Raw genomic sequence first — 144179 nt, 5'->3', positions numbered from 1 at the left:
ATCTCACCAGGCTGGATAAATCAGCTTGGATTCCATTAAAACAGAAGAGAAAGATGCTTAAGAAAAATACTGCCTGATATGCCCTCCTGTAGCCTTTTTATTGAATTAGGCAAAAGTACAAATGGAAACACAACCTGGCCTGACAAAGGCTCTGCACCTGAAATGTTAACTTATCTTTCTCTTTTCAGATATAATAGACGCTGTATATTTCCAGCACATCCTTGGCCTTTCTTTGAACTATTCTCTGACTACTTCACCTCTTGATCGTCTTCCCTTCAGTGAGCTTGTTTAAAAAAAAAAATCCCTTTTTGTTTCCTCTTGATGCATCTGCATGGTAGAACTCTCCCTGCTAAATCAGAAGGTTGTGAGTTCAAGTCCCACTCCAGGTCCTGAACACAAACTCTGGGCTAATACTTCAGTAATGTACTGAGGGAGTTCTGTATTGTCCGAGGATCAGATGTTAAACATGGGTTCCTCTGCCTGTTCCAGTGAATGTACGAGACCCTGTGGCACTATTTGAAGTAGATCAGGGAGTTTTTCTGGCAAACATTTATCCCTCAACCAACATTACCAAAAGCACATTTATTGGTTATTTGCTGTTGTGAGACCTTACTATGCACACATTTTCTGTCACCTTTACCGACATAACAAGAGTGATAACATTTCAAAAGTAATTCATTTACCGGAAAGTGCTTTGGGACATTCATAGGACATGAAAGATGCTATATAAGAGCAAATTATTTCTTTTCTCGCCCTCTGTCTCTCCTTCTCTCCCTTTTCCTCCTCCTTTGCAGCTGTACAGATCGTAAAACTAGGCAGAAACTTCCTCGAATGTAGTTATGTAGTACTGGCAGAATACATTGTTGGAAATGCTGTTTGCCTATAATGTAATGAAGCTGTAAATTTGTATGCAATGTATTTGCGTAAACCTTGCACTGTTGGATTCGGCAGAGCTGAGCCACAGCATTGTGTTGCTTTGATTTGAGTGCCTCATTTAAATTGGATCTTCAGTGCAGTACTGAGCAAGTGTTGTATTCGAAATAATGATGATTTTCAGATAAACTGATGTTACGTCTGCTAGTTCAGGCAGAAGTTAAAGATATGGCATTATTCAAAGAACAGCAACGAGTTGCTTTGGAGGCAGTTCAGAGAAGGTTCACTCGGTTGATTCCGGAGATGATGGGGTTGACTTATGAGGAAAGGTTGAGTAGGTTGGGCCTCTACTAATTGGAATTCAGAAGAATGAGAGGTGATCTTATGGAACTGTATAAGATTATGAGGAGGCTTGACAAGGTGGATGCAGAGAGGATGTTTCCATTGATAAGGGAGACTAAAACTAGAGGGCATAATCTTAGAATAAGTGGCCGCCCATATAAAACTGAGATGAGGAGAAATTTCTTCTCTCAGAGGGTTGTAAATCTGTAGAATTCGCTGCCTCAGACAGCTTGGAAGCTAGGATATTGAATAAATTTAAGACAGAAATAGACAGTTTCTTGAAAAATAAGGGAATAAGGGATTATGGGGAGCGAGCAGGGAAGAGAACCATGATCAGATCAGCTCAAGGGGCCCTATGGCCTACTCCTGCTCCTAGTTCTTATGTTCTTCTGAGTTCTTCCAGATTATAAACAGCAAATGCTGTAAAAATACTCAGCAGATCAGGCAGCATCTGTGGAGAGAGAAACAAAGTTAGCTTTTCAAATCGGAAACTGCCAACCTGAAACGTTAACCCTGTTTCTTCTGCTACAGATGCTGACTGTCCCGCTGAGTATTTCCAGCATTTTCTGTTTATATTTCAGATTTCCAGCATCTGCAGTATTTTGCTTTTATATGAGAGTTCTTCTAGAGTCCTGACTGACATTCACTCCCCAATAATAGCTGCAAACAAATTTGTTGATCATTCATTACTGCTGTTAATGCAACATAGCCGGTGTTGAAAGGCTACCACATAGGAAATGTCAGTTCTGTCAGAAGCCTCAATGACACTTGCAAGGGTGCACACCAATCGGGTAAGCTGCAAAACCATTCAATTTACTTAATGAGAGCCATTTTATACACAACAGAATAGTGTTTCTTCAATTTCCTAACATTACCAGGCTTGGACATGACCCAAACTCCAATTCAAAATATAATTATAGTGGTATTTAATGCAGAAACAGAATAGGTAAACAATGTACTGCAGCCTAAACAGGCTGCAAGTTAGATCTCTACAAACCTTAATCACCCAGAGACTGAACTGCGCAACCATTCCCCAATTGTTGCTATCTGTCCGACCTGTCCACAAAAAGGAGGGCAAATCCAATCTGGCCAATTACTGCCCCATCAGCCTACTCTCAATCACCAGCAAAGTGATGGAAGGTGTCGTCAACAGTGATATCAAGCGGCACTTATTCACCAATAACCTGCTCACCGATGCTCAGTTTGGGTTCTGCTAGAGCCACTAAGCGCCAGGACCTCATTACAGCCTTGGTCCAAACATGGGAAAAAGAGCTGAATTCCAGAGATGAGGTGAGAGTGATTGCCCTTCACATCAGGAAGTAGAATCAGTATAGGTGGAGATAAGGAATAACAAGGGACAGAAAACGCTGATGGGAGTAGTATATCGGCCCCCTAACAGTAGCTATACCATTGGAGAGAATATTACTCAAGAAATAGTAGGAGCTTGTAACAAATGTAATGCAATAATCGTGGGGGACATTAATCTTCATATCGACCGGACAAATCAAATTGGCAAAGGTAGTCTGGAGGACGAGTTCATGGAATACTTTCAGGACAGTTTCCTAGAACAATACATCATGGAGCCAACCAGGGAGCAAGCATTTTATATTGTGTATTATGTAATGAGATAGGGTTAATTAGCAATTTCATAGCAAAGGATCCTCTGGGGCAGAGTGATCATAATACAATAGAATTTCACTTTACGTTTGAGAGTGATTTACCTTAGTCCGAAATTAGAGTATTAAACTTAAATGAAGCCAATTACATAGGTATGAAGGGCAAGCTGGCTAAGGTAGAATGGAAAGATAGATTACAAGGTATGACAGTAGATAAGCAGTGGCTCTCATTTAAATAAATATTGCATAATTCTCAACAAAAATACATTCCATTGAGAAATAAAACTACACAGGAAAAGTGATACATCCATGGCTAACCAAAGAAGTTAAGGATAGCATTAGATTGAAAGAAGCTTATAATGTTGCAAAGAATAGTAGTAAGCCTGAGAAAAGGAGAGTTTCAGAAACCAGTAGAGGATGATTAAAAAATTGATAAAAAGGGAAAAATACACTATGAGTGAAAACTAGCAAGAAATATAAAAACAGATTGTAAGAGTTTCTACAAATATGTAAAAAAGCAGAGAGTAGCAAACATAAACATTGGTCCCTTAGAGACTGAGGCAGGAGAAATTATTATGGGGAATAAGGAAATGGCAGAAACGTTAAACAAATGTTTTGTAGAAGGTGTAAAAAACATACCTAAAATGGTGGGGAACCAAGGGTTGAATGAGAATGAGGAACTTAATGTAATTAATATAAGTAGAGAAAAAGTACTTGAGAAACTAATGGGACTAAAAGCAGACAAATCCTCTGGACCTAATGGTTTATATCCGAGAGTTCTAAATGAGGTGGCTGCAGAGAGTCGATGAATTGGTTTTGATCTTTCAAAATTCCCTAGATTCTAGACCAGCCCCAGTGGATTGGAAGGTAGCAAATTTAACACTGCTGTTCAAGAAAGGAGGGAGAGAGAAAACCGTGAACTACAGACCAGTTAAGCTGACATCAGTCATCGGGAAAATGCTGGAATCCATTGCTAAGAAAGTGAAATCAGGGCACTTAGAAAATCATAACATGATAAGGCATAGTCAAAATGGTTTTATGAAAGGGAAATCGTGTTTGACAAATTTATTAGAGTTTTTTTGAGGATGTAACTAGCAGGGTAGATAAAGGGAGACCAGTAGATGTAATATATTTGGATTTCCAAAATGTATTTGATAAGGTGCCACATAAAAGGTTATTACACAAAATAAGGGATCATAGGATTGGAGGTAATGTATTAGCATGGATAGAGGATTGGTTAACAGACAAAAAACAGAGAGTAGGGTTAAACGGGGTTTTTTCAAGTTGGCAGGATGTAACTATTGGGGTGCCGCAAGGATCAGTGCTTCGGCCTCAGCTATTTGCAATCTATATTAATGACATTGATGAAAGGACCCAGTGTAATGTATCTAAGTTTGCTGATGATACAAAGCTAGGTGGGACAGCAAGCTGTGAGGAGAACACAAAGCATCTGCAAAGGGATATAGATAGACTAAGTGAGTGGGTAGTAAGGTGGCAGGTGGAGTATAATGCAGGGAAAGGGTTATTCACTTTGGTAGAAACATAGAAACATAGAAAATAGGTGCAGGAGTAGGCCATTTGGCCCTTCTAGTCTGCACCACCATTCAATGAGTTCATGGCTGAACATGCAACTTCAGTACCCCAGTAGGAAGAATAGAAAAACAGAATACTTTTTAAACTATGAGAAACTTTTAAATGTTGGTGTTCAGAGAGATTTGGGTGTCCTTGTGCATGAAACACAGAAAGCTAGCATGCAGGTACAGCAAGTAATAAGGAAGGCAAATGGCATGTGGTCCTTTTTTGTAAGGGGGTTGGAGTATAAAAGAGAAAAGTCTTGCTACAATTGTACAGCGCTTTGGTGAAACCACAACTGGAGGACTGTGCACAGTTTTGGTCTCCTTATCTAAGGAAGGATATACTTGCCTTGGAGGTGGTACAACAAAGATTCACTAGATTGATTCTTAGGATGAGAGGGCATTACTATGATGAGAGATTGTGTAGAATGGGACTATACTCTCTGGAGTTTAGAAGAATGACAGGTGATCTCATTGAAACATACAAGATTCTGAGGGGGATTGACAGGGTAGATGCTGAGAGGTTGTTTTCCCTGGCTGTAGCATCCAGAACTAGGGGGCACAGTCTCAGGATAAGGTGTAGGCCATTTAAGACAGAGATGAGGTGGAATGTCTTAATTCAGAGGGTTGTGAATCTTTGGCAGTGTCTGCCACAGAAGGCTGTGGATGCTGAGTCTCTGAATATATTCAAGGCTGAGGTACATAGATTTTTGGAGTCTAGGGTAATCTAGGGATATGGAAATTGGGTAGGAAAGTGGAGTTGAGGTCGATGATCAACCATGATCTTATTGAATGGCGGAGCAGGCGTGAGGGGCTGTATGGCCTATCTACTGACCAGAAACTTAACTGGACCAGCCACATAAATACTGTGGCTACAAGAGCAGGCCAGAGGCTGGGTATTCTGCAGTGAGTCTCTCACCTCCTGACTCCATTAAGCCTTTCCACCATCTACAAGGCAAAAGTCACGATTGTGATGGAATGCTCTCCACTTGCATGGATGAGTTCTGCTCGAACAATACTCAAGAAGCTTGGCACCATCCAGCACAAAGCAGCCTGCTTGATTGTCATCCCATTCACCACCTTCTACATTCACTCCCTGCACCACAGCCGCACTGTGGCTGCAATGTGTACCATCTACAAGATGCACTGCAGGAACTTGCCACGGCTTCTTCGACAGCACCTTCCAAGCCTGCAACCTCTACCACTTAGAAGGAGAAGAGCAGCAGATGCATGGGAGCACCACCACCTCCACGTTCCCCTCTAAGTCACACAACTGACTTGGAAATATATCGCCATTCCTTCATCGTTGCTGAAACTCCCTCCCTTACAGCACTATGGCAGTACCTTCACCACACGACTGCAATGGTTCAAGAAGGCGGCTCACCACCATCTCTTCAAGGGCAGTTAGGGATGGGCAATAAATGCTCGCTTTGCCAGCGATGTCCACAGCTCAGGAATTACATTTAAAAAAAATCTAATGTCACATGGGATCAAAACAAAGCCATCACTTATTACTGTCAAAGTGCACAAGTATACTGGAAAGATATACTGCCAGAAATACTACTATATTGCTCAATGGCTTTCGAAGTAGAAAGCAACATACAGTCTCAGTCCTGGCCTTTCCGGTACTAGACAATGAAAGACTAAGTCCATCTACTTCATCTTCTACCATCCTGGTTGCAAATAAATTGCCAGAGCAGGCTCACATATCAGAGTCCCAGTTTAATTTGGGACCCTTCTAATTGCGAGAGTGCACCAAAAAGGCTGCAGATTTTTGGTCCCAATCTGTTTCTGGGTGATATATCAAAGATCCAGTGCAGTGAACATGGTACCTTTCTAAATTAATACATTTACTTAAGAACAAAACAAAGCATGGGCAGAGAGAGGGCTATTGGGCACATCGAGCCCATTCCCCCCGGAGATCATGTATGTTTACCTTATCATGAACTCTACTCCTTCCAATTAATCTCCTGAAGCAAAATATTCCCTGATCCCAATGGTAATCAAGCAAAATGCCAGAATTTCCATTTACCTCCAGTGTTCAGCACAGGCTGGTTATCTATCAGACTCCACCAGCACAATTTGAGTTGGTCATTTCCATCTATTACTATCCCCAATACTACAGTCTCATTCCCTGCCAAATAATTATCCATATGCTTACTAAAGGAATGTATTTATTTTAGTAGTAACTGTTTTTTTCCCAGGATATTTCTTGGAAAGTTGTGCTTTTGATTAATCAATGCAATTGTGGACAAGCTGGGCCTTAGTTGAGAAAGTTTTGTGCTGGAATGTTTCTCCCTTTTGAGCCATTTGTCGGTTGCGATTTCCATTTAGCTGCTATCCATCTTTCTGCGAGACTAAATCTGAAGGGTAACTAAAAATAATACTCTACAATGTCTGCTTTCATTTGATTTGAAGCATCAGGTGAGATTCCTTTTTAAATCCGCACTAGCTGCAGATGTTCATTTAGACTGTCAACGAGCCCAGCAATAGTTTGCCGGTTCGATCAGTGGTGAAGGCAGATCAAGTCTGAAATGAACTCTGAAATAACATTGTCACTGCTGCGGATTTTTCGAAGAAATACCATTGCGGAGGAGGTGACAGTTTCTGTGAAGCATCCAAGGGAGACTGAGAGCAGGAAATATGTGAAAAAAGCAACAATGTCAAGCAGCTGGGAAAGGAGAGGTGGAAAGGTAGAAATTAAATAGAAGCATAGCGGGAGATGCAGGATGCAAAATATAGATACACACAGCAGGAGAGCCAGAGAATTAATGAATAGATAGGTACGTAGGTAGGTCGGTAGGTAGGAAGGTAGGTAGATGGAAAGAAATGGGAATAAACTGAAGACAAATAACAACAAGAGAATGAGAAAGAGAAATAAGCTGAAACAGACAGCAGTTGACCTGAAGAGTTAGGCGACGGAGAAAGAGACAGATGAAAGAGAGAAAGTAGTGGACCTGGATAATGAGATAAGAAAGATTTGCATTTATACACGCCTTATCACATCTCTCAGAAATATCCTAAAGGATCTCACGTAAAATGAACTACTTTGATGTGTTGTCACATTGTTAGCTCATTGTTGGAAAATAAGAGACTAACAGAAAGAATGAAAGAAAGACTCACATTTATATAGAGCCTTTCACGACCACCGACGTCCCAAAACACTTTACAGTCAACGAAGAACTTTTTTGAAGTGCAGTCACTGTTGTAATGTAGGAAATGCGGCAGCCAATCTGCGTTCAGCAAGCTAAGAGAGAAAATAGTGGATGCACAAAATGAGTTGACAGAGACACAGTAGTGCAGGCTGAGAATCAGATGTTGCGAAGACAACGGAGAAGAAGAGAGAAAAAAATAATACACCTAGGAACCAGGAGAGCGAGAATAAAATATATACAGAAAAAAAAGATCAGCTGTGGTAGAAACCTGAGGGAGGTTGTCAATGACGTGATTATCTTTCTCCTTATGATCCACAGTCATTTGAAACCCAAGTTTAATGCTTCTTCTTGATTTACTCCATCCACTCACCTACTCCAGGGACTTGAGCTCAAAAATATAGTTTGACACTCCAGTGCAGTGTTGAGGGAGTGCTGTACTGTTGGAGGTGCCGTCTTTCGGATGGGTCATTAAACTGTTTTGTCTGCTCTCTCAGGTGAACGTAAACTATCTCACGGCACTATTACGAAGAAGAGCAGGGGAGTTATCCCTGGTGTCCTGGACAATAGTTATCCCTCAATCAACATAACAAAAACAGTTTATCTGGTCATTATCACATTTGTGGGAGCTTGCTGTGTGCATATTGGCTGTTGAATTTTCGACATTACAACAATGTTTACACTTCAAAAGTACTTAATTGGCTGTAAAGCGCTTTGAGACGTCCGGTGATCGTGAAAGGCTTTATATAAATGTAAGTCTTTCTTTCTGTTGCTCCCCTCAAACCTGGTGATGCTCTGAACTGTGGGCCTTGGCTGTCTACCATAGTTTCTCAAGTTAAAAAGAAGGTCTTGAATTAAGGAAAGGGGACTCCACTTGACTACTCTCTGTTGATACAATGCACCCCTATGTGTGTTTTGATTAGAGACAAGATCAAGCTGTGATGTTCTCGAAGTCGAATAGTCCCTCTAATCTCACTATAAAAGGTCACATGTGAACAGCTTCTACATGGGGAAGGTATCAAAGGGTGACAATTGAAATGTATCCCAGCTAGGGAATCCTTGCCTTGAGGAGAGGGGAGGAGAGAATGGAGAGGGAAGGGGAAGGAGGAAAAACAGGGAGTGAGGAGAGAAAAAGAAATTAAAGTAGAAGTGGAGACTCAGAGTAAGAGAAAAGAGAAATAAATATGAGTGGAGAGTTAGAGAAGAAAGAGAGAGTCAGAGCAAGTTGAAGAGCGAGAAATATTGAGGGGCCAGGACATAGTGGATAGTAAGGGCCTATTTCTATTGTTGGAGGGGTCTATTATGAGGGGCATAGTTTTAAGGTGGTTGGTAGAAGGTTTAGAGGGGATTTGAGGGCGGGCTTCTTTACGCAGAGGGTTGTGGGGATCTGGAACTCGCTGCCTGGAAGAGTGGTGGATGCAGAAACCCTCACCACTTTTAAGAGATGGTTGGATGGGCACTTAAAGTGCCGTAACCTGCAGTGTTACGGACCTAGAGCTGGTAATTGGGATTAGACTGGATAACCTCTTGTTGGCCGGTGCAGATATAATGGTAAGTACTGCAGGGAATAGAATACAGCCAGGGTGATCTCCTGAACTTATTTCGATCGCCTGGATGGGTCGGAGAGGAAATTTCCCAGATTTTGTTTCCCTATATTGGCCTGGGTTTTTATCTGGTTTTTGCCTCTCCCAGGAGATTACATGGCTCCGGTTGGGGTGGAGTGTAGAATGTTTTAGTGTAAGGGGTGTCGCAGTTGTGTGGGGCAGACTGGTTGGGCTGGGTGCTCTTTACCTTTCTGCCGTTGTTCATTGTTCATAGATTTATATGTAACCTTCAGAGCTGTTGACTGAGGGCCATGTGGCTCTTTGTCGGCCGGCGCGCACACGATGGGCCGAAATGCCTTCCTTCTGCACTGTAAATGTCGATGTTTCTATGTTTCTTCTAAATGGATTTCGACAATTTGAGGGGGAAGAGAGAAAATTGGGACCACAAACGTTTGTTGACGAAGATTTTCTCCTCCATGGAAGGAATAGAATCAACTTGGAGCAGAGAACAGAGAGATAATCTAAACTGCATAATCCAGTAGAAAGACTGAACATGCAGGCAGGATGGGATGTGAAATTAAGGATAGACAGGGAAAGAGAATGAAATATCAGTTAATGTGAAGTAGAATCAGACTGAAACTGCAAAATGGATCAAAGTGTACAAGCAATGAGCACACAAGGTAAAGGCCTTTGTATAGTTTTATCACTTAATTAAAAATCTAATTCGTTCCAAGTAAAATGATTTTCGGTTGAAATGATTTATCACAAATGACCTGTGATCTCTGGTGATTAATGTTCTATGTGTCCATTATAATTTATTGCAATTTAAATTATAACTAATTTGAATGGCATTGTATTTTAATATGATTCAATTGCTACAGTGATTAATTAACTGTAGTTATTAACGTCAATCAACTTTTAACATGTGAATGATTGTAAAAAACATTGGACTATAACTTCCTGAAATTAACCATAACTGTAACTAAGTTAACTGCGATAAGAGATGGCCTAGAAATTCATTATCGCCCCGTTTGGGGGCACTAACATCCGGGAGGCGGGAAACTTTGTGGCAGGTACAGAAGTCCCACCCTGCTCACTAATTTCGGGTTACCAACCCCGGAAGGAAGTGGACTGCAAGCGCTCCACTTCTTTCCTGGGACGGTAACAGGGCACACGCCTCAACAGCGCTATGCACTGGGCCGCTTAGCGCTGCCGCGTCCGAGGGGCTCTTCCCTCAATTAAAGGGAAGGGCCTAAGGTGCATACTCTGCTAAGGACAAAGTCACCTAGCTGGACCCCCAGGGAGCGGGGGTGCCACGCGATCAGCCCAGAACTCACACAGAGCGCCGGGCTGAGCGATCGCGGCACTGACCCCGCAAACAAATCGCAACAGGAGCGGCAGTGAAAAGGGCAGATTATTTTTCACAGCAGCCGGCCACCTCCCCTTTAATATTCGCCCCGGTAGCAGCCGGCCGCCCGGTACACGTCCCCTGCAGCAGTCACTGTTATCGCCCTGCGCTGCTTCAGGAGGCGAGACTCAGTTTAAGGGCTGGGGCACTACTGGGGCGATGACATCACAATCTCCGGTGTGCAGGAGGTCAGGGTGCAACGTTGTCCCCACAACGCTGAAGCGCTGCCGCTCAACTCCTGCCGAATTTAGCGGGAGTTGTTAGCGCCCCATTAACGCAAATGCACCCAATTTGTCCACCATACTGTTAAACTTATGCAACGGATTTGAGGAACTGGATGGTGCACTGACCTTTCACCTCTGGAAGCTTGATTCAAATCCAACCTGAATTGATAGGGTGAAAGTGTTGTCTATAGACAGGCTATAAGTGTTGTGTTAGGTTTAGGATAGCCATCATACTTCCCTTATAATACAGATATATGGATTAAAGATGAGGCTGATGAATAATCATTATTAATAAACTCAGGAATACATCCCATTACATGCAGTGCTCATGAGATCTGTGCCAACCAACTGACGAACAGAGAACTCATCGGGACCCTTACAGATTCCATGTGAAATAAATTTTGTTTGGACAGTCCCGACCCAGTTCCTTGTCGACATGGCACACAGCATTAGTTGACCCCTTGTTTGACAACAATTAGCATTTAATTGTCCTTCTCATTCAGAGGTCACAGGTTATCTGCTTAACAAATGCAACATTGTTACACAGTGTAGAGCACTAAAATCAATGTACTCCAACCAGTTTGCCTATTTAAACAAAAGTAATTGTTTCCTTCAGAATTTCCCCTTCAATAAGCAAGGATGCCACAAATAATTTTGTAGAACACAGGAGAGCTGACCGGGATGTATAAAATTGATTGCAGCTTTCCTAGTTTAGTGGACACCCTGCCCTTGAGCCAGGCATCTCTTTCCCATCTTTCCGTAGGTAATAATTTTTATTTTGGATGAAAAAATGGGTGAAATTGTAAAGTGTTCTGCAAAGTAAACTTTTAGACGCTTGAGAACGTCATCACCTCCACGTTCTCCTCTAAGTTACACGCCATCCTGACCTGGAAATATATCGCTGTTCCTTCATCATCGCTGGGTCAAAATCCTGGAACTCCCTCCCTCACAGCATTGTGGGAGTACCTTCAGCACAGGGACTGCAATGGTTCAAGAAGGCGGCTCACCACCATCTTCTCAAGGCACTAAATGCTGGCCTTGCCATCAACGCCCACATCCCAGGAAATAATTTTTTTTAAGTTTTTAAAATCCACCTTCCACATTAGTAACTTAGCAGTAAGGAAGGTAAAGTCAAAAACATGAATGTTTGGAGCAAGAAAAGGCCATTCAGCCATTGATGATTATTCCATCTTCAACTACCCCTTACTCCTCCAATACCTTTTGGTCACTTAAGGACCCAACCTTCTCTGGAAAAAAAATCAATCAGTGTTATTATTATATCATTAAATGCCTTTATGTACAGATTTATCTTTATTAACAGAGGAATAGAGAACAAAAGCAAGGATGTTATGCTAAACTTTATAAAACACTGGTTGGGTATCAGCTGGAGTATTGTGTCCAATTCTGGGCACTGCACTTTAGTAAGGATGTCAAGGCCTTAGAGAGTGAGCAGAAGAGATTTACTAGAATGGTACCAGGAATGAGGGACTTCAGTTATGTGGAGACTGGAGAACTAAAGATTGTTCTCATTAGAGCAGAGAAGGTTGAGAGAAGATTTGATAGAGGTCTTCAAAATCATGGATGGTTTTGATAGAATAAATAAGAAGAATCTGTTCCCAGTGGCAGAAGTTGATAACCAGATGGTACAAATTTAAGGTGATTGGCAAAAGAACCAGAGGCAACATGAGGAAAAATATTTATGCAGTGAGTTGTGGTGATCTCGAGTGCACTGTCTGAAAGGGTGCTGGAAGCAGATTCAATAGTAACATTCAAAGGGAATTGGATAACTACTTGAAGGGAAAAAAATTTCAGGGCTATGGAGTAAGAGCAGTGGAGTGGGATTAAATGGATAGCTCTACCAAAGAAATATTCAATTAATGGCCTCATTCTGTGCAGTCGGGAGCAGCAGGAGGTCGAGGATCAAGACCTATACAAGGCCAGGAGCAGCGGCAGTCGGAGAGGCAGTCGGGAGTGAGAGGTCCAGGGTCGAGGCCTATAAAAGGCCAGGAGCAGCGGCAGTCGGAAGGCATTCGGGAGCCAGAGGTCGAGGATCGAGGCCTATAAAAGGCCAGGAGCAGCGGCAGTCGGAGAGGCAGTCGGGAGCGAGAGGTCGAGGATCGAGGCCTATAAAAAGCCAGGTGCAGCGGCAGTCGGAGAGGCATTCGGGAGCAGGAGGACGAGGATCAAGGCCTATAAAAGGCCAGGAGCAGCGGCAGTCGGAGAGGCAGTCGGGAGCGGGAGGTCCAGGATCGAGGCCTATAAAAGGCCAGGAGCAGCGGCAGTCGGAGAGGCAGTCGGGAGCGGGAGGACGAGGATCGAGGCCTATAAAAGGCCAGGAGCAGCGGCAGTTGGAGAGGCAGTCGGGAGCGGGAGGTCCAGGATCGAGGCCTATGAAAGGCCAGGAGCAGCGGCAGTCGGAGAGGCATTCGGGAGCAGGAGGACGAGGATCAAGGCCTATAAAAGGCCAGGAGCAGCGGCAGTTGGAGAGCCATTCGGGAACGGGAGGACGAGGATCGAGGCCTATAAAAGGCCAGGAGAGGCGGCAGTCAGGAGCGGCTAGCTGGTGCAGGGACAAGATTAAACAAATAATTAATAAGAAATCGAAGTGTGACGTCACAACCAAGCGGGTAAGTGATTGGCTGGTGGATTGGTGAGTAGTTAATCTTTTTCGTTTTCTATTTCTTTTCTTATCAGTAGGTAACTGTTATATATGTACACTTGTATTTACTCTGTACAGCCACCAGAGGGCTCATCCCCTAGAGTCCCAAGGGATCCCATAATCCCTTGGGAGCAAAGGTATTTTAAGGAGGCTTCACAGGTTGGAGAGGCACTCCGGAGACCTGCAATAAAAACTAAGGTCACACTTTACTTTGAGCTCACAGTGTTCCGTCTGACTCTTTCTCTATACACAACAACTGGCGATGAGATACAGATAGCGAACCCAAAGATGAAGAGAACAGTGGGCATCCTGGAGAAACTCTCGGAGGGAGATGATTGTGAAACTTTTGTGGAGCGACTCGACCAATACTTCGTGGCCAACGAGCTAGATGGGGAAGAGAGCGCTGCCAAACGAAGGGCGATCCTCCTCACCGTCTGTGGGGCACCAACGTATGGCCTCATGAAAAATCTGCTCACTCCAGCGAAACCCACGGAGAAATCGTACGACGATTTGTGCACACTGGTCCGAGAGCATTTGAACCCGAAGGAAAGCGTTCTGATGGCGAGGTACCGGTTCTACACCTACAAAAGGTCTGAAGGCCAGGAAGTGGCGAGTTATGTCGCGGAGTTAAGATGCCTTGCAGGACATTGCAAATTTGAAGGACATTTGGAGCACATGCTCAGAGACTTTTTGGAACTTGGCATTGGCCACGAAACCATACTTCACAAGCTTTTGACCTTGAGTAAGGCCATAGCGATAGCCCAGGCATTCATTGCCACCAGTGAAATACTAAGCAAATCTCTCCGCACACAAGTGCTGCTACAAATACTGTGAAGAAAGTGAGGTTGTTTTCGAATCATAACGTACAGGGCAGGTCACACATACCTGCAGCTACAAGTCCACAGATGTCTCAGAGTCCACCATCAAGGGTGATGAATGCAAGGCCATTAATACCTTGTTGGTGCTGCGGGAGTGATCATCATTTCCATTCATGCCAATACAAAGAGTACATTTGCAAGGGCTGTGGAACAATGGAACACCTCTAACGAGTGTGCAGGTGAGTTGCAAAGCCTGTTAAACCTGCAAACCACCATATACCACCATGTTGCAAAGGACGACAGATCCACGGAGGACGATGATGAATCAGAGCCGCAGATCGATGAGGCAGAGGTACATGGGGTGTGCACATTCACCACGAATTGTCCCCTGATAATGCTGAATGTTGAACTAAATGGACTCCCTGTGTCAATGGAGCTGGACACAGGCACGAGCCAGTCCATCATGGGCAAAAAGACTTTGGAAAGGTTGTGGTGCAACAAGGCTTCAAGACCAGTTCGCACGAAACTAAGAACTTACACGAAAGAACTGATTCCTGTAATCGGCAATGCCACTGTAAAGGTCTCCTATGATGGAGCGGTGCACAAGCTACCACTCTGGATGGTACTGGGCGATGGTCCCACGCTGCTCAGTAGGAGCTGGCTGGGAAAGATACGCTGGAACTGGGACGACGTCCGAGCGTTATCGCCCGCTGACGACACTTCGTGTGCCCAGGTCTTAAACAAATTTCTTTCGCTGTTCGAACCAGGCATCGGGAAATTCCAAGGAGCAAAAGTGCAGATCAACCTAATTCCGGGGGCGTGACCCAACCATCACAAGGCGAGAGTAGTACCGTGCATGATGAGAGAAAGGGTAGAGATTGAACTAGACCGGCTGCAAAGAAAGGGCATCATTTCCCCGATCAAGTTCACCGAGTGGGCCAGTCCTATCATTCCAGTCCTCAAGGGAGATGGCACCATTAGAATCTGTGGCGATTACAAAGTAACTATCAATCATTTCTCCCTGTAGGACCAATACCCACGACCAAAGATCGATGATCTCTTTGCAATTCTGGCGGGAGGAAAGACATTCACGAAGTTGGATCTGACTTCAGCCTACATGACGTAGGAACTGGAGGAATGATCGAAGGCCCTCACCATCATCAACACGCACAAAGGTCTTTTTGTTTATAACAGATGCCCATTTTGAACCCGATCAGTGGCAGCGATATTCCAGAGAAACATGGAAAGCTTACTGAAGTCGGTCCTGCACACCATGGTCTTCCAAGACAACATCTTGGTCACAGGTCGGAACACAGTCGAGCATCAGCAAAACCTGGAGGAGGTTTTTAGTCGACTCAACCCTGTGGGGCTCAGGTTAAAACACTCAAAGTGCATTTTCCTGGCGCCTGAAGTGGAGTTCCTGGGAAGGAGGATTGCGACGGACAGCATCAGGCCCACCAACGCGAAGACGGAGGCAATCGAGAACACACCGAGGCCACAGAACGTGACGGAGCTGCGGTCGTTTCTGGGACTCCTGAACATCTTACCGGGTCTCAGCACACTGTTAGAACCACTGCATGTCTTACTATGAAAAGGGGATGAATGGGTTTGGGGCAAAAGCCAAGAAAATGCCTTTGTAAAAGCGAGAAAATTGTTATGCTCAAACAAATTGCTTGTGTTGTATGATCCATGTAAGCATTTGGTACTAGCATGTGGTGCATCGTCATATGGTGTCAGGTATGTATTGCAACAAGCTAATGATTTCGGGAAACTGCAACTGGTTGCTTATGAATCCAGGAGTCTGTCTAAGGCTGAGAGAACCTGCAGCATGGTTGAGAAAGAAGCGTTAACGTGTGTCTATGGGGTAAAGAAAATGCATCAATACCTGTTTGGGCTAAAATTCGAATTGGAAACTGACCATAAGCCACGTATATCCCTGTTTTCCGAGAGTAAAGGGATAAATACTAATGCATCGGCCCGCATCCAGAGATGGGCGCTCACGTTGTCCACATACAACTACGCCATCCGCCACAGGACAGGCACAGAAAACTGCACCGATGCTCTCAGTAGGCTGCCATTGCCCACCACGGGGTTGGAAATGGCGCAGCTCGCAGATCTAGCCATGGTTATGGAAGCATTTGAGAGTGAGCAATCACCCGTCACTGCCTGGCAGATAAAAGCCTGGACAGGCCAGGATCCCTTATAATCTCTAGTCAAAAGCTGTGTGCTTCACGAGAGCTGGTCTAGTGTCCCAGTGGAAATGCAGGAAGAGATAAAGCCGTTCCAGCGGCGCAAAGATGAAATGTCTATACAGGCAGACTGCCTTCTGTGGGGCAATTGAGTATTGGTCCCCAAGAAGAGCAGAGACACCTTCATCAATGACCTCCACAGTAACCACCCAGGCATCATAATGATGAAAGCGATAGCCCGATCCCACGTGTGTTGACCCGGTATTGATGTGGACTTAGAGTCCTGCGCTCACAGATGTAATACATGCGCGCAGTTAAGCAATGTACCCAGGGAGGCGCCGCTAAGTTTAAGGTCTTGGCCCTCCAAACCATGGTCTCGGGTACATGTCAACTATGCAGGCCCGTTCTTGGGTAAAATGTCCCTTGTGGTTGTAGATGCGTACTCCAAGTGGATTGAATGTGAGATAATGTCAGCTAGCATATCCGCTGCCACTACTGAAAGCCTGCGAGCCATGTTTGACATACACAGCCTACCCGATGTCCTGGTGAGTGACAACAGCCCATGTTTTACAAGTGCTGAGTTCAAAGAATTCATGACCTGTAACGGGATCAAACATGTCACATCTGCTCCGTTTAAACCAGCGTCCAATGGTCAGGCAGAGAGAGCAGTGCAAACCATCAAGCAAGGCTTGAAGAGGGTAACTGAAGGCTCACCGTAGACTCGCCTATCCCGAGTCTTGCTTAGCTACCGCACGAGACCCCACTCACTCACTGGGATCCCACCTGCTGAACTGCTCATGAAAAGAGCACTTAAGACAAGGCTCTCGTAAGTTCACCCTGATCTATATTAACAGGTAGAGAGCAGGCGGCTTCAACAAAGTGCATACTATGATAGCGCAATTGTGTCATACGAGATTGAAATCAATGATCCTATATTTGTATTAAATTATGGACAAGGTCCCAAGTGGCTTCCCGGCACTGTCATGGCCAAAGAGGGGAGCAGGGTGTTTCGGGTCAAACTTTCAAATGGACTCATTCACCGGAAACATTTGGACCAAATCAAACTCAGATTCATGGACTATCCTGAGCAACCCATCTTGGACCCTACCTCTTTTGATCCCCCAACATACTCACCAGTGGCAACCAGCACCACGGTTGACCACGAAGCAGAATCCATCATCCACAGGGCCCAGCAGGGCCCAACACACTAGGCAGCCCAGCAAGGCCAGCTGCACAGTAGCCCATTGAGGGCCCAACAAATTATTCAACAACACCAACCTTCACGCCGAGACGATCAACCAGGGCAAGAAGGGCCCCAGATCAACCCACATTGTAAAGAGTTACACTATTGACTTTGGCGGGGAGTGTTGTTATATATGTATTTACTGTGAACAGTCAACAGAGGGCTCATCCCCTGGGGTCCCTAGGGATCCCATAATCCCTTGGGAGCACAGGTATTTACAAGGCTTCACAGGTTGGAGAGGCACTCTGGAGACCTGCAATAAAAGACTGCCGTCACACTTTACTTTGAGCTCACAGTGTTCAGTCTGACTCTTTCTCCATACACAACAGTAACCTTTGGCATTGTTGCCAAATTAAGTTAATTTAAGGGTTAAGTCATGGCAGAAGAGCCCAGACCCGTGTCATGCTCCTCCTGTGCTATGTGGGAAGTCAGGGATGCTGGGAGCGTCCCTGACTACTACGTGTGCAGGAAGTGTGTCCAGCTGCAGCTCCTGACAGACTGCATTGCGGCACTGGAGCTGCACATGGACTCACTCTGGAGCATCCACGATGCTGAGGATGTCATGAATAGCAGGTTTAGTGAGTTGGTCACATCGCAGGTAAAGGTTAGACAGACAGATAAGGAATGGGTGACCAGCAGGAAGAGCAGGGGAAGGAAGGTCGTGCAGGGGTTCCCTGTGGTCATCCCCCTCAAAAACAGATATACTGTTTTGGGGAGACGATTCATCAGGGGAAGGCAGCAGCAACCAAGTTCACGGCATCACGGGATGCTCTGCTGCACAGGAGGGCAGGAAAAAGATTTGGAGAGCTATAGTGCTGGGGGATTCTATTGTAAGGGGAATAAATAGGCGTTTCTGCGGCCGCAATCGAGACTCCAGGATGGTATGTTGCCTCCCTGGTGCAAGGGTCAAGGATGTCTCATGGCAGCTGCAGGGCATTCTGGAGGGGCAGGGTGAACAGCCAGTTGATGTTGTGCATATATGCACCAAAAATATAGGTAAACAACGTGATGAGGTCCTACCGGCTGAATTTAGGGAGCTAGGAGTTAAATAAAAAAGTAGGACCTCAAAGGTAGTAATCTCAGTGTCACTTGCTAGTCAAAGTAGAAATAGCAGGATAGTTAAGCTGAATACGTGGCTTGAGGAATGGTGAAAGAGGGAGGGATTCAAATTCCTGGGACATTGGAACCGGTTCTGGGGGAGGTGGGACCAGTACAAACCGGACAGTCTGCACCTGGGCAGGACTGGAACCAATGTCCTAGGGGGAGTGTTTGCTAATGCTGTTGAGGAAGGTTTAAATGAATATGGCAGAGGGATGGGTATCTATGCAGGGAGACAGAGGTAAGTAAAATGAGGGCAGAAGCAAAAGGTAGAAAGGAGATAAGGAAAAGTGGAGGGCAGAGAAATCAAACGCAAAAATCAAAAAGGGTCACATTACAACATAATTCTAAAAGGACAAAGAGTGTTAAAAAGACAAGCCTGAAGGCTCTGAGTTTCAATGCGTGGAGCATTTGTAATAAGTTGGATGACTTAACTGCGCAGATATAATTGGGTTTACGGAGACATGGGTCCAGGGTGACCAAGCCTGGGAACTCAACATCCAGTGATATTCAATATTCAGGAAAGATAGACAGTAAGGAAAAGTAGGTGGGGTAGCGTTGCTGGTTAAAGAGGAGAATAACACAAATTAAGGAAGAACATTAGCTTGGATAATGTGGAATATGTATGGGTAGAGCTGCGGAACACCAAAGGGCAGAAAAGTGGGAGTTGTGTACAGACCACCAAACAATAGTAGTGAGGTTGGGGATGGCGTCAAACAGGAAAGTTGGGATGCGTGCAATAAAGGTACAGCAGTTAACATGGGTAACTTTAATCTGCATATAGATTGGGCTAACCAAATTGGTAGCAATATGGTGGAGGAGGATTTCCTGGAGTGTATAAGAAATGGTTTTCTAGACCAATACGTCGAGAAACCAACGAGAGAGTTGGCCATCCTAGACTGGGTCTTGTGTAATGAGAGAGGATTAATTAGCAATCTTGTTGTGCGAGACCCCTCAGGGAAGAGTGACCATAATATGGTAGAATTCTTCATTAAGATGGAGAGTGGCACAGTTAATTCAGAGACTAGAGGCCTGAACTTAAAGAAAGGTAACTTTGATGGTATGAGACATGAATTGGCTAGGATAGACTGGCGAATGATACTTAAAGGGTTGATGGTGGACAGGCAATGGCAGACATTTAAAGATCACATGGATGAACTTCAACTGCCCTGTCTGGCATAAAAATAAAACGGGGAAGGTGGTTCAACCGTGGAACAAGGGAAATTAGGGATAGTGTTAAATCCAAGGAAGAGGCATATAACTTGGCCAGAAAAAGCAGCAAACCTGAGGACTGGGATAAATTTAGAATTCAGCAGAGGAAGACAAAAGGTTTAATTAGATGGGGGAAAAAAGAGTATGAGAGTAAGCTTTCAAGGAATATAAAAACTGATTTCAAATGCTTCTATAGACATGTGAAGTGAAAAAGATTAGTGAAGACAAATGTAGGTCCCTTGCAGTCAGAATCAGGTGAATTTATAATGGGGAACAAAGAAATGGCAGACCAATTGAACAAATACTTTGCTTCTGTCTTCACGAAGGAAGACATAAATAACCTTCCGGAAATACTAGGGGACCAAGGGTCTAGCAAGAAGGAGGAACTGAAGGAAATCCTTATTAGTCAGGAAATTATGTTCGGGAAATTGATGGGATTGAAGGCCGATAAATCCCTGGGGCCTGATAGTCTGCATCCCAGAGTACCTAAGGAAATGGCCCTGGAAATAATGGATGCATTGGTGATCAGTTTCCAACAGTCTATCGATTCTGGATCAGTTCCTATGGACTGGAGGGTAGCTAATGCAACACCACTTTTTGAAAACGAAAGGAGAGAAAAACAATGAATTATAGACCGGTAAGCCTAACATCGGTAGTGGGGAAAATGTTGGAAACAATTATTAAAGATGTAATAGCAGCGCATTTGGAAAGCAATGACAGGATCGGTCCAAGTCAGCATGGATTTGTGAAAGGGAAATCATGCTTGATAAATCTTCTAGAAATTTTCGAGGATGTAACGGCATACTACTACAACCTCCAGCGTGGGCTGCTCCAAGTATGCGATGATTTTGAGATGGGCGACTGGGTGACGTCATCTAAACCCTGGTCGCCGTTTTGGCATGTGGGCAGGAACATCGGCAGGGCCCAGGTACAGAGGAGTGGGAAGGTCGGGGTGGATGAGTGGCGAGTGTTTGTGGCGAGATGCGGTGAATGTTTATGGCGGAGGAGCAGTGAGAGATCGTGGCGGAAGTGCCACAGATGAGGGTATGGATCCAGAAGAGCCGAGGGCCGAGGGGCAGCTCGGGTTAACGCATACAGCGATATGTGTGCTCACTAGGTCCATGCAGCAGAGCAGGTCTCCAGTCGTCCTGGTTAACCCTTATCACTGGATAAAAGCCTAGCTCTGTCAAGCCTGTGTGGTGGCTGATGTGCAACGGTCACTACACGTTAAAAAAAAATTCACGCAAAGGCATCTTCCACACCTCAATTGGAGTTCAGGACTGGAACATTGGGTCCTTCATCGAAACACCTGTGAAATCGTGGAAGCAAATCACCCTCATTCGAGGGACCGCCTATGATGAGTGAGGATTGACAAGTGCTTGAAAAGTTGGTGTAGGAGGGAGGACTTTAAATTCTTGAGGCATTGGGAGCACTTCTGGGGGAGATAGGACCTGTACAAACTGGACGGGTTGCACCTCAACAATGCCGGGACCAATATCCTCGTGGGGAGTTTTGTTAGTGCTGTTGGGAAGAGTTTAAACTAGCTTGGCAGGAGGATGGGAACATAGAAACATAGAAACATAGAAAGGAGTAGGCCATTCGGCCCTTTGAGCCTGCACCACCATTCAATGAGTTCATGGCTGAACATGCAACTTCATTACCCCATTCCTGCTTTCTCGCCGTACCCCTTGATCCCCCTAGTAGTAAGGACTGCATCTAACTCCTTCTTGAATATATTTAGTGAATTGACCTCAACAATTTTCTGTGGTAGAGAATTCCACAGGTTCACCACTCTCTGGGTGAAGATGTTTCTTCTTATCTCAGTCCTAAATGGCTTATCTCTTATCCTTAGGCTGTGGCCCCTGGTTCTGGACTTCCCCAACATTAGGAACATTCTTCCTGCATCTAACATGTCTAAACCCGTCAGAATTTTAAACGTTTCTATGACGTCCCTTCTCATTCGTCTGAACTTCAGTGAATACAAGCCCAGTTGATCCATCTTTCTTGATATGTCAGTCCCGCCATCCCGGGAATCAGTCTGGTGAACCTTCGCTGCACTCCTTCAATAGCAAGAATGTCCTTCCTCAAGTTAGGAGACCAAAACTGTACACAATATTCAAGGTGTGGCCTCACCAAGGCTCTGTACAACTGCAGTAAGACCTCCCTACTCGTATACTTAAATCCTCTTGTTATAAAGGTCACCATGCCATTTGCCTTCTTCACTGCCTGCTGTACCTGCATGCCAACTGTCAATGACTGATATACCATGACACCCAGGTCCCGTTACACCTCCACTTTTCCTAATCTGTCACCATTCAGATAATATTCTGCCTTCCTGTTTTTGTCACCAAAGTGGATAACCCCACAGTTATCTACATTATACTGCATCTGCCATGCATTTGCCCACTCACCTAACCTATCCAAGTCACTCTGCAGCCTCATAGCATCCTCCTCGCAGCTCACACTGCCACCCAGTTTAGTGTCATCCGCAAATTTGGAGATATTACATTTAATCCCCTCATCTAAATCATTACTGTACAATGTAAACAGCTGGGGCCCCAACACAGAACCTTGCGGTACCTCACTAGTCACTGCTTGCCATTCTGAAAAGGACCCATTTATTCCTACTGTTTGCTTGCTGTTTGCCAACCAGTTCTCTATCCACGGCAATACATTACCCCCAATATCATGTGCTTTAATTTTGCACACTAATCTCTTGTGTGGGACCTTGTCAAAAGCCTTTTGAAAGTCCAAATACACCACATCCACTGGTTCTCCCTTGTCCACTCTACTGGAAACATCCTCAAATAATTCCAAAAGATTTGTCAAGCTCGATTTCCCTTTCACAAATCCATGCTGACTTGGACCTATCATGTCACCTCTTTCCAAATGCGCTGCTATGACATCCTTAATAATTGATTCCATCATTTTACTCACTACCGATGTCAGGCTGACCGGTCTATAATTCCCTGTTTTCTCTCTCCCTCCTTTTTTAAAAAGTGGGGTTACATTGGCTACCCTCCACTCCATAGGAACTGATCCAGAGCCTATGGAATGTTGGAAAATGACTGTCAATGCATCCGCTATTTCCATGGCCACCTGAGAACAAATTCTAAAGGGAAGGAAGTAAAGCAGAAATTGAATAGCAAGAATCTACAAAAGGAATCTGTAAGACAGAGGAAACAGGGCTTAGTATGTAGTAAACAAGGAGGTCTTCCTGTGCTGAATGGTACATTCTTTAATGCAAGGAGTATAGCGAATAAGCTGGGTGAGCTAAGAGCACAGGTAGACACTTGTGAGTATGACATTATAGTTATTACAGAAACATGGTTGAAAGAGGGGCAGGTTTGGCAGATAAATATTCCTGGCTACAGGATTTTTAGACAAGATAGAGAGGGGGGTAAAAAGTGGGGGGGTTGAGGTACTGATTAAAGAAAATATTACAGCAGTCAGGAGGGATGATATGTTGGAGGGTTCATCAAATGAGGCCATATGTGTCGAATTGAAAAATAAAAAAGGGCTGATCACACTGCTGAGCATGTTTCATAGACCCCCAAAGAGTGGGAGGAAGATAGAAGAGCAAATATGTAGGCAAATTGCTGCGAAGTCCAAAAACCATAGCGTAGTAATAGTAGGGGATTTGTAACTATCTATATATTGATTGGGACAAATTTAGTGTGAAGGGTATAGAGGGTGCAGAATTCTTGAAATGCATTCAAGAGAACTTTTTTAGTCAGTATGTAGCAAGCCCAACATGAGGCGGGAGGGAGGGGGGGTTGTGGGGGTGGGGGGGGTGGCGGACTTGGATTTAGTTTTGGGGAATGAAGCTGGGCAGGTTGAAGCGTTATAATCTACCAAAATTCTCTGGACTCTGGGGAGGTACCAGCGGATTGGAAAGCAGCTAATGTAACGCCTCTGTTTAAAAAAGGGGGCAGACAAAAGGCAGGTAACTATAGGCCGATTAGTTTAACATCTGAAGTGGGGAAAATGCTTGAAGCTATCATTAAGGAAGAAATAGCGGGACATCTAGAGAGGAATAGTGCAATCAAGCAGATGCAGCATGGATTCATGAAGGGGAAATCATGTTTAACTAATATACTGGAATTCTTTGAGGATATAACGAGCATGGTGGATAGAGGTGTACCGATGGATGTGGTGTATTTAGATTTCCAAAATGCATTCGATAAGGTGCCACACAAAAGGTTACTGCAGAAGATAGAGGTATGCGGAGTCAGAGGAAATGTACTAGCATGGATAGAGAATTGGCTGGCGAACAGAAAGCAGAGAGTCGGGATAAATGGGTCCTTTTCGGGTTGGAAATCGGTGGTTAGTGGTGTGCCACTGGGACCACAACTGTTTACAATATACATAGATGACCTGGAAAAATGGATAGAGTGTAGTGTAACAAAATTTGCAGATGACACTAAGATTAGTGGGAAAGCGGGTTGTGTAGAGGACACAGAGAGGCTGCAAAGAGATTTGGATATGTTAAGCGAATGGGCTAAGGTTTGGCAGATGGAATATAATGTCGGAAAGTGTGAGGTCATCCACCTTGGGAAAAAAAACAGTAAAAGGGAATATTATTTGAATGGGGAGAAATTACAACATGCTGAGGTGCAGAAGGACCTGGGGGTCCCTGTGCATGAATCCCAAAAAGTTAGTTTGCAGGTGCAGCAGGTAATCAGGAAGGCAAATGGAATTTTGGCCTTCATTGCGAGAGGGATGGAGTACAAAAGCAGGGAGGTCCTGCTGCAACTGTATAGGGTATTGGTGAGGCCGCACCTGGAGTACTGTGCGCAGTTTTGGTTACCTTACTTAAGGAAGGATATATTGGCTTTGGAGGGGGTACAGAGACGATTCACTAGGCTGATTCCGGAGATGAGGGGGTTACCTTATGATCATAGATTGAGTAGACTGGGTCTTTAATCGTTGGAGTTCAGAAGGATGAGGGGTGATCTTATAGAAACATTTAAAATCATGAAAGGGATAGACAAGATAGAGGCAGAGAGGTTGTTTCCCAGGCTCAGATGAAATGCATCCCAGGCAGTTGAGCGAAGTAAAACAGGAAATAACAGAGGCCTTGACCATCATTTTCCAGTCCTCTTTGGATCTGGGAATGGTGCCATAAGATTGGAAGACTGCTAATGTAGTGCCCATGTTTAAGAAGGGAGAAAGGGATAGGTTGAGTAATTACAGGCCTGTCAGCCTAACCTCAGTGGTGGGAAAATTATTGGAAAAAATCCTGAAAGACAGGATAAATCTGCATTTGGAAAGGCAAGGATTAATTAGGATCAGTCAGCACGGATTTGTTAAGGGAAGATAGTGTCTGACTAAACTGATTGAATTTTTTTGAGGAGGTAACCAAGAGGGTCAAAGAGGGTAGTGTGTATGATGTAGAATATATGGACTTTAGCAAAGCTTTTGCTAAAGTCCCACATGATAGACTGGTCATGAAGGTTAAACCCCATGGGATACAGGGAAAAGTGGCAATTTGGATCCAAAACTGGCTTGGAGGCAGGAAGCAAAGGGTAATGATTGATGGATGGTTTGGTGATTGGAAGGATGTTTTCAGTGGGCTTCCACAGGGCTCAGTACTGGGCTGCTTGCTTTTTATGGTATATATCAATGATTTTTAGATTTGAATATAGGGAGTATGATTAAGAAGTTTGCAGATGACACTAAAATTGGCTGTGCGATTGATAATGAAGAGGAATCACATGGGCTGCAGGAGGATATCAATCGACTGGTCAGGTGAGCAGAGCAGTGGCAAATGGCATTTAATTCAGAGAAGTGTGGGGTAATGCACTTTGGGAGGGCTAACAATGAAAGGGTATACATAATAGTTGGTAGGCCACTTAATAGTGCAGATGAACAAAGGGACCTTGGAATGCTTGTCCACAGAACTCTTTTTGGGAGGAAACTAAAACATTAAATCGTGCCCCCCCCAATCTGGGGGACACACCAAACATTTTCAAGGCCCTTTTTTGTTGTTGGTTTTATTGTGTTTTTTTTTTTGGTCACTAAAATCATATTTTTTTCTCCAAGTGCCCCCTATAAAAGGGGAGAGGGACACTAAAAAACACCGGCAATTAAAACAAATTAAACTTTAAAACATAAAATCAAATTAAAATTTGGTTGCCGGGCGTGATGATGCAATCCAGTCCCTCCGGTGCCCACCTCTCGCGGAAGGCCGCGAGCGTACCGGTGGACACCGCGTGCTCCATCTCCAAGGACACTCTGGCACGGATGTACACGCAGAAGAGAGGCAGGCAGTCAGGTTGAACGACCCCCTCGACCGCACGCTGCCTGGACCGGCTGATGGCACCCTTGGCCGTGCCCAGGAGCAGTCCTACGTGGAGGCCCTCGGACCTACCCGCTCCCCTCCACACAGGGTGCCCAAAGATCAGGAGTGTGGGACTGAAGTGCAGCCAGAATTTCAGGAGCAGCCCCTTTAAATAATAAAACAGGGGCTGCAACCTCGTGCATTCGGTAAAAACATGGAACACGGAATTTTCCAGACCGCAGAAATTGCAAGTGGCCTGGGAGCCCGTGAACCGGCTTAAAAATTTATTGCACATCACTGCTCCGTGCACCACCCTCCAGGCCAAGTCCCCGATAAATAGTGGGAGGACTCCCGCGTAGAGTGCCCTCCATCGGGGACCCCCGCCTCCTCCGGATGACAAGACAGTACGCCATGGCATGTCCGAACGGCAGGCGAGGATGGCAAAGTTTAGAGTGTGCAGGAGCTGCCAGTACAGGAAATCCCTCTGCGCGGAACTGAAAGGCACGGAGGGGATTTCCCCGAGGTGGCTCAAGTTCTGAGGCGCCGGCTCCCGAGGGAGGTTCCGGGGTTTGGCGCCGATGAGGAATTCCGTCCGGATGGGAGTAAGTTCGGACGGGATCTCCCCACGTGCTTGAGCCTCCTCGATGCACCTAACGGAGTCAGGGCCCAGAGCTGTTTTTAGCGACTCGATGGCATCGGCCACGCGGCGGACATCCGCCAAATTTAGGCGCCGCGCCAGCGCGTCCGATGCCATCCAGCCTGCTCCTCCACCATCGAGCAGGTCCCTGACCCTGGTCTCCTCACCAGCCACAGCCCTCTCGTCCGACTGCCACCTAAAACCTCGGTCGTGGAGGTACGGATTCCCGAGCAGCGGCTCCTGCAGGACATCCACCACTCCAGCCGGTGGAGAGCTGCGCTTGGTGGAGACTTTGTTCCAGACCCTGATGAGTTCCTTGTAAAAGACAGGCAGCTCCTGGAAGGCGGTCCTGATGCCCCCCGAGCTCATAAACAGGAGCTGCGTGTCGTAGTTGAGGCCGTGCTGCTAGCGGAAGAAGTACGTCGCCAGAGCACGCCACCTAGGAGGGGGCTCGACGTAAAGGTATCTCTGCAGGGTCTGAAGACGGAAAGTCGCGAGCTGGGTGCTGACGCACACCAACGACTGACCGCCCTCCCCAAACGCGAGACTCAAGACCGCGGCAGAGACCCAGTGCTTCCTGTTGTTCCAGAAGAAGTCCACCAGCTTCTTCTGTATCTTGGTGACAAATGCAGGGGGAGGGGTCAAAGTGACCAGCCGGTACCACAGCATGGCGTCCACCAGCTGGTTTATGACTCGCGCTCGACCCCTGTAGGACAGCACTCGGAGCAGTCCTGTCCAGCGCCCTAGGCGAGCGGCGACCTTGGCCTCCAGCTCTTGCCAGTTCGCCGGCCAGGCTTCCTCATCGGGGCTAAGGTAGACTCCCAGATAGAGGAGATGGGTCGTGCTCCAGGCAAAAGGCCTGAGCTTCTCCGGCAGGGAGTCCACCCGCCACTGACCACCAGGAGTCCGGAACATTTCTCCCAGTTGATCCTGGCGGAGGACGCGGCCGAGTAAATCTCCTGGCACTCACGCATCCTCCGCAGGTCAGCGGGATCCTCTACCGCGAGGAGCACATCATTGGCGTAAGCCGAGAGGACGACCTCCACTCCCGGCCCTTGCAGAGCCAGTCCCGTCAACCTCATCCGCAGGAGGCGCAGGAAAGGCTCCACGCAGATGGCAAAGCGAAGGGGCGCCGTCAAGGACCCATTAACCTTTATCAGACACTCCGCGGCAGCGTACAAAAGTCGGATCCGGGCGAAGAAATGCGTCCCGAACCCGAAATTGCGCAGAGTCCCGAACAGATAGTCGTGATCCACCCTGTCGAACGCCTTCTCTTGGTCGAGAGATAGGAAGGCGATCGACAGACCAGCCACCTGGGAATGATGGATGAGGTCACGGACCAGATGGATGTTATCGTGGATTGTCCGGCCCGGGACCGTGTAGGGCTGGTCGGGGTGGATCATGTAGTCCAGCACGGCACCAAGGCGAGCAGACATCGCCCTGGCGAAGATTTTGTAGTCCGTGCTGAGGAGGGAGACCGGGCGCCAGTTCTTAAGGAAGCGGAGATCGCCCTTCTTAGGCAGCAGGACGATGACTGCCCTGCGCCAAGAGAGGGGCATCTCCCCGGTCGCCAGACTTTCCCCCAGGACCCGCGCGTAGTCGCCCCCCAGGATGTCCCAGAATGCCCTGTGGAACTCCACGGTCAGCACGTCCAGCCCCGGGGCTTTTCCCCTCAAGAGCCGGTCGAGGGCGCTGGTCAGCTCCGCCAGGCTTAGCGGAACTTCCAGATTTTCGGCGCCCTCCGGGCTGACCTTCGGCAAGTCCTCCCACAAAACTCTACGCGCTTCCTCGCTGGACGGCTCCGGAGAAAACAGAGCCCCATAATATTCACGGGTCCTGTTGTTGATGCCCTCCGGATCCGAGACGAGAGAGCCGTCGTCGGCCAGCAGCGTCAAGAGCTGCTTACGGACACTCTGTCTTTCTTCCAGCGAGTAGAAGAAAGGGGAGCCGCGGTCCAGATCACGCAGGAACCGGATCCGCGACCTCACGAACGCGCCTCGGGACCCGACGAGCTGCAGGTCCTTCAGCGTGGCCTTCTTCGCTTCGTACACCGTCCGCAGGGCCGGGTCCTCGACGACTTGACCGAGACGGGACTCCAGGTCGAGCACCTCTTTTTCTCGGCGCCCGACCCTGGCCGCCCGCCTCTTGGTCGACCCCCTCGCGTACTCTTGACAGAAGACGCGGATGTGAGCCTTGCCCACATCCCACCATAGCCTCAAGGAGGGGAAGCCCCCCTGCTTCCTTCTCCAGTCGGACCAGAATCGACGGAACGAGTCCTGGAACCGCACGTCCTCCAGCAGCTGGTTGTTAAAGTGCCAGTACGCGGACCCCGTCCTCGCGCGGAGCGAAGCGAGCTCCGCCCACACCAGGTGGTGGTCCGAACACGGCACCGGCCGCATGGAGGCCGCCGGGATGCAGGAAACGTACACCCGAGACACGTAAAGGTGGTCGACTCTGGACCATCCTCTTCCAGGCCTCACCCAAGTAAAGGCGCTGGAGTTGGGGTGGAGATTTCGGCAGACGTCCACCAAGTCGAAGGACCCGACCAGGTCCCTCAACTTCTCGATCGCCGTCATGCTCTGCGGGGCACCGGAGCGATTCCTCGCCTCGAGGGTGCAGTTAAAATCCCCGCCGAGGACAATGCAGTCGCCGACGTCGACGGAGCCAAGAAGAGCGGACACTTCTTCAAAGAAGCGCGTTTGCTGCGGGCCGGGCTGAGGGGCGTACACGTTCACGAGATGGAGCGGCACGTCCCCCAGGCGAACCGTGACGTGCAGCAAGCGGCCTGGCACGGGCTCCTCGACCCCCAAGATCTCCGGCTGAAAATGCGGGGCCAGCAAGATGGCCACCCCACAAGAAGTGGCGGTGAGGTGGCTCATGCGGACCTCTCCTTGCCATTCCAGGAGCCACGTGGCTTCGTCTCCCGGAACGGTGTGGGTTTCTTGCAGGAAGCACACCGCATATTTCCCCTCCCGCAGGAGAGCGAAAATTTCTTAAATCTACGGCATGCCCCTCTGCCGCCGTTGATGTTGAGGCTGGCTATGGTTACCTTCATGGCAAAAGCATAGTGCAACCTCTCCCTAACTTATTGTGGGGGGTGGGGTGGAGTCGTTTGTTGACCTCCACTCCTTCAGCAGCCCAGCGAGGAACCTTTTGCCTTTTGAGCCGGCGCAGCTCAAGGCCTTGCGCCTTTGATAAGGGCCCGCCCGCGGCCATGGTTTTAGCGGCGGCGCGGACGGACGCGATGACCAGCTTCGGCTCGGACCATCTTTCCAGGGCCAGATGGGTTCGGTTGCGGCGACCCTGGCTCTGGACCAAAAAGTCCCGGAGTTCCTTTACAGGAATGAGGGGGGACTCAGTGGCGGGCACGAGGAGATCCACCGCCTCACTGGCGATGGACTCGAGATCTTCTCCCTCGTCCCCCACCGAGGCCCTGTCCCCCTCCGGGAGGTCGCCGCCAGCAGGTGGCCCGTCGACCGCACGAGGTACGGCAAACGGCCCGGCCGCTCCATCCGGCCCTGGCTCTGCCCCGATCCCACCCCCAGGATCGTCGGCAGAGGAGTCCCCACTGGGCTCTTTTAAAAGCGGTGCTGGGTCGGGAAGCGACAGCGGAAGGTCTTCCTCCTCCGCCCCAGGAACCGGGGAACACGGAGAGACCTGCCCAAAGTAATGTTCCAGGTCCTCTAAGTACCCCAGCTCCAAAGTAGGGGGCATGGGTTGGTGTTCTTCCCCCTCCCCGTCGCCACCCACCGGCCCAGCGTGTGGATGTATGTTAAAATGTTTTAAATTTTCATTTTCTGCCGAGTCAAGCAAGTCCCGGGGGAAGTTGGTTAATAGCTGGGCGGGCTCAGGTTCGGCCTTTTCGGCCCCGCCCGCCTCAGTCCCGGGATGCTCGACCCGGCGGCAACGCATTCCTCCACTGGCCCCACGCCCCCCACGACAGGCAGATCTTCCACGCCATCTCCCGGAGGCAGAGGCTGGGCAGCCTCGACTGTCTCACCCTCCCCGGGGACAGATTCCTCTTGCCTACGGCGCAGTTTGGGGGCGCTGGTGGGGGACGCGGGACACGCGGCGGGCACCGACTCCTCCGCGGAGGGATGTTGTTCCCCCTCCGCCTCAGTGGTGCGGCGCCTCCTTTTGTTCCTGGGGGTGCGCGGAGGCAGGGAGACCTCCATGTCTGCCGAGGCCTCCCGCTCCACTCCCCACTTTTTCTTATCTTGCCTGCGCCCGAGCCCCTCTGCGGTATTGGTCAAGGGCTCGGGCACGGGCTCAGGGCACCCCGCGCTCGCTGGTGACAGGGTACGGCTGAGCGCCGTGATCAAACTGTCTGGCGCACTGAGGGGACCCGCCTCGAGATGTTTCGCCTTCCTCCGCGCCTTCTTTCCGATCGGACGCTCTCCCTCCCCCCCGCTGGAGACCGTGAAAACAAAGGCCCCCGACGATGCCCGCGCACCCACAGCTCCCGGCACGCGGACGCAACTAGGGGGAGGGGGCGGCGGCGGCGCCAGCCTTGGCCGCCCTCGGTGGTTTGGCGGCCTTGGAGGCGGGGCAGCTCTTACGAACATGCCCCCCCTCCCTGCAGGCATGGCACCGCACGCCGTCCGATGTCCAGAAGACACGATAGGCAGTCCCCTTGTGCACCACATTAAAACTACCCTCTGTCGTCTCCTCCCGCGCCAGCCGGACAAAGAGCTGGCGGCGGAAGGAGAACACGTGGCGCAGGCTGCTCTCCCTGAGGCCGCGCGGTATGGGGTTGATCCCTGACCTTACCTCCCCCAGTTGGTGTAGGTGATGGAGGAGGAGCCCAGCGGGAACAAAGGGCGGGACGTTAGAAAGGATGACCCTCTGCGCGATGGCCTCGAGAGGTTCCACCGGCAGGAACGTCCCGCCCACCGTGAGCCCCTTTTCAAGGGCCAGGGACACCGCCCGCTCTGACCCCAGGAAGAATACAGCCTTCCCAGACATCTTGGAGGCTGCGACAATGGCCGAGAGGCCGACTACCCGAACCATCGCCGCACGCACTCCTCAATGCTCATTGTGGGGTGAGTGCAGCTCTTGACCCCATGTTTTTTTGTTATCAGTCTGAATGGTGGCAGGGCAGCAGGAGGCGTAGGAGGCGCCGTGGATGTGGACGCCGCCTGCGCATATGTCTTTGCTGGCCTTGCCACCGGCGTGGATGGGGTCGGCATCACGGGGTCCCTTTAAGGGCTACACCCACCACAAAGTCACAGGCCTTAATGGTCTTAAATTGGCCTCGTTTAAGTGTATGAGCAGAAGAGCTCTCAATGAGGCACACCTCTCCTCCAGTTGATAATTGGGGAGGGGCCTTGCTCCCTCTGCTCAGTTGTCTTAATTGTTTTTTTTTCAATTAGGAGGAAAGGGTTCTCAGAGAGAGAGGAGAGAGACAGACCGAGAGAAAGAGAAGGGGGGGTGGGAAAGAGGGAAGGTGTGAGGACAGGTCTCCCCTCACAGCGATGGGTGGGTGTTTCTTGGGGTGCACTCCCCAGATGGCAAAAAACACATTCTTTGTAGATGGACTTCGGGTGGGGGAGTAGATGTCTTCACCTGGGATTGCTGGAGCCACCCAGGCTCACACTCCCAACGATGTTAAATAGGGTAATTAATCAGTCTTCAGCCAGGTAGCTCCAGCTATCCCAGGCTAGGCAATGGGGGAGGGGTGCTTCAGTGGTGTGTGGGGCCTAGTTATTTAGCAAGACCCCCACACACACTTCCACACACACAAACTCCCTGCGATGTTCCGGCCCTCGAAATGGTCTTCTTTCCTCCCCCCACCGATACAACAAAGTCTTTAGGGGAATGCACCAAAATACACCCACATTTTGATGATGAAGTCTTTCCCTCCTTCCACACTGGATAGTTGTTGTTCTTTTCCCCCTCTCTCCAACTCTTTGTAGAAGTAATGAAGTTGTTGAATTTTCTGCTCTCCTCCTCTCCCTCTGGATGAATTGGAATTGTAGTAAGCCCCTTCCCCCTCTTCCTGGGCTGTTTCACAGGTCTCACAAAGGCCTTCCAGGCAGGAGCAACAGCAGCAAGCTCCTTCTCTCACTGCTCCAGGCTCCAAATGATTAGGTCACGTCTCCAAAGCTCCACCATTGGTCCACAGGACTCTTTTTGGGAGGAAACTAAAACATTAAATCGTGGCCCCCCGATCTGGGGGATACACCAACATTTTCAAGGCCCTTTTTTTTGTGTTTTTGTTTTATTTTTTTGTTTTTTTTGGGGCACTAAAATCATATTATTTTTTTCTCCAAGTGCCCCCTATAAAAGGGGAGGCGGACACTAAAAACACCGGCAATGAAAACAAATTAAACTTTAAAACATAAAATCAAATTAAAATTTGGTTGCCGGGGGTGATGATGCACTCCAGTCCCTCCGGTGCCCACCTCTCGTGGAAGGCCGCGAGCGTACCGGTGGACAGCGCATGCTCCATCTCTAAGGACACTCTGGCGCGGATGTACGCACGGAAGAGAGGCAGGCAGTCAGGCTGAACGACCCCCTCGACCGCCCACTGCCTGGACCGGCTGATGGCACCCTTGGCCGTGCCCAGGAGCAGTCCTACGAGGAGGCCCTCGGACCTACCCGCTCCCCTCCGCACAGGGTGCCCAAAGATCAGGAGTGTGGGACTGAAGTGCAGCTAGAATTTCAGGAGCAGCCCCTTTAAATAATAAAACAGGGGCTGCAACCTCGTGCATTCGGTAAAAACATGGAACACGGACTTTTCCAGACCGCAGAAATTGCAAGTGGCCTGGGAGCCCGTGAACCGGCTTAAAAATTTATTGCACGGCACTGCTCCGTGCACCACCCTCCAGGCCAAGTCCCCGATAAATAGTGGGAGGACTCCCGCGTAGAGTGCCCTCCATCGGGGACCCCCGCCTCCTCCGGACGGCAAGATGGTACGCCATGGCGTATCCGGACGGCAGGCGAGGATGGCAAAGTTGAGAGCGTGCAGGAGCAGCCCGTACAGGAAACCCCTCCGCACGGAACTGAAGGTCACGGAGGGGATTTCCCCGAGGCGGCTCAAGTTGTGAGGCGCTGGCTCCCAAGCGAGGTTCCGGGGTTTGGCGCCGATGAGGAATTCCGTCCGGACGGAATACAGTTCGGACGGGATTTCCCCACGTGCTTGAGCCTCCTCGATGCACCAAACTGAGTCGGGGCCCATAGCTGTTTTTAGCGACTCGATGGCATCGGCCACGCGGCGGACGTTGGCGGAATTTAGGCGCCGCGCCAGCGTGTCCGGCGCCATCCAGCTCGCTCCTCCGCCATCGAGCAGGTCCCTGACCCTGGTCACCTCACCAGCCACAGCCCTCTCTTCCGACCGCCACATGAAACCTCGGTCGTGGAGGTACGGATTCCCGAGCAGCGGCTCCTGCAGGACAGCCACCACTCCAGCCGATGGAGAGCTGCGCTTGGTGGAGACTTTGTTCCAGACCATGATGAGTTCCTTGTAAAAGACAGGCAGCTCCTGGAAGGTGGTCCTGACGCCCCCCCAAGCTCACAAACAGGAGCTGCGTGTCGTAGTTGAGGCCATGCTGCTGGCGGAATAAATACGTCGCCAGAGCACGCCACCTGGGACGGGGCTCAACATAAAGGTATCTCTGCAGGGCCTGAAGACAGAAAGTCGCGAGCTGAGTGCTGACGCACACCAACGACTGACCGCCCTCCCCAAGCGGGAGTCTCAAGACCACGGCAGAGACACAGTGCTTCCTGTTGTTCCAGAAGAAGTCCACCAGCTTCTTCGGTATCTTGGTGACAAACGCAGGGGGAGGGGTCAAAGTGACCAGCCGGTACCACTACATGGCGGCCACCAGCTGGTTTATGACTAGCGCTCGACCCCTGTAGGACAGCACTCGGAGCAGTCCTGTCCAGCGCCATAGGCGAGCGGCGACCTTGGCCTCCAGCTCTTGCCAGTTCGCCGGCCAGGCTTCCTCGTCGGGGCTAATGTAGACTCCCAGATAGAGGAGATGGGTCGTGCTCCAGGCAAAAGGCCTGAGCTCCTCCGGCAGGGAGTCCACCCGCCACTGACCCACCAGGAGTCCGGAACATTTCTCCTAGTTGATCCTGGCGGAGAATGCGGCCGAGTAAATCTCCTGGCACTCATGCATCCTCTGCAGGTCAGCGGGATCCTCTACCGCGAGGAGCACGTCATCGGCGTAAGCCGAGAGGACGATCTCCACGCCCGGCCCTTGCAGAGCCAGTCCTGTCAACCTCGTCCGCAGGAGGCGCAGGAAAGGCTCCATGCAGATGGCATATAACTGGCAGGACATGGGGCATCCCTGGCGCACCCCTCTCCCAAAGCGAAGGGGCGCCGTCAAGTACCCGTTAACCTTAATCAGACACTCCGCGGCGGCGTACAAAAGTCGGATCCGGGCAACGAAATGCGTCCCGAACCCGAAAGCACGCAGCGTCCCGAACAGATAGTCGTGATCCACCCTGTCGAACGCCTTCTCTTGTTCGAGAGATAGGAAGGCGACCGACAGACCAGCCTCCTGGGAATGATAGATGAGGTCCCGGGCCAGATGGATGTTATCGTAGATTATCCGGCCCGGGACCGTGTAGGACTGGTCGGGGTGGATAATGTGGTCCAGCACGGCGCCAAGGCGAGCAGACATCGTCCTCGCGAAGATTTTGAAATCCGTGCTGAGGAGGGAGGCCGGGGCACCAGTTCTTGAGGAGGCGGAGATCGCCCTTCTTAAGCAGCAGGACGATAACTGCCCTGCGCCAAGAGAGGGGCATCTCCCTGGTCGCCAGACTTTCCCCCAGGATCCGAACGTAGTCGCCCCCCAGGACGTCCCAGAACGCCCTGTGGAACTCCACGGTCAACCCGTCCAGCCCCGGGGCTTTCCCACTCGAGAGCCGGTCGAGGGCACCGGTCAGCTCCGCCAGGCTTAGCGGAGCTTCCAGATTTTTGGGGCACTCCGGGCTGACCTTCGGCAGGTCCTCCCACAAAACTCTACGCGCTTCCTCGCTGGACGGCTCCGGAGAAAACAGAGCCCCGTAATATTCACGGGCCCTGTTGTTGACGCCCTCCGGATCCGAGACGAGAGAGCCGTCGTCGGCCAGCAGCGTCAAGAGCTGCTTACGGACACTCTGTCTTTTTTCCAGCAAGTAGAAGAAGGGGGAGCCGCAGTCCAGATCTCGCAGGAACCGGATCTGCGACCTCACGAACGCGCCTCGGGACCCGACGAGCTGCAGGTCCTTCAGCGCGGCCTTCTTCGCTTCGTACACCGTCCGCAGGGCCGGGTCCTCGACGACTTGACCGAGACGGGACTCCAGGTCGAGCACCTCTTTTTCTAGGCGCCCGACCCTGGCCGCCCGCCTCTTGGGCGAACCCCTTGCGTACTCTTGACAGAAGACGCGGACGTGAGCCTTGCCCACGTCCCACCATAGCCTCAAGGAGGGGAAGCCCCCCTGCTTCCTTCTCCAGTCAGCCCAGAAACGACGGAACGAGTCCTGGAACCGCACGTCCTCCAGCAGCTGGTTGTTAAAATGCCAGTACGTGGACCCCGTCCTCGCGCGGAGCGAAGCGAGCTCCGCCCACACCAGGTGGTGGTCCGAACACGGCACCGTCGCATGGAGGCCGCCGGGACGCAGGAAACGTACGCCCGAGACATGTAAAGGCGGTCTACTCTGGACCATCCTACTCCAGGCCTCACCCAAGTAAAGGCGCTGGAGTCGGGGTGGAGATTTCGCCAGACGTCCACCAAGTCGAAGGACCCGACCAGGTCCCTCAACTTCTCCATCGCCATCATGCTCTGCGGGGCACCGGAGCGGTCCCTCGCCTCGAGGGTGCAGTTAAAATCCCTCCCGAGGACAATGCAGTCGCCGACGTCGATGGAGCCAAGCAGAGCTGCGGTCCGGGCTGAGGGGTGTACACGTTCACGAGATGGAGCGGCACGTCCCCCAGGTGAACCGTGACGTGCAGCAAGTGGCCTGGCACGGGCTCCTCGACCCCCAAGATTTCCGGCTGAAAATGCGGGGCCAACAAGATGGCCACCCCACAAGAAGTGGTAGTGAGGTGGCTCATGCGGACCTCTCCTCTCCATTCCAGGAGCCACGTGGCTTCGTCTCCCGGAACGGTGTGGGTTTCTTGCAAGAAGCACACCGCATATTTCCCCTCCCGCAGGAGCGAAAAATTGTTAAATCTACGGTGTGCCTCTCTGCCGCCGTTGATGTTGAGGCTGGCTATGGTATCTTCATGACAAAAGCATAGTGCAATCTCTACCTGACCAATTGTGGGGGGGTGGAGTGGAGTCGTTTGTTGACCTCCACTCCTTCAGCAGCCCAGCGAGGAACTTTTTGGGCCGGCGCAGCTCAAGGCCTTGCGCCTTTGATAAGGGCCCGCCCGCGGCCATGGTTTTAGCGGCGGCGCGGACGGAAGCGATGAGCAGCCCCGGCTCGGACCATCTTTCCCGGGCCAGATGGGTTCGATTGCGGCGACCCTGGTTCTGGACCAAAAAGTCCCGGAGTTCCTCTACGGGAATGAGGGGGGGCTCAGCGGCGGGCACGAGGAGATCCACCGCCTCACTGGCGATGGACTCGAGATCTTCACCCGCGTCCTCCACCGAGTCCCCGTCCGCCTCCGTGAGGTCGCCACTAGCAGCCGGCCCGTCGACCGCACGAGGTACGGCAAACGGCCCGGCTGCTCCATCCGACCCTGGCTCTGCCCCGATCCCACCCCCAGGATCGTCGACAGAGGAGTCCCCACTGGGCTCTTTTAAAAGCGGTGCTGGGTCAGGAAGTGACAGCGGTAGGGGTTCCTCCTCCGCCCCAGGAACCGGGGAACACGGAGAGCCCTGGCCAAAGTAATTCTCCAGGTCCTCCAAGTATTCCAGCTGCAAAGTAGAGGGCGAGGGTTGGTGTTCTTCCCCCTCCCCGCCGCCACCCCCCGGCCCAGCGTGTACAGAATCGTTAAAATTGTTAATACTGTGTATTTCCACCGAGTCGAGCAAGACCCGGGGGAAGTTGGATATTGGCTGGGCGGGCTCAGTTTCGGCCTTTTCGGCCCTGCCCTCCTCAATCCCCGGGATGCTCGACCCGGCGGCATCGTATTCCTCCGCTGGCCCCACGCCCCCCACTACAGGCAGATCTTCCACGCCATCCCCGGGAGGCAGAGGCTGGGCAGCCTCGACTGTCTCACCCTCCCCAGGGACAGACTCCTCTCGCCTACAGCGCAGCTTGGGGGCGCTGGTGGGTGACGCGGGACTCGTGGCGGGCACCAACTCCTCCGCGGAGGGATGTTGTTCCCCCTCCGCCTCATTGGAGCGGCGCATCCTTTTGTTCCTGGGGGGGCGCGGAGGCAGGGAGACCTCCATGTCTGCCAAGGCCTCCCGCTCCACTCCCCCCTTTTTCTTATCTTGCCCGCGCCCGGGCCCCTCTGTGAAATTGGTCAAGGGCTCGGGCACGGGCTCAGGGCACCCCGCGCTCACCGGTGACAGGGTTGGGCTGAGCGCGGTGATCAAACTGTCTGGCGCACTGAGGGGACCCGCCTCGAGATGTTTCGCCTTCCTCCGCGCCTTCCTTCCGATCGGACGTTCTACCTCCCCCCCGCCGGAGACCGTGAAAACAAAGGCCCCCGACGATGCCCGCGCACCGACAGCTCCCGGCACGCGGACGCAAGTAGGGGGAGGGGTGGCGGCGGCACCAGCCTTGGCCGCCTTCGGTGGTTTGGCGGCCTTGGAGGCGGGGCAGTTCTTGCGAACGTGCCCCACCTCCCTGCAGGCATGGCACCGCACGCCGTCCGACGTCCAAAAGACGCGGTAGGCAGTCCCCTCGTGCACCACATTAAAATTGCCCTCCGTCGTCTCCTCCCACGCCAGCCGGACAAAGAGCTGGCGGCGGAAGGAGAACACATGGCGCAGGCTGTTCTCCCTGAGGCCGAGCGGTATGGGGTTGATCCCCGACCTTACCTCCCCCAGTTGGTGTAGGTGAGGGAGGAGGAGCTCAGCGGGAACAAAGGGCGGGACGTTTGAAATGATGACCCTCTGCGCGGTGGCCTCGAGAGGGTCCACTGGCAGGAACATCCCGTCCACCATGAGCCCCTTTTCAAGGGCCAGGGACACCGCCCGCTCCGACCCCAGGAAGAATACAGCCTTCCCAGACATCTTGGAGGCTGCGACAATGGCCGAGGGGCTGACTACCCCAGCCATCGCCCGCACGCACTCCTCAATGGTCATTGTGGGATGAGTGTAGCTCTTGACCCCGTGTTTTTTGGTTATAAGTCTGAATGGTGGCAGGGCAGCAGGAGGTGCAGGAGGCGCCGTGGATGTGTACGCCGCCTGCGCATATGTCCTTGCTGGCCACCGGCGTGGATGGGGTCGCCATCACGGGGTCTCTTTAAGGGCTACACCCACCCCAAAGTCACAGGCCTTAATGGTCTTTAATTGGCCTCGTTGGTGTTTTGAGCAGAGGGAGCTCTTAATGGGGCACACCACTTCCCTAGTTAACGAATGGGGAGGGGCCTTGCTCCCTCTGCTCAGTTGTCTTCATTGTTTTACAATTGGGAGGAAAGGGCTCTCAGAAGGAGAGGGGGGGTGGGAAAGAGGGAAGCAGCGAGGGCAGGTCTCCCCTCACAGCGATGGGTGGGAGTTTCTTGGGGTGCACTCCCCAGATGGCAAAAAACACAGTCTTTGTAGAATGGTCTTCGGGTGGGGGGAGAAGATGTCTTCACCTGGGGTAGCTGGAGCCACCCAGGCACACACTCCCAACGATGTTTAATAGGGTGATTAGTACGACTTCAGCCAGGTAGCTCCAGCTATCCCAGGCTAGGCAATGGGGGAGGGGTGCTTCAGTGGTGTGTGGGGCCTAGCTGTAAGCAAGACCCCCACACACACACACACCCCCCCCGCGATGTTCCGGCCCTCAAGTTATCTTCTTTCCTCCCCCCACCAATACAACAAAGTCTTTCGGGTAATGCACCAAAACACACCCACCTGTCGAAGATTGTAGAAATGACTCTCCCTCCTTCCACACTGGATGGTGTTTTCTCAGGATGTTTTTTCCCCCTCTCTCCAACTCTCTAGTTGTAATAAATGATACATTTTTCTGCTCTCCTCCTCTCCCTCTGGACGTTAAATTGTAGTAAACTAGCCCGCTCCTCCTATTCCTGGGCTGTTCTCAGGGTTCACTCTTGGCCTTCCAGACAGGAGCTTCAGCAGGGAGTTCCTTCTCTCACAGCAGCAGAGCTCCAACTGATTAAGCCACGCCTCCAAAGCTCCACCATTGGTCCACAGATTCCCTGAAAATGGCAGGCCAGGTGGATAAGGTAGTTATGAAGGCATACAGAATGCTTGCCTTTATTGGCCAAGGCATTGAATATAAGAGCAGGGAGGTTATGCTTAAATTGTATAATATTGGTTCGGCAACAGCTGGAGTACTGCGTGCAGGTCTGGTCGCCGTATTATAGGAAGGACTTGATTGCAATAGAGATGTTACAGAGGAGATTTACTAGGATGCTGCCTGGAATGGAGAATCTTAGTTATGAGGATAGATTGGATAGACTGGGTTTGTTCTCATTGGAACATATGAGGTTGAGAGGAGACCTCATTGAGGTGTACATTGAGGAGACTGAACATAGTGGATAGTCAGGGTCTATTTCCATTGGTGAAGGGGTCTATTATGAGGTGGTTGGCGGAAGGTTTAGAGGGCATTTGGGAGTGGGGCTTCTTTACGCAGAGGATTGCTGGGATCTGGAACTCGCTGCCTGGAAGGGTGGTGGATGCAGAAACGCTCACCACTTTTAAGGGATGGTTGGATGGGCCTGCAGGGTTACAGACCTAGAGCTGGTAATTGGGATTAGACTGGATGACCTTTTGTTGGACGGAGCAGATATAATGTTAAGTACTTCAGGGAATAGAATACGACCAAGGTGGTCTCCTGGATTAGTTTCGATCGGATGGGTCGGAGGGGAATTTTCCCAGATTTTTTCTCCCTAAATTGGCCTGGATTTTTAACTGGTTTTTGCCTCTCCCAGGAGATCACATGGCTCCGGTTGGGGTGGAGTGCAGAATGTTTTAGTATAAGGGGTGTCGCAGTTGTGGTGAGGCGGATTAGTTGGGCTGGATACTCTTTGCCTTTCCGTCATTGTTCATAGGTTTATATGTAACCTTTCGGGCTGCTGACCAAGGGCCGCATAGCTTTGTTGGCTGGCGCGGACACGATGTGCCGGAATGGCCTCTTTCTGCGCTGTAAATTTCTATGTTTCTATGTGGATGGTGTGTGTACATATGTGTGTACACGTGGTGTGTGATTATGTATTATGTGTGCGTGTTTATGTGATGGTTTGCATACGTGTATATGAACGGTGTGTGTGTGCATGTCTATAAATAGTGTGAGTGCGTATGTGCATTTCTGTGTGTTTGTATGAATGATGTGTATGCGTAAAAAGAAAGACTTGAATTTATTTCGCTCGGACGGAGATCAGAAGAGTCTTATTGGCGGGGGGGAGGGGGGGGTGAAGGGGGAGCGGGCGCAGGTTATGAGGCAGGAATGCTGGATCCAGCTGGTAAGTAGAAAGGCACTTACCTACCTGATCCAACAGTCCTCACCTCCCTTTAGCTGACGGGTTTCCCAAGGCCCGGGAAACCTGACCAAACAGAGTTAAATTTAAAATGGTGGATTACCCTGAGGCACGGAGCCTCATTATGATACCCAACCCCCTCCTGCCAGCTGGTTGGCAGCTCGATCCTGTCCTGCATCCTTTAAAACCGGAAGTGGGCGGGTTGGAGTCGGGATTCAGGTTTTAAAATCTGTAACCTCCCACCTGACCCCAACCCACCCATTTTTGGGGCTTAAATTCCCCTCAATGTCTATCACACAGAACACAAAGATATTAATGTGAACCTCTGTCTTGTAATCGCAAATTCTACAGTCTGCAGGGTATTGAAATGTGGAAGTATCAGAACCAATCCAACCCTCCAAAAGAGCAGATATAAATACACATGCCACACACAGATGCACACACTTACACCATTCACATTCATGTGTAGACACACACACAAACAAACACCATTCACATACACGCAGGCACACACACACCATTTACATACACATGTAGACACACATGCACACACCAGTCAAATAAACACATGGACACACACACCATTCACATACATGTGTATACACACTTGCACACACCCCATTCACATACATGTGTAGACACACATGCACGCACAAACACACACACCATTCACATAAACGCGCACACTCACACCATTCACATACACGTCTAAATACACACACAAAAACCATTCACATACACGTACACATAAACACACCATTCATATACACACACGCACACATACCATTTTCCTACATTACAGCAGAGTGACTACACATCAAAAAGGACTCGGAATAAGATGGACGAATTAACTGCGCAGATAGCAGTTAACGGATATGATGTAATTGGCATCACGGAGACATGGCTCCAGGGTGACCAAGGCTGGGAACTTAACATCCAGGGCTATTCAACATTTAGGAAGGATAGACAGAGAGGAAAAGGAGGTGGGCTGGCATTGCTGGTTAAAGAGGAAATTAACACAAACATAAGGAGGGACATTAGCCTGGATGATGTGGAATCGGTATGGGTGGAGCTGCGGAATACCAAAGGGCAGAAAACGCTAGTGGGTGTTGTGTACAGACCACCAAACAGTAGTAGTGAGTTTGGGGACAGCATCAAACAAGAAATAAGCGATGTGTGCAATAAAGGTACAGCAGTTATCATGGGCGACTTTAATCTACATATTGATTGGGCTAACCAAACTGGTAGCAATGTGGTGGAGGAGGATTTCCTGGAGTGTAATAGGGATGGTTTTATAGACCAACATGTCGAGGAACCAACTAGAGAGCTGGCCATCCTAGACTGGGTGATGTATAACGAAAAGGGACTAATTAGCAATCTTGTTGTGTGAGGCCCTTTCGGGAAGAGTGACCATAATATGGTAGAATTCTTTATTAAGATGGAGAGTGACACAGTTAATTCTGAAACGAGGGTCGTGAACTTAAGGAAAGGTAACTTCGACAGTATGAGGAGTGAATTGGCTAGAATAGACTGGCAAAGGACACTTAAAGGGTTGACAGTGGATAAGCAATGGAAAACATTTAAAGATCACATGGATGAATTTCAGCAATTGTATATCCCTGTCTGGAGTAAAAATAAAACGGGGAAGGTGACTCAACTGTAGCTAAAAGGAGAAATTAAGGATAGTGTTAAAACCAAGCAAAAGGCATATAAATTGGCTAGAAAAAGCAGCTAACCTGAGGACTGCGGGAAATTTAGAATTAAACAGAGGAGGACTAAGGGTTTAATTAAGAGGGGGAAAATAGAGTATGAGAGGAAGCTTGCTGGGAACATAAAAACTGACTGCAAAAGCTTCCATAGATATGTGAAGAGAAAAAGATTAGTGAAGACAAACGTAGGTCCCTTGCAGTCAGATTCAGGTAAATTTATAATGGGGAACAAAGAAATGGCACACCAATTGAACAAATACTTCGGTTCTGTCTTTACGAAGGAAGACACAAATAACTTTCAGAATGTACTCGGGAATAGTTGGTCTAGTGAGAAGGAGGAACTGAAGGATATCCTTATTAGGCGGGAAATTGTGTAAGGGAAATTGATGGGATTGCAGGCCGATAAATCCCTGGGGCCTGATAGTCTGCATCCCAGAGTATTTAAGGAAGTGGCCCTAGAAATAGTGGATGCATTGGTGATCATTTTCCAACAGTCTATCGACTCTGGATCAGTTCCTATGGACTGGAGGGTAGCTAATGTAACACTACTTTTTAAAAAAGGAGGGAGAGAGAAAACGGGTAATTATAGATTGGTTAGCCTGACATTAGTAGTGGGGAAAATGTTGGAATCAATCATTAAGGATGAAATAGCAGCGCATTTGGAAAGCAGTGACAGGATCGGTCCAAGTCAGCATGGATTTATGAAAGGGAAATCATCCTTGACAAATCTTCTGGAATTTTTTGAGGATGTAACTAGCAGAGTGGACAAGGGAGAACCAGTGGATGTGGTGTATTTGGACTTTCAAAAGGCTTTTGACAAGGTCCCTCACTAGAGATTGGTGTGCAAAATCAAAGCACAGGGTATTGGGGGTAATATACTGACGTAGATAGAGAACTGGTTGGCAGACAGGAAGCAGAGAGTTGGGATAAAGAGGTCCTTTTCAGAATGGCAGGCAGTGATTAGTGGGCTGCCGCAGGGCTCAGTGCTGGGACCCCAGCTCTTTACAATATACATTAACGATTTAGATGAAGGAATTGAGTGTAATATATCTCCAAGTTTGCAGATGACACTAAACTGGGTGGCGGTGAGAGCTGTGAGGATGACGCTAAGAGGCTGCAGGGTGACTTGGACAGGTTAGGTGAGTGGGCAAATGCATGGCAGATGCAGTATAATGTGGATAAATGTGAGGTTTTCCATTTTGGGGGCAAAAACACGAAGACAGAATATTAACTGAATGGCGGCAGATTAGGAAAAGGGGAGGTGTAACGAGACCTGGGTGTCATGGTTCATCAGTCATTGAAAGTTGGCATGCAGGTACAGCAGGTGGTGAAGAAGGCAAATGGTATGTTGGCCTTCATAGCTAGGGGATTTGAGTATAGGAGCAGGGAGGTCTTACTGCAGTTGTACAGGGCCTTGGTAAGGCCTCACCTGGAATATTGAGTTCAGTTTTGGTCTCCTAATCTGAGGAAGGACATTCTTGCTATTGAGGGAGTGCAGCGAAGGTTCACCAGACTGATTCCAAGGATGGCTGGACTGACATATGAGGAGAGACTGAATCAACTGGGCTTTTATTCACTGGAGTTTAGAAGGATGAGAGGGGATCTCATAGAAATATGTAAAATTCTGACGGGACTGAACAGGTTAGTTGCAGGAAGAGTGTTCCCGATGTTGGGGAAGTCCAGAACCAGGGGACACAGTCTTAGGATAAGGGGTAGGCCATTTAGGACTGAGATGAGGAGAAACTTCTTCACTCAGAGAGTTGTTAACCTGTGGAATTCCCTGCCGCAGAGAGTTGTTGATGCCAGTTCATTGGATATATTCAAGAGGGAGTTAGATATGGCCCTTACGGCTAAAGGGATCAAGGGGTACGGAGAAAAAGCAGGAAAGGGGTACTGAGGGAATGATCAGCCATGATCTTATTGAATGGCGGTGCAGGCTCGAGGGGCTGAATGGCCTACTCCTGCACCTATTTTCTATGTTTCTATGTTTCTACTTAATTGGCTGTAAAGTGCTTTGCGATGTCCTGTGGTCATGAAAGGCGCTATATTAATGCAAGTATTTCTTTCTTTTTTTCATTGCCCTTTCCACTCTCTTAGCTGTAGCATCAAGGTGAAAACCTATCAGATAGCAATGGTGGTGAGGGAAGTAGATGAGACAGAAGTATATTAGTGAGGAAGAGCTGGAGAGTACGCCTTCAGTAATCTCCATACAATTTTATGGAGTATGCCTGTGCAGTAAGGAACATGTCTTTGAATTGTCAAGTGTCATGCAGTGCCTTTGTGGGTGCCATCAATCAACGCTGACAGGTACAGGAAAATTACTTTGCATTCACAGACCACCTGATGTTTTCTTTGCATATGAAAACGTTTTTATGCTGAAGTAAGGAAACCATTAACAGCTAATGATTTGTTCCTTGAGGTGGGTTAGTTGTAACAGGCAGAAATGTAATATTGTGAGTATGTCAATTTTTTTTTTTATTCTTGTTTCCCTTTTCATTTTGACCAATTTTCTTAGCAGATTACATCTGACCAAATTTTCTCCAGGGCAGTAGCCTTCCTCCAGACACTGAAACAAACCCAGAAAAATCTGAGTCAAGTGCAAAGTGAAGGGCAGAGGTCGGGAATGGAAGGAAGAGCTGCTGATACCACTGACAGCAGGAACCATGCAAGATGAAGAACTTGGATTTTTTCCATATTTTACTCTCCATGTGTATTCGATGTTTTTGCTGGGAATTTTTTTTCTCCACAACACATCTATAATAAAATGTCTACTTCTTGTCAACAGCAGCAACTTGCCTTTATGTAGTAAGAGGTAAAGAAATAAAAACGTGCATTTTTATTGTGCCTTTCATGACCTCAGGACATCCCAAAGCACTTCACAGTCAATGAAGTAAATTTTGAAGTGTAGTCACTGTTGCAAAGTAGGAAATGCGACAGTTAATTAGTGCACAGCAAGGTCCCACACAAAGCAATGTATTCATGACCGGATAAGCTGTTTTAGTGGTGTTGGTTCTTCTGCTCTGCTTCGAAATAGTGCCATCGGATACTTTACGTCCACCTGTGAGGTGAGACAGAGCCTCAGTTAATGTCTTATCTAAAGAAGAGCATCTCTGACAGTGCAGCCTTCCCTCAGGACTGCCCTGAAGTGTCAGCCATGATTTTGTGCTCAAGTCTCTGGAGGGGCAATTGAACCTGCTCAGTTTCAGCTGTGCTCCGTGGGTAGCACTCTCACCTCTGAGAGAGAAGGCAGTGGGTTCAAGGCCCAATCCAGGGACTTGAGCACAAAATTCTAGGCTAACACTCCAGTGCAATACTGAGGGAGTGCTGCATTGTTAGAGGTGCTGTCTTTCGGATGAGACGTTAAACCAAGGCCCCATCTGCTCTCGCGTGTGGGCATAAAAGATCACATGGCGCTATTTTGAAGACGAGCTGGGGAGTTATTCCCACTGTACTGCCTAATATTTATCCCTCAAGCAACATAACAAAATAAAACAGATTATCTGGTCATTATCACATTGCTGTTTATGAGCTTGTTGTGCGCAAACTGGCTACTGCATTTCCCATATTACAACAGTGACTACACTCAAAAAGTACTTCATTGGTTGTAAAGCACAAGTAAAATCAGGGAAAACCCAAAGATATTTTATAAATACATTAAGAGCAAGAGGGTAACTAGAGCAAGATTGGGGCCAATTAGAGACCATAAAGGAAATCTATTTTTGGAGGCGGAAGACATGGGTAGGATTCTTAATGAATAATTTGCATCCATTTTCACAAAAGAGAGGGACGATGCAGACTTTGCAAGAGGGAGGAGGAGTTTGAAAAATTAGATAAGATAAACATAGTGAGGGAGTATTAATGGGCTTAGCAGCATTGAAAGTGGATAAATCCCCAGGCCCGGATGAAATGTATCCCACGCTGTTAAGAGAAGCAAAAGAGGAAATAGTAGAGAGGCTGTAATAATCATTTTCCAATCCTCTCTGGCTACAGGTGTGGTGCCAGAGGAGTGAAGGACTGCTAATGTTGTACCTTTGTTTAAAAAGAGATTGACCGAGTAATTACAGGCCAGTCAGCCTAACCTTCATGGTGGGAAAATTATTGGAAAATATCCTGAGGGTCAGGATAAATCTTCATTTGGAAAGACATGGATTTTAATCAAGGAGAGTCAGCATGGATTTGTTAAGGGAAGGTCATATCTGACTAAATTGATTACATTTTTGGAGGAGATAACCAGGATGATCGATGAGGGAAGTGCTATGATGTAGTGTATATGGATTTTAGCAAAGCTTTTGATAAGGTCCCACATGGCAGACTGGTCAGGGAAGTAATAGCCCATGGGATCCAGGGCAAAATGGCAAGTTCGATCCAAAATTAACGCCAAGGCAGGAAGCAGAGTGTAATGGTTGATGGGTGTTTTTGTGACTGGAAGGCTGTTTCCAGTGGGGTTCTGCAGGGTTCAGTACTAGGTCCCTTGCTTTTGTGGTATATATCAATGACTTTGACTTAAATGTTGGGTGGTATGATTAAGAAGTTTACAGATTACACCAAAATAGGCTGTCTGGTTGATAATAAGAACAGAAGAACATAAGAAATAGGAACAGGAGTCGGCCATATGGCCCCTCGAGCCTGCTCCGCCATTCAATAAGATCATGGTTGATCTGATCATGGACTCAACTCCACTTCACTCCCCTTTTGATTGAAGAAACTATCTATTTCTGTCTTAAATTTATTCAATGTCCCAGCTTCCATAGCTCTCTGAGGCAGCAAAGTAAACAGATATACAATCCTGTGAGATAATGAAGAAGAAAGCTGTGGACTGCAGGAAAATATCAATGTACTGGTCAGGTCGGCAGAACATTGGCAAATGGAATTCAATCCGGATAAGTGTGAGGTAATGCATTTGGTGAGGTCTTACAAGGCAAGAGAATATACATTAAATGGTATGCCACTGAAAAGTGTAGAGGAGCAAAGGGACCTTGAAGTGCAGATCCACAGATCCCTGAAGGTGGCAGGCCAGGTAGATAGAAACATAGAAAATAGGTGCAGGAGTAGGCCATTCGGCCGTTCAAGCCTGCACCACCATTCAATAAGATCATGGCTGATCATTCACCTCAGTACCTCGTTCCTGCTTTCTCTCCTGACCCCTTGATCCCTTTAGCGGTAAGGGCCTTCTTGAATATATCCAATGAACTGGCATCAACAACTCTTTGCGGTAGGGAATTCCACAGGTTAACAACTCTCTGAGTGAAGAAGTTTCTCCTCATCTCAGTCCTAAATGGTTTACCCCTTATCCTTAGACTGTGTCCCCTGGTTCTGGACTTCCCCAACATTGGGAACATTCTTCCTGCATCTATATGTTTCGATGAGATCCCCTCTCATCCTTCTAAACTCCATTGAAGAAAGGCCCAGTCGATCCAGTCTTTCCAATTATGTCAGTCCTGCCATCCCGGGAATCAGTCTGGTGAACCTTCGCTGCACTCCCTCAACAGCAAGAACGTCCTTCCTCAGATTCGGAGACCAAAACTGCACACAATATTCCAGGTGAGGCCCTGTACAACTGCAGTAAGACCTCCCTGCTCCTATACTCAAATCCCCTAGCTATGAAGGCCAACATACCATTTGCCTTCTTCACCGCTGCTGTACCTGCATGCCAACTTTCAATGACTGATGTACCATGACACCCAGGTCTCATTGCATCTCCCCTTTTCCTAATCTGCCGCCATTCAGATAATATTCTGCCTTTGTGTTTTTGCCACCAAAGTGGATAACCTCACATTTATCCACATTATACTGCATCTGCCATGCATTTGCCCACTCACCTAACCTGCCCAAGTCAACCTGTAGCCTCCTAGCATCCTCCTCACAGCTCACACCGCCACCCAGTTTAATGTCATCTGCAAACTTGGAGATATTACACTTAATTCCTTCATCCAAATCATTAAGGTATATTGTAAATAGCTGGGGTCCCAGCACTGAGCCCTGCAGCACCCCACTAGTCATTGCCGACCATTCTGAAAAGGACCCATTTATCCCGACTCTCTGCTTCCTGTCTGCCAACCAGTTCTCTATCCACGTCAGTACATTACCCCCAATACCATGTGCTTTAATTTTGCACACCAATCTCTTGTGTGGGACCTTGTCAAAAGCCTTTTGAAAGTCCAAATACACAACATCCACTGGTTCTCCCTTGTCCACTCTACTAGTTACATTCTCAGAAAATTCCAGAAGATTTGTCAAACATGATTTCCCTTTCATAAATCCTTGCTGACTTGGACTGATCCTGTCACTGCTCTCCAAATGCGCTGTTATTTCATCTTTAATAATTGATTCCAACATTTTTCCCACTACTTATGTCAGGTCTATAATTCCCCATTTTCTCTCCCTTCTTTTTTAAAAAGTGGTGTTACATTAGCTACCCTCCAGTCCACAGGAACTGATCCAGTGCCGATAGACTGTTGGAAAATGATCACCAATGCATCTACTATTTCAAGGGCTACTTCATTAAGTACTCTGGGATACAGACTATCAGGCCCCAGAGATTTATCGGCCTTCAATCCCATCAATTTCCCCAACACAATTTCCCGCCTAATAAGGATATCCTTCAGTTCCTCCTTCGAACTAGACCCTCGGTTCCATAGTACTTCCGGAAGGTTACTCGTTTCTTCCTTCGTGAAGACAGAACCAAAGTATTTGTTCAACTGGTCTGCCATTTCTTTGTTTCCCATTATAAATTCACCCGAATCCGACTGCAAAGATCTACGTTTGTCATCACTAATATTTTTCTCTTCAAATATCTATAGAAGCTTTTGCAGTCAGTTTTTATGTTCCCAGCAAGCTTCCTCTCATACTCTATTTTCCTCCTCCTAATGAAACCCTTTGTCCTCCTCTGCTGAATTCTAAATTTCTCCCAGTCCTCAGGTTTGCTACTTTTTTTGGCAAATTTATATGCCTCTTCCTTGGATTTAACACTAACCTTAATTTCCCTTCTTAGCCACGGTTGAGCCACCTTCCCCATTTTATTTTTACTCCAGACAGGCATGTACAATTGTTGAAGTTCATCCATGTGATCTTTAAATGTTTGCCATTGCCTATCCACCGTCAACCCTTTAAGTATCATTTACCAGTCTATTCTAGCCAATTCACGTCTCGTACCATCGAAGTTACCTTTCCTTAAGTTCAGGACCCTATTCTCTGAATTAATTGTGTCACTCTCCATCTTAATAAAGAATTCTATCATATTATGGTCACTCTTCCCCATGGGGCCTCGCACAACAAGATTGCTAATTAGGTGATTTAGGTAATAAGGTGATTATGAAGGCATGTGGAATACTTGCCTTTATTAGTCGAGGTATGGAATACAAGAGCAAGGAGGTTATGCTTGAACTGTACAAAACACTGGTTAGGCCACAGCTGGAGTACTGTGTGCAGCTCTGGTCACCACATTAGAGGAAAGATGTAATTGCACTGGAAAGTGTGCAGATGAGATTTAAAAGAATGTTGCCTGGAATGAAGTATTTTGGCTATGAGGAAAGATTGGAGATGTTGGGTCTGTTTTGTTTGGAACAGAGGAGGCTAAGAGGAGACCTGATTGAGGTGTATAAAATTATGAGGGGCCTGGATAGTGGATAAGAAGGACCTGTTTCCCATGGCAGAGGGGTCAACAACCAGAGGGCATAGATTTAATGTAATTGGAGGGAGCTTGAGAGGAGATATGAGGGGAAATTTCTTCACCCAGATGATGGTGGGTGTCTGGAACCGGAAAGGATGGTAGAGGCAGGAACCCTCACCACATTTAAAAGATACTTGGATGTACACTTAAAGGGCCCACGTTTCCACATGAAAAAAAACGGGTGCCCCTCCGAGCTGGGCGCCCGTTTTTCGCGCCTAAAACGGCGCCTAAAAAAATCCTCGGTATTCTCCACCTACTTACAGGTCCTCTGGCCCTTGGCGCAGCCAGCACGAGCTGTGGGGGGGGCGGAGCCAGGTCCCGGCGCTGAAAACAGTGCCGGGACCTCTGCACATGCGCGCTACAGTCGGCACGCAAGTGCAGTAGTTCCAGGCGCCGACCTGTGTGGGAGGGGCCCGAAGCACGCAGCCCTTATCCCTGGCTGAATGGCCTCGCTGGGGCTGCGCGAATGAGGCTCGTCCCACGGCCAGCTCCTGCTCCCCCCCCCGACCAGACCCGACCCGAAACCGGCTCCCCCCCCCCCCACCCCCGACCCGACACCCGCTCCCCGTCCGCCCCGACCTGAGACCCGCTCCCCTCCCCCGCCCCGACACGACACCCGACACCCGCTCCCGCCCCGACCCGAGACCCGAGACCCGCTCCCCCCCCCCCTGCCCCGACCCGAGACCCGACACCCGCTCCCGCCCCGACCCGAGACCCGAGACCCGCTTCCCCCCCGCCCCGGCCCGAGACCCAACACCCGCTCCCCGACCCAACACCCGCTCCCCCCCCACGCCCCGACCCGACCCGAGACCCCCCCCCCAACACCCGCTCCCCCCCCTGCCCCGACCCGAGACCCGACACCCGCTCCCGCCCCAAACCGAGACCCGACACCCGCTCCCCCCCCCTGCCCCGACCCGAGACCCGAGACCCGCTCCCGCCCCGACCCGAGACCCGACACCCGCTCCCCCCCCGCCCCGACCCGAGACCCGACACCCGCTCCCCGACCCGACACCCACTCCCCCCCCCCGCCCCGCCCCGACCCGAGACCCGCTCTCCCCCCCCCCTCGCCCCGACCCGAGACCCGCTCCCCCCCCGACTGACCCGTCCCGCGCTCCTGTGACCCGAACCCCCCCTCCCTCTCCCTACCCCTCCCCCCTCTCTCCCCCTCCCTCCCTCCCTCTCCCTCCCTCTCTCCCTCTCCCTCCCTCTCTCCCCCCCTCTCCCTCCCTCTCTCTCCCCCTCCCCTCCCTCCCTCTCCCTCTCCCTTCCCTCCCTCTCCACCTCCCTTCCGTCCCTCTCCCCCTCCCTTCCCTCCCACTCCCCCTCCCTCCCTCTCCCCTCCCTCTCTCTCCCCCTCCCTCCCTCTCTCTCCCCCTCTCTCTCCCCCTCCCTCCCTCTCTCTCCCCCTCCCTCCCTCTCTCTCCCCCTCCCTCCCTCTCTCTCCCCCTCCCTCCCTCCTTCTCTCTCCCCCTCCCTCCCTCTCTCTCCCCCTCTCTCCCTCCCCCCTCTCTCTCTCTCCCACCCTCTCTCCCTCTCCCTCCCTCCCCCTCCCCTCCCTCTCTCTCTCTCTCCCCCCCTCTCTCTCTCTCCCCCCTCCCCCCTCTCTCTCTCTCCCCCCCTCCTCTCCCTCCCTCTCTCTCTCTCCCTCCCCCCTCTCTCTCTCTCCCTCCCTCCCCCCCTCTCTCTCTCTCTCCCTCCCTCCCCCCCTCTCTCTCTCTCTCTCTCCCTCCCCCTCTCTCTCTCTCTCTCTCTCTCCCTCCCTCTCTCCCCCTCTCTCTCTCTCCCCCTCTCTCTCCCTCCCCTCTCTCTCTCCCTCCCCTCTCTCTCTCTCCCTCCCCTCTCTCTCTCTCTCCCTCCCCCTCCCCTCTCTCTCTCTCCCTCCCCTCTCTCTCTCTCTCTCCCTCTCTCTCTCTCTCCCCCTCCCGCTCAGCGGCACGAACGGCTGCAGAATTCTCCCTGGCTGAAGCACTTTCACACAGGTAGGAAGATGGTTTATTTAATCTTTTCTTGGCTTATAAATGTTTATTCAGGTTGGATTTATTTGTATAATATTTGTAGAAGTATAAATAAGGATTTATTGTCGAATTTAATGACTTCCCCCCCCCCTCTCCCCCCCACCTCGTTCTGGACGCCTAATTTGTAACCTGCGCCTGATTTTTTAATGTGTAGAACAGGTTTTTTCAGTTCTACAAAAATCTTCACTGGCTCCATTCTACTTTAGTTTGGAGTACATTTTCACTGTGGAAACTTTCAAATCAGGCGTCATGGCCGGACACGCCCCCTTTTGAAGAAAAAATTCTGTTCTAAACTAGAACTGTTCTACCTGACTAGAACTGCAGAAAAAAAAATGTGGAGAATTGCGATTTCTAAAATAGTCCGTTCTCCACCAGTTGCTCCTAAAAATCAGGCGCGAATCATGTGGAAACTTGGGCCCATAGTGCTGTAACCTACAGGGCTATGGACCAAGAGCTAGACAGTGGGATTAGGCTGGCTAGCTCTTGGTCGGCCAGTGCGGACATGATGGGCTGAAATCGCCTCCTTCCCTGCAATAAATTTCTATGATTCTATGATTTTATGAGACGTTCGGTGGTCATGAAAAGCGCTTTATAAATGCAGGTCTTTCTTTCTTCTTTCTTCTCAGATGCGATGGTGCTACGACTGAGCCATGATTAATAGGTTAAAGGACCCCAAACTGTGAAGTGACTGAAAACATTGTCTAAGAGGTATGGGTTGAGAAGCTACTTGCTGAAGGGGAGATAGGTAGTACGGTGGCAGTGTTTCGGGACAACATTCCAGAACATGGGGTTCAAACAACTAAAGGTGAAGCGGATCGAGAGCAGATACAAAGGGGGACAGTCAGAAGAGCCAATGACACAATCTGACGCATAAGCTGTAGGAAATTGCAGAGATAGTGAGGAGTGAGTGAAGGAGTGATGTATCAATAAGGACAAGGATTGGTTGGGAGGCAGGAGACAGAGAGTAGGGATAAAATGCTTGTGCTCTGATTGTCAGAATGTGACAAGCGGTGTTTCCCAGGGATTTGTACCGGGACCTGAGCTTTACACCATATATATTAATGATGAAGGAATAGAGAGCTGTACATCCAAGTTTGCAGATGACACGAAAGCTATGAAGAATATGATGTTAAATTAATTCACTATATTAATGAGCACTTTTGCTAATCGAGCTGACAGTAGAAGTTTATATCATTCATTCCTAATATCACTCAGCACAATATTAGCTCAATGGGGCCCTGAATGCTTCAATGCATTGATTTCCTGAATTTGCTCCATTCAGAGCTGGTTACTCTCGTTCCTCCCAACAGCATACACTGAGTGCTAAAGACTGAGTTGCGCTTCTAATAAAAACACTGATGTAATTATTTATGAAAGTGGATCCATTTTTCCTTTCTATAGACTACTTTATCAACTAAATATTAACGTGCAGTAATAACACTTTAAAAATTCTGTAGAAAGTGTCTTCTAAAATTAACAGCAAAAATAGAATGGTGGGCTGGTGGTGAGATTAAAGGAGAAAAAACAAAATGCCGAAAGGTTGAACGAAAAACAATAAAGGCCGATAATGATAATGTGTCTTCCCCTTCTTAGGTATGGTTGTGGAAAAGCAAATCAAATGTCAACATCTAAGTTGGATATCCAGGCCAAAGTTTCTGGTGGTAATGATCAGCTTCGGAGGAGAGGAACGATGGATCTAAGTTCATGATAGAATCCCTTCCTCAGAATTTGAGGGAAAGGGTTAATTCAGACAGAGTTAAAGTACATGTACACCTGACTATATTATCAATTGATCAAATGTACACCATCCTGGGACATTAAGTTAATCTAAGGGTTAAGTCATGGCAGGAGAGCTCGGACACATGTTATGCTTCTCCTGTGCTATGTGGGAAGTCAGGGACACTTCCAGTGTCCTTGACGACGACATGTGCGGGAAGTGCATCCGCCTGCAGCACCTGACAGACTGTATTGCAGCACTGGAGCTGCAAGTGGATTTACTCTGGAGCATCCGCAATGCTGAGGATGACATGAATAGCATGTTTAGTGAATTGGTCTTATCGCAGGTAAAGGTTACGCAGCCAGATAGGGGATGGGTGACCCACAGGAAAAGCAGTGGAAGGAAGGTAATGCAGGGGTCCCCTGCGGTCATCCCCCTACAAAACAGATACACCACTTTGGGTACTGTTGAGGGGGATGACTCATCAGGGGAGAGCAGCAGCAGCCAAGTTCATGGCACCATTGGTGGCTCTGCTGTACAGGAGGGCAGGAAAAAGAGTGGGAGAGCTATAGTGATAGGGGATTCGATTGTAAGGGGAATAGATAGACATTTCTGCGGCCACAACCGAAACTCCAGGATGGTATGTTGCCTCTCTGGTGCAAGGGTCAAGGGTGTCTTGGAGCGGGTGCATGACATTTTGACGGGCAAGGATAAACAGCCAATTGTCGTGGTGCATATAGGTACCAACGATATAGGTAAAAAATGTGATGAGGTCCTACAAGACGAATTTAGGGAGCTAGGAGCTAAATTAAAAAGTTTGACCTCAAAAGTAGTAATCTCAGGATTGCTACCAGTGCCACGTGCTAGTCAGAGTAGGAATCGCAGGATAGCTCAGATGAATACGTGGCTTGAGGAGTGGTGCAGAAGAGAGGGATTCAAATTCCTGGGACATTGGAACCAGTTCTGGGGGAGGTGGGACCAGTACAAACCAGACAATCTGCACCTGGGCAGGACCGGAACAAATGTCCTAGGGTGAGTGTTTGCTAGTGCTGTTGGGGAGGGGTTAAACTAATATGGCAGCGTGATGGGAACCTATGCAGGGAGACAGAGGAAAGTAGAATGGGGGCAGAAGAAAAAGAGAGAAAGAAGAAAAGTAAAAGAGAAGGGCAGAGAAACCCAAGGCAAAATGCAAAGAGGGCCACGTTACAGCAAAATTCTAAAGGGGCAATGGGTGTTAAAAAGACAAGCCTGAAGTCTCTGTGCCTCAATACGAGGAGTATTCGCAGTAAGATGGACGAATTAACTACGCAGATAGTAGTTAATGGATAAGATGTAATTGGCATCACGGAGACATGGCTCCAGGGTGACCAAGGCTGGGAACTCAATATCCAGGGGTATTCAACATTTCTGAAGGATTGACAGAAAGGAAAATAAGGTGGGGTGGCATTGCTGGTTAAAGAGGAAATTAATGCAATAGTAAGGAAGGATATGAGCTTGGATGATGTAGATCGGTATGGGTGGAGCTACAGAATACCAAAGGGCAGAAAACGCTAGTGGGAGTTGTGTACAGACCACCAAACAGTAGTAGTGAGGTTGGGGACAGCATCAAACAAGAAATTAGGGATGCGTGCAATAAAGGTACAGCAGTTATCATGGGCGTATTAATTTACATATTGATTGGGTTAACCAAACTGGTAGCAATGCGGTGGAGGAGGATTTCCTGGAGTGTATTAGGGATGGTTTTCCAGACCAATATGTCGAGGAGCCAACTAGAGGGCTGGCCATCCTAGACTGGGTGATGTGCAATGAGAAAGGACGAATTAGCAATCTTGTTGTGCGAGGACCCTTGGGGAAGAGTGACCATAATATGGTAGAATTCTTTATTAAGATGGAGAGTGACACAGTTAATTCAAAGACTAGGGTCCTGAAATTAAGGAAAGGTAACTTCGATGGTATGAGATGTGAATTGGCTAGAATAGACTGGCGAGTGATACTTAAAGGGTTGACTGTGGATAGGCAATGGCAAACATTTAAAGATTACATGGATGAACTTCAACAATTATACATCCCTGCCTGGAGTAAAAATAAAACGGGGCTGGTGGCTCAACCGTGGCTAACAAGGGAAATTAAGGATAGTGTTAAATCCAAGGAAGAGGCATATAAATTGGCCAGAAAAAGCAGCAAACCTGAGGACTGGGAGAATCTTATAATACAGCAAAGGAGGACAAAGGGTTTAATTAGGAGGTGGAAAATAGGGTATGAGAGGAAGCTTGCTGGGAATATAAAAACTGACTGCAAAAGCTTCTATAGATATGTGAAGAGAAAAAGATTAGTGAATACAAATATAGGTCCCTTGCAGTCAGATTCAGGTGAATTTATAATGGGGAACAACGAAATGGCAGACCAGTTAAACAAATACTTTGGTTCTGTCTTCACAAAGGAAGACACAAATAACCTTCTGGAAATACTGAGGGACCGAGGGTCTAGTGAGAAGGAGGAACTGAAGGAAATTCTTATTAGGCTGGAAATTGTATTAGGGAAATTGATGGGATTGAAGGCCGATAAATCCCCTGGGCCTGATAGTCTGCATCCCAGAGTACTTAAGGAAGTAGCCCTTGAAATAGTGGATGCATTGGTGATCATTTTCCAACAGTATATGGACTCTGGATCGGCTGCTATGGATTAGAGGGTAGCTAATGTAACACCACTTTTTAAGAAGTGAGGGAGAGACAAGGTGGGTAATTATATACTGGTTAGCCTGACATCAGTAGTGGGGAAAATGTTGGAATCAAATATTAAAGATGAAATATCAGCACATTTGGAAAGCAGTGACTGGATCGGTCCAAGTCAACATGGATTTATGAAAGGGAAATCATGCTTGACAAATCTTCTAGAATTTTTTGAGGATGTAACTGGTAGAGTGGACAAGGGAAAACCAGTGGATGTGGTGTATTTGGACTTTCAAAAGGCTTTTGACAAGGTCCCACACAAGAGATTGGTGTGCAAAATTAAAGCACATGGTATTGGGGGTAATGTACTGGTTGGCAGACAGGAAGCAGAGAGTTCAGAATGGCAGGCAGTGACTAGTGGGGTGTCGCAGGACTCAGTGCTGGGACCCCAGCTATTTACAATATCAATTAATGATTTTGATGAGGGAATTGAGTGTAATATCTCCAGGTTTGCAGATGACACTAAGCTGGGTGACAGTGTGAGCTGGGAGGAGGACGCTAAACGGCTGCAGGGTGACTTGGGCAGGTTTGGTGAATGGGCAAACAAGTGGCAGATGCAGCATTATGTGGATAAATGTGAGGTTATCCACTTTGGTGGCAAAAACACAAAGGCAGAATATTATCTGAATGGCGGCAGATTAGGAAAAGGGGCGATGCAACGAGACCTGGGTGCCATGGTACATCAGTCATTGAAAGTTGGCATGCAGATACAGCAGGCGGTGAAGAAGGCAAATGGTATGTTGGCCTTCATAGCTAGGGGATTTGAGTATAGGAGCAGGGAGGTCTTACTGCAGTTGTACAGGGCCTTAGGGAGGCCTCACCTGGAATATTGGGTTCAGTTTTGGCCTCCTAATCTGAGGAAGGATGTTCTTGCTATTGAGGGAGTGCAGCGAAGGTTCACCAGATTAATTCCAGGGATGGCAGGACTGACATATGAGGAGAGACTGGATCAACTGGGCCTGTATTCACTGGAGTTTAGAAGGATGAGAAGGGATCTCATAGAAACATGTAAAATTCTGACGGGACTGGACGGGTTAGATGCAGGAAGAGTGTTTCCGATGTTGGGGAAGTCCAGAACCAGGGGACATAGTCTAAGGATAAGTGGTAAGCCATTTAGGACCGGGATGAGGCGAAACTTCTTGACTCAGAGAGTTGTTAACCTGTGGAATTCTCTACTGCAGAGAGTTGTTGATGCCAGTTCATTGGATATATTCAAGAGGGAGTTAGATATGAACCTTACGGCTAAAGGGATCAAGGGGTATGGAGAGAAAGCAGGAAAGGGTTACTGAGATGAATGATCAGCCATGATCTTATTGAATGGTGGTGCAGGCTCGAAGGGCCGAATGGCCTACTCCTGCACCTATTTTCTATTTTTCTATCTTTCTATTATACAAGCTGGACAACCTTCAGAGAAATAGAGTTTAGGTATACATTTTGCTGTCCTTCCTTATTTGGTACTAAATAAATGAATGAAGTGAAAATGAGCAAAGGTGCTTATTTCTAATTCTAAATGATAATTATTAATATGATGGAGACTCAAACCTTGAAATTCCATTCAGACAATTCTGTCACATTTGCACCAATGTGCTGTTGATTTTCTGCAAGGTGAATCCACCATAACTTGTGGTGTGAGCTCATCTAAATATCCATTGGCAGTTCTCGAGTGCGAATCCCATGTACTATGCTGGGGATGTTTGGAAATGATAGTGCAGCCTTTATAAAGTCAAGCTTGGCTGAGATTGCAGCAGCAGGCTGGGGAGTAGAAGGTGCATAGAAAAACACTTGGTTCACTCAGCTGACATTTAGGTAGCTATACTATGCTTTCATACACCTCAAATGAAGATGTTGATGATGGCTTGGAGTTCAGCCTCTGAATGTGCCCAGACTCAAGCGTCGTCCGCGTACTGTAGTTCGATGACAGAGGATGCGGTGACCTTGGATCTAGCCTGGCGGTGACGAAGGTTGAACAGGTTCCCATTGGTTCGATAGTTTAGTTCCACTCCAGCGGGTAGCTTGTTGAGAGTGAAATCGAACATTGCAGCGAGGAAGATCGAGAAGAGTGATGACGCAGCCCTGCTTGACCCCGGTCCGGACGTGGATTGGGTCTGTGGTGGATCCGTTGGTCAGGATCATGGCTTGCATGTTGTCGTGGAGCAGGCGGAGAATGATGGGGGCGGGCCACATCGTCCACATGCCCGACACGAGACTCCCAAAGCAAGTGCTCTACTCGGAACTCCTACACGGCAAGCGAGCCCCAGGTGGGCATAGGAAATGTTTCAAGGACTCCCTCAAAGCCCCCTTGATAAAGTGCAACATCCCCACCAGCACCTGGGAATCCCTGGCCCAAGACTGCCCCAAGAGGAGGAAGAGCATCCAGGAGGGCGCTAAGCACCTTGAGTCTCATCGGCGAGAGCATGCAGAAACCAAACACAGACAGCGAAAAGAGCATGCAGAAAACCAAACTACCCACTCTCCCTTTCCTTCAACCACTGTCTGTCCCACCTGTGACAGAGACTGTAATCCCCGTATTGCACTGTCCAATTACCTGAGAACTCACTTTTAGAGTGGAAGCAAATCTTCCTCGATGTCGAGGGACTGCCTATGATGATGTACTATATGGCTCACGTGTGATTTAGTCCCACTTTCCCAAAGTGTTTTCCATGGACGATCTGGCAGAGACAGTCAAATAAAGAACAAATGCATTTCAAAGAGGAACAAAACAAAAGTGGACTATTTCAAATGAGAAAAATCTGCAAAAGGCCTTGCGGGGATTCAGCAAAGGAAAATGAGGAACTTTCAAGGGTCTCCACAGGAGGAAGCCACGAAAAATCTGAGTGATGCCATGTGGAGAGAGGTGGCCCTGAAACTGAGTGCCAACTCTTTCACCCCCCCCCGAATGATAAACCAGTGCCACAAGAAGTTCAATGATATGATGAGATCAGACAAGGTCAGACATGCTCCCTTTTGTTCCTTAAGCACAATTGGTGCCAACACGCTCTTTACCCTCTAAAATCAAGAGCTGCAGGTACTCCTCCACATTGCATTCTGATTAAGGTGTCATTAACACAGGATCGTACCCTCATCCACTCTAATAAGGTAATGCCAACAGATCTCTTACATGAGCTGTCTGATGCCATATAGAAGATATTCCCAGTTGCTAGCCTATACCTTATTTCGCTGGATCCTATTCAAGGAGAAAATTTTGCAGTTCATCAGAGGGTTATCCCTGACAGTAAATAATTCAACCCCAATGAGAGACAGGGCATGAAGCTTTAGGGGAGGCACTCTGCTCTAACTGTTGGAGGGCGCGATGTTGGCAGCACAATCCTGATGCCAGATTAATGGGTGCACACCATAGCATCCCTGTGAAGCAACACAGCCTCAAACTTTTTCTTCACTGCAGATATTAATAGAGCTATGGCAACTTCATTGGAATCTGCAGCAGCCTCCCCACCGAAGAAGTGGCCATGGGTCAGTCAGTTCCTCTTCCTCCAGTGGTGGGTGGGGTGCAGGATGCAGCCTGTTATCTCTCCATTCTTTCATGATCTGATAACTGACATTAGACTAACCAGCAGCATCTCTCTCTCAGGAGCAAGTTGCCATTGGGTGGAAATCCACCTCAGTCCAATAAGCCTTTGTAACACAGAAATAGCTATCTATCTCTTGTGATGCTGGCCCTCAGCAGCACCTAAACAAAGCTTTAGGATTGGAGAAAGAAAGCTTGTTTAGTCACTCAGGGGAAGTATAGTGTTAGGAACAATAAGTCAATTGCTGCTCACTGGAGTTTGTTGCACTAAAGAAGAATGCATTGAAATTGTGCTTTTTTTATTTGTGGACATTGTAGTCATACATAAGAACATAAAAACATAAGAAATAGGAATAGGAGTAGGCCATTCAACCCTCCAGGCCTACTCTACCATTCAATAACATCATGGCTAATCTTCAACTCATCTTTCCTGCACTATTCCCATATCCCTTGATTCCCTTAATATCCAAAAATATATCGATCTCTGCCTTGAATATACTCAACAACTGGAGCATTCCAAAGATTCATAACCCTTTGAGTGAAGAAATTTCTCCTCATCTCAGTCCTAAATGGTTGACCCCTTATACAGAAACACTACAGTTATTCTGTGCTGACTTAATCGATCCGGTGACTCTTATTGGTTTGGTGAGGTAGGAGCAAAGAAATCAGATGTACTGGAATGTTCTAGGATGGGTATAAAATTAAAGGAATGTTCCTTTACTGTAAGACGGTAGAGAAGGAGTTAAGGCAGTGGTGACGAAGGTAGACTATATTCAATTGATGAGTGTGATTGCCTCGTAGTTATAGAATTGGCCTAGCAACCTGGAGGTTTTGAATTTAAATCCCAACATAGCAAGTTATGAAATTGAATTCATGGGGACTAAATTGGATAGCCATAAATACAGGCACTGATTTGGCAATGCGCAATTAACCTGTCCCCATTGATTGAAATGCAGGCAGCACGCCATCTTCATGCTGCCTGCTGATTAGCATGCTTGCTACGTGCAGCCAGTGCTAGCTGCACTATTCATTGGATGCATGCATCAGCGGTGGCCCAAATTCGTTACTTCCTAGCTCTACTTAAAGCTAGCCTGCACTGCGTAAGGCTAACCTGCAACTCTTAAAGGGGAGATACATTGTGGCTAGAGAAGGTGCTTGGAATCATGCAGGAAGTGAATCTGACCTTGGAAACCATGAAGAATGGCACAACATGGGAGAGAGCGGGCTCTAAGTTTTTCAGATGCTGCACTGGTGTAGGAAGTGGAAAGTAAGAGAGATGTCCTATATCTGCAGGGGTCTAGGGGCCACACCAGACACATGGTCAAAAGACAGTGGGAGCAGATAGCCATGGAGGTCAATGCCAGGAGTCTAGCCCTGAGGAACTGGATGCAGTGCTGCAAGAAGTTCAATTACCTCACACGAGTGGTCAAGATCATGGAATCCATCTTTAAATGCCATATCCTCCCAACTGCCTCAGCTTCAGACACTCCTCAATTCTTCACACCCCCATCACTCACCAACCAACAATCTCTATCAATCAGACTTCATATCTAACATTCATATGCTCCACCACACCCTCCCACACTTAGCACTGTTGCAAGTCGCACATCCACATCTCACAGCTTGCATACTGCCAGCTATTCAAACATGACTGTCAAAAATCAACCAAACAGATTGCACGGCACTCACTGACACACTTCCCTCTCTCTTGCAGGACAAGGTGGCTCACAACTGGAGGCAGCAGGAACTAACCAAAGGGGGACAGGCATGTCTGCATGTCCTAATCCCCATGGAGGAGACGGTGCTGACCATTATTGGAATGGCCATTGCTGAGGCCGTGGCCAGCAACAGGGCTGAAACTGTAGAAGGTGCCGAAATTCTCATAACTAATCCTCCTTCTCACATCCTACTTCCTCCTCATCTCACAATCTCTTCTGACTTACAAGTTGCAGATGGTGTAAGCATGCACCTCTTACATCCCCCCCACCCCCACCCCCCCTTTTCCCCCGCCGCCCCGCACCACAACCTTACCCTTGTGCCTTCTTTCATTCAGATACTCAAGTACTCAAGAACTGAAACCTGGGCAGGCAGTGGAGGAAAACCAAGAAGTGAGTGATGATGAAGACACACCATTGTTTGATTTCACACTCGAAGCCACCAGCTCAGATACTGACACTGCGCATCTTTGATTATAGATATGTTTGTGGTGAGACACCGAGCATGTGTGCACTGCAGCCAGAGCAGGGAGAAAGGATAGCTCAGGCATTGCACATGAGCTCTGCTGCAGAGGGCTCAAATGAGGACTTTGATGGGGCAGGCTACAGAAGATGGCTGCTGGGCATACACAACAAAATGCTTGGTGCATTGGGAAGCCTGCCTAAAAGTGTGCGTTCAATGTCAAGGAGCACGGAGGTGCAGAGTTTGGAGCCCATCCTTTCCAGCTTGGAAGTGGTGGCCAACTCCATTAGCTCACTTGTGGACCCAGCCATGATGCAGCGTCTAATGGCTGATGTCTCAGCTTCCATTGCAACGCAAGCAGCTTCCATCAAAAGTCTGAGTGCTACAGTGGAAGCTCAGACTGAAGTCATGCAAGGTCAGCTTGTTGCCATGCAAGCTCAGGCTGCTGCCATCATGGCTGCAGGTTCCAGTGTTCAAAGGGGTTTGCAGGGTGACACAGCTGCCCAGCAGTCTGTCCTCCAACAGATTACTGGGATTTCTGAGGCACTGCCCTAGGGGCGTGGCAGAGGCTCCATAGAGCATGAACCTCTCTCAGGATGACAGCATTCGCTCTCCCAGCACTGCCACTCCACCAGTGCCCTTCTTGTTGCCTGCCAGGCAGCCCAGACTGCTGTCGCCCATGCGGAGGTGAGGCAATCTAAGCCTTCTAGGACCACAGCTGCTCGAGGTTGTCCTGCAAGGCCATCTGCAGTCTCCCCCACTGAAAGTCAGCAGCCTTCCACCAGCCATGCTGCCGCCACTGGGGTAGCAATTCATAGGAGCAGTAGGACTGGCAAAGACATACGGAAGACAGGTTCTAAATAGAATGCACAGGGGTGATTAGTTGACTTTGTTGTGTAATATTGGATGGATTGATGTATGAAGTTGGTTTGGAATCTTTCTTTAGTATTGGCTTTTATTTCAGCATTGTGAACAATAGGATGCTGTAGTGGTCCAGAACAGAGGGATGGCAATGTGTGTGACTGTTGTACAATGGAGATTTTGTGTAGTGTTCACTGAAACTGTAGTCAAATGTAGTGCTGCGTAGAAGCACGAGGACAGGCAAAGGCACAGGGAAGATGGGCACTAAGGGAATGCACAAGGGTGATTTGTTTAATTGTGTGTGCAATATGGCCTGATTTCATTCATCAATTTAGTTTGCATTGTTTATTTTCTGGTAGATTTTATTTTTGCATTGTGGCCAAGAGGACAAAGTATTGGTCAGTGACAGAGGGAAGGTAAAGAGTGTGGGACTTTTGGTGAATGGGAAATTGGGGTTGCAGTTACTGTTGTTGCACTCAAATTAGTTCTTCACGGACAGCCCATTTAGAAAGGGGCGATCTAGGTTGCTGCCTCCTTTCCTCTTCTGCTTCATCGTCTTCCTCCTCCGCTGTTCACCTGATAGCTGGTTGCAAAGTCTGTCCCGACATGCTAGTGAGGCATTTTATGACCCGCTAAGCTGAATACTGCAGGGCTACTCTGGAGCAGTCCAGACAGCGGAATCATTGTTTTAGCATGCCAATGGCCTGTTCTATCACATCTCTGATTACACCATGGCTCTCATTGTATGCATGATGCCCACGTGTGCATGGGTTGCGAACCAGAGTCAATGAGCCATGTTGTCAATGGATAGCCCTTGTTGTTATGGCTGAATTACAGTTGGCACAGAGTACTGATGCAGAATGAAGGCATCATGATTGCTGCCAGGATACGGGGCATTGACCTGCATGATGCGCTGCCTATGGTCACACACCAGCTGGGCATTGAGGGAATGGCAACCCTTTCGGATCCAGTAGAGTTGACCTGCGGCACCCGCAAAGCGATGTGCGGGCAGTCAATGGCACACTGCACCACGGGGAAGCCTGTAATCCAAGCAAACCCTTGTGCTCATGCCACCTGCTTGTCTCGGGCAAGAATAGAAGAAATGAAGTTATCTCCCTTTGAATAGGTGCCTCAGTGACCCCTCATGCAACAGTGGATGGCAAACTGTGAGATGTTGCTAATATCCCCAGCTCCAGCCTGGAAAGAATCAGAGGCATAAAGGTTTATCACCACGGTCACTGGCAATGCGGTCCTTGTCCTGCTGAGGTTGGAGTTGTGGCTGCAGCAGTTGGCAGATTTCAGTGAAGACGTCCTTACTGAAGCACAGATGTTTCACACATGGTTCCTCGTTGAGGTTCAGGTTGTAGAATTGCTCCCTGAACAGTCTGATTGGATATGGCCTCATGCTGAGAGCCCTTCTCCCCACCCCTCCTCCTCCTCCTTTTTCTAGCAGCTTGTCCTGCGCTCTGTGTGGTCTCTTCTCATTCTCCCTCTAATACTCTAATCCAAGGCGAAGGTCTACCCATATCTGGGAGCAACTGGTTTGTGCAGAAGCCTTGAAGTCAGCAAAAAGATCTGCAGCACCTGCCACACCACTGCCTGTAAAGTTTTGCAACTTGAAACAACTATGGAAAGCAACAAACTCTTGTAGAATTGCAGCAACAGATGAAGAAATCAACCAGCAACTTTCCTGTAAGTAGGGCGCTACTGAGCCCAATTTCGCACACAATAAATCTGGAAAAATGTAGGCTGGTCATGAAATCTACCGGCTTTTTGTAAAAACCCAATTAGTTCACTGATGTCCTTCACGAAGGCAAGTTGCCATCTCTACCCAGTCTGGCCTACATGTGATTCCAGCTCCACCCTACTTGGTTGATTCTTAATGCCCTCACGGCAGTTGGGGATTGGCAATAAATACTATCTTGCCACTGTTGCCAATGCCCAAAGAAACAATTAAACAGCACTTCATAGATCAGTTGTGCTCTGATACTCTTTGCAGCAGTCATTGAAGAGTACTTGTCCATGTAATTCTATCACAAAGGCAACTAGGGCCACCTCCCCAGCACCTGTCCATGTCCAAACCTTTTTGTGTGGAAAAGTTGTGCAGGGCACAGCAGTCTATAACTCTGCAGAACACATCAACAGCAGTGTACTGCAAAGCCCCTCCAGACCTGCCAAGGCAGCAAAGGTGCTTCTTTAAGAATTTGATGAACCTCTGGATGATCACTCTGATCAAGGCATGTACTCAGTGTAGCACTCCTCCATTGCTGGTGGTGCAACCCTTTGAGGCGACATTCTTCATGACAGCGGGGATACACCTGGGCATCCCTCAACCTATTGTTGACATGATTTTGGTCTAAAGAACTAACCTGCGTGGCTATGTAACGGAACCCACTTTCTGGTGTTTAGTTTTGTTTGTGTGAACTGTCTCCAACACTCCATTTGAATCCAGTAACTAAAAGGAGGTCAGGGCCATGATCGATTAGAGATGCAGTAAGAGGTGAAGGGGCTTATGTAATCCATACAGAACTTCATTAATCTTTCAGCTAGTTTAGTGTTTTGGTGATGTAAAAATTCCAGTTAAGAAAGAGAAACAGTATGTAAATGTGAAATTTAATGAGCATCAGGAAGAGAGCCATTTTTCTAAAGGGAAAGGGTTCATTTTGTTATAATAGGTACTTTTTTCTGACTAAGTACAATAACTAACCAAGGATCTGTTTCATCCCCTCCTTCTAAAAGCAATACAAACCTTACTTTTAAAACACACCAAAATAAATCAACAGCCAGGAGAGCCTGTCTTCAGCTATGCTGGTATTATGTGCACTGACCTCTGGTGTGACTTAAGTGATAATTGTAGACTGAAAAAGCATGTCAAATAGTTGTTTGTTCTGGCGAAGCTGTGTTTCAGTAAGCTATCAAGTGAGAATGGGAATAAAAAAACATTTTACACACAAATACACAAACATCAGACTCCCCATAGACAATACCAGGGTTGAAAACTAAGTAATAAAACATAACTTGAACAGCTAGAATGATAAGCTTGTACATTTACTGCTATCTCCACTGAATTTACTTAAGGTTACTTGACATAAAAGTTGGACTGTAAACCAGTTTTTGGTCTTGTACAGAACTTTGACTTTGACTTTATTGAATTGACCAGATTTTTTTTAAATCATCGATAAATCAGTAAGTTATTAAGTCACAGACATAGGAAGGTATGATTTCAAAGGATCTTATAATTTTGAAAAATAGCTAGCCAAACATTTTATAAAGCAAATTCGAAGTGTATGACACAATGATATAATTCATACTACGATGGTGTGATATTCATCAGACATTACAAAGTCCCCGTGACTGAAATTAGCTTTGTATTCTCCTAATGTATTATTAAGGTTCCTAATAACCCACCGTCAAATAATATAGGATTGTAACTCATTTTATTATAGTAAAACAAATTTAATGATTAAAAACTCAATCTTGCAGACTGTCTAATTACATGTGTACTTAAATGCAGCATTGATGCAGCACTTAATGGTGTTAAGGGACTATCTGTGCTATTTTATTCTACACAGGCATGGAAAATCAACTTCTTACTCGAACCGATATAATTACAGTCATGATGCTTGCAATGTGTGGTTATTCTATCATCCTCTGTAACATATAACCTATTCCCTCTTTAAAATTCACAAGATTGCTTGACAAAATGAGATATGTCATTGGCTGATAACTGGAGCTGAGGTGCCAAGATTCATGACTCCTACATCTTGCAGATGTTCTAGCATACAGTTTAAGCAGGATGATTAAATATAGATTTCTACTTGTTTAAATTTCCTGCATGAATCGCAAGCATAGAATAATAATTTCCAAACGTCCCATGAGCAAATCTCAAATATCAACAATATAGGGTAGTGTGTAATATAATAGGTTAACAGCCTGGTATAGTTAAAGTGCATCATGGGTTAATTAGTCTACGGAGCTACAGTGAGAGCTGAGAGAGAGAATGTGCAGTCCAGCATGTACGCTGGCAAGGAGATTGAGGCCGACCTTCAAATCTGAGACATCTCTGTGCAAAACAGAAAGCTTGAGCAAGATAAAGTATGAAAACAGAACCAAAGGCAAGTGACATAGATGTAACTAATAACAGCTAAACCTCGTTATAGATAAGTAGGGTGCTTAGCGTAGATGGAACTTATATATCACATCACTTTGATAGTGAAAAGGTGAAGAGTACAGTCTTGGCCAAATAATTAGGGTACTGCCATGGACACAAAGTTCAGGCCTAATGAACAGAACACTGTAAGAAAAACAAGAAGACATAAGAAATGGGTCCTTGCATCAAACAGTTTTAAGTTAGTTTCAGACAAAGGGATAGCACATGGTGTAAAACTTAGATCATATCTTATGAACAACAGCAGGTTTGTTACAATAAAAGTATAAATGTAGAATGCAATGTATTTTTACAGGATACTTCCGATCAAGAACTGTCCTGGATTGGCAATGCTCTTGCATCCTGATGGATGTATATTACATTATACTTGTAAGTATAATAGATGTATTTGATTGCTTGCAAATATGTATATGTTCAATAAAACTTGAAAATGTAATTATCTCTCGAGTCCACTTTCTTAGGACTGGACTCGAAATCCTACACAGTATCAGTCCAATATAAATGTCGACCATGGCAGAGATAACCATTCAGGTCAAGATTTATGCACCCTCTGACTAGAACCCCAAACAATGCATTGATTTTAATGGAGAAGGAACAGTAATCATGGAAAGGATTGGAAAGTTTATAGATAAGTATGTTGCTCACTATCGCGGCAGCACCCTGCAGCCAGTGGACTTTTAACAATTAGTTAAGTAAATTGCGTGAACATTTCTTGGTTCACAACACGGATTTGTCACATAACAATTGGCATTTCTAAATTCATCACCCATAACAGGGAATCAATCATTTTAGTTGTATCAAAGTAAACAAGGAGTGACTGTTCAATATAATTAAGGTAACCGGAGTTGTTATGTTAAGTATTGGAGAATGTGAATATAGTTGGTATCTAAGAAAACCTCGATAAAGTACAATGCATTAACAAAATTATGCATTTGGAGGATTCATTTCAAATTAATATGGTGCCCCAAAATCTTGGGAGATTTAAGGTGGCCCTCACACTATTTGTCTCACACTCTTATATGTGCATGAGGGTTAGAAAATGCTATTTTTGATTTAAATCGAGATTAACAAAAGTTTTGTCTTCCCCAACAGGATTGTATTTATTCCCTTCTGTATTTATTAACGACTTAGGTGATGGGAGAAAAAGCCACATCTCAAAGTTTGCTGATGACACAAAGATAGACGACATTGTAAGCAGTGAGGATGGAAACATAAAATTATAAAGAGATATTAATAGATTAACGAATGGGCAAAAATGTGGCAAATGGATTTCAATATAGGTAAGTGTGAGGTCATCCACTTTGGACAAAGGATAAATCAGCGTACTTTCTACATGAAAAGAAATATAAAAACAAATTGTAAGAGCTTCAAGTATGTACAAAGGAACAGAGTAGCAAAAGTTAGAGTTGGTCTCTTAGAGGAGACAGGATAAATTATAATGAGACTTTAAAGAAATGTTTTGTGTCTGTCTTCACAATAGAAGACACAAAAAGCATAACAAAAATAGTGGGGAACCAAAGAGCTAATGAAAGTGAGGAACTTAAAGCAATGAACATTAGTAGAGAAAAAGTACTTGAGAAACTAATGGGACTATAATCCAACAAATCCAATGGACCTGATGGCCTACTTTCTAGGATTCTAGAAGAGGTTGCTGCAGAGATAGTGGTTGTGATCTTCCAATAATCCCGAGATTCTAGAACGGTCCCAGCAGTATGGAAGGTAACAAAAGGAACCGCGCTATTCAAGAAAGGAGGGAGAGAGAACACAGGGAACTACAGGCCAATTATCCTGACATCAGCCATTGGGAAAATGCTGCAATCCATTATTCAGGAAGTTGTAACAGGGAACTTAGAAAATCATAATATGATTAGGCAGCGTCAACATGGTTTTATGAAAGGAAAATCATGTTTAACGAATTAATAAGAGTTTTTTGAGGATGTGACCAGCAGGGTAGATAAATTTGTACATTTGGATTTCCAAAAGGCAATCTACAAGGTACCACATAAGTGGATGCTATGCAAGGTAAGGGCTCATGGGGTTTGGGATAACATATTAGCATGAATAGAGGATTGGTTAACGGACAGATAACAGAGTAGTGGATAACAGGTAATTTTCCAGTTGGCAGGCGGTAACTAGTGGGGTGCCGCAAGGATCAGTGCTGGGGCCTCAGCTATTTACTATCTATATTAATGACTTAGATGAAGGGACCAAGTGTAATGTATCCAAGTTTGCTAACAAAAATAAGCAGGACATAAAAAGACTGCAAAGGGATATAGACAGGTTAAGTGAATGAGCAATAAGGTGGCAGATGGAGTATAAGGTGAGGAAATGTGAGGTTATTCACTTTGGTAGGAAAAATAGAAAAACAGAATATTTTTTAAATGGTGAGAAACTATTAAATGTTGGTGTATAGTGAGATTTAGGTGTCCTCGTACAGTAAACACCATCATCATATGCAATCCCTTGAATCGAGGATGACTTGCTTCCACGTCAAAAAGTTCACAGGTGTTTCAATGAAGGGCCTAATATTCCAGGTCCCGAACTGCATGTTGAAGGGTGGAACATGCCTGTGTGTGGATTTTTTTAACATGTGGTGGCCATTGCACACCAGCCACCACACGGACTTGACAGAGCTAGGTCTTGGTCTAGTAGCAAGGATCAACTAAGACGTCTGGAGACCAGCTCTTCTGCACGGACCTAGTTTGCACACATATCGCAGTGTGGGCTGGCCCATGCTGCCCCTGGGCCCACGCCTCTTCTGTGTCTCGAACTCACGCCTCTCCTGGGCCACGATCACATCGCTCTACAATCTCTCGCCACTCCTATGCCCCGAACTTGCCGCTCCTGCTGTATCTGCCCACGCTCCAATCATTGACCTGGATCTTGGTGATGTCGCTCTTCACTGCTGTTGCTCTCCTACTCCAGCACGTATTGCTTCCTGGAGTGATATACCACCACGCTGCTCCTTCCGCTCCCTGGCCTGCTCCAATGGTGCTTGCATGCCAGGGGCCGCACAGACAGAAGGTTAGCAACAAGTAATTAGGAAGGCAGATGACATATCTTTTATTGCAAGGGGTTTGGAGTACAAGATTAAGGAAGTCTTACTACGATTGTACAGGTCTTTGGTGAGACCACAGCTGGAGTACTGTGTACAGTTTTGGTCTCCTTATCTGAGGAAGGACATACTTGCCTTAGAGATGGTGCAAAGAAGGTTCACTAGATTTATGACAGGGTTGTCCTATGAGGAGAGATTGAGTAGATTGGGACTATACTCTCTGGAGTGTAGAAGAATGAGAGCTGATCTCAATGAAACATACAAGATTCTGAGGGGGATTGACAGGATGGATGCTGAAAGGTTGTTCCCCATAGTTGGAGAGTGTAGAACTAGTGGACATAGTCTCATGATAAGGGGTCTACCATTTAAGACTGAGATGAGGAGGAATTTGTTCAGTCAGACAGCTGAGAATGTTTGAAATTCTCTATCTCAAAGGGTTGTCGATACTGAATCATTGAGTATATTCAAGGCTACGATAGATAGGTTTTTGGAGTCTAGGGGAATCAGGGGATATGGAGATCGAGCGGGAAAGTAGAGTTGAGGTCGAAGATCAGCCATGATCTTATTGAATCTTAAAGCAGGCTTGAGGGGTAGTCTGGCCTACTCCTGCTCCTAATTTTTATGTTCTTATTTTCTTATGTTCTAAATACAGGTGCAGCGCCTAAAATTCGGAACCCTCGGGACCGAGGCCATTCCTGATTCCGGGCTTTTCCGGACTTCCGATTTGTCTTCTGACATCGTGAATCCGGAAACACACAAGTCCAGGTTTGGGTATTTCTGGATTTTGGAACATCGGGGGAGGGAGGGTGGGGAGAGATGGAATTCCCGTCGAAGAGCTGTTCGGGCCGTTTGGCCCCACCGAGTATGTTGCCGGGTGGGCTGGCCCCGCCGAGGTTGTCATTGGGTGGGCCACCGGTGAGGAGATGTTCGGGTGGGCCACACCGAGGAGGTGTTCGGGTGGGCCACACCGAGGGGGTGTTCGGGTGGGCCACCGCCGAGGAGGTTTTCGGGTGGGCCACACCGAGGAGGTGTTCGTGTGGGCCACACCGAGGAGGTGTTCGGGCGGGCCCCCGCTGAGGGGGTGTTCGGGTGGGCCACACCGAGGAGATGTTCGGGCGGGCCACACCGAGGAGGTGTTCGGGTGGGCCCCCGCTGAGGAGGTGTTCGGGCGGGCCACACCAAGGAGGTGTTCGGGCGGGCCGCACCAAGGAGGTGTTCGGGCGGGCCACACCGAGGAGGTGTTCGGGCGGGCCCCCGGTGAAGAGGTGTTCGGTCGGGCCACACCGAGGAGGTGTTCGGGCGGGTGCCCGGTGAGGAGGTGTTCGGGTGGGCCACACCGAGGAGGTGTTCGGGCGGGCCCCCGGTGAAGAGGTGTTCGGGCGGGCCACACCGAGGAGGTGTTCGGGCGGGCCCCCGGTGAAGAGGTGTTCGGGCGGGCCACACCGAGGAGGTGTTCGGGCGGGCCCCCGCTGAGGGGGTGTTCGGGTGGGCCACACCGAGGAGATGTTCGGGCGGGCCACACCGAGGAGGTGTTCGGGTGGGCCCCCGCTGAGGAGGTGTTCGGGCGGGCCACACCGAGGAGGTGTTCGGGCGGGCCGCACCAAGGAGGTGTTCGGGCGGGCCACACCGAGGAGGTGTTCGGGCAGGTGCCCGGTGAGGAGGTGTTTGGGCGGGCTACACCGAGGAGGTGTTCGGGCGGGCCCCCGGTGAAGAGGTGTTCGGTCGGGCCACACCGAGGAGGTGTTCGGGCGGGTGCCCGGTGAGGAGGTGTTCGGGTGGGCCACACCGAGGAGGTGTTCGGGCGGGCCCCCGGTGAAGAGGTGTTCGGGCGGGCCACACCGAGGAGGTGTTCGGGCGGGCCCCCGGTGAAGAGGTGTTCGGGCGGGCCACACCGAGGAGGTGTTCGGGCGGGCCCCCGCTGAGGGGGTGTTCGGGTGGGCCACACCGAGGAGATGTTCGGGCGGGCCACACCGAGGAGGTGTTCGGGTGGGCCCCCGCTGAGGAGGTGTTCGGGCGGGCCACACCGAGGAGGTGTTCGGGCGGGCCGCACCAAGGAGGTGTTCGGGCGGGCCACACCGAGGAGGTGTTCGGGCAGGTGCCCGGTGAGGAGGTGTTTGGGCGGGCTACACCGAGGAGGTGTTCGGGCGGGCCCCCGGTGAAGAGGTGTTCGGGCGGGCCACACCGAGGAGGTGTTCGGGCGGGCCCCCGGTGAAGAGGTGTTCGGGCGGGCCACACCGAGGAGGTGTTCGGGCGGGTGCCCGGTGAGGAGGTGTTCGGGTGGGCCACACCGAGGAGGTGTTCGGGCGGGCCCCCGGTGAAGAGGTGTTCGGGCGGGCCACACCGAGGAGGTGTTCGGGCGGGCCCCCGGTGAAGAGGTGTTCGGGCGGGCCACACCGAGGAGGTGTTCGGGCGGGCCCCCGGTGAAGAGGTGTTCGGGCGGGCCACACCGAGGAGGTGTTCGGGCAGGCCACACCGAGGAGGTGTTCGGGCGGGCTACACCGAGGAGGTGTTCGGGCGGGCCCCCGGTGAAGAGGTGTTCGGGCGGGCCACACCGAGGAGGTGTTCGGGCGGGTGCCCGGTGAGGAGGTGTTCGGGCGGGCTACACTGAGGAGGTGTTCAGGCGGGCCCCCGGTGAAGAGGTGTTCGGGCGGGCCGGCAAAGAGGCCCCGAGGTAAGGGCAGCGGCGGTGGGGCAAGGCCTGAGGTTGGGCAGCGGTGGGACCCCGAGGTCGGCAGGGTCGCCGGGTCCGGATTCCGGAACATTTAACGGATTCTGGACGACCCTGCCACCGATCGATCCAGAGTCCGGGTTATGGAACACTACGGATTCTGGAACTCCGGATTCTCAAAGCTGCACCTGTGGTGAAAAGCTAAAAACAACAGAGGTCCACAGATCCTAAGGCATGGATCATTAAAATGTCAGACTGGAGTAGAAAATAATCAAAAAGGCCAGGGGCTAGATTTTCCATTAATTTTGCATGCATATGCCCACTTAACATCCATTTTACTGCTGAAATGATATATAACGCCCAGATATCGCCCATTTAGCCACAAAATGGAAACTGATACCCATTTTTCGGACACATCGGCAAGCGTTACTTTCGCCATGTACATAACGCCGGTAAAAAATAATAGCACCCACCCACTTTTTTTCGGCAGAATGGGCGAAACCAACGCCCATAAAATCATCCAGCGTTACTTTCCGCACGTAATTAACGCCGAGATTCATTAATACCGACCGCCTACTTTTTTTGTCGTAAAGATCACATTTGCCGAAACTAACGCCCAGGAGATCTCCCAACGTCACTTTCACCACCTCGCACACATCTCGCCCACAATATCGCTCGCCCAAAACACCGCTCTGAAAAATGGAACTGTTCTGAACGAATCACAGCGGTGTGGGCGCCATATTTTTAATCGCTGGTCACTTCATTGAAAAGACTGCTTCAACTTCAGGGGAGTTTGATTGACTTTGGAGTTCTTCTCAGGTGAAGCGACCATCTCAACACACATCTTTTCAGATTGTGGATGATTAGGTTTTACTGTCGGTGTCTTTTAGTGTGGAAGTTTTTGTTTCTGATCAATCGCTATTATACTTTCATTGGAATGGAGCCAGCCATTTCTCAGCTTGCATCGATTAATATGTGGCTGCTGCAAAGTGCAAATGGCACAGCGTCTAAGCGTCTAATGCACTTCATTATGTGCCCTATCTAAGACGTGCCAGAATGAGGAGGAGGTCCAGACAATACACATCCCGCACTTACAGGAAGAAGAGGTCTTACCTCGACGTATCCGAGCACACCTGCCTTTGTAGACTGCGCTTCCACAAGGTGGTGATCACTGAAATATGTGAGCTCATCAGGCCACATATGCAGCCTGCGATCAGGACATCACTGTCGGTCGAGGTCAAGGTCATCGTGGCACTGTCTTTCCACGTGTCTGGTTCCTTAGACCCCTCTGTCTCACCATGCCACCCATCGCTGCATCAGACAGATCACGGAGGCCATGTATGCACGTAGGATGGACATTATCAGCTTCCCCATGACCACGGAGGTTCAGACTGACAGGGCTGGAGCATTCTACCGCATTGCTAAGTTCCCCAGGGTGCGGGGAGCAATATAGTGCACTCACATCGCCATGCGGGCACCTTCTCAGGATACAGAGCTTTTTCGTGACAGAAAAGGATTCACTCCCTGAAAGTCCAACTAGTTGTCGACCACGACTAGATAATAATAGCAGTGAATGCCAAATGTCTGGGCAGCTTCGATGAGGCTCACATCCTGTATGAAAGCCCTGTCTCTGACATGTTTAAGAGTCAGCCACAAGGACAATGCTGGATGCTTGGTGATAACCGATATGGCCTAGCCACCTGGCTGATGACACCACTGCGTGACACCCACACAGAGGCTGAGAAACGATACAACCAGAGCCTCAGAGACACATGCAATTGGTCCAGAAAACAATAACTGTGCTTAAGCAGCGCTTTAGATGCCTGAAGCACTCAGGAGGGGAGCTACAATACAACCCTGAGCAAGTAGCTAAATTCATGGTCGTGTGCTCCATGCTGCACAGCCTGGCTATCAAGCGGGGACAAGAATTGCCAGAAGGAACTGATGCTCCACTTCAGGAGAGAGAGGAAGAGGAGGACAAGGGGCTGGACGCTTAGCTAGGGCCAGACAATCAGGATGACTATGCAACCATACCCACGCCCCCCCTCCAGACTGCAGGAAAGGGCTAGTAGTGGCTACATAGCTGCAAGACTCTTACATCAGGAGCTCATAAATGAGTGATTTGCCTGAAAGAACATTGCTGTGATTGACAATGCTGACACACTGCTGTGTGTGTGCAGCTCAGGCATCAATGGTGGGCATCACCTTGGTGCCAGTTAAAGTTTAAGTTGGTTCAAGTTAAGTTTTATTTAACCCTTTTATGTTAAGCAATCACCTGTGTGTAATGGTCCAGCTATCTGAGACAATGTTATGTTCAATAAAACATATTTGAATAAAAAACATTTTATACGACCATTGGTCTGAAATCATCAGTAACACGGGCAAAAACACCCCACCCCCCCCCGACTTTTTCGACCATTGACATCAATCAAATGGTCAACATGTCCAGCAACACAGAATACAAATGCAAAGCAGGAGGGTGCCCCCCTCCCCCCATACATTACAATAAATTGCATACACCAGATGGAGATATAACACAGCCATCACCCACGGACATGCACCTCACTTTCCTTCTCCCCTCCCCTTCTTCTCCCTACCTCCACCCCTTCTCCATGCCACCTGGCCGAAGTGCTTCTCAGACGGTACCTCATTGGGGGGATGAACGCAGAGGTGGTGGTTGTACGGGTACGGGAGCGGGGGTGCCAAGGGGGGAATATTCTTGGATCCAGAAGCAGGATCTTGGTCCTGCCTCTCATGTGTCATTGGCACTGGTAGTGTGGAACCTAGGGGTGGAGTGCCGCGCTCCGGGACCACTGGGAAGCCTGTGCCAGCAGTGTTCCTGGCTATAGCTTCCAGGGCCTCCGCCATCCACGGAACATACTCAGTCATGGTGGATGTTATGTATCTCCAATGTTCCGCCACCAGGGAGCGCATCCCCTGAAGTCCCAAGGGATCCCAGCATCCCTTGGGAGTACTGTATATAAGCCGGCTCCTAAGGCCTGTTCCCCACTCTGGAGTGTCTTAATAAAGACTGAGGTCACTGTTACTTTAACCTCCCTGTGGGCAGTCTCATCTGCGTTAGGTACACAATAACTGGCGACGAGTATACGAATCCAACGCAAAGATGCAGCAAATTGTAGGCATCCTGGAGAAGTTCTCGGAGGGTGAGGACTGGGAAGCCTATGTCGAACGGCGAGACCAGTACTTTGTAGTCAACGAGCTTCACGGAGAAGGAAACGCTGCAAAAAGGAGAGCGGTCCTCCTCGCGGTCTGCGGTGCACCGACCTACAGCCTCATGAAGAATCTTCTGGCTCCGGTGAAACCTACAGATAAGTTGTATGAGGAGCTGTGTACACTGGTTCGGGAGCATCTTAACCCGAGGGAGAGTGTGCTGATGGCGAGGTATCGGTTCTACACGTGCCAGCGATCTGAAGGTCAGGAACTGGCGAGCTAAGGCGACTTGCAGGACAATGTGAGTTTGATAGCTACCTGGAGCAGATGCTCAGAGACTTTTTCGTATTGGGCATTGGCCACGAGACCATCCGACGAAAACTTTTGACTGTAGAGACACCGCCCCTCAGTAAGGCCATTGCGATAGCACCAGTGATAACACCAAACAAATCTCTCAGCACACAAGTGCTAGCAATGTTCATAAATTGACTGGAACTGTGTTTGCGAGCAGAAATGTACAGGGCAGAAACCATGAGTCTGCAACTGCCAACAGGCCTCAGGTGTCCCAGATGACTCAGAGTCTGCAACAAAGGATGCAAGGCAATTCACACCTTGTTGGCGTTGTGAAGGTTTCCATTCAGCCTATACATGCCTCTTCAAAGGGTATGTGGAACAATGGGGCACCTCCAACGAACTTGAAGACGAGCTGCAAGCTCTGCAAAACCTGCTAACCACCATGTGGCAGAGGAGAAATCGATCCATGGTGGATCAAAGCAATTTCGAGCCTCAGAGAGAGGAGGCAGATGCTGAAGTACCCGGGGTGCACACACTTTCGACGAAATGTCCACCTATAATGCTAAATGTAAAATTGAATGGCTTACCCGTAGCCATGGAACTGGACACTGGTACTAGCCAATCCATCATGAGTAAAAAGATGTTTGAGAGACTGTGGTGCAACAAGGCACTCAGACCAGCCCTGAGCCCCATCCATACAAAACTGAGAACGTACACCAAAGAGCTCATCACTGTCCTGGGCATTGCCATGGTCAAGGTCACCTATGAGGGCACGGTGCATGAACTGCCACTCTGGATTGTCCCGTGCGATGGCCCTACACTGCTTGGAAGGAACTATATTCAAGAGGGAGTTAGATATGGTCCTTATGGCTAAGGTGATCAAGGGGTATGGAGAGAAAGCAGGAAAGGGGTACTGAGGGAATGATCAGCCATGATCTTGTTGAATGACGGTGCAGGCTCGAGGGGCCGAATGGCCTACTCCTGCACTTATTTTCTCTGTTTCTTTGTTTCTATGTTAAGAGGTCGAAATGCGTCTTCATGGCAACAGAAGTCGAGTTTTTGGGGAGAAAGATCATGGCGGACGGCATTCGGCCCACAGTCGCCAAGATAGGGGCTATCAGGAACGCACCCAGGCCACAGAACATCACGGAGCTGCGGTCGTTCCTGGGACTCCTTAACAATTTTGGTAACTTCCTACCGGGGTTAAGCACCCTCTTAGAGCCCCTACATGTGTTATTGCATAAAGGTGAGAACTGGGTATGGGGAAAAAAACAAGTAATTGCTTTTGAAAAAGCCAGAAACACTTTGTGCTCCAACAAGCTGCTTGTATTGTATAACCCGTGTAAAAGACTTGTGCTAGCCTGTGATGCATCGTCGTATGGAGTCGGGTGTGTATTACAACAAGTTAATGTTGCGGCGAAGTTGCAACCTGTCGCCTATGTCTCCAAGAGCTTGTCTAAGGCTGAGAGGGCCGACAGCATGATTGGGAAAGAGGCATTAGCATGTGTGTTCGGGGTAAAGAAAATGCATCAGTACCTGTTTGGCCTCAAATTTGAGCTGGAAACCGGTAACAAACCCCTTATATCCCTGTTCGCTGAAAACAAGGGGATAAATACTAATGCCTCAGCCCGCATACAAAGGTGGGCACTCACGCTATCAGCGTATAACTATACCATCCGCCACAGGCCAGGCACCGAGAACATTGCGGATGCTCTCAGTCGGCTACCATTGCCCACCACGGGGGTGGAAATGGAACAGCCTGCAAACTTGTTGATGGTGGCGCAGCCAGCAGACTTGTTGATGGTCATGGAAGCGTTTGATAATGATAAATCACCTGTCATGGCCTACCAGATTAGGACTTGGACCAGCCAAGATCCTCTGCTGTCACTAGTAAAAAACTGTGTACTGCATGGGAGCTGGGCCATCATCCCCGTTGAAATGCAAGAGCTAATCAAGCCGTTCCAGCGGCGAAAGGACGAGCTGTCCATTCAGACAGACTGTCTGTTATGGGGTAACCGCGTAATGCTACCTAAAAAGGGCAGGGAGACGTTCATCTCGGATCTCGACAGCACACACCCGGACATAGCCATGATGAAAGCGATAGCCAGATCCCACATGTGGTGGCCCGGCATCGACTCTGATTTAGAGTCCTATGTACGGCAAAGCAGTGTGTATGCTCAGTTGAGCAACGTGCACAGAGAGGCACAACTAAGTTTGTGGTCCTGGCCCTCCAGACCATGGTCGAGGATCCATGTCGACTATGAGGGCCTGTTTCTCGGTAAAATGTTCCTGGTGGTGGTGGATGCTTTTACAAAATGGATTGAATGTGAAATAATGTCGGGAAGCACCGCCACCATTGAAAGCCTGAGGGCCATGTTTGCCACCCTCGGCCTGCCTGACATACTGGTCACTGACAACGGGCCATGTTTCACCAATGCCGAATTTAAAGAATTCATGACAATCAATGGGATCAAACATGTCACCTCGGCCCCGTTTAAACCAGCCTCCAATGGGCAGGTAGAGCGGGCAGTACAAACAATCAAACAGAGCCTCAAACGAGTCACAGAAGGCTCACTCCAAACCCGCATGTCCTGAGTACTGCTCAGCTACCGCACGAGACCCCACTTGCTCACAGGGGTGTCCCCGGCTGAGCTACTCATGAAAAGGACACTTAAAACCAGACTCTCACTGGTTCACCCCAACCTGCATGATCAGGTAGAGAGCAGGTGGCAACAACAAAATGTAAACAATGGTCGCGCCATGTGTCATGGGAAATTGATCTGAGTGACCCTGTGTATGTGCTAAACTATGGACATGGTCCCAAGCGGATTGCGGGCACAGTGATAGCTAAAGAAGGGAGTAGGGTGTTTGTAGTCAAACTCGACAATGGACAAAGTTGCAGAAAGCACCTGGACCAAACGAGGCTGCGGTTCACAGACTGCCCTGAACAACCCACAGCAGACACCACCTTTTTCGAGCCCACAACACACCCAAAGGATCAACGACACCATGCCGGACCAGGAAATCGAACAGTCCAGCAAGGCCAGGCTCACCCAGCAGCCCTGCAGGGGCCAACAAGATGCCAGTCCAGCGAGGGCACAGCCAACACACCAGAACAGACATTTGTACCGAGGCGGTCCACCAGGGAAAGAAAGGCTCCCGACTGCCTCACCTTGTAAATAGTTTTCACTTTGACTTTGTGGGGGGAGTGATGTTTTGTATCTGTAAAACATGCACTCCCATGTTCCGTCACTAGGGAGTGCATCCTCTGACGTCCCAAGGGATCCCAGCATCCCTTGGGAGCACTGTATATAAGCCGGCCCCTAAGGCTGTTCCTCATTCTGGAGTGTCTTAATAAAGACTGAGGTCACTGTTACTTTAATCTCCCTGTGTGCAGTCTCATCTGTGTTAGCAACACAATAGTGACCAGCTGTCGGGATATGCCCCCCAATGCATCGAGGATCTGGTCACCAATGTCTGTAGTCCTCCTGGACAACTGCACCATTTCTCTGCTCTCAGTGGCACTCTTGGACCAGACCGTCCACATCCCCGAAACCTCCGCGGGGTCGGTGCTGTCCTGGGGACAAATGGGGTGCCCTGTGGCGGGGGTGCTTGGGCCCATACCTCCAGAGTAGAGGCGGGAATGGCCGGAGGAGCACTAGATGACCTTGGGGTTGAATGCCTTCTGGAGCCTGGCGATGCAGGTTCCTTGAAGTCCGCACTCTCATCCGTAGAGAACAGACCCAGCGGACCTCCTCAGCACCAGATGTAGGATCGATTGGCGAGTCCGGCCCTGCGCCCCCACCTTCTGGCCTCTGTGATCTTGCCTTGGGCTGCACTGCTGGCTGAGCTGCAAAACACAAATGAGGTTATTAGAGGAGGAGGGGCTTCTCGGGTCACAAGGTGAGTCCAGCGCTACACACAGCATATGCACGACAAAAGCACCATCGCTCCCAAAATCATCACAGGCATCACATTTCATGACCATCAACACATTGTGCATTGCAATGATTTTCATTCGCCCAGCATTATTTACAGGACAATTTTAGAATATATTATTGTTCGGATATGAGTAGGCGTGGCATCTATTGACTTTACATCACCCAATAGTGTGAACTTTACTCAGGTGGCATCACTTCAGGGTCTGCAGCTGTTTGCGTGGCCATCCGGGTGTGCTTCCCCACGAGTGCGAGAACCCGCTCCTCCATCTCAGTGATGTCGTTGGTGACTGGTGGCCCCCCACCCATTCACCTCTGCATGGACCTCACCATCGATAGCTTCTTCTGTAAAAGGTAACAGGACGACATGGCATGAGATCATTGCGTGATATCATTACTCGGAAATATCACAGAGATTGATACAACACATAACCGACAGATGTAATCATGATTATTATGATAATCATCATTCTTTACCGAAAGACGTACACCATGAACGCAGGCTTTGAGTACAACATTCCCAGTAAAAGTGAAAGACCTCACATCTGATGATGGTCACTCATGACTCCTACAAATCAAATTATATAAATGCATAAATAAATGTAAATAAATGTAATACCCTTGCGGATCCGACAAGATCGTTCCATCGTTTGCGGCATGGTTGCCCTCACACACTTCGTTGGTCGCCGACGAGACCACCTCTGCTATCTCAGCCCATATCTTCTGGTAGGCCTTTGGGGTGGGCTTCAAATCACCCCAGCGTAACGCGACCTCCTGTAGGAGGGAGGCATTTGCCTCGTCCGAGTACCTCCTCACTCTTTTGCGCCCTCCAATTTGCTCCTCTCCCAGCTCACTGTTCTTGCCAGCATCAGTCTCCACAACGTGCTGTGTCGCCTCCTCCTCTCCCTCCATTATAGGCACCAAATTCGGGCAAATATCTGGCTGGTAACAGCTAATTTTTATTTCCCAATTTACTCTAAAGCTCTAAACTCTCCCTCCTTCCTCCCAAAGCAGCCACACTACACCCACACATGCCTTCACTCCCTCTCAGCTCCCTCTCTCTCTGTCTCCTCTTAGGCGCACGATGACCCTTGACCTCCTGAATCGCGGGAATCGAGCGTTGCCATGCCGTTGCAAAGGATGGCAAAACTTTAAGGCAGCAGGTCAGAGAGATTTAACGCTAACGCCCATTTTATATCGCTCACAGTAACGCCCAATTTCAAAAATGGAGACTAGGGGCTTTGAGCATGGGCAACAAGCCGGCAATCTGAAAACCCATTTTTACTACTCACACCAAAATCTAGCCCCATGTCTCAGTTATTGCCACAACATCATGTTCCCATGTGGCTATTTGTGCCTAAAGCTCACTTACCTTGTTTCCTACACTTCGTGCATTCACATACATACACTGTAAACCTATCTTAGACCATCCTGTATTCTCTATTAGTTGGACCTCCACCTAAAACCTTACTATTTCTTACTTTAGTGCTCTGTATCTCCCAATCCTTTGAACACTTTATTTCCCCTTTCTGAAGTCATATCCCTGTGCCCATCCCCCTGCCAAATTAGTTTAAACCCTCACCAACAGCATTAGGGAGGATATTGGTTCTAGCCCTGTTGAGGTGCAATCCATTCGGCCTGTACAGGTCTTACCTCCTCCTGAACTGGTCCCAATCCCCAAGGAATCTGAAGCCTACCCTCTCTCCAGCCACTCATTCATCTGTTCTATCTCATTTCAATACTCACTCGCGCATGGCACCGGGAGTAACATGGAGGTTACTACCTTTGAGGGCTTGTTTCTTAATATTTTGCCTAGCTCTCTAAAATCTGCCTGAAGACCTCATTCCTCTTTCTACCTATGTCATTGATCTCTGTTTGTTCACCCACCCCATCATAATATTCTGCAATTACTATGACAAATGGCCATGTAACCCAATGTATGAACATTTTTATCCTGGTATGATTCCACAAATTTGGTCTGAGTTTAATCAGGGAAACAGAGCTGGAGATTTAGATGAATCAGGATCTACAATTTTGAATGCAAAAGAATATGAGAGATATTGGGCGAACAGTTAGATACAGGAGCCATGGCAGGAACTGGAACCTGCAACTGAGTGGACATTGAATTATTATGGGCGCATGATGAGGCACTGCAGAAACGACTGAAAGGTCTGCTGAAGGGGATAAGAACATCAGAACATAAGAAATAGGAGCAGAAGCAGGCCATATGGCCCCTCGAGCCTGCACCGCCATTTAATATGATCATGGCTGCTCCAATCATGGACTCAGGTCCTCTTCCCTGCCCGCTCCCCATAACCCCTTATTCCCTTATCGATTATTTCCATTTCTGTCTTAAATTTATTCAATGCCCCAGCTTCCACAGCTCTCTGAGGCAGCGAATTCCACACATTAACAACCCTCTGAGAGCAGAAATTTCGCCTCATCTCAGTTTTAAAGCGGCAGTCCTTTATTCTAAGATCATGCCCTCTAGCTCTAGTCTCCCCTATTAGTAGAAACATCCTCTCTGCATTCACCTTGTCAAGCTCTCTCATAATCTTATATGTTTCGGATAAGATCATCTCTCATTCTTCTGAATTCCAATGAGTGGAGGCCCAACCTACTCAAACTTTACTCATAAGTCAAACCCCTCATCTCCGGAATCAACTTAGTGAACCTTCTCTGAACTGCCTCTGGTGTGCATGGAGAAAGAGTCAGACTGAACACTGTGAGCTCAAAATAAAGTGTGACCTTAGTCTTTGATTGCAGGTCTCCAGAGTGCCTCTCCAACTTGTGAAGCCTTGTAAATACCTGTGCTCTCAAGGGATAATGAGATCCCTTGGGACTCCTGGGGATGAGCCCTCTGGTGGCTGTATAGAGTAAATACAAGTTTACATCTTTAACAGCACTCCCCCCGCCAAAGTCAATAGTGTAACTAATTACAATGTGAGTCGATCTGGGGCCCTTCTTGCCCTGGTTGATCATCTTGGTGTGAAAGCTGGTGTTGTTGAATCATTTGTTGGGCCCTCGCTGGGCTGCTGTGCAGCTGGCCTTGTTGAGCTGTCTGGTGTGTTGGGCCCTGCAGGGCTGCTGTGGATGATGGGTTCTGCTTCGTTGTCAACCATGATGCCGGTTGCCACATGGTGTGTATGTTGGGGATCAAAAAAGGTAGGGTCCAAGGTGGGTTGCTCGGGGTAGTCCGTGAATCTGAGTTTGTTTGGTCCAAATGTTTCTGGTAAATGAGTCCATTTGAAAGTTTGAATCGAAACACCCTGCTCCCTCTTTGGCTACGACAATCCACTTGAGACCTTGTCCATAATTTAATACAAATACAGGATCATTGGTTTCAATCTCGCGTGACACATTTGCGCTATCATGGTATGCACTCTGTTGAAGCCGCCTGCTCTCAACCTGTTCATGTAGATCAGGGTGAACTAACAAGAACCTTGTCGTAAGTGCTCTTTTCATGAGCAGTTCAGCAGGTGGGATCCCAGTGAGTGAGTGTGGTCTTGTGCGGTAGCTAAGCAGGACTCGGGATAGGCGAGTTTGCAGTGAGCCTTCAGTTACCCTCTTCAATCCTTGCTTGATGGCTTGCACTGCTCTCTCTGCCTGATCATTGGATGCTGGTTTAAACGGGGCAGATGTGACATGTTTGATCCCAATAAGGGTCATGAATTCTTTGAACTCAGCACTGGTAAAACATGGCCTGTTGTCGCTCACCAGGACATCGGGTAGGCCGTGTATGGCAAACTTGGCCTGCAGGCTTTCAGTAGTGGACGTGCTAGCCGACATGATCTCACATTCAATCTACTTGGAGTACACGTCGACAACCACAAGGAACATTTTACCCAAGAACGAGCCTGCATAGTCGACGTGTACCCTAGACCACGGTTTGGAGGGCCAAGACCATAAACTTAGCAGCGCCTCCCTGGGTACATTGCTTAACTGCGAGCATGTATTACATCTGTGAATGCAGGAATCTAAACCCGCATCGATACCGGGCCAACACATGTGGGATCTGGCTATCGCTTTCATCATTACGATGCTTGGGTGGGTACTGTGGCGGTCATTAATGAAGGTGTCTCTGCCCTTCTTGGGGACCATTACTCGATTGCCCCACAGAAGGCAGTCTGCCTGTATAGACATTTCATCTTTGCGCCATTGGAACGACTTTATCTCTTCCTGCATTTCCACTGGGACACTGGACCAGCTCCCGTGAAGCACACAGCTTTTGACTAGAGATAATAAGGGGTCCTGGCTTGTCCTGGTTTTGATCTGCCGGGCAGTGACCGGTGATTGCTCACTCTCAAATGCATCCATAACCATGGCTAGATCTGCGGGCTGCACCAATTCCACCCCCGTGGTGGGCAATGGCAGTCTACTGAGATCATCGGTGCAGTTTTCTCTGCCTGGCCTGTGGCGGATGGCGTAGTTGTATGCAGACAACGTGAGCACCCATCTCTGGATGCAGGCTGATGCATTGGTATTTATCTCTTTACTTTCAGAGAACAGGTATATAGGTGGCTTATGGTCAGTTTCCAATTTGAATTTTAGCCCAAACAGGTATTGATCACTTTCCTTACCCCATAGACCCACGCAAATGCTTCTTTCTCAGCCTTCGGCAGACTCCTGGATGCATAAGCAACCGGTTGCAGTTTCCCGAAAGCATTAGCTTGTGGCAATACACACCTGACGCCATATGATGACGCATCACATGCTAGTACCACGGTGTGCGGGAACGACTTCCGTAAGCTTTCCATGTTTCTCTGGAATATCACCACCACCAATCAAATTCCAAACGGGCATCTGTTACAAATGAAGAGACCTTTGTGCATGTTGATGCAGGTGAGGGCCTTCGATGATTCCTCCAGTACCTGCGTCATATAGGCTGAAGTCAGATACAGCTTCATGAACGTCTTTCCTCCCGCCATCGTTGCAAAGAGATCGTCAGCTTTTGGTAGTGGGTACTGGTCCTGCAGGGAGAAACGATTGATAGTTACTTTGTAATTGGCACAGATTCTGATGGTGCCATCTCCCTTGAGGACTGGGACGACAGGCAAGGTCCACTCGTTGAACGTGATCGGGGAAATGATACCCTCTCTTTGCAGCCAGTCTAGTTCGATCTCTACCCTTTCTCTCATTATGTACGGTACTGCTCTCGTCTTGTGATGGATGGGTCATGCCCCCGGAATTAGGTCGATCTGCACTTTTTCCTGATTACTGGTTCGAATAGCGAAGGAAATTTGTTTAAGACCTGGGCACACGAAGTGTCATCAGCGGGCGATTGCGCTCAGACGTCGTCCCAGTTCCAGCGTATCTTTCCCAGCCAGCTCCTGCTGAGCAGCATGGGACCATTGCCCGGTACCACCAAGAGTGGTAGCTTGTGCACCGCTCCATTGTCGGAGACCCTTACGGTAGCACTGCCGATTACAGGAATCAGTTATTTCGTGTAAGTTCTTAGTTTCATGTGAACTGGAGTTAAGACTGGCCTTAAGGCCTTGTTGCACCACAATCTTTCAAAAATTGTTTTGCCTATGATGGACTGGCTCGTGCCTGTGTCCAGCTCCACTGACACCGGGAGTCCATTTAATTCAACATTCAGTATTATCAGGGGACAATTCGTGGTGAATGTGTGCACCCCATGTACCTCTGCCTCCTCGATCTGAGGCTCTGGTTCGTCGTGATCCTCTGTGGATCTGTCCTCCTCTGCAACATGATGGTTTGCAGGTTTAACAACCTTTGTAGCTCGCCTGCACACTCGTTGGAGGTGTCCCATTGTTCCACAGCCCTTGCAAACGTACTCTTTGAATCGGTATGAATGGAAACGATGATCACCCGCGCAGCGCCAAAAAGGTGTTAATGACCTTGCATTCATCACCCTTGATGGTGGACTCTGAGATATCTGCGGATGTGTAGCTGCAGGTATGTGTGACCCGCCCTGTCCGTTATGATTCGAAAACAACATCACTTTGTTCACAGTACTTGTAGCAGCACTTGTGTGCTGAGAGATTTGCTTTGTATTGTCACTGGTGGCAATGAACGCCTGGGCTATCGCTATGGCCTTACTCAAGGTTGGGGTCTCTACAGTCAAAAGTTTACGAAGTATGGTTTCGTGGCCAATGCCAAGTACGAAAAAGTCTCTGAGCATGTGCTCCAAATGTCCTTCAAATTCCCAATGTCCTGCAAGGTGTCTTAGATCAGCGACATAACTCGCCACTTCCTGGACTTCAGATTTTTTGTAGGTGCAGAACCGGTACCTCGCCCTCAGAACGCTTTCCTTCGGGTTCAAATGCTCTCGGACCAGTGTGTACAAATCATCGTATAATTTCACCGTGGGTTTCGCTGGAGTGAGCAGATTCTTCATGAGGCCACACATTGGTGCCCCACAGACGGTGAGGAGGATCGCCCTTCGTTTGGCAGCACTCACTTCCCCATCAAGCTCATTGGCCACGAAGTATTGGTCGAGTCGCTCCACAAAAGTTTCCCAGTCATCTCCCTTCAAGAATTTCTCCTGGATGCCCACTGTTCTCTGCATCTTTGGGTTGGCTATCTGTATCTTGTCGCCAGCTGTTGTGTATGGAGAAAGAGTCAGACTGAACACTGTGAGTTCAAAGTAAAGTGTGACTTTAGTCTTTTATTGCAGGTCTCCAGAGTGCCTCTCCAACCTGTAAAGCCTCCTTAAATACCTGTGCTCCCAAGGGATTATGGAATCCCTTGGGATTCCAGAGGATGAGCTCTCTGGTGGCTGTTCAGAGTAAATACAAGTTTACATATATGGCATGTTGGCCTTCATAGCGAGGGGATTTGAGTACAGGGGCAAGGAGGTATTACTACAGTTGTACAGGGCCTTGGTGAGGCCACACCTGGAGTATTGTGTACAGTTTTGGTCTCCTAACTTGAGGAAGGACATTCTTGCTATTGAGGGAGTGCAGCGAAGGTTCACCAAACTGATTCCGGGATGGCGGGACTGACATATCAAGAAAGACTGGATCAACTGGGCTTGTATTCACTGGAGTTCAGAAGAATGAGAGGGGATCTCAAAGAAACGTTTAAAATTCTGACGGGTTTAGACAGGTTAGATGCAGGAAGAATGTTCCCAATGTTGGGGAAGTCCATAACCAGTGGTCACAGTCTAAGGATAAGGGCTAAGCCATTTAGGACCGAGATGAGGAGAAACTTCTTCACCTAGAGAGTGGTGAACCTGTGGAATTCTCTACCACAGAAAGTTGTTGAGGCCAATTCACTAAATATATTCAAAAAGGAGTTAGATGTATTCATAAGAACATAAGAATTAGGAACAGGAGTAGGCCATCTAGCACCCTTACTACTAGGGGGATCAGGGGGTATGGCGAGAAAGCAGGAAGGGGGTACTGAAGTTGCATGTTCAGCCATGAACTCATTGAATGACGGTGCAGGCTCGAAGGGCCGAATGGCTTACTCCTACACCTATTTTCTATGTTTCTATGTTTTCTATAACAGCCTCCAAAATAAGTATATCCTTTTGTAAATATGGAAACCAAAACTGCATGCAGTATTCCAGGTGTGACCTCACCAATATCCTGTATAGCTGTAGCAAGACTTCCCTACTTTTACACTCCATCCGCTTTGCAATAAAGACCAAGATTCCATTGGCCTTCCTGATCACTTGCCGTACCTGCATATTATCCTTTTGTGTTTCATGCACAAGTATCTGCTGTTATGTATTTAACCCCTTGTAACCTGCATGACACCTGACCACCAGAGGGCCCACCTGTTGGAGTTCCAAGGGATCTCAGAATCCCTTGGGAGCACAGTATATAAGCAGGCTACCCACAAAGCACCTACATTCTGAAGTCTTAGTAAAGGAGCTAAGGTCACACTTGCTCATTGTACAATGTACTCAGTTTCATCCTTTATTATGAGTGTACCAATTGGTGACGAGTAAACGAACAATCGCGCAAAAATACAAAGAACAGTCGGTATCCTGGAGAAGTTCTCAGAAGAAGATGATTGGGAGGCCTTCGTGGAGAGACTCAACCAATACTTTGTGGCCAACGAGCTGGAAGGGGACAAGAATGCTACCAAATGAAGGGCAATCCTCCTAACTCTCTGTGAGGCAACAACCTATGGCCTCATGAAGAATCTCCTGGCCCCGGCAAAACCAACAGAGAAATCCTACGAAGAATTGTGTACACTGGTTCGGGAGCACCTAAATCCTAAGGAAAGCGTTTTGATGGCGAGATATCAGTTCTACACATGTGAACAATCGGAGGGCCAGGAAGTGGCGAGCTATGTCGCTGCACTAAGACGCCTCACAGGACATTGTGAGTTCGAGTGTAAGGGGGTGGTCTCTATGAGGGGGTCAGGTTCCCTTCTGACCAACTTGAGTGGTTCGAATCACTCCCATTCCCTTGGGTTCTAGACTCTGGATTTACTTGGGGGATGTGACAAAGTGCAAAGGACAACTGGATTGATGCAAAAGAACTTTGATTTTATTACAGTCAAGAAATTACAAACTTATAATTACTCTAATAAGAAAGTACAATGTCAGAACTTATTCAAACTTATTGAAGAACAATACCTTACACACTCATAGGGGGTTACAATAGCTTATAATGATTCTAATAGAGAACAACACATTACATTCAAAGGGGGTTACAGTAGGATTACACCTCCCACCTCCCAATACCTAATTCTAGCTAGGTTGGACTCCAGGGCAACCAGGGACTATGCTTACCAATCCTTTTGACAGTTAACAGTAGATCATGGTTTCAGGATTCGCTGGATGCAGTTGGGTCTGCTTGCCGTACCTCGAACGTCGGAGAAGACTTCTTGCTGCGCAATCTTCAGTTGGGTTGAGTCCGCTGATTCGGTAAGGCGCGTTTTGGATCTGTGGGGTAAGTACCTGTTTTCTTTGGTTAGAAATAGGTTTCTACAGTCTTTTAGGTAATGTTTTACCCATTGGTAGGTCAGGATTAGATTGTAGAGTGGAAACTTCTCAATTCTTCGGTTTTTCCCTGTTGGAGTTTTGTTTCGAGTTTAGTCGACCGCGGTGGTTTTTCGTTAATACCATGTTGGTTATGGTCGGTTGCTGCCGCGATGGTGATGTTGTTCCTTCCTTCTGGACTTCAGGACTTCGAGGCTGGAGAAGTTAGTTCACCACTGTCGCGTTGGTTTCTCTCCTTGTCTTGATGACATCAGCATAGTGTGGTACTAGTCTGTCAGTCATACCCTCTGTTGAAACAGGGGGGCAGTTATATGGTTTGAGTGGTTCTAATCTTGGCGCCAAATCTGTTCAGAATCCTTTGGTTAAATTTGGCGTGCTTGGCTCTTCTTTGTAATATTTTGGCAGGCTCGTTAAAAGTTAATATGTCTCGGGTGGGCTGCAGTTCGAAAACTCTTTCCTGATGGAAAATATTAGTTTGGTAATTGCAGTGTCCTTTTGTGCTTAGTTTTTCACATACAGGATGGATTGGGCCTCTTTGTGATGGAAATGCTGAAATGGTTTTCCAGATTCATGTTGATGGGTAGCTATCTCTGAGTGATTTTGTAATGTTAATGTCTCTTGTGGAGAAAGATTCTCAAATACCCATTTCTCCAGACAGGTTACTTCAGACCTCACACCCAGATAGTCTCCCTTAATCAGGTTGACTCCTGTAAGTCCTTTTAGGCCCGCTCACAGCCTTGAATTTGTCTTTTAAAATCCAAAATTCAATGAAAGTTCGTAGTTTCTTCCATAAGCACTTTAGGGTTCTGTAAAGTCCTGTCCCCTCAGTACAAATTCACACGAGGCATGTAGTGAAGTCAAGGTCACTCTGGACCTGCACCTTTATTTCACAGCTCTGGAATGCTGCACTTGCCTGAGACCTGTCCTTATATACCTGTCTCTTGCAAGTGCACCCCTGGTGGTAAGGTATGCTGGTGGTTACAGGTCATATCTTATTACAGTCATGTATAGCATGTTAGGATACAGTTATATATAATAATGTAAGATACATGACATCACCCTCCCCCAAGGTCTTATTGTCTTTACAGATTCAGTCTCTCAGGTGGTCTACGCTCTCGCGTGGAGCGTCTGAGTTGTGGTTCAGTTGTTTGCCTTGGTGTCTGTTTTTCTTTGGGTGTGGTTGCTGGTATCTCGCCTGGGCTGTCTGTTTTGATTGGTGTGATTGTTTTTGACTCACCTGGGCTGTCTGTTGGGATTGCCCTTTCCTCAGGTTGTTCCCTCTGTCTGTCCACCAGGTGTGGTGTGAGTTCCACATTGTAGTCTGCCTCTGGTTCCGCAGTGTTGTAGGTAAATCTGCTTTTGACTTGGTCTACCTGCCTCCGGCAGGTTTTGCCATTGTCCATTTGTACTACCAGTAGCCTGTTTCCTTCCTTGCCCGTTACTGTCCCTGCAAGCCATTTGGGACACCTGCCGTAGTTTAGTACAAACACTTTGTCTCCTATCTCATTCCATCTCCCCCTCGAATTCCTGTCATGGTACTCAGTCAGCTTACGGTACTTTGCCTCAACGATTTCGTGCATATCTGGGAGGATTAATGAGAGCCTTGTTTTTAAAGTCCTTTTCATCAACAGTTGTGCGGGGGGGTTCCCAGTCAATGAGTGCGGACTAGATCTGTATGCCAGCAGCAGTCGCGACAGGCAACCCTGCAGCGTGGGACCTTGGGTTTTAAGCATACCTTGTTTAATGATTTGCACTGCTCTCTCCACCTGGCCGTTGGAGGCCGGCTTGAACGGTGCCGTCTTGACGTGATTTATGCCGTGGTCAATTGTAAAGTCTTGTAATTCTGCGCTGGGGAAGCACGGACCATTGTCACTGACCAATATGTCAGGGATTCCGTGCATTGCAAACATGGTTGCGAGGCTCTCCGCAGTGGTGGAGGTTGTGCTCGACTTTAAAATGGTGCATTCGATCCACTTTGAAAATGCATCTAAAACTATGAATGGGCCCGCATAGTCTACATGCACCCGTGATCACAGTTTGGTAGGCCAGGGCCAGGGGCTCAGTGGAGCCTCCCTGGGAGTATTGCTGAGTTGGGCACAAATGGTGCACCTTCGGATGCAGAGCTCCAAGTCCGCGTCAATACCAGGCCATCAGATGTGGAATCTGGCTATGGCCTTCATGAGAACAATCCCTGGGTGCTCGCGGTGGAGCTCATGGACAAATGCCTCTCTGCCTCGCAGAGGCATGACTACTCAGCTGTCCCACATCAGGCAGTCTGCTTGGAGCAGGCGGGTAATTGGAGCTGAGTCCACGGCCAGATCAGCCATGATCTTTTTGAATGGCGGAGCAGACTCGAGGGGCTCGATGGCCTACTCCTGTTCCTAATTCTTATGTTCTTATGTGATAGCTCATGCATGCGCCTGTGAAAGGATTTTAATTCCTCGGGGCAGGCATCGTGAGCCTCTGCCCAATCACCGGTTAGGACACATCTTTTTACTCAGGATAACGTGGGGTCGCTGGCCGTCCAGGCTCTGATTTGGCGAGCTGTCATGGGCATACCTGTGGACTCAAAGGCATTGATTGCCATGACTATCTCACAGTCCTGTTCGTCAGACCCTTCCGTGGTCGCCAGGGGTAGCCTGTTGAGCGCGTCAGCACAGTTGTCTCTGCCTGGTCTGTGTCTTATGGTATAGTCGTAGGACGCCAGCATGAGTGCTCACCATTGAATTCGCGCCGAGGCATTGGCGTTTATTGCCTTGCTCTCGGAAAGGAGGGACGTGAGGGGCTTGTGGTCGGTTTCTAATGCGAACTTGGCTCCAAAAAGGTATTGGTGCATCTTTTTGACACCGTACACGCACGCGAGCGCCTCCTTCTCTACCATTCCGTACCCGCGCTCCGCCCGCGAAAGTGACCTGGAGGTAATTTGCCCGCACGATTGACATGTTGCAAAACACACCCGACCCCATACGCTGATGCATCGCATGTGCGAACTAGCTTTTTACCTGGATCAAAGAAAGTCAAAACACTGTTGGAACACAGAAGGTTGCGTGTCTTATTGAAGGCACATTCCTGGCCGTCCCCCCAAAACCAATCGCACCCCTTCCTGAGTAGCATGTGGAGAGGCTCCAGCAGCGTGCTTAAGTTCTGCATAAAGTTCCCAAAATAATTGAGTAGCCCGAGAAAAGCGCGCAGTTTTGAGACATTCCGAGGCCTGGGTGCCAGGCGAATTGCTTCTGTTTTGGATGTTGGGCGGATTCCATCAGCGGCAATCCTTCTGCCCAAAAATTCAACCTCGGGTGCGAGAAACAGGCAGTGGATTTCTTGACTCGTAGGCCTACCCGATCCAACCGCTTTAGTACTTCCTCCAAATTACGGAGATGGGAGTCGGTGTCCCTGCCCGTGATAAGTATGTCGTCTTGAAATACAACCGTCCCCGGGATGGACTTGAGCAGACTCTCCATGTTGCGCTGGAATATGGCAGCTGCCGACCTGATGCCGAGTGGGTATTGATTGTACATGAAAAGGCCTCGATGTGTGTTGATAGTGGTGAGTAGCTTGGATTCCTCGGTCAATTCTTGCATCACATACGCAGATGTGAGGTCTAATTTTGAGAAAAGTTTACCTCCAGCCAATGTGGCAAATAAGTCCTCCGCTCTGGGCAGCGGGTATTGGTCCTGTAGGGAGACTCTGTTTATGGTAGATTTGTAGTTCCCACAGATTCATATGGATTCATCAGGCTTCATGACTGGGACGATGGGACTTGCCCAGTCGCTAAATTCCACAGGTGATATAATGCCTTCCCGCAGAAGCCTGTCGAGTTCGTGTTCAATCTTTTCCCTCATCACATAGGGTACAGCTCTGGCCTTGTGATGGACCGGTCTAGCATCCTGTGTGATGTAGATTTTGACTTTGGCCCCTTTGAAAGTGCCCACACCTGGCTGAAAGAGATGTTCAAATCGCTTTATAACTGTTGAGCAGGAGGTCCGTTCCTCTAATGACATGGCATGGACATCATCCCATTTCCAGTTTAGCTTTGCCAGCCAGCTTCTCCCCAGCAGTGCTGGGGGGTCTCCGGGGACAATCCACAGGGGAAGTCGGTTCACTGTCCCTTTGTGTGTGACAGAGAGCATGGCGCTGCAGAGGACTGGTATGATTTCTTTGGTATAGGTCCTTAGTTTGGTGTCGACCCTTGTGAGCTTTGGTCTCTCTCTTTTATGCGGCCACAGTTGTTCAAATTGTTGAGCGCCCATGAGCGATTGACTCGCTCCCATATCCAGCTCCATGTTGACAGATATCCCGTTGAGTAGGACCCTCATCATTATAGGAGGCATCCTGTTGTAGGAGCAGCGGCCATTGATCGTGTTGACCCGCTGTACATCGGTGTCCCGCGTACTGTCCCCACCATCTTCTGGTCTACTTTCCGACCCATCTGATTTGTAGACCAGCCGAGCTGCTGTTTTTTTGCACATGCGGGCCAAATGCCCTGTATATTCACAATTTCTGCAAACAGCCTGCTGAAATCAACATCCCCTTGACGAATGCCCACCCTCACACCTCCAGCTCAGACCTGTTCCATTGTTCAAAGTGTTCCCAAATAATGAGCTGCGTCTGGCTGATCTCTCTTGAGCTTCTCTCAGTTTGTAGTTGATTGTTCGCATTGTGGGTTGATGAGGTGTGAACGGCCATTCCTGTGGCCCTTGATGGCTTCTGCCTGCTGTCGAGAGCCTGTTCTCCCGGTTTTGTCTGTGTGTGGGGGTAGCAGCTTGTTTAGTGCTGTGAACTTCTTGTTCTGATATTTCGTTAGTTGTCGTACCTGCATTGTAAATCAACCTCGTTTCTTCTTCCCTTACCAAGAATGTCTGTGCAACCAGTGCTGCTGCCTCGAAGGTCAGGTTTTTGGTCTCTATGAGCTTTCAGAATATGCCTGCATGGCCTATTCCTTCAATGAAAAAGTCTCTCAGCATTTCTCTCCTCAGTTCATCGGAGAACTCACATAAACTAGCCAACCTCCGAAGTTCCGCCACGAAGTCGGGTATGCTCTGGCCCAAACAGCGTCTGTAGTTGTCGAACCTGTGTCTGGCCATATGTAGGCTGCTCGCTGGCTTCAGGTGGTCTCTTACCAGTGTGCTCAATTCTTCAAACGACTTACTTGCTGGTTTCTCGGGTGCCAACAGATCCTTCATTAAAGCGTATGTTTTCGAGCCACAGCTGGTCAAGAGATGGGCTCTTCACTTGTCTGCCTTATCGTCGCCTAACCAGTCTTTGGTTACAAAGTTTTGCTGGAGCCTTTCTATAAAGTCCTCCCAATTGTCTCCCGCATTGTACTTTTCATCTGATCCGTTGTTCGCCATTCTGTGGATTCTGTAATCCCGTAACTCGTCGCCACTGTAAAATCCTGTCCCCTCAGTACAGATTCACACAAAGCAGGTAGTGAAGTCAAGGTCACTCTGGACCTGCTCCTTTATTTCACAGCTCTGGAATGCTGCACTTGCCTGAGACCTGTCCTTATATACCTGTTTCTTGCAAGTGCACCCCTGGCGGTAAGGTATGCTGGTGGTTACAGGTCATATCTTATTACAGTCATGTATAGCATGTTAGGATACAGTTATATATAATAATGTAAGATATATGACAGGTTCCAAACTTTTCGGTAGATAGCCCCAAATTAAATTTCCTTTCGAATGAGCCCAAACACGGGGGGGGGGGGGGGGAGGTTTTTGTGAATTTTGCAGCCCCCCCTTCAGAGTGGTTCTGAGAAACATAGAAACATAGAAAATAGGTGCAGGAGTAGGCCATTCGGCCCTTCTAGCCTGCACCGCCATTCAATGAGTTCATGGCTGAACATTCAACTTCAGTACCCCATTCCTGCTTTCTCGCCATACCCCTTGATCCCCCTAGTAGTAAGGACCTCATCTAACTCCTTTTTGAATATATTTAGTGAATTGGCCTCAACAACTTTCTGTGGTAGAGAATTCCACAGGTTCACCACTCTCTGGGTGAAGAAGTTCCTCCGCATCTCGGTCCTAAATGGCTTACCCCTTATCCTTAGACTGTGACCTCTGGTTCTGGACTTCCCCAACATTGGGAACATTCTTCCTGCATCTAACCTGTCTAACCCCGTCAGAATTTTAAATGTTTCTATGTTTCAACAAATGCTCAGAAACTTTTTTGTACTGGGCATTGGACATGAGACAATCCTTCGCAAACCGTTGACTGTAGAAACTCCGAATCTAAGTCATCATCATCGGCAGTTCCTCGGAATCGAGGAGGATTTGCTTCCACTCCCAAAGTGAGTTCTTTGATGGTTGAACAGTCCGAAACGAGAGCCACAGGCCCTGTTACAGGTGGGACAGACATTCATCAGGGGAAGGGGTCGGTGGGGCTGGTTTGCCGTGAGCTCCTTCCGCTGCCTGCGCTTGCCCTCTTCATGCTCCTTGCATCGAGACTCAAAGAGCTCAACGCCCTCCCAGATGCACTTTCTCCACCTTGGGCGGTCTGCGGCCAGGGTCTCCCAAGTGTCAGTGGTGATGTCGCACTTTACCAGAAAGGCTTTGAGGGTGTCCTTATAACGTTTCCGCTGTCCTCCTTTGGCTCGTTTACCATGAAGAAGCACCACATAAAGCATTTGCTTCGGGAGTCTCGTATCTGGCACGTGTACTGTGTGGCCTGCCCAGCGAAGCTGATCGAGTGTGATCAGTGCTTCAATACTGGGGATGTTAGCCTGGTCGAGGACACTGGTGTGCCTGTCCTCCCAGGAGATTTGCAGGATCTTGTGGAGATATCGTTGGTGATATATCTCCAACGACTTGAGTTGCGTTCTGTACATCGTCCATGCCTCAGACCCATACAGGAGTGCGGGTATTACTGCAGCCCTGTAGACCATGAGTTTGGTGGTAGATTTGAGGGCCTGGTCTTCAAACATTCTTTTCCGCAGGTGGCCGAAGGCTGCGCTGGCACACTGGAGGCGATGCTGAATCACCGCATCAATGTCTGCCTTTGTTGATAAGAGCCATCCGAGATATGGGAAATGGTCCACGTTGTCCAGGGCCGCGCCGTGAATCTTGATGATTGGAGGGCAGTGCTGTGCGGTGATGACAAGCTTGTAAAGGACCATTGTCTTACAGATGTTAAGCGTAAGGCCCATGCTTTCATATGTCTCAGTGAATACATTGACTATATCCTGGAGTTCAGCCTTTGAATGTGCACAGACGCAGGCATCGTCCGCATACTGCAGCTCAATGACAGAGGTTGGGTTGATCTTGGACCTGGCCTGAAGGCGGCGTAAGTTAAACAGGAGTCAAGGCCACCTACAGTCCAAACTCCCAAGCCCCCACCCCACTTCTAGCCAAGAACGGGTAAACACTTATCAAGGACACCAAGGCTGTCAGGACCCGGTGGAAGGAGCGCTTTGAAGATCTCCTCAATCAAGACTCTGCCTTTGACTCGAGTGTTCTCGATTCCATCCCGCAGCATGCCAGCTACCACCAACTCAGTGAAACTCCAATGTTGCATGAGGTTGGCAAAGCCACAAAACGAATCTAAGTAAAGCTATAATGATAGCCCAGGCATTTATGTCCACCAGCGACAATACCAAACAGATTTCGCAGAGCAAGGAAGTTTCAGCCAGTACTGTGCATAAAGTAACGTCGGTTTCAAGCAGAAATGTACGTGGCAGAATGTACACGCCGGCAGCTGCGGCCCGACCTCAGTTGACCCAGAGTCCGCCATCTATCGTTAATGCGAGGCAGTTAACACCATGTGGACACTGTGGAGGTGATCATCGGCCCCATCAATGCCACTTCAAGCACTCTGCGTGCACGGGTGCAGAACAACGGGACACCTCCAGCGAATGTGCAGGTGAGCTGCAAACGCTGCAAACCCTGCAAACCACCACGTTGCAGAGGAAGATCGATCCACTGTGGATCAGGCTGAATTGGAGACTCGTACCAAGGAGGCAGACGTGTATGGGGTGCACACATTCACTACGAAATGTCCACCAATAATGTTGAAAGTTGAACTGAACGGTATTCCAGTATCTATGAAACTGGACACAGGCAGAAGTCAGTCCGTAATGAGTAAAAAGGTCTTCGACAGGCTGTGGGGCAAAAAGACACACAGGCCCAAGGTCAGCCCCATTCACACCAAACTAAGGACTTACACCAAGGAACTAATCCCTGTAATTGGCAGTGCAGAAGTCAAAGTCGCCTATGATGGAACAGTGCACGAGCTCCTGCTGTGGATTGTGCCAGGGGATGGCTCCACGTTGTTGGCAGAAGCCGGCTGGGAAAAATCTGCTGGAACTGGGACGACATCCGAACGCTTTCGTCCATCGACGACGTCTAATGTACCCAAGTTCTCAGCAAGTTCCCATCGTTGTTCGAGCCAGGCATTGGAAGCTTCTCGGGGGCAAAATTGCAGATCCATTTGGTTCCCGGTACGTGACCCATCCACCACAATACAAGGGCGGTACCGTACATGATGCATGAAAAAGTTGAAATTGAACTGGACAGGCTGCAACGAGAAGGCCTCTTTGCACCGATGGAATTCAACGACTGGGCCAGTCCGATTGTCCCGGTACTTAAAGACGACGGCACGGTTAGAATTTGTGGGGACTATAAAGTAACGATTAACCGTTTTTCGCTGCAGGACCAGTACCCGCTATCCAAAGCAGACGACCTATTTGCGACCCTAGTTGTAGGGAAGACGTTCACCAAGCTGGACCTGACCTCTGCCTACATGACACAGGAGCTGGAGGAGTCTTCAAAAGGCCTCACCTGCATCAACACGCTCAAAGGTCTGTTCATCAACAACCGGAGCCCATTCGAGATTCGGTCGGCCGCGGCTATCTTCCAGTGGAACATGGAGAGCCTGCTAAAGTCAGTTCCTTGCATCGTGGTTTTCTAGGATGACATATTGGTTACAGGCCGGGACACCATTGAGCACTTGAAGAATCTGGAAGTGGTTCTTAGTTGGTTGGATCGTGTGGGGCTCAGGTTGAAACGCTCGAAGTGTGTTTTCCTGGCACAGGACGTCGAGTTCTTGGGAAAAAGAATTGCAGCAGATGGCATCAGACCGACCGACATCAAGACAGAAGCCATCAAGAACGCGCCGAGACCACAGAACATGACAGAGCTGCGGTTGTTTCTGGGACTCCTTAACTATTTCGGTCATTTCCTATGCAGGTTAAGCACCCTGCTAGAGCCCCTACACGCGCTACTGCGTAAGGGAGATGACTGGGTATGGGGGAATTCACAAGAGGCTTCCTTTAAGAAAGCCAGAAATCTGTTGTGTTCAAAGAAACTTCTTGTCCTGTATAACTTTTGTAAACGATTAGTGCTAGCTTGTGATGTGTCGTCATACGGGTGTGTGTTACAACAGGCTAATGAAACGGGGATTTTGCAACCAGTTGCTTATGCATCCAGGAGTTTGTCCAAGGCCAAAAGGGCCTACAGCATGATTGAAAAAGAGGCTCTGGCGTACATCTACGGGGAGAAAAAAATGCACCAGTACTTATTTAACCTCAAGTTTGAATTGAAACTGAACACAAGCCGCTCATATCGCTGTACTCTGAAAGCAAAGGGATTAATACCAATGCCTCTGCCCACATCCAAAGATGGGCGCTCACGCTGTCGGCATACAACTATGTAATCCGCCACAGACCGGGCACAGAGAACTGTGCAGATGCTCTCAGTCGGCTGCCACTGCCCACCACCGGGGTGGAAATGGCACAGGCAGTGAACTTGCTCATGTTCATGGAGGCATTCGAGAAAGAGAAGTCTTCCGTTATGGCGCACCAGATCAGGACTTGGGTGAAATGACTGTAAGCTTGTAATGTTTGTAGCTCCACACTGTGGATGTGGATGTATTGTGTACTGCAACTACAGAGTCAATAATAAACAGAACCAGGCTGTTCTGGAGGCTTCCGACAGAGCTGCCTGCCATGTAGGAAGCTGTGTGTGCTTGTGCTCTGTGAATATATCACATTTGGCGGTGAGATGGGATTTTTCGGATGATTTAAAGCTTAAATTTTGTTGGGGAAGGATTCAGCCAGCCGACAGAGAGACTTTGGAAGTTTCTGTCTTTGGAAAAAAGCTACAAAATCTAAGGTAAAATACAGCACATGGTGTGAACAGCTGGAGATTAAAATGGCAGGTGTAATCGGACATTTGGGGGAATATAGACATGACCGGGAACATTTTAAAGCGTATATGGATCGGCTAGAAATGTATTTCACTGCAAATAACATAATCGAAGTTCCAGACAATGCAGTCCAGAACCGGGCTGTTGGAACATAAGAAAGCGATCTTCTTAGCGGAGGCGGGTCTGGCATTGTACGAAATCCTTGTAAATCTGCTTGTGCCTGACGAGCCAAAGGACATAACGTTTAAAGAGATTTTAACGAAGTTGGAGCAGCACTATAACCCCAAACCATTAGAAATTACTGAAAGCTATCGTTTTGGGATTCAGAATCAAAAGTCTGATTAAAGTATCAGTGATTACATCGTAGCATTAAAAAAGTTATCGATGCACTGTAATTTTGGAAACTTTCAAAACCGAGCATTATGGGATTGTTTTGTTTGTGGGGTGAAAAGTGATGCGATCAGAAGGAAGTTATTGACGACGGATGACTTGACTTTTGAGAATGTTTGTCAGACAGCGAGGTCGCTGGGCATTGTCGAACAATATTCCCGAGAATTAAATAATAATTACGGTCGTCAGTCAACCGAGGTAAATCACCTGCAGGTTCAAAGTAAAGATGGTGGGGGCCCAAAGTCTCAGAAACTGGAAATTCCAACAGAGCGTCGAAGTCGTGCTATAGGTGTCTGGGACAACACATTGCTCAAAGTTGTCCATACATGAAGGCAGAGTGTTTCTTCTGCAGGAAGACTGGGCATTTTGTGAAGGCATGCCGACTGAAGGGTAAACCAGCTTTCAAAACTATGAGTCCAGTGTTCAAAGCTATGAGTAGAAACCCCAAGAGACTACATAGCATGAAAGAACAACAACAGGATAAGGAGCTGTTAGAGTTACACATCATCAGGAGCACGAGGTTAACGGACAGCAATTAGGATAACATCAAAATCCACATAGAGGTTGCCGAATTCAAGATACCAATGGAAATTGACATGGGTGCATCCATGATTGTAGTAGCGGAGTCGCTGTACCTCGACAAATTGCGTGATTCCAACTGGAGAAATCCAAGATAGAGCTGCGAGGCTACTCGGGAGAGAAAATTCCTGTGGTAGGTCATATCACCGTACCAGTGAAATATAAAGATCAATTTCAGAACTTGCCTCCAATAGTGAAAGGAGACAAGTCTGCCTTACAAGGAAGAAATTGGTTGAGCTCACTGAAGCTGGATTGGAGTAAGATTTTCTGTGTGGAAGTGAGATTTTCATCAACAGATGAGGTTATCAAGAAGTATCCAAAGGTGATCTGCGAAACGGGCAGTCCAATCCAAGGCTTCAAGGCGAGTGTCAGAGTACAGAAGGACGCTCGATCGATTTACTGCAAGCCACGTTCCGTACCATATGTACTCAAGGAGAAAGTTGAGCAAGAACTCAAAAGACTAGAGACTGAGAACATTATTTGTAAGATAGATTGATGTAATTGGGCTACACCCATTGTTGTTGTACCTAAGTCCGATAGTAAGGTAAGATTGTGTGGTGATTTTAAAGTAACCGTAAACCAGGTTCTAGAGGGTAATGTCCCCAATACATTGCCGAATGTAAAAGAGTTGTTCACAACACTGACAGGTGGTCAGATCTTCTCAAAACTGGATCTTACGAATGCCTACTTACAGCTTGAACTAGATGAGGGGTCCAAGTCATGTTGGACTATAAATACTCATCTAGGCCTACATCAATTTAATAGGCTACCGTTTGGAGTGTCTTCCGCCTCTGCCATATTCCAAGGGGTGATGAATCAGATTTTGCAAGGTATTGAACGGGTAGTATGTTATTTGGATGACATGCTAATTTCAGCACCAAATAGGCAAATTCATAATAACATATTGAATGAAGTCCTCAAATGGCTAGAGAAGCACAGAGTAAGAATGTCTGCCCGTAAGTGTGAGTTATTTAAAAACTCAGTGGAGTACTTTGGGTATAAAGTAGACAAAGATGGTTTGCATCCAACCAGGGAAAAACTGGATGCAATCAGAAATGCACCCACTCCCAGGAATGTCACTGAACTTCGTTCATTCTTGGGTCTTTTGAACTATTATGGGAAGTTCCTACCAAATTTGGCGACAGTATTACATCCACTGAATGAACTTTTGAAAAAACAGGTCCAATGGAAGTGGTCAAAAGAATACGATACAGCATTGAAGGAGTGTAAAAGCAAATTGGTAGAGAGCACCATGTTAGTTCACTATGACATATCGAAGGAGATTAAGCTAGCATGTGATGCCTCTCCGTATGGAGTTGGGGCAGTGATCTCTCATGTATCACGTAGTAGGGAAGAGAGACCAATTGCTTTTGCTTCACGCACTCTCAGTGCCAGTGAGAGTAATTATGCGCAAATTGAAAGGGAAGCTTTGGCATTAATTTTTGGGGTCAAGAAGTTTCACAAATCTTGTATGGTCGCAAGTTTACCATCATTACGGACCATAAGCCCCTAACAGCAATCCTCCATCCAAAGACCCCAGTTCCAAAATTAGATGCAGCCCGAATACAGAGATGGGCTTTGATTTTGTCCGCATATATATATGATATTGAATACAGACAATCAGCTGATCACAGTAATGCTGATGCAATGTCTAGATTGTCTTCCTCATCACAAGTTACACCCGATAGGGAAGAAGTGTTTTATTTTTCATACATTGATGAACTGCCAGTCACAGCTGAAGAGATTGGTAGAGCAATCAAACGTGACCCAGTGATGTCAAAGGTGTATGATTATATTGCAAATGGATAGCCAAACCAGTAACAGACAAAGATACACAACCATTCTTCATTTGTATGAATGAATTATCAGTCGATAAAGATTGTATCATGTGGGGTGCAAGAGTGGTTCGACCAAATAAATTCAGGTCCAAATTATTAGGAGACCTCCATGACCAGTACCTGGGTTTTTCACACAGTTATTTATGGTGGCCAGGTCTTGATAAAGATATAGAGTACATCATGAGTCAGTGTACGACATGTCAATCGGTAAGCAAGCAACCACCATCAGTACCATTACAGCCATGGAAATGGCCACCCATGGTTTGGCAAAGGCACATATTGATTTTGCTGAGTAAGAAGGACAACAATTGTTCATTGTGATTGATAGCTATTCGAAGTGGGTTGAAGTGTTCCCAATGTGGAAAATAACAACAAATAAAACATTGGACATTTTACAAAAATGATTTTCTTCATTTGGCCTCCCTGAAGAGATTGTTTCGGATAATGGACCACAATTTCGTTCAGAAGAATTTGCACAATCCACGAGCAAAAATGGTGTGAAACATACCAAGGTTCCACCATACCATCCTACTTCAAAAGGTGCAGCAGAGCGCATTGTACAAATTGTAAAACGTGCCCTCATAAAACAAATGTTCGATCCAAATCCAAGGAAACGACAGTTGTCTTTGGATCACTAATTGGCTAATTTTTTGATTACATATCGAAATACTCCTCATGCAACTACTGGTAGAACACCAACAGAGTTGTTTCTCAAATGACAGCCATGAACCAGATTCTCGTTGTTAAAGCCAAATTTGGCACAGTCCGTAGAAGAGACACAATTAAGACAGAAAGAGAATCATGATAAAGGTAGAGTAAAAGAGAGAAGTGTGAAATTAAACCAGAAGGTGAGAGTGAAGAACCATCACCATAAATGATTAAAGTGGTTACCAGGAAGAGTGGTGAAGATATGTGGTCCTCGCACATATTTGGTAAAGATGTTTGATAATGGACAGGTTAAGTTTGTTCATATTGATCATATTTTACCTACAGACATGGAAGGAGTTGAAGGTGGGAATGATTCAATTATTTCTGACACATCAGATAATTTGGATACACCAGTAGCAAATCCTAAATCCAATGTACTGGAAACAATTCGAGGAGAGAATCAGAATGAAAGTCTGAGTCCGAGTCAGGAAAACAAAGAGCCTGAAGTTAGAGTGAGTTCAAATGAAAATCAAGGAAATTCCGTGGAGGAAAACGTTCCTCAGGATGAGCCTCGAAAAAGTTTAGATTCGACACCATGTTTGGAAAGTTCTGTTCAAGAGCGAAGGTATCCTTTTTGAAACAGAAAGCAAGTGGTAAAGTTAAATTTGTAAATATGGAAAAAAAATAAGTTTATATCCTGTGTTATGTATAAACATGAAAATTATGTATGATGTTTGTTGTAATAACTTCTTCATTAAGGAGGGAGAAGTGTAATGTCTGTAAGCTTGTAATGTTTGTAGCTCCACACTGTGGATGTGAGCGTATTGTGTACTGCAACTGCAGAATTAATAATAAATAGAACCAGGCAGATTCCGGAGAATTCCGAGAGAGCTGCCTGCCATGTTAGGAGCTGTGTGTGCTTGTGCTTGGTAAAAAAACTGTGTCCTCCATGGGAGCTGGTCCGGTGTCCCAGCGGAGATGCAGGTGGCGATTAAGCCATTCCACAGATGCAAAAACGAGTTGTCACTGCAGGCGGACTGTCTATTGTGGGGCAATCGCGTGGTCTTGCCCAAGAAAGGCAAAGATACGTTCATATGTGAACTGCACAGCACCCACCCAGACATTATAATGATGAAAGCCATAGCCAGATCCCATGTGTAGTGGCCCGGCATTGACTCAGATTTAGAGTCATGCATACGCCAGTGCAACACTTGCTCTCAGCTGAGCAATGCACCCAGAGAGGCACCGCTAAGTTTGTGGGCATGGCCCTCCAAACCGTGGTCGAGGATCCACGTAGATTATGCGGGCCCATTTCTAGGCAAAATGTTTTTGGTTCTCATGGATGCTTACTCAAAATGGATTGAATGTGCAATAATGTCTGTAAGCATGTCCACGGCCACCATTGAAAGCCTACGAGCCATGTTTGCCACGCACGGCTTGCCTGATGTCCTAGTCAGCGACAATGGGCTGTGCTTCACCCATGCTGAATTCAAGGAATTCATGACCCGCAACGGGATCAAACATGTCACATCTGCCGCATTCAAGCCCGCATCCATCGGCCAGGCAGAACGGGCAGTTCAGACCATCAAACAAAGCTTGAAACGCATGTTGGAAGGCTCCCTGCAGGCTCGGCTGTCCCGAGTGCTGCTCAGCTACCGCACCAGACCCCACTCACTCACCAGGGTTACCCCAGCCAAGCTGCTCATGAAAAGGTGCTTAAAACAAGGCTCTCTCTTGTCCATCCTGATCTCCATGATCATGCGGAGGGCAAGCGGCATCAACAAAGTGTGTACCATGACCGTGCAAATTTGTCACGCGATATTGGGATCAATGATCCTGTGTTTTACTCAAATATGGACATGGTCCCAAATGACTTGCTGGTACAGTCACAGCCAAAGAGGGGAGTAGGGTGTTTCGGGTCAAATTGGCCAATGGACAAACATACAGAAAACATTTGGACCAAATCAAATTGCGGTTCACCAATAGCTACGAACAACCCGAAGAAGACACGACCAACTTTGACCCTCCAACACACACAAGTGGCAACTGACATCATGGTTGACCACGAAGCCGAATTCATCATCCCCAGCAGTCCAGCAAGGCCGATCGACGATCGACAAGGGAGCAAAAAGCCCCAGATCGTCTCTCCTTGTAAATAAGTGTACTGTTGACTTCACGGGGGAGTGATGTTATGTACTTAACCCCTTGTAACCTGCATGATACCTGACCACCAGAGGGCCTACCTGTTGGAATCCCAAGGGATCCCACTTCCTTTGGGAGCACTGTATATAAGCAGGCCACCCACGAGGTACCTGCACTCTGGAGTCTTATTAAAGGAGCTAAGGTCATACTTGCTCATTTTACACAGTACTCAGTTTCATCCTTTATTATGAATGTAATACCCCCAGGTCTCGTTGTACTGCAACACTTTGCAATCTTTCTCCATTTAAATAATAACTTGCTCTTTGATTTTTTTTCTGCCAAAGTGCATGACCTCAGACTTTCCAACATTAACATCCATCTGCCAAATTTTTGCCCACTCACTGAGCCTGTCTATGCCATTTTGCAGATTTTTTGTGTCCTCCTCACACATTGCTTTTCCTCCTATCTTTGTATCATCAGCAAACTTGGCTACGTTACACTCTCAAAATGGAGACCTTAGAAGTGAAAGAAGAAAAACTATTATCAGTGAGGGTAATAATCATTGCCATGTGCAAGATGAAGGATTAAGATCAATGAAATGATTAATCTAATTAATGCAGAATATCAGAATTGAAAGTGTCAAAAACAGTTATGTGTGACATTTATGAAGGGTTTTTATTGAATGAGTTTCAAAAGTTATGAAATAATATAGAAAATAATAAGCTGCGTAATTTTATGAAGGAAAGCCATTTAATCAGTCGACATCCAGTCGAGAGCAAACTGAAGCCAAGCATCGGCAGCAGAAGGAGCGTGCAGCAACCCAGGCACCCCAAACTCCCGTTGCTCCAATCATCATCTGCCCCACCTGTGACAGAGACTGTAGGTCCCACTTTGGACTCTTCAATCACCTGAGAGCTCATATTTAGTGTTGAAGCAAGTCATCTTCGACTCCGAGGGACTGCCTAAGAGAGAAACTTCAGGACTAGTGTAAAGCAAGATACTAGAAAACCATGCAGCTTATCTGAAAATACATGGCGGGGGTGATACCTGTTGTGGTGGCAGTACCACAGCTGGAGAGACATAAATCTATGGAAGCTTTTAAAGTTGAGTCAGTGGGATGGATTGAGTTTTGTAACTACTCGAATATGTTGAAGGAATATGTGAGTTATCCTCCAGCAGTAGTAATGGGAGAGGAGTCTGGAAAATCGTTGGGGATGAAATTGCCCCTTTTTGAAGCCCCGTTATCGCCTCCGGGGGCGTTCTAGCGGGGCGCAAGACAGCTTTTGCCCAGGGGAGGAGGGCGCTTCCGCCTCCTGGGTAATTGCCTGGGATGTTGCAGAGTCATTGGCACAGCAGCAGCACGCCCCGCGGTTAGCACCCTGGGCCGCCACGCAACCAGCGATGACATCACCGCCATGCGCGGCGACCCATCGCTGACCTGTGGAAAATTGCCCCGCAGGCCACAAGCCTGGCACGGGCGGTGATTAAAGGGGAGGGCACTAGCGTCCCGGGCCGCCATCTTTTTTTGTCGGTCGACACTCAGGTCGGCTCAACCGTCGTGGCCCGAGTGTGGTCTGGGCCGCCATCATGCAGCCCGTCACTCTGTCTTGGATGCCGGGCTGCTGGCCCGGTCGCACGCTGCCCTGGTGACCCAGTGGTGGCTATCAGAGGCCTTGCAGAGTGCTCAGCGGCCCTCCCCTTTTATCAAATCTAATCCCAGTAGCGCCCCGTGATGCACCCCCAAAGGAAGATAGCACTCCGCTTCTGCTGAGGGGCGGTAATGCCCAATTCAAGGTGGGGGCGGGACCTCCATGCCGGGTGCTAAAAGTCCTGGCCCCGAGAGGTTTACTGTCTTCAATCAGAGCATGGGGCAATTTCGCCTCCCCCCCCCACCTTGTAAGTATAATAGACATATTTTCTTGCTTGCAATCATATATATGTTCAATAAATCTTGAACGTTAACTTGTTCAGCTCCATTTTGGAAAATCTGTGGACAGACTCAGTTCTGGAGCAGCAAAGGAAAAGAAAAACTATTTCAAAAATATACCTTGACCCTCTGGAAAAGGTGATATTGCAGTAAATGTTAAAGCAGTGTAAACAACAACTAGATATTTACTTACTTTAATTTTAGATTATATATAGTTTAAATTGTAAAAACGCTCACTAATGCGAATGCTCTGTGATTGCACCAAACCATAATTACTCACTTTACTATTTACATCCCCAGTAATTTGTCTTGTAAGTCACTTTTTACCAAAGAGTAATGCTGCCTTAATCATCTTGAAATTGTTCCAGAGTCACTGCTGTTTACACTCACTAGGATGTGTCCTTCAAATGATTACCTTCTTCATTCTGTGTCCAATCTCAGGAATGTACTTTGGCTGCATGCTCACAATGCAATCCAAATGATCCACATTTATGTGTTCATTTTGTGTATTTGATCTATCAACACATTGAGTGCAGCGATTTATTCTGTCCATTGTGTAAGCCCCGCTGCTTCTACTGTCGAAATTATTCCTGTGGTGTTCTGCTGCAACAAACCGTTTACTTAATCCTGTAATGATTTATCATATGTGCTGTGCTATGTTTAATCTACAAATTCATTGTAAAAGCCTGACCCTTCTACTGTATTTACTGCCACTGCTTGTAAAAGAAGCAGAGCATTACAATGTGGCACAGTGGAACATCTGTCTATATCAAATAAAGGGAGATCTTACATCCCAGGGTTCAGCAGTTTTGTATTTCTACAACCATGAAAGATTCCACTTCATTAAGGGTTGGCCAGAAAAATTGAAATATCTGCTGCCATCTTCGAAATTTACGAAAGGTCATCAGTAAATCTCTGATAAAAGAACTCAGATGCACATTCACTTGTTTTCTCTGCGTATCTTTCTCGGCCCAGCAAAAGAGCTGCACGAAACTAAGGAAGTAAAATGCTGGAATACAACTTTCTCACATTCATCAACTTAGCTATGTAGAGTTTTGTTTTAAGAAATTCAGAAGAAAAGATGTAAGGCCAAGGCCCACAATGCAGTGCAAAACAAAGGTTGACAAGCGTAAAAAGGAATTCATTCTAGGCTGGACTTTCGGTATGTTGCTGCCTCTGGTGGCGGGAATGGTTTCTGGGTGGGCGGCCAGCTCCCAGCGCCCTGCCGAGAAATTAGTTGCTGGTTTTGCGGGGGCACTGAGCAGCACTGCCTGGGAGCGTCGAGCCGGTGTGCAACACCACCAGTTTCAACAGCGCTTCAATTTTTGTTCGATGCCAACCTTCTAACGCTCCATAGCACGCTGTAGTGGGACCGCCTGGAAAACTAGACAGTCAGAGCTGTCCCGGCGGCGGTAAGTGAAGTAAGTAATGAATGAGGTAAGTTTGATTGTTTTGTTTATTTTTATTTTTGTGATTTATACTAATGTGGGGTGGTCAAGAATGTTCTTTGTGTGTTTTGTGGCAATTTATTTTTCCAAGGCAACCTCACTTAGGGCGCTCCGAGGCCGACTCTTTAGCAATGGATTTTCAGTTGCTCAGCCGGCCTCACATCCTAAAAGAGGTGTGGAATGCCTCCCTCAGTGCTCTGCTCCACACTCAGGGCCCAGCTGCTCAATTTTGTGGCTGCAGACGCAAACCATTTCCCGCCGCAAACTTTACCGCCCCGTCGCCATTACCGCCCGAAAAATCCTCCCTCCGAAAATCCAGCCCCATATCTCTCAGGAACATCTCAGAGTGCTTCACATATAATTAAATAGTTCAAAATGTAGTGACTGTTGCTTTGCCTTCTTGCAAAGGTCAGAGTATGCTCAAATAACATTCTCTAGGCAAAGATAGTTTAATGGGCCTAAGCCTAGCTTGTGGGATCTGTGTTCTTCAGAGTGACGGAGGACTGAGCCTAGGAATGAGAAGTATGTCTCTGTTCGCCTTGGTTCATAACTGTCACTGATCATTTTGGGTGATTGGAATTTGTCAGGCTTGGAGCATCAAAGATGGTGCGAATCCCTCCAGCGGCAGTATTTTCTCCTTCCGTTCCAAATTCGTGTCATTGACATCGGGTTCAGAGCAGCACAGCAAATGATGCAGCTGTGAGCAGCTCAGCATATCCTTTGCTTTCCAATTGTATTGTTCAATGTCAGTAGGAAACCAAAAAGATGAGGATAATTTTTTTTATGCAGCTCGTTGTTATGATCTGAAAAGGACTGCCTGAAAGGGTGGTGGAAGCAGATTCAATAGTAACTTTCAAACAGAAATTAAAATTGTACAGGTACTTGAAAAGGAAAAACTTGAAAGGCTAAGGGGAAAGAGCGGGTGAGTAGGATTAATTGGATAGCTCTTTCAAAGTGCTAGCGCAGGCACGATGGGCCAAATGACCTCCTTCTGTGCTGTAAGACTCAGTGATTCAATGAAACTTTGGACTCTAACTGGTTACCTTGTACATCAAAAGGACAGCTCAACTGCCTTGGGCAAGATACTAGTCTGATGATAAAATGTGATACTAAGACCAAATGGCTTATGGTCTCTGTTCTACAATTGATAAAGAAGATGTTCAGCTACAAGTAAGATATCAATGAACCTAAAGCCTATAAAGTCTGCAGACATTTTAATGATAGTAATGCAGTGCATTTAGTATTAAAGAAAACAAACTGTGAGCAATGTAGCAGGAGTAAGGCAGCTTTCATGGTCACATTAAATCATAATCCCAACATGCATGGGTAAGATAGTGTAGTGCTGATGACACTGGCCTCCGAATTCAGGTGAATTCTGAGTTTGCATCCCAACATAGCAGTTTGAGAATCTGAATTTAATTAAAAAATAAAAATCTGGAAAAACTGAAAGCTAGTATCAGTAAAGGTGACCTTGAGGCTGTCTCATTGTAAAAACCTAACAAGCAGTTGTATCAATCTGCTACAATAGAAAAATTGCTGCAGTTCATGAGAACAACCCACCACTATATTCTCACGGTATCGAGGGATGTAATATAAATGTTGGCTTTGTCAGTGATGCTCATTTGCTGTGAATGAGTAAAAGAAAATATATGATTTTGGTTTTGTCAAATTTATTTTCAAAATTGCACTTTTAGTTACAGTTGAAATAAGTGCATGGTAGAAATTGGGTGATGCCCCGTTTGGGAGCGGTAACCGAGGGGGGGGGCGGTACTTCCTGCGCCTGCTGAGGAAGTCCCGCCCCGGCAGCAAAATTGCGCATACTGCCCCTCACAGGAAGTGGAGCGCAATGTCACGCACTGCACTTTGGGACGGGCTCGGGGGCCTCCCCGTGTAGTGCTAATGCGTCTCAATGCCCCTCCCCTTCCATTAACGGGGAGAGATGCTGCAAACCTGCAGGCCATTTGAAGGCCTCCACTGCATAGTGTCCCTGCACCTTACTACAAACTCACACGAGGCATAGATATATCAGACACGGTCACTCTGTGACCTTCAACTTTATTGCCAGGACCAAGGAGTGCTGACCCTGGGTGGGACCTCCCCTTTTATACCTGGAAACCCAGGTGAGGAGTGTCTCCCGCAAGTTCACCCCCTGTGGTCAGGGTGTGCATTTCTAGGGTATAGGTACAGTGTACATGAGTTACAGTTACAAGACTATGTCATTGCAAGATGGTTAAATACATGACATCACCTCCCCCCTTAAGTCTTTTTGTTTCAGAGGTTAAGTCTGTCAGGTGGTCGACGCTCTCTCGTGGAGCGCTGCAGTTGTGGCTCTGGTGGCTGAGCCTCGGCACGCGTCTGTCACTTGAGGTGAATCCGGGCTGTCCGGGCTGGCCGCAGGGACTGTGCATGCTGAGGACTGTCTTTGTTGCTCATCCGCTGGCAGTGGTGTGGGTGCCTCCTCATGCTCTTCTTCAGGTTCCTCCGTGTCTATGTTGAACCTTTTCTTTACTTGGTCCAAGTGTTTGCGGCATAGCTGCCCATTGTTTAGTCGGACCACCATGACTCTATTGCCTTCTTTGTCAATTACAGTGCCCTCAAGCCACTTGGGTCCCAAAGCATGGTTAAGAACAAATACCGGGTCATCTATTTCTATACACCTCCCCCTTGAGCCTCGATCATGGAGCTTGGTTTGGGACTGGCGCTTGCCCTCAATAATGTCTGCCAGGGCTGGGTGAATGAGGGACAGCCGCGTCTTGAGCGTGCGTTTCATGAGGAGTTCCGCTGGTGGGACTCCCGTGAACGAGTGCGGGCGGGACCTGTAGGCCAGCAGGAGGCGCGATAGGCGGTACTGAAGGGAGGGTCCTTGGATGCGTAGCATGCCCTGTTTTATGACTTGGACCGCCCGTTCTGCCTGGCCATTGTAAGCCGGCTTGAACGACGCTGTCCGGACGTGCTTGATACCATTGCCCGACATAAACTCTTGGAATTCATGGCTGGTGAAACACGGGCCATTGTCGCTGACCAGGATGTCCGGCAAGCCATGGGTCGCGAAAACCGTACGCAGACTCTCCACAGTGATGGATGTCGTGCACAAGTTCAATATGATGCACTCGATCCACTTCGAGTATGCATCGACAACGATCAGGAACATTTTCCCCATGAACGGGCCCGCATAGTCTACATGAATACGTGACCATGGTCTGGTGGGCCAGGGCCAAGGGCTGAGTGGGGCCTCCCTGGGAGCATTGCCCAGCTGAGCACACGTCGTGCACCTGAGGACCCAGTGTTCCAGGTCTGAGTCAATCCCCGGCCACCATACATGTGATCGGGCAATAGCCTTCATTAAAACGATGCCAGGGTGCTCGCTGTGGAGTTCCCTGATGAACGCTTCCCTTCCTTTCTGGGGCATGACTACCCGGCTGCCCGTTAGCAGGCAGTCAGCTTGGATGGAGAGCTCATCCATCCGTCTCTGAAACAGTCTGACTTCCTCGGGGCACGCCCTGTGTGTGGGCACCCAATCCCCAGTCAGGACACATTTCTTTATCATGGATAGGAGGGGGTCACTGTTGGTCCAGAGTTTGATCTGGCGGGCTGTGATGGGGGAGCCCGCAGTGTCAAAAGCCTCAACAGCCATGACCATCTCGGCGCTCTGCTCCGACGCCCCCTCGGTGGTGGCCAGTGGGAGCCTGCTGAGCACGTCAGCGCAATTTTCGGTGCCTGGCCGGTGCCGTATGGTGTAGTCATACGCAGCCAGCGTGAGGGCCCAGCGCTGTATGCGAGCTGACGCATTGGCATTGACAGCCTAGCTGTCGGACAACAAGGATGTCAATGGCTTGTGGTTCGTCTCTAGCTCAAACTGTCAACCAAAAAGGTACTGGTGCATCTTTTTCACACTGTAAACACACGCGAGTGCTTCCTTCTCGACCATGCCGTATCCACGCTCTGTCTGGGAGAGCGACCTAGAGACGTAAGCCACGGGTTGGAGTCGGCCGTCATCGATACCCTACTGCAACACACACCCAACCCCGTAGGATGACGCATCGCATGTTAAGACCAGTTTTTTTACAAGGGTCATACAAAGTCAACAGTTTGTTGGAACACAGCAGGTTCCTCGCCTTATTGAAAGCCAGTTCTTGACAGTCCCCCTAAAACCATTCACAACCTTTATGCAGGAGCATGTGTAACGGCTCCAACATTGTGCTTAAGTTCGGCAGAAAGTTTCCAAAATAGTTCAAAAGTCCCAGGAATGATCACAACTCCGACGTGTTGCCGGGCCTGGGCGCCCGGCGGATCGCCTATGTTTTTGATTCAGTAGGCCGGATCCCGTCTGCGGCAATCCTCCTGCCCAAAAACTCGACCTCTGGGGCCAAAAACACACACTTGGCCTTTTTCAGCCGCAAGCCTATCCGATCCCTCGACCCATTATGAGAATGTCGTCTTGGAATACGATCGTTCCACGAATGGATTTGAGCAAGCTTTCCATGTTTCTTTGAAAGATGGCTGCTGCCGAACGAATGCCAAATGGACACCTGTTGTAGACAAATAATCCCTTGTGCGTCGTGATGGTGGTCAGTAGCTTGGATTCTTCAGCCAGATCATGAGTCGTGTAGGCCGAAGTGAGGTCCAACTTAGTGAACAGCTTGCCACCTGCCAGCGTGGCAAAAAGGTCCTCTGCTCTCGGAAGCGGGTATTGGTCTTGCAGCGATACCCGATTGATGGTGGCTTTGTAGTCACCACAAATCCTAACTGAGCCATATGCTTTGAGGACGGGGACGATGGGACTTGCCCAGTCGCTGAATTCAACGGCCGAAATTATGCTCCCTCTGAGCAGCCTGTCAAATTCACTTCCAACTTTCTCACGCATCAAATACGGCACCGCTCTGGCTTTGTGGTGCACTGGTCTGGCGTCCGGGATGATGCGTATCACTACTTTCGTGCCCTTGAACGTTCCGACACCAGGTTGAAATAGTGACCCGAATTTTTGCAGGACCTGTGAGCATGAACTTCGCTCCACGGATGAAATGGCGTTCACATCCTCCCATTTCCAATTTATCTCAGCTAGCCAACTCCTCCCCAAAAGCGCGGGGCCATTTACCAGAACGATCCAGAGTGGCAGCCGGTTCTGTAATCCATTATGTGTTACCACCAAGTTTGCACTGCCCAGCACTAGGATGATCTATTCAGTGTACGTCCGTAGCTGCGTCTCAGTGCATTCCAGTTTGGGCCTGCTAGCTCTGTGTGGCCATAGTCTTTCAAATTGTTGGGCGCTCATGAGTGACTGGTTAGCTCCCGTATCCAGCTCCATGTGCACCGGGATTCCATTCAGTAAGACTTTCATCATCATGGGTGGCGTTTTAGTGTATGAGCTGTGGACGTCAGCCACATGAACCCGCTGAACTTCAGCCTCTATGGCTTTACCCCAGGCCTCATCCTGCATTGCAGACCCCTCGTCTGGTTCCTCTATCTCGCAGATTAGTCTCTCTACTGCCTTTTTGCATATCCTGGCCAAGTGTCCACTGACATTACAAATCCTACAGGTATATTGCTAGAACCTGCAGCTTTTCGCAGTGTGTCTACCCCCGCACCTCCAGCATGAGCTGAGATTGAGATTGCAGTTAACAAAAGGACTATTACCAGGCATTCCTCTCTGATTGCCTATTTGGCTGTTTCTAAGCACTCTGATGCTGGGTATTAATGGTCCCATCGCGGGACACATTGTTCCTCGAGATGGCGTGAATTGCCGATCCCCTTTCCATTGTCCTTGTTGCAGGCCCACCCTAGAGCCTGTTGCTGTCTGGGTGGTTTCGAAATTCTCTTGCCTGCCCGCGGGGTTCCGAGCCGCGTTCACCATGTTAACTCCCTGGTCCATCGCCACGTTTGGACCAGGGCTACGCACGTAAATTAGCTTGGTCTCCTCTTCCCCTGCCATAAAGGTCTGAGCTATCAACGCCGCCCCTTCTAAAGTCAAGTCACTAGTCTGTATGAGCTTCCTGAAAATGCCGGCATGATTAATGCCCTCGATGAAAAGGTCCCTTAATATCTTCCCCCCGCAGGCATCGGAGAACTTACAGAGACTGGCCAAGCGCCGCAGTTCCGCATGAAGTCCGAGACGTTTTGTCCCTCCCGATGCTGGTGAGAGTAAAACCGGTGCCGGGCCATGTGTACGCTACTCGCCGGCTTGAGATGCTCACTGATCAGCTGGCTGGCACCCACACAGTAACATTCCTCTGTGCCACCGGTGGCCATCCTCGTGGTTCCGTGATTCCCGTTTCTCGTCGTCAAATGTAGTGTCCCTGCACCTTACTACCAACTCACACGAGGCATAGATATATCAGACGCGGTCACTCTGTGAACTTCACCTTTATTGCCAGGACCAAGGAGTGCTGACCCTGGGAGGGACCTCCCCTTTTATACCTGGAAACCCAGGTGAGGAGTGTCTCCTGCAAGTTCACCCCCTGTGGTCAGGGTGTGCATTTCTAGGGTACAGGTACAGTGTATATGAGTACAGTTACATGACTATGTCATTGCAAGATGGTTAAATACATGACACACTGGGCCACCAGCGCTAAGGGGCGCCGTGGCCGCAAGTTAAGTACTTTGCATTCGCAGTTTGCACTTGCGGGCCTTTGTACTTTCACTTCCCACCCCCACCATCATACTTGCCTCCTTGGTGATTCAGGCTCTGCATGTTCAGCTGCCTGTCTTCATTTTTTTATTCATTCATGGCATGTGGATGTCGCTGGAAAGGCCAGCATTTATTGCCTATCCCTAATTACTCTTGAGAAGATGGTAGTGAGCCACCGTCTTGAACCGCTGCCGTCCTGTGGTGAAGGTACTCCCACAGTGCTGTTAGGGAGGGTGTTTCAGGATTTTGACCCAGCGACGATGAAGGAACGGCGATATACTTCCTGGTCCGGATGGAGGGAAACTTGGAGGTGGTGGTGTTCCCATGTGCCAGCTGCCCTTGTCCTTCCAGGTGGTAGATGTTGCAGGTTTTGGAGGTGCTGCCGAAGAAGCCTTGCTGAGTTTCTGCAGCGCATCTTGTAGATGGTACACACTGGCTTTGGCAATGATAATGTCATTAAATGTCAAGGGTCGGTGGTTAGACTCTCGCTTGTTTGGAGATAGTCATTGTCTGGCACTTGTGTGGCGTGAATGTTACTTGCCACTTATAGGCCCAAGCTTGAATGTCGTTCAGGTCTTGTTGCATGCGGACATGGACTGCTCTATTATCTGAGGAGTTGCGAATGGCACTGAACACTGTGTAGTCATCAGCAAAGATCCTCACTTCTGACCTTATGATGGAAGTAAGGTCATTGAAGAAGCATCTGAAGATGGTTGGGCTAGGACACTGCCCTGAGGGACTCCTGCAGCGATGTCCTGGGGCTGTGATGATTGACCTCCAACCACCACAAATATCTTCCTTTTTGTTAGGTATGACTCCAGCCAGTGGAGAGTTTTCCCCCTGATTCCCATTGACTTTAGTTTTACTAGGGCTCCTTGATGCCACACTCGGTCAAATGCTGCCTTGATGTCAAGGGCTGCCACTCTCACCTCACCTCTGGAATTCAATTTGTTTGTCCATGTTTGGACCAAGGAAAATAACCTCTGGAGCTGAGTGGTCCTGACGGAATCCAAACTGGGCATCGGTGAGCAGGTCATTGGTGAGTAAGTGCTGCTTGGTAGCAATGTTGACGATACCTTCCATCACTTTGCTGATGATTGCGAGTAGACTGATGGTGCGCTAATTGGCCGGATTGGATTTGTCCTTCTTTTTTGTGGACAAGACATACCTGGGCAGTTTTCCATATTGTCGGATAGATGCCAGTTTTGTAGCTTTACTGGAGCAGCTTGGCTAGAGGTGCAGCTAGTTGTGAAATCTTCAGTATGATAGCTGGGATGTTGTCGAGGCCCTTAGCATTTGCTGTATCCAGTGCGCTCAACCCTTTCTTAATATCATGTGGAGTGAATCGAATTGGTTGAAGACTGGCTTCTGTGATGGTGGGAATGTCAGGAGGAGGCCAATATGGAACATCCACTTGGTACTTCTGTTTGAAGATGGTTGTAAACGCTTCAGCCTTGTCTTTTGCACTCACGTTATGGGCTCCGGCATCATTGAGGATGGGAATATTCATGGAGCCTCCTCCTCCCGTTATTTGTTTAATGGTCCAACACCATTCATGACTGGGTGTGGCAGGACTACAGAGCTTTAATCTGATCCGTTGTTTGAGGGATCGCTTAGCCTTGTTGATGGTATGCTGCTTATGCTTTTTAGCATGCATGTAGTTCTGTGTTGCAGCTTTCCCAGATTAGCAACTCATGTTTAGTTACTCCTGGTGCTGCTCCTGGCATGCTCTTCTATATTGAACCAGGATTGGTCCCTGACTTGATGGTCATGGTAGCGTGAGGGATATGCCGGGCCATGAGGTTACAGATTGTGGTGGAATATAATTCTGCTGCTGCTGATGGCCCACAGTGCCTCATGGATGCCCAGTTTTGAGCTGCTAGATCTGTTCTGAATCTATCCCTTTTAGCACGGTGGTAGTGCCACACAACACGTTGGATGTTGTCCTCAGTGAGAAGACAGGACTTTATCTCTACAATGACTGTGTGGTGGTCGCTGCTACCAATGCTGTCATGGACAGATGCATCTGCGACAGATAGATTAGGGAGGACGAGGTCAAGTAGGTTTTTCCCTTGTATTGGTTCTCTCACCACCTGCTGCAGGCCCAGTCTGGCAGCTACGTCCTTCAGGACTCGGCCAGCTCGGTCAGTAGTGGTGCTACTGAGCCACTTTTGATGATGGACATTGCAGCCTCCCATCCGGATTATATTCTGTGCCTTTGCTACTCTTAGTGCTTCCTCCAAGTGGTGTTCAACATGGAGGAGTACTGATTCATCAGCTGAGAGAGGGCGGTAGGTGGTGATCAGCAGGAGGTTTCCTTGCCCATGCTTGACCTGAAGCCATGAGACATCATGGGGTCCGGAGTCAATGCTGAGGACTCCCAAGGCCACTCCTTCCTAACTGGATAACACTGTGCCGCCATCACTAGTGGATTTGTCCTGTCGGTGGGACAGAACATACCCAGGGATGGTGATGGAAGAGTCTGGGACATTGGCTGAAAAGTAAGATTCTGTGAGTATGACAATGTCAGGCTGTTGCTTGACTGGTCTGTGGGTCAACTCTCCCAATTTTAGCACAAGTCTCCAGATGATGGTAATAAGGAATTTGCATGGTGTACTGGGCTGGGTGTGCCGTTTTCATGTCCGTAACCGGTGCCGAGTTCAATGCCAGGTGATCCGACTGGTTTTATTCTTATTATTGTTTTTCATAGCGGTTGTGTTCAACTGAGTGGCATGCTAGGCCATTTCAGAGGGCAGTTAAGAGTCAACCACATTGCTGTAGATCTGGTGTACATATAGGCCAGACCAGGTAGGGACAGCAGATTTCCTTCCCTAAAGGACATTAGTGAACCAGTTGGGTTCTTCTGTTGATAGGATCCTAGCCATTCACTGCCCTCCCATTTCAAGGAATGGCCTGGAATTCCACAATATAGTGATAGGGTACTCTATTGTAATGGGAATATATAGGAGTTTCTGCGGCCGCAACCGATACTCCAGGATGGTATGTTGCCTCCCTGGTGCAAGGGTCAAGGATGTCTCGGAGCGGCTGCAGAGCATTCTGGAGAGGGAGGGTGAACAGCCAGTTGTTGTGGTATATGTAGGTACCAACGATATAGGTAAGAAGCGGGAAGAGGTCCTACAAGCTGAATAAGGGAGCTAGGAGTTAAATTAAAAAGTAGGACCTCAAAGGTAGTAATCTTTGGATTGCTACCAGTGCCATGTGCAAATCAAAGTAGAGGGAGCAGGATAGTTAGAATAAATATGTGGCTTGAGCAGTGGTGCAAGAGGTAGGGATTCAAATTCCTGGGACATTGGAACCAATTCTGGGGGAAGTGGGATCTGTACAAAAGGGACGGTATGCACTTGGGCAGGACTGGAACTGATGTCCTGGGGGTAACATTTGCGAATGCAGTTTGGGAGTGATTAAACTAATATGGCAGGGGGATGAGAACCAATGCAGCGAGACAGGGCGAAGTAATATGGAGTCAGAAACAGATGGTAGAAAGGTAAAAAGCAATAGTGGAAGGCAGAGTAAACAAAGACAAGAAACAAAAAGGGCCACACTACATCATAATTCTAAAAGAACAAAGGGTGTTAAAAAAACAAGCCTGAAGGCTTTGTGTCTTAATGCAAGGAGTATCCATAATAAGGTGGATGAATTAACTGTGCAAATAGATGTTAACAGATATGATGTGATTGGGATTACAGAGACGTGGCTCCAGGATGATCAGGGCTGGGAACTCAACATCCAAGGGTATTCAACATTCAGGAAGGATAGAATAAAAGGAAAAGGAGGTGGGTTAACATTGCTGGTTAAAGTAGAGATTAATGCAATAGTTAGGAAGGACATTAGCTTGGATGATGTGGAATCTATTTGGGTAGAGCTGCCGAACACCAAAGGGCAAAGAAAGTTAGTGGGAGTTGTGTACAGACCTCCAAACAGTAGTAGTGATGTTGGGGAGGGCATCAAACAAGAAATTAGGGGTGCATGCAATAAAAGTGCAGTAGTTATCATGGGTGACTTTAATATGCATATAGATTGGGCTAACCAAACAGGAAGCAATACAGTGGAGGAGGATTCCATGGAGTGCATATGGGATGGTTTTCGAGACCAATATGTCGAGGAACCAACGAGGGGGAAGGCCATCTTAGACTGGGTGTTGTGCAATGAAAGAGGATTAATTAGCAATTTCGTTGTGCGAGGCCCCTTGGGGAAGAGTGACCATAATATGGTGGAATTCTACAGTAGGTTGGAGAATGAAACAGTTAATTCAGAGACCATGGTCCAGAACTTAAAGAAGGGTAACTTTGAAGATATGAGGCGTGAATTGTCTTGGATAGATTGGCGAATGATACTTAAGGGGTTGACAGTGGATGGGCAATGGCAGACATTTAGAGACCGCATGGATGAACTACAACAATTGTACATCCCTGTCTGACGTAAAAATAAAAAAGGGAAGGTGGCTCAACCGTGGCTATCTAGGGAAATCAGGGATAGTATTAAAGCCAAGGAAGTGGCATACAAATTGGCCAGAAATCGCAGCGAACCCGGGGACTGAGAGAAATTTAGAATTCAGCAGAGGATGACAAAGGGTTTGATTAGGGCAGGGAAAATAGAGTACGAGTGGAAGCTTGCAGGGAACATTAAGACGGACTGCAAAAGCTTGTATAGATATGTAAAGAGAAAAAGGTTAGTAAAGACAAACGTAGGTCCCCTGCAGTCAGAATCAGGGAAAGTCATAACGGGGAACAAAGAAATGGCAGACCAATTGAACAAGTACTTTGGTTCGGTATTCACTAAGGAGGACACAAACAACCTTCCGGATATAAAAGGGGTCAGAGGGTCTAGTAAGAAGGAGGAACTGAGGGAAATCCTTATTAGTCGGGAAATTGTGTTGGGGAAATTGATGGGATTGAAGGTCGATAAATCCCCAGGGCCTGATGGTCTGCATCCCAGAGTACTTAAGGAGGTGGCCTTGGAAATAGCGGATACATTGACAGTCATTTTCCAACATTCCATAGACTCTGGATCAGTTCCTATCGAGTGGAGGGTAGCCAATGTAACCCCACTTTTAAAAAAAGGAGGGCGAGAGAAAACAGGGAATTATTGACCGGTCAGCCTGACATCAGTAGTGGGTAAAATGATGGAATCAATTATTAAGGATGTCATAGCAGCACATTTGGAAAGAGGTGACATGATAGGTCCAAGTCAGCATGGATTTGTGAAAGGGAAATCATGCTTGACAAATCTTCTGGAATTTTTTGAGGATGTTTCCAGTAAAGTGGACAAGGGAAAACCAGTTGATGTGGTGTGTTTGTACTTTCAGAAGGCTTTCGACAATGTCCCACACAAGAGGTTCTGTGCTGAGGCCCCAGCTGTTTACATTGTACATTAATGATTTAGACGAGGAGATTAAATGTAGTATCTCCAAATTTGCGGATGACACTAAGTTGGGTGGCAGTGTGAGCTGCGAGGAGGATTCTATGAAGCTGCAGAATGGCTTGGATAGGTTAGGTGAGTGGGCAAATGCAAGGCAGATGAAGTATAATGTGGATAAATGTGAGGTTATCCACTTTAGTGGTAAAAACAGAGAGACAGACTATTATCTGAATGGTGACAGATTAGGAAAAGGGGAGGTGCAACGAGACCTGGGTGTCATGGTACATCAGTCATTGAAGGTTGGCATGCAGGTACAGCAGGCGGTTAAAAAAGCAAATGTCATGTTGGCCTTCATAGCGAGGGGATTTGAGTACAGGGGCAGGGAGGAATTACTACATTTGTACAGTGCCTTGGTGAGGCCACACCTGGAGTATTGTGTACAGTTTTGGTCTCCTAACTTGAGGAAGGACATTCTTGCTATTGAGGGAGTGCAGCGAAGGTTCACCAGACTGATTCCCGGGATGGCGGGACTGACATATCAAGAAAGACTGGATCAACTGGGCTTGTATTCACTGGAGTTCAGAAGAATGAGAGGGGATCTCATAGAAACGTTTAAAATTCTGACGGGTTTCGACAGGTTAGATGCAGGAAGAATGTTCCCAACATTGGGGATGTCCAGAACCAGGGGTCACAGTCTAAGGATATGGGGTAAGCCATTTAGGACCGAGATGAGGAGAAACTTCTTCACCCAGAGAGTGGTGAACCTGTTGAATTCTCTACCACAGAAAGTTGTTGAGGCAAATTCACTAAATATATTCAAAAAGGAGTTAGTCCTTACTACTAGGGGGATCAAGGGGTATGGCGAGAAAGCAGAAATGAGGTACTGAAGTTGCATGTTCAGCGATGAACTCATTGAATGGCGGTGCAGGCTTGAAGGGCCTAATGGCCTACTCCTGCACCTATTTTCTATGCTTCTATGTTTCTAATAGTTGCTTTTGTCCCAGCACCATTACTTCAAAGAAGCATCACCAACTGAGCAGCACCAGCCACAAAGAAATTCCAAGCATACCAAGTACAAATTTCAACTCTTTCCAACTGCGACTGGTAAGCAAAGTATAAAATACTGCAAGTGCTGGAAACTTCAAACAAAAACAGAAAATACTCATCACATCAGGCCATGCCTGTGAAGAAAATAAATTGTTAATGTTTCAGGCAGAGTCTGGCCTTTATCAGGAGATGAAAATATTACAGATGAATTGCTTACATGAAGTAACAGAGCGAGGGAAATGTGGCATAGGTGTGGGGTGGGAAAAGCCCAGATACAGAAGAAAAGAAAAAAGATGAACTGTTAACTTGATTGACCAACCTTTTTCTTCCACCAGATGTCTGCCCACTTTTCCAGGCTTTCAAACTTCCTTCCTCCAAATGAGCTAGTCTGCTTTGACACTTCACACATTCTCTAGATCTGCTTTGTCTTTTATTTCTCTAATTTCTCTCATTGTATCTCATTTTTTATTTCAACACATCACGTGGTCAAATGTAGGGAAGTTGCTCGAATTTATCATCAGGACCAGAATGTCATATATGAGCTGGATTAATGATGAGCATTTGACTATTCTGGTTGAATTTTTTGAGGAGGTCACTAACATGGTGAGTAGTGGAATGTCTATGTATGTGGTCCAAATGGACTTCCAGAAGGTATTTGAAAACACAAGAGATTATTAGCAAAACTAAAAGCATATAGAATTGGAGGTACTATGATAATTGGTTGGGAGGTAGGAGACAGAGAGTAGGGATATGTAGAATATGACAAACGTTGCTCCCCAGAGATCTGTACTGGAACATCAGCTTTTTACCATCTGTATCAAAGAATTGGATGAAGGAATAGAGAATTGTAGATACAAGTTTGCGGATGACACTGAGTTAATCAACACAATAACTTGAGTGGAGGACGTAGGACTTACAAAGGGACATGGGGCTAGATTTTGCATATATTTTGCATGCATAACGCCCACTTAACGCCCATTTTACCACTGAAATGACGTATAATGCCCAGATCGCGCCCATTTAGCCACAAAATGGAAACTGACGGCCATTTTCTGGACATTATCGCCGAGCTTTACTTTCCCCATGTGCGTAACATCGGGAAAAAGATAATACCTTCCACCCACTTTTTTGGGCGGAATCATCAGAATGGGTGAAATCAACACCCATAATATCGGTAAGCTTTAGTTTCCGCACGTAATTAACGCCAAGATTCAATAATACCGACTGCCCACTTTTTTTTGTCGTAAAGATCACATTTACCGAAACCAACGCCCAGGAGATCGCCCAGCGCCACTTTCACGACCTCGTACACATCTCACCCACAATATCGCTCGCCTAAAACACCGCTCAGAAAAAGTGGAACTATTCTGAACGAATCACAGCTGTGTCGGCGCCATTTTTTTAAACGCAGGTCGCTTCATTCAAAAGGCTGCTTCAACTTTGGGGGAGTTTGGATTGACTCTGGAGTTCTTTTCTAGTGAAGTGACCATCTAAACAGACATATTTTCAGACTCTGGACTATTGGGGGTTTACTGTAGGTGTATTTTAGTGAGGAAATGATTGCTTCTGATCAATCGCTATTATACTTTCATTGCAATGGGGCCAGCCATTTCTCAGCCTGCATCGATTAATACGCAGGTGCTGCAGAGTGTAAATGGTTCAATGTCTGATGCACATCATTATGTCCCCAATTTAAGATGTGCCAGAATGAGGAGAAGGTCCAGACCATACACACCCCGCACTTACAGGGAAAAGAGGTCTTACCTCAACGTGTCCGAGCACACCTGCCTTCGGAGACTGCGCTTCTACAAGGGACCTCACAATGGCCCGCTTCTATCCCGGGCTGAAAGGACTCCACACCTGTCCCGGGCCCCAGCGGGACAACAAATAAGCGTTACCTTGCAGTTGCCGAAGGGACCCCGCGCCGGCCGCTTCTGTCCCGGGCCGAAGGGACCCTGCGCCGGCCGAAAGGACTCCACACCTGCCTCTCCTGTCCCTGTGGTCGCACACCAGGTGTTCATTGTGCTGACAGATTCGGGGGGACGTGGAACCGGCCGAAGGGACTCCGGGGACATCGAACCAGCCGAAGGGACTCCGGGCCAGCGCTGAACCAGCCGAAGGGACCGTGGCGGCGGCGTTCAACCCAACGTCTTAAGCTCCTCACCAACTTTTAATTAATTTTTAAACTTTTAATCAACTTTTAAACTTTTTTAAACAATTTGGGAGAACTTATAAAACTTACATTTTAGACATGTAATTGAAATACTTTTAAACGTCTATTATTGATCTACATCTTTGACTTTTTAACAACCTTTAGAAACTTTTTAAACTGGGGAAACTTCTATAACCTATTATTGATTTACATGTTAGACTTTTTAACAACTCTTAGAAACTTTTTTAATAAATTGGGAATCTTTATCAAATTTTAACTTATAAATAACTTTGGAAGTCACCTTCCCAATGCCTGCCCCCCAACCAAGCCTCGGGCCATCTACCATCAATGGCGCTACTCGGCGCCGAGCTTACGGTCAGCACTTCGCTGTAGGCAATTAGGCTTATAGAGCTGTGCCTGGTCTCCAGTTGTCTTGGACCCCTTTGCCACTGGACCAAGACCTTGCTCAGCTAAGCCCGTGTAATTGCCGGTGTGCAGCGGCCACCCAACGTTAAAAGAACTCATGCACAGGCATCTTCCACTTCATCAGTATGAAGTTCGGGACCTGGAACGTCAGGACCCTCATGGACAATTCCAATAGCAACAGGCCGGAACGCTGCACCGCCATAGTTGCCCGGGAACTCAGACGTTTTGACATTGACATTGCCGCCCTAAGCGATATCCGGCGGGCAGGGGAAGGCCAGTTGAAGGAACATGGTGGAGGTTACACATTCTCCTGGAAAGAGAAACCAGAGGCAGAACGCCGGCTTCATGGAGTCGGCTCTGCCATCAAGAATGAGCTGGTCGACCGCCTCAAAGACTCCCCCTTTGGGGTTAGCGAACGCCTCATGATTCTTTGTATTATCCTATCCCGGAACCAATGCGCCACAGTCATCAATGCGTACGCCCCTACACTCGATGCAACGGATGAGGCTAAAGAGGGTTTTTATTCAAACCTCAAGACGTCCCTGTCCCGTGTCCCCACAGGCGACAAATTGATCCTCCTGGGTGATTTTAATGCCAGGGTCGGCAAAGACACAGCCCTCTGGGGAGGCGTGATTGGCAGAGAGGGGGTAGGGAAAGCCAACTCCAGCGGTACCCTACTCCTGACAAAATGTCTAGAACGTGAACTCCTCATCACCAACACCCTGTTCCGCCAGAGGGACAAATACAAGACATCGTGGTAACACCCTCGCTCCAAACACTGGCACCTGCTTGACTATGTCATTGTCCAAGCCAGGGCATGCAAGGATGTGCGCATCCCCCGCGCCATGACTGGAGCTGACGACTGCTGGACGGATCACCGCCTAATCCGATCCATCATCAACATTAACATTGCCGTAAAGCAGAGGGGATAGCCGAAGCAGTTCCGCAAAAAAATTAATGCCGGGGCACTTAGAGACCCAGCTGAGAGAGCCCTATACAGCCAGTGCCTCACAGCCAATCTGGCGTGCCTTGATGACCCTGAGATGCTGAATCCCCACAGAGTTTGGTCTGCCCTCCAGGCCTCTATAACCAGTGCCTGTGAAGAGACACTTGTTCACTCAACCAGAAAACATCAGGACTGGTTTGATGAAAATGATCAGGAGATCGAAGAACTAATAGATCGCAAGTGCAAAGCATTTCTGAGCCTCAAGCAACAACCCAACTCGGGAGCTGCAAAACAACATTACAGACGGTTTAAAGCTCAGGTCGAACAAAAAACGCGGTACCTAAAGAACAGGTGGTGGATGGAGAAAGCACAGGAGATACAACAACTGGCCGACAGCCACAATATGTGATGATTCTTCGCTGCAGTCAAGGCCACCTACGGACCAAACTCCCAAGGCCCCACCCCAATCCTGGCCAAGAACGGGGAAACACACATCAAGGACATCGAGGCTGTCAGGGCCCGATGGAAGGAGCACTTTGAAGATCTCCTCAATCGAGATTCTCCTTTGACTCGAGTGTTCTCGATTCCATCCCGCAGCATGCGACCCGCCACCAACTCAGTGAAACTCCAACGTTGCACGAGGTAGGCAAAGACATAAAACAGCTCAAGAATAACAAGTCTACGGGTGCAGATGGAATCCCTGCTGAGATGCTAAAGTATGGCGGAGAGGCGCTGTTGGCCTCATCTCTCTCATCTGGAGGGAGGAGAGCATGCCAGGAGATCGCAGAGATGCAGTGATTGTAAACATTTTTTAAAAAGGGGACAAGTCCGACTGCGGCAATTACAGGGGAATCTCCCTGCTATCAGCCACTGGGAAAGTTGTCGCTCGGGTTCTCCTCAATCGTCTTCTCCCTGGGGCCGAGGAGTTCCTCCCGGAATCACAATGCAGATTTCTCCCCTACGGGGCACAACAGACATGATCATTTTAGCACGACAGTTGCAGGAAAAATGCAGGGAGCAGTGCCAGCCCTTATACATGGCCTTTTTCGATCTCACAAAGGCCTTTGACACTGTCAACTGTGAGGGTCTATGGAGCGTCCTCCTCCATTTCGGATGCCCCCAAAAGTTTGTCAACATCCTTCGACTGCTTCATGATGACATGCAGGCCGTGATCCTTACCAACGGATCCATTACAGACCCAATCCACATCCGGACCGGGGACAAACAGGGCTGCGTCATCGCTCCAACCCTCTTCTCAATCTTCCTCGCCACCATGCTCCACCTCACAATCAACAAGCTCCCCGCTGGAGTGGAACTAAACTACAGAACTAGTGAGAAGCTGTTTAACCTACGCCGCCTCCAGGCCAGGTCCAAGATCACCCCAACCTCTGTCATTGAGCTGCAGCATGCGGACGACGCCTGCGTCTGCGCACATTCAGAGGCTGAACTCCAGGATACAATGTATTCACGGAGGCATATGAAAGCATGGGCCTTACGCTTAACATCCGGAAGACAAAGGTCCTCCCCCAGCCTGTCACTGCCGCACAGCACTGCCCTCCATTCATCAAGATCCACGGTGCGGCCCTGGACATTTCCCATATCTCGGGAGCCTCTTATCAACAAAGGAAGACATTGATGCGGAGATTCAACATTGCCTCCAGTGCGCCACTGCAGCCTTTGGCCGTTTGAGGAAAAGATTATTTGAAGACCAGGCCCTCAAATCTACAACCAAGATCATGGTCTACAGGGCTGTATTAATACCTGCCCTCCTTTTTGGGTCTGAGGCATGGACAATGTACAGAAGGCACCTCAAGTCATTGGAGATATATCACCAACGATGTCTCCGCAAGATCCTGCAAATCTCCTGGGAGGACAGGCACACCAACATCAGTGTCCTCGACCAGGCTAACATCTCCAGTATTGAAGCACTGACCATACTCAATCAGCTTCGCTGGGCAGGCTACATAGTAAGCATGCCAGATACGAGACTCCCTAAGCAAATGCTTTTTGCGAAACTCCTTCATAGTAAACGAGCCAAAGGAGGACAGTGGAAATGTTATAAGGACACCCTCAAAGCCTCCCTGGTAAAGTGCGACATCACCACTGACACCTGGGAGACCCTGGCCGAAAACCACCCGAGGTGGAGATAGTAGATCCGGGAGGGCGTTGAGCTCTTCGAGTCTCAACGCAAAGAGCATGAAGAGGCCAAGTACAGGCAGTGGAAGGAGTGCGCGGCAAACCAGCCCCCTTCCCTCGACGAATGTCTGTCCCACCTGTAACAGGGTTTGTGGCTCTCGTATCGGACTGAGCAGCCATCAAAGAACTCACTTTGGGAGTGGAAGCAAGTCTTCCTCGATTCCGAGGGACTGCCTATGATGGGATATGATCAATGAAATATGCGAGCTCATCAGGCCAAATATGCAGCCTGCCATCAGGACATCACTGTCGGTCGAGGTTCCTTTCAGATCTCCGTAGTCGAGATTTCCCCTCTGTCTCACCATGCCACCCATCGCTGCATTAGACTGGTCACGGAGGCCCTGTACGCGTGAAGGATGGAATTTATCAGCTTCCCCATGACCACGGAGGCTCACACTGACAGGACTGGAGCATTCTACCGCATTGCTAAGTTCCCCAGGGTCATGGAGCAATACAGTGCACGCACATCACCATGCGGACACTTTCGCAGGACCCAGAGCTTCTTCGTAACAGAAAAGGATTTCACTCCTTGAAGGTCCAACTAGTTGCCGACCACAACCAGATAATAATGGCAGTGAATGCCAAATGTCCGGGCAGCTTTGATGAGGCTCACATCCTGCATGAGAGCGCTGTCTCTGACATGTTTAAGAGTCAGCCACAAGGATGATGCTGGATGCTTGGTGACAACCGATATGGCCTAGCCACCTGGCTGATGACCCCCCTGTGTGACACCCACACCGAGGCTGAGAAGCGATATAACCAGAGCCACAGAGACACATGCAATGTAGTCCAGAAAACAATAACTGTGCTTAAGCAGCGCTTCAGATGCCTGGACCACTCAGGAGGGGAGCTACAATACAACCCGGAGCAAGTAGCTAAATTCATGGTCGTATGCTCCATGCTGCACAACCTGGTTATCAGGAGGGGCCAAGAATTGCCAGAAAGGACTGATGCTCCAACTCAGGAGAGAGAGGAAGATGGGGACAAGGAGCTGGACGCTGACCTCGGGCCAGTCAATCAGGCTGGCTATGCAACCATGCCCAAGCCCCGCTCCAGACCGCAGGAAAAGGTCCATGGTGGCTAGATAGCTGCAAGACTCTTACGTCAGGAGCTGATATCTGAATGAATTGCCTGAAAGAACGTTGCTGTGAGTGACAACACTGGCACACTGCTGTGTGTGCAGCTCAGACATCAATGCTGGCCATCACCTTGGTGCCAGTTTAAGTTTACGTTGATCGAAGTTAAGTTTTATTCAACACTTTCATGTTAAGGAATCGCCAGTGTGTAACAGTCCAGCTATTTGAGACAATGCGCAACAAGGTTATGTTCAATAAAAAAAATTTTATACCAACATTGGTCTGAAATCATAAGTATCATGAGCAAAAACATCCCAACCCTGCCCACACCCCACTTTTTCGACCATTGACATCAATCAAATGGTCAACATGTACAGAACACAAATACAAAGCAGGAGCAGGGCCCCCTCCCCCCATGCATTGCAATAAATTGCATACACCAGATGGAGATATAACACAGCCATCACCTGTGGACATGCATCTCACTTTCCTTCCCCCCTCCCCTTCTTCTCCCCACCTCTATCCCTTCCTCTCCTCGTTCCATGCCGCCTGATCGAAGAGCTTCTCAGGCGGTGCCTCATTGGGGCGGATGAAGGCAGAGGCAGTGGTTGCACAGGTACAGGTGCGGCGGATGCCGAGGGTGGAACATTCTCTGATCCAGAAACAGGATCTTCGTCCTGCCTCTCATCTGTCATTCGCAGTTGTGATGCGGAACCTAGGGGTGGAGTGCCGTGCTCCGGGACCACTCGGAGGCCTGTGCCAGCAGTGTTCCCGGCTATCGCCTCCAGGGTCTCCGCTATCCGCGGAACGTACTCAGTCATGGTGGCCAGCTGTCGGGATATGCCCCCCCAATGCATCGAGGATCTGGTCACCAATGTCTACAGTCCTCCTGGACAACTGTACCATCTCTCCGCTCGCATGTGGCGCTCGAGGACCAGACCTGCTGCGTCCACAAAGCCTCCACCGTGTCGATGCATCTTGGGGACAAATAGGGTGCCCTGTGGTGAGGTGCTTGAGGCCAGTAGCTCCAGAGTGGAGGCAGGAATGACCGGTGGAGCACTCGATGGCCTTGGGATGGAATGGCTTCTGGAGCGTGGCGATGCAAGTTCCTCGAAGTCCGCGCTCTCATCCGCAGAGAACAGAACCAGCGGATTGACTGGCGAGAATCGGAGCTCCTCAGCACCAGATGTAGGATCGTCTGGCGAGTCCGGCCCCGCGCCCCCACCTTCTGGCCTCCGTGACCTTGATTCCAGCGCTGCACACAGCATATGCGTGACAAAAGCACCACTGCTATCAAGATCATCACAGACATCACATTTTATGACCATCAACACATTGTGCATTACAATAATTTTCATTAGGCCAGCATTATTTATAGGACAATTTTAGAAATCATCTATCATATATGATTGTTCGGATATGAGTGTGTGTGACATCTATTTACTTTACATCACGCAATGGTGTAAACTTTACTGACGTCGCTTCACTTCAGGATCTGCAGATGCTTGCGTGGCTGTTCGGGGGTGCTTCCCCACGAGTGTGAGCACCTGCTCCTCCATGTCAGTGATGTCGCTAGGGACTGGTGGCCCCCCACCCGTTCACCTCTGCATGGACCTCATTGTCGATAGCTTCTTCTGTAAAAAGTGACAGGACGACATGGCATGAGATCATTGCATGATATCATTGCTAGGTACTGTCACAGAGACTGATATGACACATAATCATGATTATTATGATAATTATCATTCTTTACCTAAAAACGTGCACCGTGATCGCAGGCTTTGATTACAACATTCCCGGTAAAAGTGGAAGACCTCACTTCTGCTGATAGTCAGTCATGACTCTTACAAATCAAATTATATAAACACATAAGTACATGTAAATAAATGTAATACTTACTCTTGCGGATCCCACAAGGTCTTTCCATCATTTGCGGCATTGGTTGCCGTCACGCACCTCATTGGTCGCCGGCGAGACCACCTCTGCTATCTCGGGCCATAACTTCTGGTAGGCCTTTTGGGTAGTCTTCCCACGGTGTCCCTGGGTCAAATTACCCCGGTGTAACTCGACCTCCTGCAGGAGGGGGACATTTGCCTCATCCAAGAACCTCCTGGTTCTTTTGCACCCTCCAATGTGCTCCTCTCCCAGCTCACTGCTCTCGCCAGCAGTGCTGTGACGTCTCCTCCTCTCCCTCCATGATAGGCCAAATTCGGGCAAATATCTGGCTGGTAACAGCTAATTTTTGTTTCCCTATTTGCTCTAAAGCTCTAAACTTTCCCTCCTTTCTCCCAAAGCAGCCGCATCACACCCACACATGCATTCAGTTATTCTCAGCTCCCTCTCTATCTGTCTCCTCTTCTGCGCATGTCATGATGACCCTTGACCTATTGATTTGCGGGAATCGAGCGTTGCCATGCCGTTGCTAAGGACAGTGACACTTTACGGCACAAGGTCAGAGAGATTTAACACTACCGCCCATTTCATATCGCTCGCGGTAACACCCAATTTTAAAAATGGAGACTAGGAGCTTTGAGAATGGGTGACAAGCCAGTGATCTGAAAACCCATCTTTACCACCCACACCAGAATTAACGCCCATTTTTGAGCGATCTGCACAAAAGTGTAAAATCTAGCCCATGGAGTTGTGGCAGATGGAGTTCAATGTGAGGAAATGTGAGGCCATCCAGTTTTTATGCAGAAAGCCAATTTGGAAGATTTTCTTAATGGCAAGAGACTAGGAACTGTGGAGGACCAAAGGGATTTAGGTGTCCATGTACACATGTCACTAAAAGCCAAAGCACAGGAACAATAAATAATCAAGAATCTCATGGAATGTTAGCTGTATCAAGGAGGGGCAAGTACACAAAGTGGGGATGTTATGCTTCAGAACTTTGATCAGACCCCATCCAGAGCACTTTATTCATTTTTTGGCACCACATTGCAGGAAGGTTTTGAAGGGGATACAGCACATCATCAGCCACTCTCATCTACTATTTACTAGTATATCAGGCTTAAAGGGTTAAATTACAAGGACAGGTTGCATAAACATGGCTTGCATTCCATTGCGTTTAGAAGATTGTGGGTGATCAGGTCAAAGACTTCAAAATGATTAAGGGAATCGATAAGCTTGATACAGAGAAACTATTTTCTCCGGTGGGGGAATGCAGCACTAGGGGGAATAACTTTAAAATTAGAGCCAGGCCATTCAGGAGTGAATTTAGGAAGCACTTCTGCACACAAATGGTAGTGGAAATCTGGAACTCTCGCCCTTTCCCAAAATGCTGTTCATTCTGTGTCAATTGCAATTTTTAAGACTGAGACCAATAGATTTTTGTTAGGTAAGGATATCAAGGAATATGGATCCAATCAGCCAAATAAAGTTGAAGTACAGAATCATAATCATAGATATAATATGATTAAATGGCAGAACAGGCTTGAGGGGTTGAATGCTCTACTTCTGTTCCTATGTTCTAGGAATACATCCAACCAGAATTTGCAACCCTAGACACATTGGGCTCAATTTCCCCAATGCCGTTTTTTGGCGTATTGTCGGAGTTACGCCCGTCTTTTCTGGTCCTAACTACCCAAAAAAAATAAGGACCAAGTTCCCCCGTTCTATTTTTTGAAATTAGCACCACGCAGCCTGTCCTGTAGCTTCGGGAGATGGAGCCTAATGTCTGCACCGAAAAAATGATGCACCCACCTTCTGCATATGCGTGATTGCTGTGGGCGCGCATGCCCAGTACACCTCCCAGTCTGCATCCGGCCATTTTTAAAGAGTCAGTTGAGTGTGAGAGCTTTCATTCTCATTGGAAAAATTGGAACTGCAATACAAGATGCAACGCGGCTCAAGGACCAAGAATTTCTTACAGGATGAAGTTTAGGCACTGGTTACTGTAATTGTGGCCAGATGGCACGAGCTAAACACCAGCAGAGGTCACATAAAAGATTCACCAAAAGAAATGAAGAAACGCTGGAACCAACTTGCAGAAGATTATTGTGCAATGGTGACCACGCCGAGGTCTGGAGGCCAGTGCAAAAAGAAGGGGCAGGACTTTGGTCAAGTCGTTCGTATTATGTTCAGAATAACTCCACAAGCCTTCATGCTGTAAGCTCAAACTGATGTGGCCTTAGTCTCTTTAATCAAACTCCAGAGTGCTGAAGCAGCATGGTTGACAATGTTTTATACTTGCTTGCACGGGGTGTGCAGGTGACCCTTGGGTCTCCAACAGGTGCGCCTCCTGGTGGCAAGTCTTACATTATTATAAAGTGTACATACATAACATCACTCTGCCCCCAAAGTTTTAGATACAAGTTTGAGGCAATCCGGGGCTTTTCGTTCCCGGGTTGATCGCCTGAGTTGAAGTCCTGGCATGGGTGAGTCGGTCGGATCATTGCTGCACTGCAGTACAGCTGGTCAAATCAGACTGTCGGGCATGGTGGGTTCATCCTCATGATTGACAGCGAGGTTTATTGCTGGCTGGGTGTGTGTTGGTGGATCAATGATATTAATGTCCTCTTCAAACTATTCTTGGTTGTCAGTGAATCGCAGTTTGGTCTGATCCAAATGTTTTCTGCACATTTGTCCATTCAGAAGTTTGACAACTAACACTCTATTCCCCTCCTTGGCTAAAACAGTGCCAGTGACCCATTTAGGACCATGACTGTAGTTAAGAAGAAATACAGGGTCATTAACCTCAATGTCACGCGATACAGCCACGCGATCGTGGTACACGTTATGCCGGTGACGCCGGGTTTCTATATGATTGTTAAGATCCAGGTGGACTAAGGAGAGCCTGGTTTTGAGTGCTCTCTTCATCAACAATTCTGCCGGGGGAACCCCAGTGAGCGAGTGGGGTTACGTCCAGTAGCTGAGCAGAACCCGAGATGACCGGGTCTGCAGGGAACTGTCCATCACGCGTTTCAAGCTCTGCTTGATAGTTTGGACTGCCTTTTCCATTTGACCATTGGATGCGGGCTTAAACAGGGCAGACCTGACATGTTTAATGCCATTGCGGGTCATGAACTCGTTGAATTGCGAGCTGGTGAAACATGGACCATTGTCACTAACAAGGACGTCAGCAAACCATGGGTGATGAACATGGGCCGGAGGCTTTCAATGGTGGCAGTGGACATACATGATGACATTAGTACACATGCAATCCATTTAGAGTAAGCATCCACAGCTACTAGGAACATCTTTCCTAGAAAAGGGCCAGCAAAATCTACATGGACCCTGGTCCACGATTTGGAGGGCCATGGCTACTGTAAACAGTTTTGATCCTAGCCCTATTGCTAGACGGATGGTTCGAATCGTCCCCGCCTTATGAAAGTTCTAGACCCGGGAATTATTATTCAGAGTGTAAATGAAATGAGTCACGGACAGGAATGCTTCAGTGACAAATCGTACATATATTTATTTGGTCTAACATACACTGGCTAAAACATGCACTACTTAACAAAATCACTGTCGCTATGGAGAATAAAATCCAGGTTACAAACAGCATACATACAGGACAGAAATGAAACCTACTAACATGCAGTAATTCCCTGGTGGATTCTAACTCTAGCCCTCCCAATGAATTACCCAATCGAAGCTTTCTCCACAGAATAGCCCTGAGAAGCTTCACTTCTGAGAAAACCCTGAGCCCTTAGCCTCACCCAGCTTGGGACACTCGCGACCATGCTCACCACTACACACACAATTGGTTTCCTCGCTCAGCTCAGTCGTGGGAAGTCACTGCCTGGTTTTCAGTCTCGGCGGCTTCTTCTGCGGAACTGCGGCTTCCTCCTGATACATCGATCTTGGTGGAGCGAGAGGGAGAGAGAGCTCTCTCTCTCTTTACAAGCTGCAAGCTGCAAGCCCCAAGCTTCACTCCAAACTCCAAGCTTCAAGCTTCAAGCTAAAAATAAAGTAGAAAAGGCCCTGTCTTTATGGGAGTCTCTTTACCCCTATCTTTCCCACCAATCTTTAAAACCCCTTTATTTCTAAGCACGGGTACTTAGTCAGTGATGGGCCATCCAACCCATATTATTGGGCTGATGACCCTTAATCTGGGCATCGCAGAGTCTTTATGTTGGGAAAGACTCGGCTCCTATATGGCTGGCCAGGCTAGTAGGCTCATTATTTCTGTTTTTCCTTCTGAGATGGAGGTGAGAACTCCTTTTGTATATTAGAGTGGCTTTGTCAATGCCCCCCCCCCCCCCGCCCCGCTTTCCTGGCCAATAGCTCTTTTGTCAATATTCGTGGCCCCTTCCTTTAGCTGTAACTGGTGGGCAAACCCGTTCTGGATGACAGTTCTTTTGTCACAGCTAACTACCATGCGGCCTCTGGAGTTTTAACAAAACAGTTTTTTTTTCTCACTTCTCTGCACAGAGTGATCCCATCACAGGGAAAATACTCTCAGAAAAGCCCATAAAATCCATGAAATATTCTCGACTAAGCCCATTCTTTAAACAGAAACTTTGCGATCTCTTCAATCCCCCGTTAGATGCTTTTTCTTTCCATAAAGCATCACTCGACGAGAGAGCAAAGGCTAAAGTCTCCCACAAGTGAAGCTGTTCCCCTGATTTTACGTTTTAACCCCAGAACTGTACTCCTTACTGCATGTCACAGTTCCCTTCTACAGAGTCAAGACATCAATGAAAACGACTTCTTGACACATGGTTGAGTTCCACTCCACGAGACGTTACAAAAAAACCACTGTGCACATCGCACCGTACAGCATCGACAGGTGGTAACACATTACAAAAATAACAACAGTGTAATACAGAGTGTGAAACTCTAACCAGAATATACAATACAATTGCTTACAGAACTTTGGTACATTACAAGTTTTAGCAGGGAGAAACCATCATCAACAGTAATCAATTACACCTTTCCGGATCGATCTAACATCCCTTGCCACCGCGCTCGGAGCATCTGGCTCCGTCGCCTGCAGCTGGTGTAAAACAAGTAGCCTACAAGCAACAATTGTATGATAACTAATGCATGGGAACAGACACGGATCCAGGGAGGGATCTCTACACTCAGACCGATGTCCCACCACGGTGGCGAGAAAATCCCCTTGATCTCCTCCCCCAGTTCTACTGTCTTTGGCTCTAAAGTGTAAAAATGTTTCTGAGAGAGCTCGATGGCCTTTATTAGCTCAGTGAGGTGTTCCGGCAGAAAAGGAATCGGGTACCCGAAATGCTCCACATAGTCCTGGAGATGTGTGAAGGTGTTGTTCACAGTGAGGTGAATGGTCGAAGGTTCAGGGATGGGAGTGATTCGCTTTTATGCCACTTGAACCTCAGCCTTGGCTTTGAAACAAAAACTGCTGTCGCTCACCGGACACCACATGTCCTGGCTGTACTGGTAGCGGAACAGACTTGCATTAAAAAAGTATGTCCCACTCCCCACGTATGCTACCTGTGGAGGTACGTGATCTGGTACCATCACTTCCATGGTGCAATTGATAGGTTCTATGCCTGCAGAAGCAAACCCACATTCTGATCAGGCAAAAGCAGTCAAGTGCTGGGTACACAGTATTACATGTGCACCCCGGCTCTGGCATCCGGAGAGGTCAGTGCCTGTCATAGCATGGTCCCACTTTATGACACATGGCGGGACCGCTTTAAAACGAACATGCACTCCTCCACAAATGACCCCGATATTCTCAACCCTGTATACCGGTGCTGGCTGGGGTGACCCGCCCATTACCGGCATCCCCACTACAATTCCCATCACTATATGGTTGGACCGCCCGCAATCTACAGGAGCAGGGTAGACTTCAGAGGCTAAACAAAGCTGGCAAGGGCTCAACGAATTGCTATACGGGTGCAGCGCGGTGAGATGCTTGTTGCTTAACCATGAAGGGACGCGACCTTGCCTCAGGTCCTCCAGGTTACTGCGGCCCTCGCCCAGCAACCAAGCTCCATACAACACACACACCTCATTCCGTGCAGCCTGCTCCGAAGTGTTCCTGTCCTCCCGTATCAAATCATTAATAGTTTTAGCCTGCCTCTCCAGCTCCGCAATGACCTCCTTTAAATGAACGGTCATTGCCTGGTCCTCATGAAGCTCTGAACCCACCACTGTGTTGTCTTCCCCTAGAGTCTTATGCAGTTGGTTCTTTAACCCAGTGATCTGCATCTGAAGTTGTACATCATCCATTCTATTAACAATACCCGTTCCTGTACTGAACACCATGGCTTCATCGTTCCAGGTCCCTCTTCTCTGCCTCACGGACCCCAAACTATTCCCAATATTCAGATCATAAAGCTGTTCTTTATCTACATTTCCATAATCCAGTTCATAAAATACCTGAAACATCACTTTTAACAGAGCTTCATAAAGCTTCTCCGTCTACTTCGGGCACCGCACAGGCAGGTGGACTTCAGTCAGGTTCAGGATCATGGATGCCATGGAGTAGTGCACGTTCTGAAACAAAATTTTGTCAGTAGGGATTAACACCAACCCATTCCCTGGACCCATAGTGGTGGTGGGACATCTATGTACAGCCGTCTGTACTGTCGAGGCTCTGGGCGGGGGCTTCCTGGTATATGAGATGAGCTCTGTGGTGTTGATCGTGTTCGGGGGATTTGGGATCACACAGACATTGGGACTCAAACCCACACTCACAAACAATGTACACTGGGCCTCGAACCCATGTAGACAAGACATTGGGCCTCGAACCCACACATGCGCTGGGCCTCAAACCCATGCAGACAAGACATGACATGGATCCCTTGTTTCTCCTTCCACTACTTTTCCCAACACAATCTCGTATCTTTGGCTCGATTTGCTCCTATTAAGACAAAAAAATTGAAAGAAAAATCTTTTGCCCTGCTCCGTGTCCCCTCACAGGTTCTTCTCCAGTTATTAACATATTTTTCATCTTTAAATCAATTTAGCTAAGTCAAATTTTAATCACAAAATCCTATGTCCAGCCTTTGTAATCTAAATTACTGGAGTTCACACAGGTTCAAGTTCATCTACACCTTGAGGTCTTTCCATATAAATCAATTACACCTCTCCGGTAATTGCCTGCTTGAAAGTAAAAGAAAAGAACATCCATTGTGGCTTTTCTGTCCACCCAATGGGTTAATTCATCAAACTGATTTTCCCTTACTGTTACTGAGGGAAAACATCCACTCAAATATAACTTAAAATATAACTTCAAAATTTTACAAATGCTCGGAATAATATATTTCACTCTTGACAAGGTGTTGCTTTCTGCTTGTACAGAATGTTTCTCTCGCCACAGATGCTGCCTAACCTGCTGAGCATTTTCTGTTTTTATTATTAAACTATAAGCTAACTGCGATATGTGTGTGCACTAGGTCCGTGCGGCAGAGCAAGTCTCCAGTCGTCCTGGTTAACCCTTGCCACTGGATAAAGACCTAGCTCTGTCAAACCTGTGTGGTGGCTGGTGTGCAACGGTCACCACACGTTAAAAAAATCCACGCACAGGTATCTTCCACCCCCTCAATTGGAGTTCAGGACTGGAACATCGTGTCCTTCATTAAAACATCTGTGAACTCATGTGGAAGCAAGTCATCTTCATTCGAGGGACTGGCTATGATTATGACAGAGTGTTATCTTTTTTTTTAAAGGCTCAACAAACACGCATACCAGTAGCTTACACATTACAATGGTTCTCTCTTTCATACATAATAGCAGCACACAGCCTTTTCTCCACTGGTCACATTCTTGAATTGGTCGGAAAATTTTTATTTTAAAATACCAAATATTTGTGATTGCCTCATGTCTGGAACTCGAGGTTTTTCACACTATTTAAACCAACCAAAATTCCACCATGGCCACAATGAAAGTTTGATTTTCCCAGGTTAATTAACCTCAATAATTCCAAATTAATTCAAACCAATTTCAGACTAACCTTTGAAAAAAAAAACTTATACAGACACACACACACTTAAAGACAAGTTACAAACCATCCACATGCTTGTAACTTTACCATTCACATTGAAACATCAGAGGTTTTTAGTCCAGCTTTCCTCCACCCGTGTCCATAACCTGCTGTAATGCAGCCACAAAAATTTGTACTGGGTCGTCGGCTGCCTTCCTGTGGTTCTGTTTTGCCTCAGCACTCTCATACCCTGGCTTTCCTCCTTTCGGGAGCCTACAATCCCTGCTCCCGTGTCCCAAATTCCCACAGTTATAACACTCTTGGGATTGACTCGCATTACCTCCCTCTTGTCTCCATTCTTTCTTTTGCCTAACCTCGCCTTTAACTTCATGCACTCTGCTCCCTACTACCACCCCTGTGTCTGACTGTGCCTCAGAATCCCTGAGCTCTGCCTCTAACTGACCAACCTGCTCATCTAGCAGTTGGACTTGTCTTTGTAGACAGACGAGCCATATTGCCTTTTCAATGCTGCGCCTATGCTGCTTGCCTTTCGTCCATTCTGCTGCTCTGTGCACTGGACACTCAGCACACAACAAAGCCTATCACCCACTTCTTAGTAATGTTAACCTTCTTAAATACATAAGAAGAAGTCCCTTCCTCCATTTGGGATCTTTCGCCAGAAGCGCTGTCCATGACTGATTCACATTCCTTTTACCCGTGTCCTGCGCGGTCACCAAAGATGTAAGCGGTTTTGATCCTAGCCCAATTGCGAGACGGACGGTTCGAATCGCCCCCGCTTTACAAAAGTTCTAGATCCGGGAATTATTATTCAGAGTGTAAATGGAATGAGTCACAGACAGGAATACTTCGGTGAAAAATCGTACTTATATTTATTTGGTCTAACATACACTGGTTAAAATATGCACTGCTAAACAAAATCACTGTCTCTGTGGAGAATAAAATCCAGGTTACAAACAACATACATACAGTACAGAAATGAGACCGAGTAACATGGAGTAATTCCTTGGTGGATTCTAACTCTACCCTTCCCAATGAATTACCCTCCTCAGAATAGCCCTGTATGTATGCTGTTTGTAACGTGGATTTTATTCTCCACAGAGACAGTGATTTTGTTTAGTAGTGCATGTTTTAACCAGTGTGTGTTAGACCAAATAAATAAAAGTACGATTTTTCACCGAAGCATTTCTGTCCGTGACTCATTTCATTTGCACTCTGAGAAGCTTCACTTCTGAGAAAACCCTGAGCCCTTAGCCTCACCCAGTTTGGGACACTCGCGACCATGCTCACCACTACACACACAATTGGTTCCCTCGCTCAGCTCAGTCGTGGGAAGTCACTGCCTGGTTTTCAGTCTCGGCGGCTTCTTCTGCGGAACTGCGGCTTCCTCCTGATACATCGATCTTGGTGGAGCGAGAAGGAGAGAGAGCTCTCTCTCTCTCTACAAGCTGCAAGCTGCAAGCTCCAAGCTTCACTCCAAACTCCAAGCTTCAAGCTTCAAGCTAAAAATAAAGTAGAAAAGGCCCTGTCTTTATGGGAGTCTCTTTACCCCTATCTTTCCCACCAATCTTTAAAACCTCTTTGTTTCTAAGCACGGGTACTTAGTCAGTGATGGGCTATCCAACCCATATTATTGGCCTGATAGCCCTTAATTCTGGACATCTCTGAGTCTTTTTGTTGGGAAAGACCTGGTTCCTATATGGCTGGCCAGGCTAGTGGGTTTATTGTTTCTGTTTTTCCTTCTGAGATGGAGGTGAGAAGTGCTTTTGTATATTAGAGTGGCTTTGTCAGTGGCGCCCCCCACCTCCTCCACCTTCCTGGCCAATAACTCTTTTGTCAATATTCGTGGCCCCTTCCTTTAGCTGTAACTGGTGGGTAAACCCTTTCTGATGACTGACAGTTCTTTTGTCACAGCTAACTGCCATGCGGTCTCTGGACTTTTAACAAAACAGTTATTTTTTTTCTCACTTCTCTGCACAGAGTGATCCCATCACAGGGAAAATACCCTCAGAAAAACCCATAAAGTCCATGAAATATTCTCGACTGAGTCCATTCTTTAAACAGAAACTTTGCCATCTCTTCACCACAGACTCAGTGGTGCATTGCTGACCTGTGAGCAAGTGTTACATTGGTGTACGCATGAATCCAATTCGAAATTAATGCTGGGCCACCAAACGTGCGACCTGGCGATAGCCTTCATCATGACTATGCCTGGGTGGGTACTGTGTAGGTCGTGTATAAACGTTTCCCTGCCTTTTTTTTGGGCAAAACCACGCAATTACCCCATTAGAGACAATCCGACTGGATGGACATTTCATCTTTGCATTGGTGAAATGGCTTAATTTCATCTTGCATTTCCCCGGGAATGGCCGACCAGCTCCCATTGAGGACGCAACTTTTTACAAGTGATAGCACAGGATCCTGGCTGTTCCAGGTCCTGATCTAGCGAGCAGTGACGGGTGACCCCTCACTCTCAAAAGCATCCATGACCAGAAGCAAGTCTGCGAGTTGCTCCATTTCCACCCCGGTGGTGGGCAATGATAGCCGACTGAGGGCATCAGCACAGTTCTCAGTGCCTGGTCTATGGTGGATTACACAGTCATATGCAGATAACGTTAGTGCCCATCTTTGGATGCGGGACGAAGCATTGATGTTAATACCTTTGCTTTCTGAAATCAGCGAAATGTGCAGTTTGTGGTCGGTTTCAAGCTTGAACTGGAGTCCAAATAGGTATTGGTGCATTTTCTTAACCCTGTATACGCATGCTAATGTTTCTTTCTTAACCATACTGTAGGCTCTTTCAGCCTCAGATTAACTTCTAGATGTATATGCTACCGGTTGCAGTTTTCCTGACACATTGGCTTACTATAACACACAACCGACCCCGCACAAAGATGCATCACAAGTTAGTACTAAACGTTTACACGGGTCACACAATACAAGTAATTTGTTAGAACATAGCAGGTTTTGGGCCTTATCGAAGACTGTCTCTTGAAATTTACCCCAAATCCAGTCGTCACCCTTACATAGCAATAAATGCAAAGTGCTCTACCGGGTAGAAAATTACCAAATTAGTTGAGGAGTCCCAGGAACGAACGCAGCTCCGTCACATTCTGTGGTCTGGGTGGATTCTTGATGGTCTCTGTCTTAGAGTCCGTGGGTCTGATGCCATCTGCCGCAATCTTTCTCCCCCAAAAATGTTACCTCTGGTGCCAGGAAAACACACTTGGAGCATTTCAGCCTGAGTCCCACTCTGTCCAGTCGACTTAGAACCTCTTCCAGGTTGTGCAAGTGTTTGGTGGTGTCACGGCCACTGATCAGGATGTTGTCGTGAAACACAACGGTGCGTGGAGCCAATTTCAGCAGACCTTTCATGTTCCTCTGGAAGATGGCAGCAGCCGAGCGAATCCCAAAAGGGCATCTGTGGTATATGAACAGTCTTTTTTGCGTGTTGATGCACGTCAATCTTTTCCAAGATTCAGCCAGCTCCTGTGTCATGTAAACAGAGATTAGATCCAGCTTGGTGAACGACTTCCCCACTGCTAATGTTGCGAACAGGTCCTCCGCTTTGGGTAGTGGATACTGGTCCTGTAATGAGACTCAGTTGATCGTTACCTTGTAGTCTCCACAGATTCTGATCGTGCCATCGTTTTTCAACAGTGGTACAATTGGACTGGCCCGCTCATTGAACTCAACTGGCGATATAATTCCCTCTCGTTGAAGTCTGTCCAGTTCGATCCCAACTTTTTCCCGCATCATACATGGAACCGCTCGGGCCTTGTGATGAACAGTCCGTGCATCAGGGACTAGATGGATCTGCACTTTGGCGCCTGTGAAGTTGCCGATGCCTAGCTCAAATGGTGATGGAAATTTGTTTAGTACTTGAGTGCACGAGGCGTCATACACCGAAGACCGAGCTATGATGTTGTCCCAGTTCCATCGGATCTTTCCGAGCCAGCTTCTGCCGAACAGCGTTGGGCCATCGCCTGGTACAATCCATAGTGATAAATTATGCACAGCTCCATCGTACGATACCTTCACTGTCGCACTGCCAATGGCTGGTATGAGCACTTTGGTGTAAGTGCGCAGCTTTGTAAAAATCGGGCTTAGTTTTGGCCTTTATGCCTTGTTGCCCCAGTTTCTCAAAAGTCTTCTGGCTCATAATTGACTGACTCGCCCCTGTGTCCAATTCCATGGAAACTGGAATGCCATTTAATTTGACTTTCAACATTATCGGAGGGCTTTTGGTGGTGAAAGTGTGTACTCCATTCACTTCCTCTTCAGCCTCGGGTTGAGTTGCCTCTCTTACTCGTTCAGCGTGATCCACGCTGGATCGGTCATCTTCTGCCGACTCTGCCACGTGGTGAGTCACAGCACATTTGCACATTCGCTGGAGGTGCCCCATTGTTCCGCAGCCTTTGCACACGTAGTGCTTGAATCGACATTGATGGGCTCTATGATTACCCCGCACCGCCAACATGGTGTTAATGGATTCGCATTCACGCCCCACGGCGGACTCTGAGTCATCCTAGGTCTGGCCTCTGCAGGCATGTAGGCCCTGCCATGTATAGTTCTGCCTGCTGAAGGCATTATTTTATGCACAGTACTTGCCGGTGAGCTTCGATGCTGAGAAGATATCTGCTTAGTGTTATCGTTCATGAACATGAAAGCTTGGGCTATCATGATGGCCTTGCTCAGATGTAGGGATTCGGCAGACAGCAGTTTGCGAAAAGTGACCTCAGGGCCTATTCCAAGCATGAAAAAGTCCCACAACATTTCCCCCCAAAATCAAGCAAATTTGCACGGTCCCATAAGGCGTCTTAGGTTGGCGACATAGCTCACCATATCCTGGCCCTCGGAGCGATGTTGCATATAAAAGCAATACCTGCTCATTAAGATGCTCTCCTTCGGCGTGCACAACTCTGCATATGTCTTGTCCATTGGTTTCGACAGTGTGAGCAGACTTTTGATGAGGCCATCTATCATGGATCACAAACTGTGAGGAGAATCGTCCTGTGCTTGACCGCATTACTGTCCGTATCCAGCTCGTTGGCCACGAAGTACTAGTCAAGACGCGCAACAAAGGCTTCCCAATCATCACCCTCAACAAATCTCACAAGAATACCAACAGCAGCCATAACCGCGTGAAAGTTTGTGATCTGTTACTCGTCGCCAATTATTATGTTCAGAATAACTCCACAGGACTGTATGCTGTAAGCCCAAACTGATGTGACCTTCGACTCTTTAATCAAACTCCAGAGTACTGAAGCAGCATGGCAGACAACCTTTTATACTTGCTTGCATGGGGTGTGAAGGTGACCCT

Source organism: Pristiophorus japonicus, chromosome 1 (genome assembly GCF_044704955.1).
Source record: "Pristiophorus japonicus isolate sPriJap1 chromosome 1, sPriJap1.hap1, whole genome shotgun sequence".
NCBI lineage: Eukaryota > Metazoa > Chordata > Chondrichthyes > Pristiophoridae > Pristiophorus > Pristiophorus japonicus.
Note: the sequence above shows the minus strand (reverse complement) of the source record.